At 39.5% G+C, this 144,179-nt stretch overlaps 1 protein-coding gene across 5 annotated transcripts; it reads right to left on the bottom strand.

Moving 5' to 3' along the window:
• Nucleotides 1-63,127: 63,127 nt before the first annotated feature.
• IBTK (inhibitor of Bruton tyrosine kinase) lies at nt 63,128-122,165 on the bottom strand. 5 transcript variants are annotated; one of them, XM_030041989.2, is made up of 29 exons: nt 121,981-122,165; nt 114,456-115,121; nt 110,995-111,091; nt 109,452-109,576; nt 108,286-108,396; nt 106,867-107,037; nt 105,558-105,675; nt 103,525-103,705; nt 102,171-102,294; nt 99,701-99,878; nt 98,162-98,339; nt 96,723-97,319; nt 95,309-95,395; nt 94,269-94,351; nt 94,131-94,168; nt 92,267-92,363; nt 91,775-91,876; nt 90,660-90,777; nt 88,965-89,025; nt 88,147-88,274; nt 86,266-86,378; nt 85,505-85,653; nt 84,593-84,759; nt 82,705-82,797; nt 81,376-81,534; nt 74,632-74,784; nt 67,182-67,250; nt 66,949-67,081; nt 63,128-64,503 (listed from the first exon to the last, which is right to left on the bottom strand). In XM_030041989.2, exons 2-29 carry the CDS (start codon nt 114,777-114,779, stop codon nt 64,378-64,380), a joined length of 4,080 nt encoding a protein of 1,359 aa, XP_029897849.1. In that variant the 5' UTR covers nt 114,780-115,121; nt 121,981-122,165; the 3' UTR covers nt 63,128-64,377. The 5 variants fall into 5 exon arrangements, with proteins under 5 accessions (XP_029897849.1, XP_029897865.1, XP_029897874.1 ...); XM_030042005.2 differs by having other exon boundaries at nt 81,376-81,531; XM_030042014.2 differs by having other exon boundaries at nt 85,505-85,608.
• Between the last annotated feature and the right edge of the window lie 22,014 nt (nt 122,166-144,179).

The following is a 144,179-nucleotide window of genomic DNA, read 5'->3' as shown; positions in this document are numbered from 1 at the left end:
ATTTTATATTGCTGATACCATATTATCTCCAGGCAATTTAAAAAAAAAAAAAAGTCACAACAGCAGAATATCTACAGTAACATGTTATACGTATTATTAATCCATGAAGATATCCTGTAGGATTAAACTACTGTCCAGTATCTTAAACATTAATTTCTTTTAGTAAATCAAACTTTATTTCTAATTCCTTTTCCCAGAGCACCTACACATACCCCCAAAAAAGAGGACTAAGCATAACTGCAAGAAAAAATAAAGATTGACCAACCAAATAGACAGAGACCAGAGATTACTTATGAGCTGTGCACAAGGAAGATTCTTCTTCCTATTTTGGAGGTATACTCCATAACAATGTTGAGTCTCTACCTTGAAGTACTCACATTTATTCAGGCCTCCCTGCCCTGGCAGCACTTTATGTGCCTGCCGTTTGGACGCTACAGCCCTCGCCCTGTAAGCTAACGTGAGATTTGACGCTCATTTAGGAAGAGCTCTCAGAAGGAGCTGTTGAAGAGTCTGGCATGCCAGGGCCTCCCCGCCAAACCCAGCTCTGTGGTAGTACTGGCATCTCTTGACCCCATCAGTTGCAGACTGAGACACCCTTCCTTGCGTTACATCCCTGGACTCTTCCACCGCCGCAGTTTTCTTCTGTTCTGACCTACTTTGCACAAACGTTCATTCATTCATTCATCACTGACAAAACTACAAATCACATTTTCCTTGCTTTCTTGCCCCTCTCTCCTCAGTCCCTTCCTCACTTGCACATCATCCCTTTCTCTTTTTTATTGTTATGCTTTTTCACTTATAAATAGATGTCTTTTTGTATCTGACCTTTGGTTTGCAAAGCCTTCTCCGCCCTATGGCTCAGGAGAGGCCATTTCGGTCTTTCTGGTTTTGCAGTTCTCCCAAGAATGTAATTTCCTTGGGAAAAGGAAAAAGAAAGAGAAAAAAAAAAAGAAAGAAAATCTTCCCCTTCATATCAAAATCTATTCATCCACTTCTAATTTTAGTTTCCCTTAGCGAACTCTACCCTGTAATTAAAACATTGGCAGATGAGAATATTATAGAGCTTTCCAGTTCAAGTGAACATTATTGTTAAACGTGATAATTTTGTGTCTGACAGTCTAGTAAACTGACTGACTGACTGAAAACATGTAGGACCATCCAGATTAAGGCTCACAGGGACCACTTTACACTGCATCGTTCAGGCAGAATCCATTTCCGCAGGTAGTATGTGCAACAGGACCAAAACCAATGAACAGCTGATAGAGGCCAACATACCAGGACCAATGCTGACATCTACCAGCAGATGATTTAATTTCTTTCTCACAGGGACGCTGTACACTTTCTTGGAAACCCTTCATTCACTGCACTGAATGTCAAGTAACAGGACCATTGCAAAATCAAGCCACCAGAATTTTTTCCTTCCCATGACCTAAGTATCCATCTTCCACAGACCTCCCAGTTTCCCTAATCTGGGAACAAGGATTCAAATTAATACGTGCCATGCTCAACAAAACAAATGCCAGTGTCCATGGGCATAGTCATACATGCATTTTTGCTAGTAGCTCCACTTGCATGAGACCTCCTATGAGCACTCATTCCTACCCTCGCCCACCTTCCATTTCACTAGCCATTCCTTCCATCCCCAACCCCATTTCTATCTCAACCCTTAATACAGCTGCACCAGCAAAACTAAGGTAGCGGTGAGCAGCATTATAGAGGTAGGAACAAACGCCTGGGGAAGGGCAGCGCCTCTTAAACGGGGTTTATGCCAGATCAGATAGTTTCAAAAAGGAACTATCCCATGACATAGAAACAATCTGACAGAACTAAAAAGGGATTTTGCCTTTATTACATCAGCAAAATGCAAGGGTGCAAATTCTAGTTAGCTTTCTACCCACCTGTTTTAGAGATTAGCCTGACAAATGAAATCATACAGCAGATATTTCTGTCAAGTAGAATGAAGTGGGCAAGCTCAGGAATAAGAATAAACTTCAAAGAGCAGAGCCCAAGTGGGCATTAATAGTTTTATAAGTCCCTAGAAAATCAGCAAGGATGGGTCAAGGAACACCCACACCATGGCACATGCTAGCTACTTACTTCTTCCTTTCATCTACCTTACAATGCAGAATCTTCTCTAGTTTTAGCTGGGTGCATCATCTTTCATCTTTAAGTTTTCTCTCATAATCAATACAAATCAGAATCTCTCACAAGGCACATCAGGCCTTGGGCAAGGTGGAGGGAGAAATCATTCATGTATCTTCATGCAGCATTGCCTGGAGATAGGAATGTAGGGCTGTGCTATCTTCTAAGAGAAAGAAGGAAATTGTAAGACACGGGCTGCTTTTTGTTTGGATTTGTGCAGATGGGTGATTCTGTGCTTACTTTGTATGCAGGGTAAACATATTTTTAGATAAAGAAGTAAAACAGGCTTATTTAAATAGAAAACAGGGTTGTGTTTTTAAGTTTTTTGCAAACCAGGTATCCTACTTTTCAAAAAACTCTAGCTCTACACTCCTAGACCCCTCGCTTGCATTAACATTTTACTGACGCAACATCCTGGAGTAAAACATGAATAGAAGTATTTAAATTGTGCTGTTTCAGTTTTAATCTGATTTCTCTGTTACCACCTTAATAGCTCTTCCTTGGGGGATTCTGTTGTCACCAGGCTCCTATAGGAGTTTGCTGGTAAATTTGCTTGACTTCCCCATCCCTGTACAGATGGTGTGTTGTCCTGCTCATTTCGGTGTTAGCTATCCAAAGGGGACGGTGGGTTAGTTGATGATGGACGTACCTTTCAACCTTCAAATAATTATTTCACTTAAAAGGTTGCAGGATCAGCCTGCTTAAAGGCTCCTGAGTAATTAAAATAGAAACGTTTTGCCTTTGGTGGGCAAATCAGGGCTATGACTGAGAGACATCCAGTTATTTCGTGTGTCTGTAGTGATCCACAGAGCAGAACCTCAGTAGAAGCACCCAGAAGGAAAACAGGCTCTTTGCCCTAAGAGTGTCTTTCCCCTGCTCTCATCCGCATGCATTGCAGCATGCCAGGAGGAGGCCTGCTCCCTCACTCATTCCTCCTGCCTGCATGACCCGCCTGCCCTGGGAGCCTTCGGTGCCTTTTACAAACTCATTTCTCATGCCTAGGAATAAAGGGTTAGCCTCCCAGATTCCAGCAGTAATAACGCATTGGCCAGGTTTTGAAATCCAGCATCTCTTTTGCATATTCCCTCCTCCTGAGAACTAGTTCACTATCTTAATCCCAAGAGATTTTAATGCGTAAATTGCATGTCAGAGGAGAACATTACGCACCCAGCCAATGTGCACAGAAAGCAGGGTGAATCCACTAACTGATACATTGCTGCTTGACATGAACTCGTTGCTGCTTGCCAGCATAGGAATATTTACAGTGAAGGTATTCAAGGTTATCTTGCACAGCAAAGAGACATTCCACACGTGCATGCATGATTGCTCCTTGAACTACAGCTAACTTTACAGAAAGCTGAGTTAGTATTGGCCAAACTAAAATAAAATATTCCAGAGACTAAAATTACTGTGCAGGAGAGCTACAGAAGCTGTCCAAGTGGTTAATTAACAGTGCAAGCAACGGTGGACAAAATGTTAGCGGTGGAGAACAGCTTAGGCATCCAGTTAGAGACATGCATTTCATCGTTCTCCGTTATTTCAAAAGCAGACATTTATAGCACCAGCCTACTGCACATGGGTCTCCTTTTTTTGCCCTGAAGGATCTTCCCCAGCTCATCTAGATGGTCCTTGCCTTACTTCAAGGTTAAATCTAAATTAAGTTCAGATGTGTGTGTGGATATTCTTGCCAGTCATATTGCTCTAATTGGTTATAGAAAAATAAAAGTGAGGCTGCATAAATAGAAGTGTACAAACCATATTAAACTGAATGGGAGCTTCTGTTCAGGTTGATCTAAACACAGTAGTTACATGGCAATAATGCATATTAAAATAGGTAGGACAGATTGCAAGTAAATCTCAGTTTTCAAGTTATGTACATGAGTTCATATCTCATATCTTACTGCCTAGGATTAACATCATTACAGTTCACAATCCTTTCCTCAAGAGCTGAATTTCCAACTATTAATGTCATTCAGATGTTCTGAATTGCTGCTAGATAGAGGTCCAACAGTATTAATTTTACGTCTTGGCACATAAATGTTTTCAGGCAGTGACAGCTCTTCATGTAAAATGTCATTCATGTTTGACAACTAAGTGGAAGACAACAATCCCTGTGCAGGGGTATCCATCCCATCAGCCAGTCTTGAATCCCATAAATTTTGTGGGCACTAAATTAATTTGCTAGATTAGTAACATGTGAAACCTGTTCAATACTTGCAATATTCTAGCTTTTTTATTTCCTGAGAAATATATTTTTCTTATCGTTCTTATTCTCTACAGCAGTGTCTGGTCAATCTTTTTCAATGTTCAGATCTGTTCAAAGCTATCCAGTGGAGCTACAGATCCCTGTTTAGTAAATTTGAACTTGCACTTCTGTTAGTTATATTTTGGAAATTCCTTAGAAGTAGCCAGCAGACAATGGCTTGAAAAGCATCTATCACTCTTAGCCTGTTTTCAGAACCCTTTTCCCTTTTTCCCTATCCACAACGGGGTTTTAAAGGCAGCCTACTAATGGGCCCACATACAGCATAAAATAACATCCTAACCGTCCTTAACCTAAAATAAACCCCACACTTCAGCCCTCAAATGAAAAGACTGATATTTCCAGTGGTCATTAAAAGGGTCAGTCTATGAGCAGAAGTGAATTCCACCTAATGGACACTCGCTGTTTTCACTCAACTTTTTCATCCCACAAAGTTCTTCCCTTCTCCTTTTCCCTTTCACACAGAATGCTAGTCCTTCCTACTCATCTCTTGGAGAGCCTTGTGCATAAAGCAGAGACCCATGCCATGGGCAAATGAGAGGGAATTTCAGATTAGGGAAACACACATGATTAAGGGGCTAGAGAGACTGCCTTACTGTACAAAGAGAGGTTTTATAAGATAAATACAACGCACTTGTCTGACTAAGCGTGGGTTAAATTACGAAAAAGCAATGATCATCATTTTTCCTGTAAGTGTTTGAAGGGTATAAACATGAAGAAAGGCTATGAACTTTAGTTGTTTACTTTCTTGCATAAGAAATAATATCTTTGGTCATGCGTGATTACAGCCAGTGAGGAAGGACTCCTATTTCTGGCCCAACAAAACTTTTACCAGTTACCCAAGTAGATGTGTGCAAACGATGAATTCATGTCAGCCTATAGCCCAGTCTAGCATGGTAGCAGCTCTTGGGCAGCTGCCTGTGAAGACTAGAGAGGTACCAATTACTTTTCTGGGTATGTGCATGAAATTTCAGGTGGAGCCAACCAGGATAAGAAACACTGCCAGGGAAGGCAGAGTAGTCAGGCTGTATTGTTCTGGGTGCATTCAGTAACTCAAACCATGCATTGAAATGTAGTTTATCTCCAACCAGCCTGACTTTGTCAAAGGAAATAAGCCTGTTTGGCTTTTAATATTAACATAAATTATAATCTATTTCAGCACAGTGGCATCTCAGCACAGGAAGGTATTCAGTGAACACATGGTTATTTGCCTGCAGTCTGTCTTCCCTGTATTTCCTCCACAGTAGTCTCCACTCTCTCCACACAAGCAAGTACTATACAACTACATTACTCACTAAATAACATGACAGCTAGTTTTCCTCACACATGATATAAACAGTGAGTCTTCAGGGGGGCAATATACAAGATGAGGATGCTGACTTTGAGTCAGAAAATTGATTCCACACATGACAGGACAGCATGAGAGAGAAGAGAGATTTTTGTGGAGCGCCTCGGTCTAGCACCTGCTAATTACCTTAGGAAAACTCAGATCAAAGGAAAGCAGCAACATTATTTGTACAGGTGAGTCAGTTCCAGGCATACCTTCTCCCTGCATCTGAAGTGCAGAAAGCAAATGAGAAACGCTATTCAGAAGAGATCAATGCGAGGTGGGATGGTGCTCAAAGACAAAATGTGAACTACTGAGCAAAACTCAATCCATGTGGTCACTTGAACTAGGCAAAATTAACAGATTACTCTTTAACCAGGATTGAAATTACTGACAATTGTTTATGTCTAGCTGCAAAGCATTTCAGAGGTTTCAGCACATTTTGTAATGGTCATTTCTTTAGGCTTCTTAAAGCTAGAACCATCTCCTAGAGAGAAAAGCAGTAGCACCACTGCCCAAAGCAATTAAGACAAGACTGGACAAGATTTGCTGTCAAAGGCAGCACAGCCTTAGCAGTGGGGAGCAGACATAGGAGATCTTTCCATAACTAATTTCTGTGCTTTATCGGAAAGAGATTTCCTTTGGTTTTGCTACATTCTTTTTAAGTTCATGCTCCTTTGTTGCTGTGTCTGATGTAAATTCAGAGATCATTACATGTCTATTTACACACAATTCTGTGCATTACAGTCCTGTCTGTGCTTTATGGTCCTGTTTCACAATACTAGTTTTTAAAGAATTTCAAAGCATTACAGACTCAACTGAATCCACCAGATGACATCTCATAGGCACAGTCATAGAAATAGAAAAAGGAAGAGCAGAACTTCATATCTGAAGTGCAGTTCCACTCCATGCAAACTGCACCATCTTAATTTCAGCAACATTCAGTTTTATTAAAAGAATCTCATTTTAATGCACAATTTACTTATTCTCCTTGCAGCAACAAGTGCAGAAAAGTGTGTTAGTACCTGTTTCATATCCCTTCCTCTCTGACAACAGACCATTAGACAGCTCACTAGACTGGAAGAATACCTTAGCTGTGCTTGACTGAATACCTGTTTTCTTCTCCTTCAGATTCCTCTTTGAAATGTGTTTTTCTCAGTAACAGTTTATTCATAAGTTTTGCACACCCTGTACAGGTCCATTGTCTCCCGGTTTTTTGCTTGTCTGTATTGTACTGCACTTCCTTCATGGCAGTGTTTGGAAAAGAGAAAGAGCGAGCCCAGTCAGCCCTGACCTGAAAAGTTCATGATCTAATTCAGAGCATTACTGGGATGGGAAGTGCTGCATGCTCAGAGCAGAAGAGGCCACACTTCATGTGGAGAGGGAGGCAGGACTACCATTGCTTAGATACAGGGCAAACCTCTGCAACAAGGTGGCCCAGGGACAGACATGAGCAGGACCAAGCAGGGGCCAAAACATCTCACGGGTGGCCACAGGCCTCTCAGAAGAGCAGCTAGAGTCTTTCTGGATGAGTCCCTATCCCAGACAGAGCAGTAGTCACAACATAGTTCATTAAAATGGATCAGCTGGGGACCTAAGGTCTGGATCCAGTTTGCAGGATTGATTCATTTTTGACATCCTTGCCTTTTCTTCAAGGTCTCACCACCTCTTAGCAGCTCTCCTCCTTTAGAGGAGATCAGTCCTTGCCCTCATGGGAGGAAATAGCTCATGGTGTATGTCTCAATGAATTGAAAAAGCACCCCAAACTTCTAGCCCACAGGCTCTTGAACATCTGACCTGAATAGATGGAGAGCTCAGGTTTCACTGAGCAAGCCCCCCAGCTGTGTGATCATCTCCCCTGGGCACAATCCCATTCAACAGAAAAATTAATTCCAAAATGATTCACAACGAAGTGTTTCATTCATTCTGAGCAAAGAGTTTTCACAACTTTTTTTCCCATGGGGAAAGGGAGAAGAGATATTTCATCTTTCCACCCCAGTTCAGGGTGGAAACAAGTACTGAAACATTTCCCCAGAAATTGAAGGTTTGGGTTTTTTGTTTTTCTGGTTTTTCTCAGCTTGATTTCTCTATTTGTAGGTGAGAAAGAAGGTGAGAAGAGGGCAGAAGACAGATATGGTGATGGAAGCTGGAAAAGAACTGCAAAGGATTGTGTTAGCACTGTGCATCCAGTCTGAACTATGGAAACTGCCATAGCTCTTACAGACTGAAACACTGTAGATGTTCACAATGCATGCACTTACACAAGCAGATGAAACCTCTTGCTTGATTTTTCTTTCCTTTTTTTTCCTATCAGCATCAGAAACATGAGTTTTGCCCCTTGCTAGAGGCCTGAACTCCTATTCTGGTGTATGATTCAGAAGAAGTTCTTTTTTGTCGCTGGCCCCATTACCTAATGTTTTGCAGCCCTGCCCAATAAAGATTTATTCATCGCATATGTTCCTGGTTGTGACCTTATGTTCAGCCGCAGTTGGACTGCTTTGCACTCCAAGGCTCTTGCCTCGGCGTTCCAAACCCGGGAACTGCTGCGCCTGGGAAGACCAGCCTGCAGAGCCTCGCTGGACAGTAAATCAGGCCTTGAAGGCCCAACCCTTTAAATCAAGCAGTCAGCCTCATCTGTTTTGTTATTGCACTAATACTGTCCTGAGGAAAATCACAAATAAGAGTCCAATATATTTCAACTATGTTATTTAACTGAATCATGTTTTGCTTAGGTTCGGTTTCAGTATTACATTGCTTAACTTTTCTTTGAATACACTTTCTCTCTCTATGCGATGTTTATGATGAATGTCTCTGAGACAACTTTTGTACTGAAAATAGGAACCCACTGTGAGGGTTTACATGACTGAAGTGGGCACTGTGCTCAGCTCACCAGCCCCGCGGTGCGCACTTGTTTCCCATATAAGTTTTCTGCAGTTAAATCTTATCCTTCCACAAACTATGTGCAGCTGTGCAGTTCAGAAAATGTGACTCAAAAGTTTTCTTTCGGAGTATTACCCTCCTTCCCTTTCCCTTGCTGGCCAGAAGTTCATGGGGATCATCCCCACACTTCTCTTAATCCCTTCAGTATTCAGTCTCTCAGTCCAGCTGAGCCCCACTGCATTTCCCTCCTGGTGAAACCCCACGGCAATTCTTGTGCTGAGAACTGCAGCAGTGCTACTTTCTCTGCTCAGGGAAACCCTCTGAATAACACAGGAGAGGCTCAGTGCATCCCACCACAGAGCTATAAAAATTTACTGGTGGTACATCTTAGAAAAGGTGGTGTTTCGGTATCATGAAAACAGTTCAGAGATATGCACCTTCTAACAGTTATTTGACAATGATCAGAAGATCTTTGAGATTAATTACAGCTAACTTCTCCTACTTACTGTGCTGAAAGTGAAGCTCAAACTATGCCAGATTAATGGCCCTTTGCTACTTATGAGGTTCTTTATGGCTAATTTGTCACCATCCATCAAGCTTTGCTCATGCATTTACTCAACAAAATGAACAGGGCTTTAACCAGGGAAGGTGAGATATTTAGTTAATAAAAAATAATGAAGGATATTTCTGAGACACTCTGATGAACTCAGTACTTGAACCTTTCAGCTTGCATTTACCCAGGGGAACATTTGATGAGATCTTCCAATTTTCTTCAGTCATTTCACTCAGTGTATTGTTTTTTCCATATGTTTCTCTGCCTGCAATAAGAACTAAGACACCAAGCACATAAGGAAAATAAGCTGTCAGTATTACAGCAGTGGTTTTGATGGGGGGTGGGGGGTAATAAAAAAGTTATTTTATCTGTGTTGAATTCACTGTGGACTTTTCAAGGGACCCATCTTTTGCTCTTGGCTTAAGTAGAAGAAAGTTGTGGTTGATGTGCTGCTGGTATCTGAAAAGTACTTTTCATTGATTTGAGAGGGAACACATGTGAAACTGGATTCATGTGTGTTTCTTCAAGAAGCAAAAGTTCACCATAATATCAAGCCTCTCCTTCAGCTCTTCTCTGTGAGAGAGAGATCAGCTGCATTTGACCTAAAAACCTCAGATCTAATTTTGAATAACTACAGAAAAACAGTTTTTAACAGGATTGCATTTCACTGTTTCAGACAAGTGTGAATTCCTTTCCCTTTGCGTGGATTTCTCTAAACAGGGAAATCCAATTCCCTTTGGATTCTTCCCCTCTGAGTGAGGATGAGACTGAGTCATCTTCCATTTTTTTGTCTTTGATGACGAATATTACTCTCAACTTCCAAACAATGTCAGCAATGAAAACAGGGCAACTGGAGCTTGGTTCGGTTATACTTACACCCTTCCAAAATACTACATAGAAAATATGCATATGCTTAATTTTAAACACCTGAATAACTCCACTGACTTTAGCTGGGATGTTTCTAACATTAAAATTTGCTGGATTAAGACCATCATACTTACTAAGCTGTGCCCCATTTGCAATAGTAATTTGTCATTGGTACAGCTGTGGCATTCCTGGCAGTGAAATAGGCTTAACGATCTGTTAGCTTAAACATACTCTTCTGGAAGCACCGTGACATTCATGATTTAACACGACCACTTATGTTGCGGGTGCCACCTACATCCAGGTGTGTAGGTCTTTGGACAGGCCACACTTCGTGGTCCCCCTGCAGAGAGCACTGCTATGTTGTCAGACTTGCCTTTGAAAACTGCTAATTCCATTTGTGCACCTGTGAGCGCAAAATGCAAGGTGTACGATGGAAACCGTTCGCAAGCACAGCCCACTCTGCAGCAAGAAACAGATCTAGTCTGGAATTTTGTCTTCTTTCTTCAGTGATTCAAGTATGGTTTAAGCTGAAGCAGTGACAAAAGCAGAATGTTGGAACTTCAGCTATCCAAATTAAAGAGAAATAATTCTGTAGCAGACTACAAAAAGCCACACACAGAAAATATGAATATTAATGTATTGCAGTTTCAGTTGCCAGAGTCTTTTCTCCTTGCTGTCTTTTGCTCTGCTCACTAATGAAATAGGCATTCTGTTGAGCCAGGCTCTTCTCACAACAGACAGGATGAAATGGTTTCCTTGGTTAGACAGCTCACCCTTGAGGTATGCTCAAAGAATATCCTTTTTTGCACATCTATACTGCAGCTTCCAATTAGGGAGGCAATATAAGCAGCAAGAAGCAGCGGGGGTGAGAACAAGATTTTCTTTCTCTCCAGACAGAAAATTCCAAGCTGAAAAAAAGTTAGGATTCAGCAACTCAAACAGTTTCTTTGCTTTTATTGTGCTTTTATTCATGTGAGAGAATTCACATACATGTGCATGGCTGACTCCTTTCCTGGAGGCTATTGCAACTGCAGCTTTCAGAACCCAAACTGTTCAGAGATCTGGAAATGTTTGTCTGATCCTCTGCAGTAACACTTTTATGGAGAAAAGCTCTTTTCTCCCCAAAATATTCTCATTTGCAAATGCAACACAGCCTTTTCTCCATCAGAGAGTAGTTTTCCACTAAATTCGGTTTGGGCAAAATTACTAAACAAATCCTGCTGTTATTTCTACTTGCTACTGAGTGTTGATCTTTTGTAGTCATTCCTAATGCAATACGAGATGAGAAAAAATAATTTCTTTTTAAAATAGGGGACAACACAAATACACTGCACAAGATTATTTCCAAGTTGCTGCTCATCATCAAAGTCTGAGATGGCCTGACAGTGATGAGACAACACCAAGCAAGGAACAACTTGGGTTAGATATCCAGGAAAGCTCTATCTCAGCTGGGATTCTAAACAATGCCTCTAAGCAAATCTTTGGGAAAATCACCAGTAACACTTCTACACCCCTAGCTCCTGACTTTTTTTTGTGAATATAAAACTGACTTATTTTCAGGCTTGACAGGATACTAGTCTGTGTTCATGCTTGCAATAGATTGCAATACTTTAATAACATGCCTATTGTTTACTTGGAAGCAGAGAAGCTAAGTAGCACCTAGCTCAATCCAGCATGAAAGCTGAAGCACGTTTGTGTTAAGTTTGAGCTCTTCATACCACCTTTGCAGTTTCTAAGTTTTTCTTTAACTTTTGGCTTTGTAGCCTCAAAGTAACTTCAGTCAAAATATCTGAGCATTATCAGGTTTCAGGTCAAAAGTATGTCAAAAGTAGAGTTTTACATGATTTCTACCCAACAGTAAATCCCTCCCTGCATCTGATATTCAGCCTAAGCTCACTTGAAAAGTTTTAGGTTTTGTGGCAAACATTTCTCACAGCTCTAGGTTGAAAAAAGCTGGAATGTCATCATCCTCTCAGCAGGTTTCATCCAAATCCCAGCTAATTTGATAGGCGTCTTCATGACTATGAGGAGAAGTGGATCAAGGCAAAGATTTTGCTGGTGTGCAGGGTCAGATTCTCAAACAGTATGCACAGGACAGTTCGAGACAGAACAATAAAACAAGATAGCAATGGCCTTTTTTTTTTCACTTACTAGTTTGAAGTAGCAAATATTGAGGGCAAAGTTCCTGGGAAACGCCTTATGAAACCATTTCTTCTTTTAGGCTCATTACTACAACAAACACTATTTTAGAGTCACAGCAACAAACATTTTCTGCAGACTGTTTAAAATAGGTAATTTTTCACCCTCAGAGACAGTCAATTCCAAAACAAGGATGACACCCCCAGGTAGACGCTGCTCACCTCTGGGTCTGTATTCTGGTATAATCTGGAAAGACAGCAGCACACAGCTTGCCTCACCAGTGCATCACTACACTTTTCTAACACCCCAAGCACACAAGCTATCTGTTGAGTAGCCAGCTATGAGGGACACAGGCAAGGATATTTCTGGAGTGTCCTGCTTCAAATCACAAGGGTGTAATCCGCAAAGAGATTTAGACACCTGAGTCTCAACACCGCAGTTCAGCTGCTACCTCTCTTCAAGCATGCCCAAAGTCCCTTCTTTCCTCTGTTTATCCCAAGAAAGTCCCCTGGGCAACCACATTTCTGCAGATAGATGCCACAGAGCCTCCTTTTTCCCAGCGACACAGAGCACTGCCGTAGGAGAGTTCTGCACCAGAAGGATCTGAGAGGATAGACGCACTGTCCTCTAGCATCAAACACATAGCCCAGCCAACAAAAGCCCTGTGCTGACAAGAGAAGATTTTTGTCAGAGGTGTGGTACGACCATGCGCAACCTATGTCTGTGCAAGGGGGCTCTGGTGGGTCCATTATATGAATGCAGCTGTAAAGGCAGTAGCTTTGGATGGCAGGTAGGGCCCAAACCTCAGGAATGAGATGTTCCATCCCACTGCCAAACTGCCAAACCGCCAAACCGTTACTCAGAAGGCAGGTTGCCTGCTCCAGGCTCAGGCAGCAGTTTGCAGTGTTGGTGTCAGCCTTGGATGCTTGGAGAGGTCCTTTTAGGATATACTTGTTCCCTGGACATAAACTGCCTCACACATAGGAATGTACCTCTTCAGTTTTGTCTCTCATTGCCATGAACAAGGAGCAAAGAAATTATTTTACACCACCTTTCATGAAAAGGAAATAAGTTAATTTCCTTTCCTTTTCCTTGCCTTTATTTCTTTGCCTTTTCCTTCATAACCACTATCCAAAGACCATGAAAATAAACATAGCTAAATATTAAAAGTTATTTTCCCCCATTTGAAAATTTGAATTACTCTCTGTAGTGAAAAACTTTTTGCAACACTGCTTTTAATTTATCATGCAGAGTAGATTAAAAAATCTGAAGAAATTACATTGAAAACATTGCTAACCAGAAAAAACATCTTTGCAACAGTCATTATTTAAATTATTTCAAACATAACACTTCATACTGCAAGTTCCCTGACATCCTACCTTATGTTTGATCACTGGAGGCAAAGATTCTCCTTCAAGGAAGAGGCCATTGAAGGTTTCCCATCACTCAAAGTGTCTTACAAGAAGAATGATAGACCTGATAGGCAGGCAAGTGGTCTGCAAAGCTGCATTCAGTTGACAATTTCCTGATCCTTATAGGCTTAACAAACAATACAGCCTGTTACACCAGTTGAAAATGAGGCCCTGTGGGTCAGTTCTGCAAAACCACAAACATACATACCATCAAATAGAAAGGATTACTAACCTCTATTCAAACAGGGCTCGCTTGGCAGGTTGTGTTACGCAACTTTTCCAAAAGCATGTTAGATATTGGCAGACACTGAGAAATATCATCCAAGTCCTTTTCTCTCTCTCACACACTTTTTCTTCTTTCTTTAATAGTCAGTCAATTTGGTGTTCTGGAGAGAAAAAAAATGTTCCATGAAGAAATCACTTTGAAGCTTAATTTTTCACTGCCAAAGTACTTGGGACACTCGTTTTTTCCAGTCTTTCGCTAACTCTTGTTATCACTACTGCTGACTCATCTCCTGATGCCGAGGGAAAAACAGTTTTATGGGAACATGAAGAGGTCACAACTGAATTATTTTGGCTGTTATAAATGGCTCTGCAACTCATTCTCTGCACTGCTATGAAACAGATTTTCATAATTTCTGGATCAAAGCTAGTACTCCAGGGCAGAAGGATGCCCAGAGTGGTGGAGAAGCATGTAGCCTTACCTCTCGGGCAGAAGGAGCACTTCTCACCCAGCTATGGTGAACATTGCTCTCCTGCATACTGCCAAAGCAGTACTCCATAGCAATCCCATTCAGCTTTCCCTGGTGGGAAAAAAAATATCTCTAACCTGCCCTGTAAGTGCTTATGACGTGCAGTAAATCAGGACTGTTACCTCAAGACTCTTCTGGAGAACATAAAAGTTCTGCTCTTTTCTTCTCTACATCCAAAACTTGCACAGGGATTTTGTTTGCATAGAAACAAATAAACCATTGAATTATTTCTCCCTCCTTCACAAAATCCCATGTGCTCTCTGCACATATATGCACATAAATATATTTGAAAGCAAGTAATTGCAATAAATCACTATTTCAGTGAATTTCACCTGCAATTGCTGTCTGCAAATCTTTGACAGAGAAGTTATTAAATAAACAGTTTTAGCAAAAGTTACTTGTAAACTCCTTTAACAAAAAATGCTTGGATGTTATGCTGTTTGTGAATAGTTCACTGTACATATTAATAACAGCACTATGTGTAACTGCATGCCATTAATCAATCAGATGGGTTTGTGTCTGTTCCCTTTTCAGAGGCAGAACATTATGTGATGAGAATATAAACAGACTATGTGGCTGAACATAGCATTGACCTGTAGTGAATCTTTAAGCCTTTCTGCTTTTCTCAAGATTTTTCAAGATTATTAATCAAATGAGTGTGTGTGCTCATGTTAAGGTGCCAGAGATGGGTCAGGAAGAGACATAAAACTGAAAAATCACTTCTGACTTTCAAGAACCACTCCTGGATATTTTCCTTACCATGAGCTGCACTGTACAAGCCATGAGGCATGTGTGAGCTAGTAGGCTGTTTAGCCTGGTGAGATCTGGTGAAATTAAATACCTTACAGCCTCCACACTAAAATGAGTCTCAAATTATTTTTAAGCAAAGTGACATAGTCTCAGCAGGAGAGGGTAAGCTTGCTCCCATCCTGAAATAGGTTTGCCTTGCAGTTCTCACCCTCATCAGACAAAATATCCCACAAGCAGACTGAGCAATGCATTCACTGGACTGCAGCATTAATGGGGCGCAGTGCCAGCCTGAGGACAAAGGCCATTGCTGCTGCAAGTTGTGCATGAGACCATCCTGGAGCAGGTGTGCCCTTTTCCCATCACCTACTGCATTAACACCTTCAAGGAAGGCAGACAGAGGAAGGCTGCTCATGTTTGGCATCCTCTTAGGTTTTAGGCATGGGATGGTTGCTACATGATTACCTTTACCACAAAGAAGGTAGTTCTGGACAGAGAAGAAGTCAAACTTTGGTGCTTAGGAAGTAAAAGACTAGGATGCCAACACATTTGAAGCATGTCCAGCACTAGGCTGCAGCTGAGAGAAGGTCTTGAGGATTGTGGTGTCAGAAGTAAGAACCTACATCTCTCCTAAGTCCTATTCCAGGTGCCCTCTTCCTCGAATCAAATTCTTGGTGCCTTTTGTTCCATCTCAGTCAGTTACTTGGAATTGTCACTGAAATTTGGAATATTTTTCATTAAGATCTGCTGTGGGAAGGTTGGAATAAGCATAATGAAAAAAAAGCAAGAATAAATCTTCCCAGGACATGTTCAACTGAGGGCTGATGGCTCAAATTACTGTTGGCATCAGCTGCTTCTGAGCATTTCCAGTCCTGGCATTCATGAGAGTAGTGATAAAATATGGCCAACGTCAGTCAATCCCTATCTCAACAGTGGACTTCCCAGTTGAATAAACATACTTCTAAGCACTGCAGTTTGATTTTCTTTTTAAGCACGTAGCTTCTTTATCCCTTCACATAGAACTGACTTTCATAGGAAATTTAAGATAAATAGAAGAGAAAGTTCAGTATAGACATGTGGTGTTCATCAATGAGAACTTCCAAATCAGCAGGAGTTTTCCGTCACGGAGCTGGAAACCATCACCATACCATCATCATCTGCTCATTTGGATCCCACCAGCTACCATGGCTGAAAGCCATTAGCCCCCTTCTCTGTGAGTTTGACCAATGACACTTTCAGGACTTTAGTCTCCAGAGGGTGATAAAATGGGGAAAAAAAATAACCTATCATGACAGGTACTTGCTTATTTGTATTCTCAGGCATGGGTCTTGAGCCAGTTACTCCTTCAATTGCTATTAAAATGCCAGGTCACCATAGCAATCACAGTAGAAAAGTTTGCTTGCTGTGACACTAAGGATTGCTCTTGGCCATGCATCATACAGAAGCACAGGACACGCTTATCTCCTCTCATCAGATGGGTACACATGTGGCCACTTAAAATTTCCAGTGATGAGCAGTCTCTTCCTTTAAGCTTGGATGGCTTGTTTTGAATCAAGTCAGGATAAGCACTAGGTAGCATCTCCACATGAGATCACTGTGTCTCTTCTGTCTAGTCTGTAGGAAGTATGAAAAAAAAAAAAAAAAAGGGTGCTGCTTCTCACAGGTAACATCACACAGAATTTTCAAATGCCCTAGAAAGAATTAAAAGCATCACTGGCTCATAGCTTTTTCTAACAAAAAGCAGTAAGTGTCCTTCTGATATATTTATCTATTCCTGTAGGTTTCTTCTGAAATATTTTCCTTTTTTGCCCTGATGTTTCCATTTAATTTGCTTGTTCTTTCTTTTTTTCATGACTGTATTAGCTTCTGTCAGTTTTCAATTAGCTGCTTTCAGTGTTCATACTCCTGAAAAGTTGTAACTATTTTGTTTCTCCCATTACATTTCCTTCCTGGTTTGCACATTGCATGTATTTACACTAGTCCAGTTGAGGCTGTTGCAGTCCTCCATGTGATGTAGTCTGAAGCTAGGATATCTCATAGGCTACTACACAAAGGGAAGACATACTATAGAAGGCAATTTCTTTTGTCAGCATGAGAGATGCTTTCCATAGCCCTGTCGGATGAAACAGGTCTGGATGTGACTGGTGAAATCCTGGCTCTGTCAGGAGAACATTTGTCACAGAGCTACAATTTCTCCATTTTTATCTCATCTCACCACAGCTCTGCCTTGAATCTTATAGAATGAACTCATCCATTCTCCAAAACATCACACTTTCTAATGTCATTTCAGGGCATGATGAACCCCTTGTTGTTGGAGGCCATAAAATAACCTCTCTTCCTGCATACACCAAGCCCACCTTCATGCTTTAAACGTGGGACATTTTCCCTTTGTGGACCACAACAGGGAGTCTGCATCCAAAGCTCTTTCCAAGGTGAGTTACTCTATATACACCCTGTGCAGCATCCTGACGACTAATCCAGAGCTCCCAATGGCAGAAACAAGGTGATCTCTAAAGGCCACTCACACAAAAGTTTGCCAAGAGACAGCTCTTTCCAACAATCTACAGATGTAAGGAGATTTTCTCTCCACCTTTGAGTTCTTTTCCCAGGAAACATGTTGAAGTTTGTCCTCAGCACAGCTGACCTCTGACCTAAAGCAGATTCAAGAAGTGCAGGAAAGTGAATTTGTAAGTAATAATGGCTCCATGCCAGTCAGGGGATTTCTCTGGATACCCACACAAGATGCTGTGAAAGTTTTCTAGTCTGATTCCTGCCCAGTTATTTCCCCAGTTTCCATTTCTCTCACTCTGTTATGCTGTTTTTCCAATAGGAATTATCATTGTGATTTTATTCTAAAAGTAATTTTACATGCTAATTTGATCATGTGTGCGTGTAAGGAAAAGATTTGATTCCAAAAATCTGTAAAACTGTTTGCTAATTTGGCAACAATATAATATTCTTCTACTGCTTTTGTAACATACAGACAACTATACCTGATTCTTGTGGAAACTAGGCTTGAAAGAAGCTTTGATATCAATATATTTCCATTACAAATCCTTTGAGTATTTCAAAGCCCATGGACTTTATGGTAATAACTTCCAATATGTCTTCATGAAGATCTTAACCCAGGATGTCAATACCAGAGAAGCTCTCTAGGATAAATAGCACTGCACATAATACTGAACAAAAGCCGTTGTCTCTTTCTCTTTCAAGTTCTGCTAGCTAGAGGATACAAGCAAAGTGACTGTGGCATAGCCCCAGGCATATGGGATTCCCTCGCCTAGCTACCTTGCTAATGAACTGGATCAAAAATGGCAAAAAAAAACATTAGTCTGAACTTAGCTTTTTGTTCAAGCAATGTTCACTCCTGCAGAGGCAGCAGTTATTCCCCATGTCAGTAGTTACTAGCATGATTCTTTGGAACAAAATTCAAAACTTTTGTTCAGCATCTGAAATGAATTAATTCTGTGATTGAACTGTGGCAGGGTGTAATGAATAATCTCTCTGCAGTTGTTCATTTGTACTTGCAATAATCTTACCTACTTGTGTATGCCTTTACTTGTCAGTAGGGCACTGAAACACCGATCACAGAAAAGTAATTGCCATTTATAGTCCAGCAGAGCAACAGATAGACCTACACTGAAATAATTTCTGTTCATATGGATCCCAGTTCATTCTTTCTTCACATTGCAAGGCAGAAGACTCAAACCGGGATGTTTTTGGGATGTGAACTTAGCAACTTGGGGGCACATCTCATTCTGAATATCCAGCAGGTTCACAAAGCTTTTCTACGTCTCCTCTCTAAGAGAGGGTAGTGGGGTCTCAGTGCAGTCAATTAACCCAGATTAGGTCTTGATTTCAGATTTTGCCACAATGATTGTGATTTTGAGGATAACACTTAAGTTTTCAATGTTTTTGCTCTCTTGCTCAAAGGTAAGCATTCAGATTGCCCACTTCACAGAATATTTGTGGAGATTAATTGATTATTATTTCTACCCTGTTCAGCTACTGCAGTGAAAAAAACATCAAAGGGATTTAAAGAAAAGGAATGTTTGTTGTCTTTCAGCTGCAAGTAAGTTAAATAAAATCAAGTCTATTTATGCCCCTTATTAGAGTCGACTACGGCACCCATACTTATGAAGGAGCAGCATCTTCATCAACAAGAAGTTCTGCCAACTGTGTTAGAACTTATTCCATAATCAGTTCATTCACCTACATTAAAGATATTAATGGTCTGCTCCAGAAGGAACAACATCCCACAGTGCAGGTTTTCCGCATACATACCTCTATGAAAACTCCGGATACCGATATGCACAGCATGCCAAGAAAAGTACATGCCAAAAGAGCAAGTACTGGATTATTCCTTTCAGATGACGAATAGTAATGCCACAGTTTATTAAAAAATGTCTGCATTTGGATAGTCTCCTATTTCCCTTTTCAGGGTTAGGCATTTTATTTCTCCAGGTTGTGTGAGGTTTTGTTTCAATTGTGAGGAGAAATATCAAGCCTTTCACTCACTCTCATTTTACTCCATTTATTATTTTTAAAACAATAAATGACTGAACTTGGATTTATCAAAGAGGATAGTTCAGTTTCTCACTATGAGACATCATTTAAAAGTCACTTATGTACTTCGCATTTGCTCATCCACTTGATTTGGCTGATGCAGTGCCAGTTTTTTAAGGACTAGCATATAAATGTCTTCCTTGCATTTTTGCTGGAACTAATACTAGGAAAAAAAAAAGGCAGGGGGGGGATAAAATAAAATTGCTGAAATAAATGACCTGCATTCATCTTTAATGGAAAAGGCTAACTATCAAAGGGAAGGAAGGCTAGATATGTGGCTGATACAACTAGTATTTAAAAGAAGTGAGATGCTGATTCCATCGGATCCTCAGAATCAGATAAACAAATGGTGCAGTTAGGTGTTTCTCTACTGATTTAAACAAACCTTTACCCATTTTCACAAGTGGGAAATTTGACTCTCAGATTGCAGATGCATCTGGCTAGTGAAACCTCAGATGATATGGGCTTTTCAGAAGTTGTAGCACACGTTGGCCTGTTGCACAAGAATAAATAAGGGGAGTGCTCTTTTAGGTGCAGATATATTCATGTGGATGAACACTTTTTCAATTGGCAGCTCTTTTCTATCATAAAGGGTATAAAGCTGATAGGAACAGGCCTGTAGTTTTCAAGGACAGTCATAAAACCTGTGATTATGGTACCAAATGAATTTGGTGACCTTGCTAGACAAACTGCATACAGCTGTGTTCTGAATGACTGAGTTGAGAATCAAGGACACTTGGAGAGTTCATGCGGCTTTGGATAGTTATCTTTTGGTAGGGTAGGTGAAAGAAGAGGGGGATCGTCATTCCAGCCACATTTGCAAAAAAGTCAGGAGCAGTTACACAATTATATTACAGGACAAGCAGAAAAAGAAAAACATGGTTTTTTTCTGAGCCTTCCTAAAATTGTCATGTTCACTGTGGGATATAGGAAGAATGAGCAGTGTTTGGGGTATGGTGATGCTGAGGATTGTTTCTATAGTGTATAGTGCACAGAAAGTTTATAAATAAGATTTATAAGATAAAGTTATACACCTGCTTTTTCAGAAAGGGAACATCAGAAATATCTTTTTTCCCTACTGAGCCATTATCCTAACACATAGAGTTTCCTTCCAAGTAATATATGCTGCATTGAAAGCTCACCTGCCATCCATTACATGACAATGGATAAGCAAAAACATCCCGGTATGCTTCATGCTCAGATGTCAAACTGAAGTCATTAGAAAGCAGTATGCAGAACTTTGGATAAAGAGTATCCACCATTAATGTGCATATATTAGCCTGGATTAAATTCTAATACTGTATCTCCAGAATACCTCCACAAACAGATTACGTTAGTTTACTGAAAAAACAGCTTTTGAAATATTTAGAGCAGAAATCAACCAGGTCACCTGGAAAGCTCAGGTCAGTATGGATGCAATTTCCCAGGGCTCTTCTCTCCACAACAGTTCCATAACAGGAATCAAAGTTGTGCTGGTTTTGGCTGGGATAGAGTTAATTTTCTTCATAGCAGCTAGTATGGGGCTGTGTTTTGGATTTGTGCTGAAAACAGTGTAGATAACGGCGAGATGTTTTGGTCCCTGCTGAGCAGTGCTTACCCAGAGCCCAGGGCTGTTCTGCTCCTCACCCCACCCCACCAGCGAGGAGGCTGGGGGGGCACAAGGAGTTGGAGGGGACACAGCCGGGACAGCTGACCCCGACTGACCCGAGGGGTATTCCAGACCGTAGGACGTCATGCTCGGCACACAAAGCTGGGGAAGAAGAAGGAAGGGGGGACGTTGGGAGTGATGGCGTTTGTCTTCCCAAGTCACCGTTAGGCGTGATGGAGCCCTGCTGTCCTGGAGATGGCTGAACACCTGCCTGCCCGTGGGGAGTGGGGAATGGATGCCTTGGTTTGCTTTGCTTGTGTGCACAGCTTTTTCTTTACCTATAAAACTGTCTTTATCTCAACCCACGAGTTTTCTCACTTTTCAATTCTCTCCCCCGTCCTGCGGGGGGGGGGGGGGGGGGGGGCAGGCAGGGAGCGAGCAACTGTGTGGTGCTTAGTTGCCAGCTGGGGTAAAACCACAACAGAAGTTCAGTTTAAATTCAGGTCCTAATATGCAAAGTACTTCAAGAGATTGGCTTAAGTTACCTGATGAAGAAACTACCTATGTATCCAAAACCAGGAATGCTATTGTCACCTTTGCTGTGGTGTCGCATTTTCAGCTTGGCAGAAAACAGTTGCCAGAGCCAGAGACGTGTCTTCCGTCTTGGACAGGAAACCAGTCCCTTAACTGATGTTTCACATCTAAAAGTAAATCTATTGGACTTACATTTACTGCACACTCACAATAAAATAGAAGGATATAAAAGAAGACATGAAAGCACACAAAAGCATTTGTCTCATAGAATGTGGGGAATTATTTTAAATAAAAAACCACTAGAAGTTCTGTAAGATATTCAGATGCGGCAGATGATGCAAAACCATGCAGATTTTTTGTTAGAATGACCTTCAAATTCCTTGGTTAGAGATCCCTCCACCTGCTCTCTCTTTCCTCATTTCATTAAAAAGTTCAATTACTGTAAAAACAAATCTTCTAAGCAGCTATATTCTAGTGTGCTGATAAACGTTCATATTTACTGTGAACTAAACCAAACTTATCTGGGAAAGGAACTTCCACTGCAGTAACCTGAGCACTAAAGGATGTTTTTGCAAATCTTTTCATTTGACAAGTTAATTTTCTAAAGTAATGTTTACTATTGCATTAAGTTAGTTCGAATTTCAGGTAGTAATAAGATCCTTGAGTTGGCTTTAAATTCTTGTTGTATTCTTAGCACCAGCTTAAGCCTGTCATAGCAATCCTGCAGAAAAGTCTGCAGATCACTTACTCTTTTCCTTCATTTCCCACTTTCATATATGTTCTAGTGACATGTCTTATTATCTTGTGGTTCAGTCCTAGGTAAAACTTGGGTTTGAAAGAATCAAAGGCTATTACAAGTTTTTAGATTTATTGCTGCTACAAATCTGGTAGAAATCTTGATGTCACACTCTGTAGTGTGAAGACCTTTGAATCAAGCAGTCTTGGTTTGGACCCTTCTCTGGCTCTAACCTCTATGTGGGAAAGCCTTACAGAATTACAGAATAGTGCAGATAAACCTATACTCCAGTCTTTACAAATACAGGCACAAAAGCTACACCTTCTGCTACAGAACAAGACTGCTAAAAAGAGTCGTTTCATTTAATAAGCATTGCTCCCTTCGGAGAGCATGAAATGTGGAATACTTCTGAAAATCTGCTGTAAGCACATGGGCATGCAATGGCCACGCTTTAAAATGTTGGTCTTAATTTTTGTTTGCAGCCGTAGCCCTTTCAAATCTATTCTTCCAGCTGCTGAAAACACAGTATATAAACCAAACTCTGGCACTTATTAACTGTGGTGAAGGACAGCAGATCTGCCCTGCCTCAGCCCTGGTCTTTGCTGCCTGTCCCAGAACCGCCTGGCAAATGGTAGAGGAGTCTTACCAGGGGCTTGGAGAAGAGCTGGGGGCAGATGTCCCTCTACTGAGCAAGGCGAAGTGAGCGCTGAACTCCAGCCCTGTTGACCTCCACTTCTTGCCACTTTTGAAGCCATTTATACTCCAGAAGTGTCAGGAAAGATAACAACAGCTTTTGATTTCTCAACAGGTCGTAGGTCTGGGAGTCCTAGACGGAATCTAAATAAACAGGATATGAGTTATGACAAAATTAACATCCCCTGCTGGGGTGAGAAGTTTGTTTAGTACGCCTTCCTGTACAGAAAAATATTTCTGTAAAACAGACCTTGGAAGTCAACAACTGGGATCTGAAAACCAGGCAGGCAGGGAGATGTGCTGGGTATAAACGGCAAGGCGCTGGCAGCAGGGCCTGCGGGGCGGCCTCCGTGAGGAGAGGCCGGGGCTGCCCCGCGCCGGACACAACCGGTTCCAGCCGGCTCCAACCGACCCGCCGCCGGGCACGGCTCAGCCCCGTGGCCACCCGTAATGGTGACGCCTTAGGGAAAGTGTATTTAAGAAAGGGCAGTAAATGCTGAGGGGAAAAAAAAAAAAAAAAAAAAAGGACCTCCAAGACCAGAGCAGTAGGACGTGCCCCACAGAGGAGCAGGGGACTGCAGCCCAGGAACAACCCATGCTGGAGCAAGGGAAACAAGTAAGAAGGAAGGAACAGAGAGAGAAAAGACGAGGGAACAAGGAGTGGCAGAAAGAAACCACTGACCTCAACACCCTGCACCAAGCAACACCCCACCAACAGGACTGAGCGTAACCTGCGGCAACACAAAGGGGATTGAGTGAGCGGCTGCGTGGGTGCTTGGCTGTTGGCTGGGGCCAACCCACCAGAGGAGGTTACTCACTTTAAAATGCATGATCATTTTTGAAAGCAGTAACTTTACGACACATACCCTTCTAAAAGATAAAAGGAAATGTTATGATGCTGCCGAGAGCTCATTAGGTAAAGGAAATAATCTGAAAATCTTCTGGGTTCAAATTTGTACCGGCTGTCTTCATAAGAAAAAAACTGGAACAAACTGGAAAAAGAGATCCTCAGTTCAGGTTTCAGGTAGGAGTACCTGATATGCAGCTGAAGGCTGCAGTTTCATCCTCAGGCTGTAAGATATAAATCTCCAGACCTTAGTGATAATTTGAAAGAAAAATTAAAAGCCAGAAAGACAACAGAAATAAGTGGATCTTTACAAGTCTTCTATTAGAAAGTTTCAAAGTGGCTGAGAAAAATACATCATCCAAAAGGATTTTAATTGTCTCTTTTACTTTAAAAATATCACCTTCAACACACCTTCCACACACAACATACCTGTAGCTGGTACTTTTTCATTTTATCCAGGTTTGCACAGGTATTATTGTTGGAGGCAGAAGAATCCTGGCTCATCACTTCCATTCAGCACCACTTGACACACCCGAGATCCAAGAAGTTGTCAAAACAGGTGAAAGCTGTTCTCAGTAACACTGAGACAAAACCAACATACAATCCTCAGCCTGTTGATGTGGTGTACTTCTGTCTGCTGTGCACCTGATTATCATTGACTGCACACGCTCAGTATCCCACAGGATCAGACCAAACTAACAACAGAAGAAGAAACATTGGTTATGAGTCCAAATGCTGACTATTTTTGTGCACTGTGCAGCCAGTAATTTACTCTACATACTTCAATTAACCAAGCCAAACAGCCCTTGCCAGATAACCATGAATACGATTTCTGTCTAATTGAGCAAGTATCACTTGCAATTCATTCTTGATTATAAACCTGAATTGAGGCTCCCAAACCTGTTTTCATACAAATTCATGTGAAAAGCATAGTCTTCAACGAGCATTAAATTATACAGTCCTGATTTGCACCCGTCAATTTACATTTCTTTTAATTTACGGATAATATTGCCTGGGAGTTTGTTCCCACATCCAAAGTGGAAGAGGGAGATGCATAAGCAATAATTCGTCTTTGGTGCTTGATGCAATTTTTATAAAGGAAACACTGCTTTACTTGCTTTAGCATACAAAAAGCAAGAGAATTCTCTAAAGGAGAAGTAATGTCTTTTATTGGTCTCACTGTGGCAACTGGACTACAGGTTAGTTTTCAAGCAAAAAAAACACTTCTCTGAATGTGCCCTAAAAGTTCATCTGTTTTCCCCAAGTCTATCACTAGTAACGGAGAGAAGTAAGATGATAGCTCTCCCTAAAATCTTGCCCTCACTTTTACTCTGAGATTTTATTGTATGTTCAATATCCTAGTGGACATACAGCAGCAAACTCTCAGCTGCTGCAGAGCAAAGCACCTCTCCCTCCATCTAAGCCTTGCCAGTTTTCACCTGCTGAGAAGGCACCCCAGTGTCTTCTCCCTAAATTTTCCTAGTGTAGCAAACTGCTAACAGAGTGCTAACATTTTTTTATGTCTCATGAGGTTCTCTGTTACACTGAACAAACAAGGCAGTAAAGCCCATGAGCGTACAAAAGTAAGGAACAGGTCCCAGAATGAGAGAACCGCCCCAGACAGTTGCAGGGTGGCCGGTACCCGGGGCTCAGGATGAAGCAGGGCAGACGACGAGATGATCAGAGTTCTTTTTCAGACAGCCCCCACAAACAGTACAATTTCTTCAGACCTCGTAGCCCACAGAGTAGCATCTCAGATGTAACTCTCAGTAGGCCTCTCGAGTAAGGAGGCTGCCCCGCTAAAGCCCATGATTTTTTCCAACCTGTGTTGAAACATAATTTTAAACACACTCTTGCCTCAGCAGTAACCAAGTTGGTTTCTGAAACAATTTGACCTGCTGGTGTTGCAATGGCTCAAAGAGATTGTAGCTGGGCTGCAGGAACCCTGCTGACAGCTCTCATCCACTCATCTAAATGCTGAAAGCCATTTAAATACATTTGTAGGTGTTCTTCAGGGTTTTGTTATTAAAAGGAAAATAGGAAAATTGTTAATAGGATGTTTTATGGAAATCTGCAGTTCAGTTATAAACTACCTCATGCTGAAAAGGCACACACGTATAGGAGTAATTTCTATTCAGGTAAAACGGGAGAGCATTTCTATCCCAATCACACAATATTCATTAACTGCAGTCAAACATAAGCCACAAGCAAGGAAAATATTCAGCCTTGGAAAATTTGCAAAGTATTTCAAAAGAACAAAAATTCAGCATCTAAAAGGAATTTACTTATTTACACCAGATGTTACACATGAAATGCAGCCTTGTAAGAGAAGATGGATGCTTTCCAACTGTTCAAACGTCAATGCTTTTTGAGGTGTGACCAGAGTGTGGGAATCACAAAAAAAAACCCAACCATCTAATGCACATCTTTTCCTGGACTTCTAGATCATGAACTTGAAAAACTTAGCTGAATATTTTACATTTAGGACTGTCTTGTAAGTGAAAACAGGAAGCTGAACTCCAAAACTTAATCAGTGCAACCCATCTTTACCATGCCAAGAAATATTTCTATTAACATTAAATTATATATGTGGGTAGGGTATACGAGACACCTCAGACCCCTGTGGTCTGAGACACCCTGTACTTACTCATCATAGGCAGGATGCTGCAGTTTGCTTTTGTTTGCCATTAGTCCAGAGCATTTTAAAATAGAAGATAAGCCACAGCACAGTAAAAGCTCTGCTCAACATGAACATCTCTCAGCTGATAGCACTGGTGCATAGACCCTTCATCAGGAAGAGCTGTTGTCCTAAAATTTGAGCTACAAAGGGTAAAGGGTAATGGGAAGATAACGAAAAATGTCTCTTTTCCTGATCTTATTTTATCTCCTTTAGCTGTCTGGAGAGGAACTTAGTTGTCTGAAAGGGTAAAATCCTCTCTATCTTGATTATTGCAGACAATGAATAGATCCACATGTAGCCAGTGTGCTGTGCTCTCCCTTGACAGTTCAAACCAGAAACAATTCAGGCATAAACTCCATTTGGTAGCTGCTGCAAGTATGCTTTCCTCCCCCCGCTTTGTAAGCAAATGTAAACTGTAACTTTATTCTCTGTCCTGTAAGCCATATGAGTTTTGTTAAAGGTGTGGTTCCTGATCCAATTCTGCTGGGCCCCATGGAAGTTTTTCAACTAACTTGCTTTGACATGAGTTAGACAGTAGAAAATTCATTGGACCTCAGGCATAACCAGCACTTTTTGAATTGATTAGTTAAGACTATTATACACACACACAGAGCCAAAAAATTACACTGGGTACAAAAGAAAAAAACCTGAAAAGGTATTTATTGTAAAATTTAAATTAGCCACATGTTATGTTCACTAAGCTGTTGCCCTGGAGGAGTCTAAACACAAAAACCTGCAAAGACATTTAAGGGACTTATCTGTATGGAGAGAAGGCAAAAGCACACTAATAAATCAGAAGAAGATAATGAGGTCTTTGTGAAGCCCTCTATCTTTGACTTAAGTTGCAGTCTGGTGAATGCCAGAAAAAGGGAATATGATTCTTCACTGAAAAAAAACCCAACAAACTACCTGAAAAACAGAAGGTCTTTATTTGCCATTAAAACAAGCACAAGATGGTGAAATTCAACCAAGACCTATATTAGGACTGTAATTTGTTATACGGTCACTAGGCTAATATTTGAGCCTCAGCAATCTGCTGACTGCTCATAAAAACATTCTATTTAGCAACAGTTTTGCTGATACTGTATGACAGATTTGCTGTATTTTCTCTTCCTTTAACTTTATTGCAAAGGATATTTATACAGAAATAGAAAGCTTGCTTCTGAGGAGTTCATCTGTGCCTTCTGGCGTTTCTGCCCCTGTTATCACAAACAGATGCTCAAAACCTGACATGGAGTATCAGCTGAGGGAGCTGACAAACCCTGCTGAAGCAAAAGGCTTCTGGACACTGGCCTACAGTTGCCATAGATTTGCTAAGTAATCTGTCACCTCAACCTGTGTATATATGTTTATGTATACACACATATTCCCTAGTGCATATGTGCCCCACATACAATTATTTCTTCTTATTATTACTACTAATAATAAAAAGAACAAGAAACTGTTTGGCTTATTGCCGTTGTCATTAATCCTGCCACAGTGTGGAGGAAAAGGCTACTCAGATCTAGTTCAAATTAGTTGTCGTGGATTTTCCCACATCCATTGCATCAAGCACCCATCCCACCACTCGTCTTCCACTGGGACACCTTCAAATGCCACATCCGTATTCTTTTGATTTTACCAGCTACTGCTAAACATAGGTCTTGCAGCAAAATGGATTCCACCTGAGTACAAATACATACCAGTAACAATCTCCATAGGCTTTCTCACCATGTTCTTCCTATCGGCTACCTGTTGTAGGGGTGGGAGTCGTAGGTTCTTAAATGCTTATTACTTCACCATAAATTGTCATTGTACAGAAAAGTTTATCTAGCTTTAAAAGCTGCTGAAGGTACTATCAAAGCAGCTGGACACTCCCTAAACAAATTCAGACACGTATTTTAAAACAAAGAAACCTGCCTGACTTTGATCGTCACTGGGAAACTGAATTAAGGCAATACAGTGAAGATACCCTCAACCCAATGTAAAAGCATGCTCAGTAGAAATCCTGCTGTTACACTAATTTCAATTGCAATTGCAAAATTGTCTCATGACATAGGCCCTTGGAAGAGTTTTTGCTATAAAAAAACCTCAGTCCAGGTTCTCAGATAGCAGGGACTGCTGCACAGAACATCCCAAAACAGTTAGATTAAGGGTAACAGCTGGATTACTGATGAAAAAAGCACCTCATTTTACAAACTTGCCAAAATCAAAAGCTCCCACTGATGTCTCATTTTCTAAAGCCTGTAGTGATTCATCACGTATATTTGACCCACAGTTTTTGCCCTTTTAAGTTCAAAAACCGCTGCACTTACCGCCTTAGGAGAAGAGTCTGGTTGCTTAAAACTTGAAGGAAAGGATTAAGCCCTCCATAGAGCGCCAGAAAGACAGAATCCCAGCAAGGGGGAAAGCACTATTGAAAACAAGGAAAGCAGACTGGTAAAGGCCAAACTAAATGTAGTTGCTTTATACCTATGCTTGGCAAAGATTGGTGGCTTTTTCTGTTAAAATCAGCTACATTTTACGGATGAGGGAGCTGTGAAGTTAATAGAAATATGAAGACAACCACTGGAAACCCAAACACACCGAATGCCCAAAGGGAGGTGCCAACTTGATCAATGTTGTGAAAAAGAAACTTTCTTGAGCAAAGGAGGTTCCCAAACCTCAGTCTTTTTTTGTGTGTCTTTTTTTTTTTTTTTTTTGCAAAGGGAAGAAAAAAACTATTTAGGAAGCATCCTTTTTGTGACAGACTCTGCAGATCCCTTGTGTTATTCCAATTCATCCAAAGGAGCTGAAACCCACTAAACACCACTGCAAGCTGAGGGCCAGTCGGCACAGCCCAGTAGCAGCCCCAACTAGCTGTAATGGCCAGAAAAGAGCCATGCAGGCAAGAGTATCACTTCCTATTTAACTGCAGTTCAACAATAACTCACAGGGGCGTTTGTGCCCCAGCGGAGAACAATGACTCCTTTTGCCCAGAGGGAGCTGTAGAGCTTCCAGAAAGCCTCGTCTCTTCTTACCTATCAAAATCATCTGAGGTAGTCAACAGACTACAAGTGGGGCTCATTTGGGCAGGAAAAGCAACAGCTGAGCACTCCAGCAGAGCCCCACAGCCCTTAGAGGAGGTCAGCACACTCTAGTTGAGGGGAAAGGGGTAGTGCACAGGTTATTCAGGCTTTCCACATTGCACTGTAGCTTTTCTGTTTTCTTCCTCCTTCAGCGAAAATCTGTTCTGTTATGGTCTTTTATTTAACGCAGTGCTGGCAGAGGGGGAAATGCTGCTCCTGGGAAGCCTAGGCTGTCTGATTTTATAGCAAAGGCTTTAGGGTGAAGAGTGAGCCGTGGTAGTTTATGTTTTTTAATTAAACTGGCTGGAAAAGCAGAGCTCTGCTGCTGACCCTGCTGCTCAGTGCCTGGGAGAGGCTTATGGCTTGCCTTTGTCTTTGCATTTTAACAATTTTCACCAATGGCTTCTGCTATATCTCTCAGTAAAGCTGCTGGAAGTTCACACAACTAAAACAGAAAATAACATTTTGACAACATTGTGCTTAACATCTCATTCCTTCCTCCTGCTATATTTGTGGGAAAATAACGGGAATCTAGCATGAGATCTAAAGTTACAGAAATGTGGTGTGGAGGCCTGACCACTGGGATTCAAATAGGGACGTGACCCTGAAAGAGACCATCAGAAACCTATTCTGAGAAGTGAGGGATATTGTGGTAGAGCTCTGACACATCTGATGACAAATTTCAGAGCCACCAGAGAATCTGACTCAGTTCTCACCACAACTGTCGTGCTTGGATGGGATCCAGCAAAACAGATTAGCACTTGAAAACTAGTTGTTAGAGATGTAGGTGGGCACCAGATTACAGCTGCCATCTCAGTAGAAACTTCATCTTTGGAAAAGAATTTGTAGTTTTATAACTATCCCAAAATTACATCTGCTAGTGCCCCAAGTGTAAACAGTACTGCGTACTGGACCTGTCATATAAAAAATGTGCAATTGCATCACTACACTCTAGAATTGAGCAATGCCAGCAGCAGACGACGGGTACACCAAACAGCCAGTCACTGGGTTACACTGTCTTCTTCCACCGTCTCAAGATGAGATCTGCTCTCAGAAGGTCTGATAGTTCAGATCTCCAAGGAAAACATAAGAAGAGATGTGGGTGACTTAATAAGTGTGACTTTTCCTTCTGAGTAATGGTCCAATTCAGTGGTTCTTTCAAAAAGCAGAATCTTTCCACTGATGTCAACAGAAGTTGACCATCACGCCCTAAGGCAGAGATGGTGAAACTTCTTGGTCTCTGTGGCTGTATTAGTTTTAAGAAACAGTCCAGTTTCCGTGTTCGTAACTCTAGGCCAGTACACTGTCACTGATATTAACAGTTTTTAATGACTGTTGAGAAGGGGACTGGCCCATACTGCAGGTCCAATGTATCTTTGAAGGTCCTTGCAGGTTTCATACACCGGCTTATTGCTGTTTAGTGATGTAGTCACGGTCAAGGACAAGAAGGCAAATGCTGCAAGCAATTCAAGGAAAGGAGGTCATGGAAAGAAACTACAGCTCTAGAAAAGATTAGAAGAAAGTAAAGGGAAGTGGTTGTAAATAATAGAGAGTTGCTTGAGGAAGCCTCTTTGAGCAAAGATGCAACTAAGAGCCTGAGCCTTACTAAAGCCAACAAGATGCTTTCACATAAACCTGGTGATCAAAGGGTACAACTACACAAACAAACAGAGCAGAATTGCATTTTCTGGCTCAGATTTTACACCATGGTTTGCACCCCTCTCCCACACTCCATCTGCCTCTCTTTTCTCCCACAAAAGGGTATCCTTGTCCAAACTGCTTATTAGGAATAATCCTGGGCCATGCTGTGCCTGAACCATGTCAAAGCACTACCTGGACACATGCAAGTTGCCATTGACCAAAACCATGCCTGGGAGCATGCTAGCAATTAAATGATCAAAGGATGGTGCTTTAACCTGTGCCGCAGCCCTCCCCTCACCTGCTCATACAGACATAAACAGAAAAAATGGAACAAAAGCCTCATGAAGACTAGCTATAGTACTCCTCACTTCTCATCATTAGGTGTTCAGTTGTGCTGTTGTCTGCTCTTCAGGAGGCTCCAGGTTTCATCTCAGCTTTGGCTTTAAGCTCCAGTTCATTCATTCAGAAGTTGTGTTAATGCGGAATGAGATTATTAAAACAAAACGGTGTGTTCACACCTTAAACATTTCAATAATAAATAAAATACTACTCAGTTAGCACATACCCTATAAAGAAAAAACCCTGTCAAAAAGGTGCACTTGGCCAAAAGACCCTTTGGGGACATAGATTAAGCTTGGGTTCCTGTTTCTAAGAAACTGTGCAGCCAGGAACAGTGTGGTTACATCCACAAGTCTAAGCTTGCTGTCCAGCATCTTTAACCAGCTGTTTGAGATATTTGAGGAAAAACACAGAAAGCATACTTCTAGAAATTATATACATTATCTTACAACAATAAGTTCTGGTTTGAATTTTTAGCTTTTAGTATTTCTGTGGGAATAAAAAGGACAGACAAGCATTGTGAAGACAAAACAGCACTGGAGTTTCCATTTTGATGGCACTTTATAAATGCTGCCATTCCATATGGTGACTTTTTGCAAACTGCTTTGAAAAGAAAGGAAAGCTTTCAAAGCAAACATAGTCACCATGTTCCAAGCAGAGGAAGCAAGGAGTTTTCAAGGTATATTTGAGGTTTACAGCTCTACACTAAACTTTGGCACAACACACAGCTACTTTTTTAATGGAACAATCAGTTTGGAAGTTCAATGATTGTTGGTTTGATTTTTCCTTCGTGTGATTCTAGAGCTCCCTCCTGACACAGTAATTTTACCTTTCTGTTCCTTTGGAAACAGCTCTGAAAAGCATATGATTGTTACAGAAAATGACAGGCCTTAAACTTGACAATTTTGGAAAAAGAATTAAACACTAGTGTCAACATCAAGTAAAATTTCAGGACAGAAGGAGTCTCTGCTACTGTACAAGATTTGCAGCATTTGTTCAGCTGCATTTGATCTCTTATCACAGCTGGCTATCAGCCTGCCGCACCTGCTCCTTCTTGACCTTTCCGTTGAAGCATATTTTCTTCCCAAAGCCTGCTAGGATGCACAGGGCAAGGCTGCACTTCCTTGGGGATGACAAGTGACATCGGCAAGGCCTTCAATACCTGCAAGGAGGCTCGTTCCTAATGCAATGTACATTAGGAGGAACACAGTTACATACAGCAGAGCAACAGGAGTGCAGAGGAAAAGAGGAAAGATCTACTGTTTCCTGCAGTCTACTGTTTCTTGCAGCAAACTGGTGAAACTGAGTAATTATATTAGACTAAATATGTATATATTAATACCTTAAAATATATGTCTATATTAGAAGTATATTTAAGACTATACTGTGGAAGAAGAGGAGCACAACTATCAGGCCATCTTATAATAAACTTACCTACAGACAGTCAACGGATCTCCAACCCCTGGACATAATAACAAAAGAAAATTTTGGAAGAGGATCCTGTGGTAACACTAGGGGTATGAGGATCAATTTTCACTTTTGCAAATAAATGATGCTTTCCAGTTCCTAGTTTTCTACTGTCTGACTCAGAGATTGCTATGCAACACTCAAAGCAGCAGAAATAAAGCACACCAAATATCCAGTTCTCTGGATTTCATCAACCCAGACTGGTGGGACTGTAAGGGGTCACTTATGACATTGAGGTGTTACCTGTAGAGCAGTAGAGGAAATGACAGAGGTCACCAGGAGCACACAAAGAACTGCACTTCTGACAGAGCTACAACCGTTCTTTTCCTCGGGCTCCTCCTGAGCCACTTCAGGTCCTGCGGGTGGGTGAGAACACATCACCCCTCTCACTGTATCCCTGGTCTCTGCCAGAGGGAGCAGAGATTGAGGAAAGAAGTTGTAGCTCAGCGCTTTATGACTTTTTTTTAATGAGGTCAAATGTACAATTTAGGCTTTTAGTCCCTGCCTATGCAAAGCAACTAATTTGCACATAGCTAGGATGAGGCTAGGCAGTCCCTCTAGCAAAAGGATCTGCAAATCTGAATCTTCCCCGGTAGAGTTGGGTAGGGAATAGGAAAGCCCTGAGCTCAGCATGTTTGCAGCTCTGAACTAACAGGTACAAAACAAGTTCAGTACAACCAACAGAAATGTCATGATTTCTCTCTTGGGGAGGGGGAATAGTAATCTGCTATGAAAACATGGCACAGCCACTCCTTCGAACCTTACCAATAACTAAAACCAAAAATCAAGTCAGTCTGCTGAGGGTGCTGCAATATTTCCCATTTTGTCCTCCGTAGGGGAATTAAAGCAAATCAATATAGGTCTGCCAGTTCCAGAGTTCCTTGGTTTGGAAGGCTCCTAAGGTGACTCAGTGGCCGGTCTAGCCATAAGTCAGTAACTTGTACGCCACACCAAGGATTTTGGCATGAGCCCCGGAGAATACACTTGCATGCACACATCTGTATTTTGTAACAGAGTCCCTGTTAGTCAGTGAACAAATGTTAAATGTTAAACAATCCCACAATTTCAAAAACAGAAATTGTATGACTAGTGGCAACCTTTTCCACCAGAACAACCAAGTGTTGAAGAGCTCCTCTTAACTTATCCAGATGGCACAAGACCACTCACTCAAGGAAGAAGCTGTAGATCCCAGTCACATCCCCATCGGGAAGTCCAAGAGCAGACCCACTACGCACCTGTGGGGCCAGGATGGGGCTGTAATGGGCTCAGCCCAGACCCCGCTGCCACCAGACCAGTCCGTAGCCATGGGGCCATCCGTGGTCAGGCCAGGAAATCCCATCAGTGGGTCAGGGCAGCCAGGGACACGGGGGACATGGACATACCTGGGGGGCAGCTCAGGTGAGGATGAGGCTGATAGTCCCAGCAGAAAGGCAGCTCTCTGAGGAAGAAGGGGGAGGTGCTGAGGCATCCTCAGCTCTCATCAACCCCCAGCTCTTTAATGGTGCCCACACAAGGCCTTCACAGCTTTTGGGGAACAATTCTGAATGTCCTCTGTTTGGCTGCATTTGTCACAGTTTTACATGCTAGATATACTTCATATGTTTTGAAAAAATTAACACACTGTCTAGCCCAGGTCACCAGGCAGCAAGAATAGAGGATGCTTAGCTTTGAACTCACATTAGTGGTATGCCCCTTTGCTTCAGCTCATCGCTGGGGAGACAGACGCTGTCATACACATGTACATGGGATGCTTCTGCAGAAAACTGAAATGCAAACATCACAGTTCATACTTTTTCTTGACTCCACTTTTCCAAGCACAGCCAGCCACACCAGGAAAAGCAAATTACTTAATTTTATAAAAATTGTATGAGTTGCAGGTGAGTAAGTAACCAATGAATCCAGGCAGCAACCTCCATATATTTAATTTCTATTGACCCAATCATCAGTAGCTTGTTCTTGCTGTTTAAGCATTCCTCTAAATAATTAGGTGGCTAATGAAGTTTTGCCTCTTTGGTGACCTCAAAAGATTGAGGACTGGGAGATTGGAGGTCACTGTCATTTTACATTTCTCATATAGTTTCCACAATTTGCTTAAGATTACTCAAAATATACACTGAGAGAAGTGGACTAAGTTTGGGGGGGAGGAGCAGGTGTAGGGGTGGGTTACATATATTCAAGGGTTTATTTCTGAGCATTCTGACTGTAATTCAGCAAGACATTTAAGCATATTGCAACACAGCAATATGAGGCTACATACATGCTCAGAATTAGATGCAGCCATAAAGAGCTTCCAAAACAGGAACACATAGCACTATAACTCCAATAAACAATGAAATGCAGGAAGTGAAAATGCATTTTATAGTTTGTTTTTTTTCCTGTCAGCATCCCAGGAGCAAAAGGAAAGAGTAAAGAGTGTGAGAAAGATGAAGTGCTAAAAACCTCTTCAGAAAGGGTGTTTTGTCCTTAAACATGTACATCTTAAAAAAAAAAAAAAACAAAAAAAAAACCATCACCCCAACATTTCACAGTAGACATTTCTTGAACATTTGTGTTAAATGTAATGTTCTGAAAAGCACAAAGATTCATATGGCTGGGAGACTGGGAGAAAAAGGCATTTATATGGTTATACACAAAATCTGCAGTTTATTGTATATCTTGGGACCACATCCCTGGCAATATCACATTCCAAGCTTTTTAAGTTCTCTTATTGATTTCATGGAAGCACAGTGCATGGAAGAATGACAGACATGGTTTATCAAAATTCGTATATTTTCACAAGCTGGACACTGGCCTTCAAGATGTAGGAGAACCATATTTTGGAGTAAAGAAAACAGCTGGAAAGATGCTGTGCTGAAATTAGTCACTTTTCATAACATTTGTAGTTATACAGGAGCCCTAGTTTAAAAGGAATACTAAAAAAATAACTCCACCTTAGAAACAGCAAAGGCTTTTCTTTAATCACCTATTTGAAGATATCCAACCTGCTACACATAGTTACATTTTCAGACCAGTAAATCATAGGGAGGGTTTTTTTAAAGAATTTCTGCAGGAAATTCAAAGCAAAAACCTTGTGCCTTGAAGAACATTATGAGTTTCCCGGCATTCGTTTGGCTGGTGCCAACAGGCAAGCTTAGGAATGCCACTATTTCAAGAGAATTGGATACAGAACAACTCATTTATTCCAAGGCAATAAATACTTTCCAGCATAACAGATAAGAGCCTGGTCTTTTGCTTGACATGCAGACCTATATGTTCTCATCCAAGTGGTGTGCTGGAAATCTCAAGCCATCAGTTTGCTCCGGACCAAAAGCCCATAAAGTTCCAAGAAATCTCTCTGGAGCTCGCCTCAGAAAGAGAATCCCAAAGCAGAACAAAGAGGATAACTAGGAATTTCCTTTCCCAACACATACAACATCTCCTTATTCTGTAGCTAACATGGCCTCCTTTCCTATTGGCTGTATGTACAGAGTGCGACAATATAAAGGATCACAGATAAACTTGTTTTCCCCCCTTTGATTATACAATGCTTCACATACTTCCTTTCCTGGAGCCAAAAAAATAAAAGCTAGTGACAATGACAATGGTAGAGCTCTGTTGGACTTTTTTTTTTTTTTTTTTTTAAAGGTACTGAATGCACAAGAGAATAACATCACAAAAAATCTGATAAGCAAGCTGGAAACAAATCCAAACCTTCCTCTTATGAAGATGACCAACATCCTGGCTCCTTTAATTTGCCCACACTTAATCATTTCCCCCCTTATTTCTTCTTCAAATTTCCTAGTGTAATTTAGATTTTATGTAGACCATTAGCAATAACAGCCTGGTAGACATTCTGCTCTTTCTTACAGAAAGATGCGTAACAGGTTTACAGACAAAAACTCCCTTGAACTTTGGTCTGAGTCTTGAATTTTCTGTAAGCCCACCATCATGCTCAAGCAATTCATCCATCAATGCTTTACTTGTGCACGGATAGATGATTAGGATTGCCAGAGCTCACGAGAGTAAGCGGTGAAAGACAAAACTGCTGACAGACAAACACCGGGCAGTTTTGCCCCTGAAAGAGATAGCTGGAAAGAAAGAGCAATGCTAAACACGGTCCATCAGGCTTTCTCATTAACTCAGAGCTCTTCTTGTCACGCAGTGGTTTTGTCAATGTGAGCTAAATGCACAAATTTAGCTGTCTTCAAAACTTATATGGTCATTGTTTTAGCAATATCTGGGCTGCTTGCTACTGGTAACGTATATCTCCTTACAAGACCCCTGTGAGCTAGGATGTGCTGTTATCCCCATTCTGTAAATATAGGCATAAGCACCAAAAATGCTGAGAGTAAATGGAGCTTGCTCCTAGTTCCAGAGTATCCACAGCAAATAGTCAGGTTTGAAGCATACCTTACATTCCTATAGGAAGCCAGACAGTAGAGCAGGGAATTAAATTCAATGCTGTCAGGTCTCAGCGTAGTTCCTCAACCATCAGGCCAGCCTGTCTTGTTTCCTTCAGTTTAAAAACTGGTTTGATTACACTACAAAATCTGCCATGAAAGCCCTTCATTTTATTTGCAGTATCCCTACAGAAGGTGGAATACACTTGTCTAAACAAACTTTCTCAACTGATTTTAACTGGGACGACTCTGTCATGAATACTGTCTTCGGAGTCCATCTCAATAGTCAGCCCCAAAGAGTGGATTGTGGGATCGTTCATACTATTGGCAGTAATAGCTCATTTTGGCTGCAGATTAAGTTACTGCATCTGAACAGTCATTTGAACATCTGCACAGAAATTCAGGAGCCCGTGAACAAGAGGAGTCTACGCAGTTTGGTAGGAAACAGTGCTGCACAGTGGGTGCCACAGGAACACTCAGGAGAGGCAGTCCCAGCTCAGCACACACCTCACGGACAGAGCTGTTGAAGTTAGTGGGTGCATTTGAGTGTTTATCTAACTTTCAAGTGGGTGTGGGCCAGAGCAAGAACAAACACTGAAATCTTGATGTGTTGCAATCACCAAAGGTCCCACTGAAGCAAGAGTTATACCTGGCAATTCTGCAGACTTGGGATGCTGTCCTTTGCACTGCTGTCCCAGTCTGTGCCAGTAACACTGAGTACACGCTTTTGTTTCATTACTTACCCCCTTTTTTTCCCCCCAATGAAATGATACAGCCGAGACACATAATTTAGGTTATTGCATGTCCAGGGATTTTCTGTAGTCCTGCAGAAAGTCATGAAAGTTATATTAAAAAACTCTTCCGTTAGGTACACTATATTACCTTATGTTTGCCATGGGCTCATAGTACGCACGTGAATAGTTACAGCAGCTCAGATGCTTGCTGTTAACTTGTTATGCCAGTGCACTGGCAGAGGGTAGATCTCCCAGAATATATATAACGGTGCCATCTGTCTTCCTGCCCATCACCTATCTGCTGATAACTGACAAATACCTCAGGTGCTATGCTCATTTTAACAGGTAGGGAGTGGAGGACTTTTCTAAAAAGTGTCACACAGCATGACAGGAACCACCGGGGAGCACACCAGCTCCATCAAGTCCAGCAGAGACCCTTCAGCATGTGACTTCTTAGTTACCATTTTTGTTGTTCTTTTCTTACTTATTCCTTGTATAGTGATTTGTTCATGTCATAAACCCCCTTTCAGAATTCAGTGATGCTACGCACACTTGCTGGGCAAGGCACTCTTCCATCTTAAGACTCAACAGTCTCAAAACCCAAGTAACGGTGCACTTGCTAATTAACTACAATTCTCCAAGCCAACTAGCCATTATTGCGCGAAAAGCATGCAGCTGGCTAGTCTGCAGCCTTATGAACAGAGACAACAAGGGGCCATATCCTGGTAGGCTGTATTTTGCATTCAGGGACATCTTTACAGATATTTGGCTTAAACTGCATTCCAAAGACTGGATGTGTAGCCAAGGAAAACACAGCTTCAGAGCTGATGTTCCTTGTTCACTTGATTTATTTTAAAACGCATACATGCATACAAAACTCAGCAGATAGTTCCAACCATATACCCGTTCATCTCTGGTCAAGCAAAAAAAGACAAGATCCCTACTGTGCAGAAGACATAGACTTAAGTATCACATCGAATTTGTCCACTGGAGCAACCGTCGTCATCCACCACGAGCAACAAATCCACTCCAAACGATAGTGCCAAAAGCTTAGAATAGATGCAACTTTCCAAACTGCACAGCACTGTGTAAATGATTTCCTAAACTTACACATTTTCTAATAACGAATCAACTATTCTTCCATTGTCAGACTCACTCATTGACTTTAAAAGAAAATAGTTGGAATGCAAATGGTGATCAGCAACTCATGTTTCACAGTAGCTAACCTATCTAAAATCTAAACCCCTGGTTTTGAGTGCTTGTAACTTTCTGCCACTTCCCACTTTTGAATAAAAAAAATATTTTCCATGGTGCGCAGAGTATATACAGTGTCAAGCCCCAGATACATGCATCTCACACTTATTCCTGCCACATGGCTTTGTTAAATATTTCAACAATCATTTTATCTCTAATTTGTTTCCTTCTGTAGAGGAATAGGGATCCTCAGAGCAGCACAAGCAACTTACGCTTACATAGCACTACGAGCTGTGTGCAATAGTAAACGCAGGATGAGCTAGTGCAAACAGTGATACTAGTGCTTGACACATTAAAGCAACCCATCTATAACTCATGTGAAAATGTTATCCCACTATAGGCTGAGTTGTCCTCTCTGCTTCCATTTCTTCCCAGTGGGAGCTGGGGATCTCAGCACACAACACAGCCTTTCGCAGAGTCGAGCGATGACTGCATTGCTCGACCCATTTCTCCTCTCTGGATTTACTCCCTCCTTAATCTACTGATTCGTGTTTTGACAGAGTAGTAGTTCACTTCAAACCATATCTCAGTGCTTCAGTCGCCAAAGCGTGGTGGTATACCAACATAAATCAACAGAGATAAGCCAATAGTTCTTAAGAGCTACAGCCAGCATCTGTACTCACAGTAATTCAACAATCCATACATAAACAACAGCTACATTTCCTAGTTCTATGTTTTCATAAGTTAATGAAGAGAGATAGGTTTCCCCTGAGAGGTGCTGAAGCTCCACAAAGCATTACTTACCCTTCTTTCAAAAGCATAATTTTCGCCAATGGAAATTACTCAGAATGCAATAAAACGTGTTTTTCTAACAACTAAATCTAAGTCCTGCTTTCTGGACCGACATGAACTTTCTAATGGAGGACAATAAAGCTACTTAGACCAGCGAAAACATTATTTGGGCCTTTCTTTGAACCATACAACAGTATTAAATAAATATAGACACACACACATTTCACCTCATTATGCTTTAGTTTATGGGTAACAAAAAGATTCCGTAATGATCTCAGTTTGAACCTGCCTGGTACATGCTGAAAAGCTTTCTCTGGTCCACTAACCCCAATCAAATAATGGCTGTCCCAAATATCTTTCAGCAAAAACACTCACATCTTTGTCAGTACTTTCAAAGAATTGGCTATAGATCAAACTAGTTTATATACAGCTTAAAAAAAAAAATAAAAAGAAAAGGAAAGAAAATTAAGAAGCCTTTTTACTTGTCTGTATGTTTTTAAAGCTGTTTAAAGAGTTTTTTTATGGCTTATACAGGGAAAAGAGTATTTTTATTACTAGTATATCTGCCTCTATACTGCAGAGCTGTTTTCTTTGAACTGTATCATCCCAGATCTGCTCTACAAATTTTTACCAGTTTTGTTCTGCAGGGTGTGGGTGGGATGATCTATTTCTTTTTTAAGTGACAAAACCATAATGGCTTTTCAGTTATACCATGAGGGGGAAAGTACTTCAGTTATGTATTGCTTGGTTTATACTTGCAATGCCATGAAGTTCTGCCAACAAAACTGTTCTTTTGTCATCATAAACTATGTTTACATTAGTTGAGTTCAGGATTCTGGTTAGAGACAAAGCTTTTCTAATGAGACTACGAGGCCATTAAAGCTTTTCTTATGAATGAATGGCTGCACTGTTTTTAAACAGAAATTTTCTTCTGTTCAAATGGGCTCTTCATAGAGCATTTTCCCATATTATACTCTTAGATATTTGATCCCAACAAGCAATAAAATACTATGTATGTTTAGTTCTTCTCATGTATCTTCACAAAGACAGACACACAAAGTTTTATGTTACTCATCTTTAGAAGTTCAAAATCCTAAGAAACAAACAAAATTACAGGCAGTCTTTAGCAGCAGTGAAGACTATTACAGACAACCAGGGATGACTTTTTTTTTTTGTTGCATGAATATTACCTTTCCTGATTAAAAGTCAAAGAATATTAGCCAGATATGGTTGCTGGGTATTTAATAGACGATTATTACAGTTCTTCAGGAAAAAAAAAAAAAACCACACCATAATAAACAAATACATCTTGATAGGAAGTGTGTCATATTAATGTAATTGCCTGATGTCCCAGGCACCAAAGACCACTGCTACCAGTGGAACTGGGTAAGGCAGAACAAACAGATCTTTTTCACCTCAGTAAAAACTGATGATTAAACCAAAATCTTTCATGGGCTGAATGAAGTCTTTTACACAGTTGTCAACTCTGACCTAGATTTCTAGCCTCTGAATTGTTTGACTTGTGTTTTAAAAATACGCACCTAGCTGCAGACGGATGCAACAACAGGGACAGGTGATTCTACCTAAATAAATACCCACAAGCATTTCTGAAATTGTAAACTTTTGAACACTCCAGAGACGATCTGATTCTCCAAAAGTTATGGCCTCTATTAGACTCACAATTTTGCAAAGTCTGTTCAACCAGCAATCATGGTGACAAACCAGGTCTTGCCCTTTGCAGGCACTTGCAGTGAGTCCCCATGGCTCTGTAACATTAAGACGAATTGTTAACTTGGATTCTACCCTTTGGGGCTCATTCAACTCACGTAGGTAAGATTGGGCTGCTTTGGCAATGCCCAAAGGGGTGTCCTGCCCCATACAAATGCCTTATTTACTCCTATTCCTTTAGCATTCAAGGAGCCCAGAAATACAGGGATTTAACACCAGGGAAAAGAGTTACTAATCCATGCAAACAAAGCTTCTCAAAAAGCCTGACTGCTGTAGGCTAAGTAGCCCTTCTGTATTCTTTCAGCAATCACCCACATGGATCCCACCTACCAGTTACTGTAAGGCATAACTCCAAGCACATGAAGGTTTCCTTAAACATGATCTTCTGAAATGGTCATCCAATCTAGAAGACCAGGCCACATGAGGAGCATTCAGAATATGGACCAAGACCCATACAGGTGCTCTGGAACTTTCAGAAATGTAGTTGTTTTTCAAAACAAGCAACAGATATTTTACAAAGGATACATCCATTTTTTAATAGGTTTGTCCTGCCTGACAAGTTTGATTTGCCAAGATATTCTGAAGACCAAGAAAACACCAGTTCCAGAGCCATCCAGCCTCCAAAATGGAGCTCCCCCTCATCTTTGATGTGATGTCTTCTTGTGCCATTACCTCTCAGTGCTGGTGTATCTTCACATAGACAGGGACATTCACCTATTAGGCAGACAGGTTTTAGGTCTCAGATGCCAATAGGGAGACTAGGTGGTTGAAGAAAGCCTGTCCCCTTATTTGAAAAACATTTTAAAGAACTCCCCATTTATTACAGAGACTCTTTAAAAGACAGATGGATCTAGGTAAAAGTTTTAAAAGGTATGATATGTAGAATACTGAAATCATCTTGAAAACATCACGATCAGAAGAAAGCTCACATAAATGAGAAGGAATGTGCTAATTAGCTAACACAACTAAACTGTAAACTCTGAGACCCTGCATACCACAGTTGCATCAAATGGCAGCATGATCTAATTTAAGGATTGAAAACAGGGTCAGTCTTCCAGGTTTGGGGTTCAGGTGAGAGGTGGAATATCTTCTATAACAAATACCTTGTAACATCTCCAGTAATTGTGTTTAAATAATTTTCTAATAATAAGATAGGTTTTTTTAAAATGTACTCTATTTTGCTGCAAAGACTTACCAAACTTGTTAGAAGAATACAGAGGTATTCAGATCAAAATGAGAACAAATTTAAAATAATAAGAATGACTAAATAGGATCTACTTATTTTTTTAAAAAATCCAAATTACAGAGAGTCAAATAAATCAAACTATTTACTTCTTGAAAGAGAATTTTATGGTGTCATTGGCACTAACTCTTTCAATGCCCAGTTAGCCATTACTTCATCAAAATTACAAGTAGAAGAATTACTGGTGTGCTCAGGCTGTCTTCAGATCTCCCAGCATTTTTTCATTATTGTTAATATGCCATTAGAACATTCTACACTTAAGTTAGTGACTCATGATATTAGATATAGCCCTAAAGCAATCAAGAGTCACAAATATCTCATAGCACACTTTAGTAGCAATGCTCTGTAAAATATCCTTTGCATCTGAAATTCATCACTTCCTAAAAATGATAACTTTAGAGATGCCTGCAGCAATGCAGGCTGCAGGCTGTACACAAGCCCCTCTTCCACAAGTCACTTCACAGTGATGTTATTAGCATTCATGAGTGGTAGAGCTGGCTGGTAGGGAGCAAAGCACTGGCTGTCATCTCGTCATGTTGAATCAGTCAACGCTGATATGAGCTAGTGAATAATGTAGTATAAAGTGAGCACTTCTGCAGATAATGGCAAAACATCAAAATGACAGTAAGGTCATTATAGAGTGTAAAGCATGATACTCATTTCACAGTGTGTTTTACTTAATAATACTGTCAGTTAATAGGACCTTTTAAATGCAATGAAAATAACTGTTATTTGGTGGCATCTGAATATGAGGCATTAGAGAAATCCAGCCTTATGAAAAAGGAATCAAACAACCAAGTTTAAGACATCTTGGATGGGGGAAGAAGAACGTAAAGATACCACTGATGGGGAAAGAAGAATGTAAAGATATCTCCAGTTCCACGTGACACCACCAAGTATTTAACACTATAATCGACCTGGAAAGGAGATTAGCAGACATTATCTATACATGTCTGCCAATTGCACACCTTTCCCTAGGCTGTACTAGTTTTTATTTACATGGAAGGGTTATTTTTCCTTCAGTAGTTATGCCACTAGCACTATCAACAGTAGTGTTGATCTGTAATTTATCACTGCATGCTTTCACCCAACTGCAAAGCAGCTGCTCCATGTACACACAGAGACTTCCCCACACAGTACCAAATCTGATAGGGAAATAAAAGAGATTCTTAGATTGTGCGACAGAGACCTAGGAACAAAGTTCAAAGTAACCTAGAAGCTGTGTGTTATACAGGAAAAGTAGAAGAACAGATTAATATCTCTAATTACAAAATGGGGATTATCTTTAAAAGTTTCCATTTGGATGGGTAATTAACTGAGATAATGGTTGCAAATACATGGCCTGAAAAGTTCTTACCTTTTATGTTAAAGTAAGGCTAATATGCATAGGGAAGAAGTGTTCTCAAAGCATGCAAACCACATTAATCAAGTCTTTCCATGTGGGAGGACAAATTCTCTCCCATAAATTGTGAAGCTCTTCTTCCGGCTTTTCTCTTTAAGCAGTAGAAATCCTACAGTGATTTCATGTAGAGAGCTTGATGGCTTGCTACTGCATGAGCTTCAGCAAGATTAATCTGACTCCAAAGCAGGCAAAGCTGTTTCAGTACTCATTTGCATGGCATATTGTAGTGAGCAAATAAAGTTCTGCTGCATAGCTTGGTTGAATATTAGTCTTTCACCAGCCAACTGATAAGGCACTGAAAATAAACTTTGGTTAAGAAATAAAAAAATGCAGTTTATGAACACAACCGCCATAGGTGGGCATGACTCAGTATTTTTATTTTTTCAGAAATGCACATTTTAATAAAAGCCCACACAAGTGACTGACAGGATATTACCTTGTTCATGTAACTAAGACAGCTGGACTGGAAAACAGCTAACATATCCTTACGTGGTAGGGGTAACAGATCAACTCAGAGCTGTACATCTCATCTCGGCAGTGCAGGGAAACCAACCAGAACTTCAGACCTGGCCCTTATCTGTGGAATATTTTCTTATTGTGTACTTCTCTGAATCACAGTTTGGTTTGGTTTGGTTTAAGTCAACAGTTTTCGTTCCAGAAATTTGGCTTTATCTTCAGACCCAAACTTGGCCACTTCTGCCCAGAGCTAGCAACGAGGGCGCTAGGTACATCATGACAGAGACGTACCAAAGAGAAGGTCATCCTTTCCTGGGACCTTCCCTGCCCACTCCGTGCTTCTGAGAAACACAGTCATCAGCAGATGCAGAGAGGCTGCTGCTTACCTTGAGTTCGCAGCTGGGGACAAATTGGCATAAACATAATCAGAAGATGTTGTCGCTCCATTTGGCAATAAAAGCTAAGGAGGAACATTCCTCCCCCAGACATTCAAACTGCTCCATATGCTCTTCGTGGCAAGCTAAGTGGTTGCAAACCCCCACCTATACACCAGTCGGAGAGTAGCTGAGCAGGGAAAGAGTCATAATGTGATATGGCTTCCAGCTGCTACCCTGCGTCCTGACATTTCTGGAGTATGTGTACATTTTGTGAAATAATACCCTTAGGCGCTCTGCGGAGAATAAGGTTGTTTTCCAGAGAAACTACCGTCAGTCTCTGTACACACCACAAAACTGCTGTGTAATCCTCATTGTTCTAAATGACTGCCTCAGACTTAGTAAAAACACTTTGGTTATATCAAATAAACATGAAGATCTTAAACATACCTGCTGAGAGACTGGAGATGCAAGATAGGAGATACAGCAAGCAGAAAAGCAGCAAGGAGGAACCTTTGGAAATTACAGAATATTTTGCCTCTAAAACACATTTCTGAAAACAAAACAAGGGAGAAGCATTTTGTGCAATGATGAGAAGACAAGAAATTGTAAGAGAAAAGGCATCACATAGGAAGGAGACAGGAAAAAATATAGCAGGAAGAAAACGGAGGGAATAGTGCAATAACTCAGATTGCAAGCAACTGTGAAAGGTTTAAATTCCAGAGGTAATGTTCATGGTCACGCTAAAACAGAAATAGATGCAAAATGTATTCAGACCCTGTTCATCCACAACGATCAAAACTATGCTAGCTTTCTTTCCAACAGTTTCTAATACCAGTACACAGAGTCTTAACTCTGTACAAGGCTTGTACAGCTACCCACATCTTAACCACTAGACTGTCTGGGATCTTTCCTTTGCTGATTTAGAGGGTATGGCTCTGAATTAAGCCTGCACCTTTTACCAATGGTCAGGCGTTAACTACAGTGGTGACTTGAGGTGCATGCATGTGTGTGTACGTGGTGAGGAAGAATAATGAGGGAAAGCGCAGCAACAAGCTCGTGTTCTGCGCTGGCTTGTCTGAGACAGTTTCTATTCCAGTTTCCAGACCAAGAACACACTGTTCGTGGTCTGTGGAGACCTGACTTGTTAAAGGCTTTTTGGCTCTCCTCCTCATTTCCACTCGCTAAATTGCCATAAAAAGCAGTTATGTTATGGCAGGGATTTTCACCTTTGGCATTTCTGAAATGTCTAGCCTTAAGCCTTCTTGTTTTCCACATATACTTCCTTGTGTCAGCAAGTGGTGTAGCTTCAAGAAACATGCTGCGTAGTCATGATTAGCAGAGGAAAAGTCCTGTGGCACTGTGAACTGGGGGGCCAAGGAGCAAGTGTGATCCGCTTGCTGGTTTGAAAAAGTCCCTACTTAACCATTATGCTTTCAAGGCAACATTGCTTAAGAGAAAGGGGCCCCTTAAAAGAAAATTCTGATTTCTCAGTCCTAGTGGTGTATGTCAGTGGTGCTGGCACAGAGACACTCAGACCCTTCGCAAGATCCCTGCTCCTGCCCCAGCCCCAGATTCTCTTTACCTCCAAATTCACAGCTAAGACCCCTTGGTAGAGGCTCCTGATTCAGAGGTCAGCTAAATCCCCTCACAAGAACAGGAGACACAGAAGATACAACAGGGCACCATGGGAAACCACATCCTGTAACCGCTCTTTGCAAATATCTTCATCAGATAAATCAGGAAATAAATAAATCTTTCCAGAGTTGGCAATGGGTATAACTCTCACAATAAAGGAAAAAATAAACAACCAGGTCTACAAAGTGCAGACACAGGACATGGTCTCAGGAAGATGCACGTTCAAATGTACTGGAGGTAAATGGGGTGAGAGGGCAAGAGGTCTGAGAGCGCAAAGGGAGTTTTCCTCAAGGTAGAGAGGATGCTTTTACAGTAGCTTTTGCTTTTCATTCAAAACTGTTTTGTTTTGTGCATGTTGTTAACTACTCCTGTTATTCAAAACTTGCCTTGTCCATAGACCATCACAACGTTCCATTGTACTGTAAGAGGTCTAAACGTCCTCTCTGTACCGCAACATGAATATTCCCCTCACCCACTTTGAGATCAAGCACAAGCTGATCCCATAATGCTGGGCTAATACTAATTGTGTATATTGTAAAACTTGAGCTTACAGCACTAAATTCAGGTGCTGCATAGTCTCTCTATTGCACAAGTGTCTAGCCCAAGCAATCTCAAATTGAAACAATGCATTTCAATGTCTACTCGCTTTGCTCTTGCTTTTCTCAAGAAATGTCAATTTATTTCCTTCACTTAGACTTCATTTTTGCACCTCCTTAATGACATCCAGGGCAGCGGGGGATAAAATCAGCCAGGCTACAGTTACTTTGACTGAGCTAATCATCACTACTAACGAGTATAAAAAGCTTTGGGAAACCATCACCACAAGAAATGTAGTTAAACTAAAAATATTGCAATACAGTTCGATTGGGACTCGATCACTGTGTTTTAAATACAGGTTTTTCTTTTATTGTTTGTTTTCATGCAAAGGTCACTAGAAGGTTAACTATTATGTTCTGTAAGTATAAACTCTGAAAGATCTTGCAATTTCTTACCAAAACACTCTCTTGCCCTGTGTTTTACTTGGGGAGATTAATTTAATCTGAAACCCACAGTTACTATGCCTAATTAAGAGGTACAGCACTCCAGAGCACTTTTCATAGAATGGCTTAATTTTTGCTTCTGTAGATGATTTGACACAAAAGAAGGTGCTAAGAAGTTGTCCAATAATTAATGTTCAGCAACTGAGGGGGTTGGGGACACCATATGAAGAAGATCAGGGCTAAAGAGATCATGCAGTTACTGTAAACTACGTAAAATAGAGCAGATGCAATCAGGTATTTGCGTCAACCTGCTTTACTTTTTCATATATACTTGCACATTCATATTGCTATCGTACATCTCCACTAAAAGCCAGGCACTTATGTGCTATACTTATCCTTCTGATTGCCAAGATAAAAGCACCTGGCTCTCTCTTCGGTTACCAGAATTTCCAAATCACAGTCACCTTTTTTAAGAACATAATGGGTTTTAAAAATGGATGTTTTACATAAATTCACACAGGCGTAGTAGTGTTAGTATGTTATTTTCACTGAGACAACACCAAGGTCTAGCTCCTTTGAATGGCACTTCAAGTACATAGATGCATATTAAAAGCCACTTGCTGAAAGAAACTGAAATAACTAAAATAATTTCTGATTATGTTTAAAGAAAAGTCATTTCAGAGCAGTAAAAATTGATAGTCAGTCAAATCTTGTTATTCAGCCATGGCACATGAAATTTATGTTTTCATGTCTATTAGTTCTTTAATTGTTTTGCCTCCAAGCACTGATTTGTTGAGATTTGGTAGCTCTCTGGGGTTGTTATCAATTACTCTAAAATAATTTGTCCTGAAAAAATTGTCAGTGCTCTTAGTAAGTGGCAAGTCTGAGTGCTTAGCTGTATGATTCATGAATATCAACTGTTAATAAGAACTCCTTACTAAAAATACTAAAAGTTCATTGCAGTAATAACAGCCTTTAATGCAGAACCTTTTCTCATAATAACTGTCTTCATACAAAGGTCTCTGTTTCATACAGATGTCAGCAGTGGCAGCAAGCGCTTCCTTTTTAGGAGGATGCTGGTCATGATTTCAGGCGAACTACTAAGCAGGAGGGTATCTGCATGAGAAATGGAAAAAATGGCTTGGATTGGTACCTAGTTCACCTTATCCGGAGTTGGGGTTAGTTACACCTGCCTTCATCCAGCCTATTCTTAAAGACTTCAGTGATTAAGACTGCCTAGGGAAGTCCTATATATATACTTATACTTGCTACTATAAGGATTTTTCAAGTGTTTAAGCTGAGTCCTTCATGGTCCAGCTTATTTCTTCCTTATTCACCGTAGACATCAACAAGCAGTGATACTTTTTCCCTCATGCAGATATTCCTATTGCTTTGGAAGATTCATTACTATTCTTTTCTTGAGGCTAAACAACTTTAATTTTTCCGGTCCTTCCTCAGTGGTGAAATTTTCTACACCTGAAATGATTCTTAGTAGGAAGTGTGTCTATCTCAGCCAGAAACCTGCACAGGAAAGCAAGTCCAGCCAACTTTCATAGGTATCCTTTTACTGCAGAGACATAGCAGGAGGTACTCCAAAAGGCCACTGTGACCTCTGAATGCAATAGGCACCCTGTGCGTAAGCACCTAACACATGACACCACACATTTATGTAAAAATCATACATACAGAGTTAAAAATGAAAGCCACATCTCAGTATGAGAGATTACCCAAGAAAACAGTGACAATGGAAAAAGGAGAGATGACGAGATGAACACAAGCATTCAGTATGCAACTAGGTTGAAGGGTTACTGGGATTTTTGTGCACGTCAACAAGTCAGGTGTGAAAAGCAGGGAAACTTTATGTATCTCAGCATTTGGTTCTACTACGACTTCAGTGGAGTGCTGTATCAGATCATGGCACCCACATATTCACATTTCAAAGAGGACTTTAAGAAGGAAAAAAAAAAGATCCTGAAAGTTTCAAACAAGAGCTGCTAAAACAGCTGAAAGATGAGAAGCATCAAAGGAATCCAGCATATTTAGTTCAGAAAGTTACTCAGTTACATCCTTTGGGATCATAAATACATTGAGGTCCTGCACACAAAGCAGTAGCGAGACAAATGACTGGAAGCTGCAGCTAAGGAATTCAAAGTCAATTCAACCCACTAGTGTAGGAGACAAGACTGCTCACAGTATTCCACTGGACCTATAGATCTGTCAGTTGACTTTTGGATGGTAGACTGTGTGCATTAAATGTCAAGGAGCTGCACTTAATCAAGACTTGATTAGGTTAATGTAGCAATTTCCAAACTTGCTGAGTTTTGAAATCCTTAATCCACTGCCTTGTTGTCAGTCTATATTTTTAATACATGGCATTTTTCTTTGTTCAGAGCAACAAAGGAAAGTAAGAATCTGAAGTTTTATATTGGAAGAGCCCCTGACACTTTCAAGTTGAGAAGCTCAATTCCAGTCTTTTTCATCGCAAGAAAAGTAAGATTTTTTTCATATGCAAAAATACTGAATAGGTAGAGACTAGTTTAAAAAACAGGGATGAGAGGAAACAAAAGCATTATAGGATATAACTCCAGCCTCCATCTATAGCCCAAACAAAACTCAGACGTGAGCCTTGCTGACAACCAATGAAACTTCATTAGTGCTCCTTTCATTCACCTGTTGCAGTCCTCCATGCTTCTCTATTTCTTCTCGGACTGGAACAACGTGCTGCCATGCCACCCACAGCACCATTTCTGACCTCCTCTGAAGCATCACATAGCATGTGAAAAAGCCTTTTCTGGTACCACAGTCTTGTAGTAAGGCCCACAAGAAGAGACAGCTCAGCAGAGACCTTCCCCTGAACTGCCCCTTTCTGCACATGGCATGGCCAGACACCATTCCCAAGAGAGAAATGTGCTGTTGTGCTTCCCACAAGCAGCTCTACACATGCTCCTCCAGCATCCACTCACAAAAACCTGCATCCCTTTTCTCCAAAATTATATCGGTTTGTACAAGTCAGGATGCAGGAACCAGGCTTGGTACTGGCGATTTTCTGCTAGAAGTAGCTGAAAGACTTTTCTTTTCCTGGGCTGGCAGAGTTCCTCTATTGATTTACCTTATATTACTCAACTCTCATTGACTTTTCTTAATCTGATTTCACAGATATTTAATTAAGCTACTTAAAACACTAGCACTAACTGCGGAAAACTTACGTATGAGGTAGTACATTAAAGTGTATCAGATAAGGGGGATTCCAGGTGGGTATAAAATGGCTCTGACTGTCCAATGCGCTGGCTACAGATTAGCAAAATAGCGTGGGAACAGAAAACTGTTCCCAGAGATGTGTCTGATGGCAGTTTTACAGACCCCTGCAGAAGCACAGAAAAGATAGTAAACTTCAATCCAGTTTCTAAATTGTATTAAAAAACACCTTAATATGGGCTAAAAAAGCAAGACAACTGTTTGCATCCAGACCTAATAAAAAGGCTAGGAAAAAAAACCCTGGAGGGTGATTCTGGCTTCATGGTGAAGCAAAGCTAGAAACAGGTCTAGATACAACATTGCGGAAACAGGCATGAAATCAGATATTATGAATATTGCAAAGGAATGTATAAATAAAATATAACCAATGAGAATCTGTTAGTAGATCAGATGCTTGTTTCCAAGCAGATGAACTTTAAAGGGAAGATGTTTCCCTAGATAATGAGAAACACTATGAAATTGCAGTAAGAAGAGAGAAAAAGGGCGGGGGGGGAAGCCAAGTGCAGCAGACCAAGGAGCAGCAATTAAAAAATGCTGCTACACAATGCCAGAGCATTTAAATAAAACAGGAGATTGCAGGGGGTGAGGGAGGGAAGTCTTGAGAATTCTCCAAAGGCAGTTTAAATCCACAAAAAAAAAAAAAAAAAAAGGCGTGTGATGGACGTTTTTTGAACAGTGTTATCAAGAAGTTGAAGGAACCACACAATAATATTTTGCCAAGCTACAAAAAAACAACAGACTCGTGTAATTACTCAGTTTCCAGACATGAACAGATGGCACTAGTAACAGAAATGGAAAAGGCAATAGCTGAAATGAAAGCAGAGGAAGTTGACGCAAACTCTACCAAAGAGCAGAGACTCGCACAAACCTGATGAACAAGCTTGTACGCAAGCACAAGTCACAAATCAATCAGGGGCAGAGACGATACACTGAGGAGAAAGGGGCAAGCAAGCGACATGGAAAATACACCAGCACTCAGTCAATAGCAAACGTACAAAATGCAAAAAGAATACAAGAAGAAAACCAGTGATGTTGTATAGAAAACTTAATGGAAAAACCTTATACATAGAATCATTGTGTCAAGGGTTTCAGAAACAAATTCACCTGTCAGTGACTTTGAGATTTCTCACATAAGACATTAATGAAACACAAAAATAAAAAGCAAAGGTTTGTCAGTCCCAAGTAAAAAATAAGACAGCAGTAAATGAACAGGAAATCAGAAGCCAGAGAGAGAAAAATCAATGCTTTTTTCCATGCTGAAGTCTGTACTAAATAGTGCAAATTAAAACTGTACAATAAGATGAGACTGGGATCTTTATTAGAAACAACAGTTAGACACATGAAAAGATATAAAGATTGAAATTTCACACAGGGAGGAAAAGTCACAGCTTCCAACTAAAAAGAAGAGCATAGATTCACTTGCACTAAACTTAAAAGCATACAACAAGTAAATATAAAATTGAGTAAAAACAGGATGCTTATGAGTCAGTCACAAGTTCCTGAGTGACACATTTGTTTATCACTGACCCTGAAGAAGTAAAAATGATGCTGCAGATATCCATCCTTAGCATTATCAGTGCAATAATCATTAGGATTTTAAACTATCTGATGTTTTCTCAAAGACCTCTAAGTCTGTTCACCACCTTAGACAACAAACAGAATAAGCTTCTACGGGATACTGCCTTAGCATGCTGGAACTAGAACGTTGATAGGAGTTGGAAGCCAGCTACCACATCCTGAAAAATAAAGTGGTGAATGAAAAGCAATCAGCATACAGCATGAGATCAGCCAGGAAGAGCAGAAGTACCACTCCAGCAAAAGGCAGTGAGCTGCGGGATTGCACATCAGCTTCATTATCAACAGATGGTCAAGAAATACCTGGAAAGAACATCTTAAAACAAATGCCTGCTTCACAAAATTCTAGGAAAAAATTTTAAGAGTAGGTAAAAACTAGTAGCAAAGGTTAATAGCCAGTGAGGAGAGGCTTCCCCCCACCCCCCCTTAGTTGATTAGTGGGTTGTAGGAGTTTTGGGGTGTAATTTTTTGGTTTGTTTTGAACAAAAAAATATCACAATCAAAACAGGTACTTCATTAAAGCGACTGAGAGGTAGCTAGCTAACTGCTGAGGCAGAGTGCCCTTGCTATATGTGAAAACCCATCAACTGAACATTGAACTCACAATGACATGGGAAGTGCCAGCCCAACTGAGAGTTTTCAGGCAGGCACTAGAAGGAAACAGGAAAATAAAGCAGAGGTCTCCAAGCGCTCGTATTTGTTATTCTGTCAGGCTGCCCCTGCAGGGGGAAGAATTCTTCTCTGGGCCCATAAAGACAAGAACCACAGAGACAAGCTGAACCAGCTTGAAGGCGTAACTTTACCTTTTAAGTGGATCATCGAGAACAAAAGTGTTGTCAAAACTCAGAGCCACCGTCAGAGAGAAGGCTATTTCTGAAAAGCCAGAATTGCCAAACTCAGCCAAGTATACTGGGGTGAGTGGTCATGATACTTGCAGAGGTCAAGCTAAGTGGCAAAGAGATAATGACAGCTCATAGCACTAGCAGCAGGTCATGGAACAAAGCTGAAATGGGATTTTGCTGCAAAACTACATGGATCTACCTCTCTATAATATGAAACAATATTCAAAATTGAGATTTTGGAGTATTGCTGGTCCCACAGAAATCATTACAGAAAGAAAAAAATAAAGAGAAAAAAAACTAACAGCATTTCAGCAGAACACTATCACAAACTGGCTATTGTCTTGCAGTGAGTTTGTAGAAATATGTGCAGATCGCATTACCACCGTATCACCATCACATAAGGAGGAAAACCAAATCTTCTATTAAAATCCCAAAGAATGCATTTTTAAAATTGAAAGGAAAAAAGTGCACTTTTGGGTTGAGAAACTCTCCCTCAATAACATTAATGTCAAACTATTTCAACACGTGATATCAAGACAAGCATATATTATCTATGGAGCTCACTGGCTCCAGCATGTCTACAGACAGAGACAACAGTAGGATTGATCACTCATTCAGAAGAAAGATGATTGCAAAGTGCCCAAGAAGTCCAGGCCTGCTAGAAATACAAAGACTTTGTCAGCATCAATCTTTCTCGCTGGGAGAAATTGCTACATACGCTGAAGGGAAATTAGAAATAAGCTCTTCTGTGTAGAAGGACTGAGCACATTAGGGCTCAAACCATTAGTTTGGAGAGGGCTGTGTTTCTTTCATAATTTTGTATTGACAAATACATAAAGAAGTCAGCTAATCTACCCTAGCACAATGTTACTTGGTTTTAAATTTAGTCTTACACAAATGTGACAGAGGGACAAGTTATGGAGTCTCCCTGTACAGGGTGCTACGATCTTACATAAAGAAACTGGAAACAACTTTCAGGACTTTTTAGTCGGTGAGGACAGGGCATGTGCAAGAAGAAACAGGACCAGGACACTGCACTCTTGTGTCTCACTCCTGTCTCACACAGAACAAGAGGGAACTGAAAGAGTCTATGGGATAACTTATCTGCTTGAAATGCTTTTAGCCACAAGAGTCCAAGTTGGTTTTCCCTGGAATTTACTCTGCTCATTTGGGAGCATTTTCTGTCATGGACATGAGTGTGTGAAGGTCCATGAGAAGGGCAACCGTTCCTGATTTTGGTCTGCTCTGAATCCTGCTCTTTTATGCAGGATGCTGCCTATACCTCCATACCATTGTCCAGGAGTTATGGTAACCTCCATGTCAAGGGACCAAAGGCATAAAATGGTTTAACGAGAAAATAATTCTAATTTTTTTTCCTTTCTATTCGAGCAAGCTTTCTGGTACTATATAATTTATACTCACTATCAAAATATCATTGGACAACCTTAACCCAGTCCTCGGTAATGTTGTTATTACTGCAAGGCAGTGTTTCAGTCAGTCTTGTATAATGCATTAAAATACATGCAACTTTAATTTTTTTCTCCCTCTCAGCCTGATCCAAAATGCGTTAAACCAATAGAAGAATGCCAGGGATGTTGCAAAGGCTCAATCTCGACATATTGCATGTGCAACCATAGTGCAGCTGAACTGTATCACAGCCGCATCACCACAGGAGAGTACATGAAGAAGCAGCCATACTTTCTGGAGATATTCAAGGCACAGATACTTTTGGGAAAATAGGCCTGGCAAACTGGTATCTGATTGGAATCTGGGAAGCCACAAGAGAAATACTCTATGAGTATAGCTCAACAGGACATAGGACTCTATGGATTCATTTTCCACCTCTGCCTCACCCTTGAACTTCACAAAACTTAAGTTTTAGCTTCTCTCCCCATGAACTGCTCAACAAGGCTAAAAGGAATTTAACAGCCAGCGACTGAAATTAATCATCATTATGCTGTCAGCAATAGAATCCAAAAGAGATGTTATTAAAAATGTTAGAAATATTTAGACAAGAGTCAAAAAGCCAGTTCTTGAGTCTGTTGGATGTCAATATACTGCTTCAGAGTCCAAAGCAGCATTACAAACATCCAACACTGAGCTTAGTGATGCCACTTTTAATAAGTTAATTAAAGAAATATTAAATTCCTATTCATAAAATCTTCCTTCTTCCAGAATGGACATTGATTAATTAACTCTCAATAAATAAAAGATCAACAGCTTTTATTCTGTGATAAATCCTCCAGTTGCAATGTGTTTGCACTCTCCTGTACTATCCACTGCATTTCCTCCAGCTGCTATCAGCTATTAGTAATGTTTCCAGAATGAAAACATGGAACTGTTCCTGTTTCCTCCCAAACACCAGAACTGACAAAAATGAAACAGAGTGACATTGCCAACAATTGCTACCTGATCCCATCATCCTTGCTGATAATGTGTACAAATAATAATGCAAGGCATAACTCAATCCTACTCCTACTTGAGTTAACCTTATTTTTCCTTTGACTGAAGTGGGAGGAGACTCTTTACATGCCAATACACAGTCCCTAAACAGAGCAGATGTCTCTATAATTCTCATTTCTCATCTGTAACTTCACGGGGGGGGGAAACACGGCACGACACAAAACAAAAAAAAAAAAAACAAAGAACAGGTCATGAACCCAGAAAACCAAGTCACGATCCATACATCATAGTTTAGTGAACGTCTGGCCATGATAAGCAGTGCGCAGTTGTTTACAGGACCATGTTAAACAGCAGAGTGTGTAAGTCTGTTATTTCCACATAGCCACATGCCTACCACATAATTTGGGGCTGATCATGATTCTTCCAAGCAAAAAGCTTGTGAAGCAGTAGTCTAAAACAGCTAAGTTTTACAGAGAACTCTTCTGCCAAAACATTTGATTTTTCAAAATATTCCTTGGCTTTGTAGCCAGAGACTACTAAAGCAAACAGCCTTACAGTCCTTCAGGAGAACCCAGTTAGATAAAGCCGGAAAACCTACAAAGCAGCAGTGGTAAGTATAAATGTGATAAAGGAAAACATTGATTTCTAGTCCACTAAATCGCTCCTTTCAAAGGCATCCACCTCCTTACATTAGCTACATGGGGAGATTAAGTTCCTGTGCTTTCCTTACCTAAAAATACGTGATGCAGAAATCCTCTTTTCAGGGCTCCTTATCTGCAGTATACCCATCTTACAATAGTACCGATAAGAAGTCCTACCCAAAGTAGTTTGCCTTCAATAGCTCATAAATTAATTTCCTTTCCTATTTAACATTCAACACATTTTGTGCTAACAAAGCTTTAAGAGCTTGCTGGACTTTCATATTTCTGTCCCTGCAAGTAAGGCTTCTGAGAATCTAGGCAAGACCTCACTGCAAGCACAGAATGACAGTAATTACAATACATATTTTATAAGGTTATACAATTAATGACATGGTAACCTGCTTCAAACTATTGTTTAAGGATAATTCTGACCATGTTGACTTTCTCTATCCACAACTCCTTTAAGAAAAGCTGAGAAGGACACGTAAATGCAGATCTGGGGGGAGGTGCTGAACAGAGAAAGCTCCTTTCCCACTCATGAAACAGCTGAAACAAGCAAGCAAAGTCACCAGCAGTAAGTGAACTCCAACAGTTTTTCCCTAATTAACATCTTACTAACACAGAAACATGGAGGCAAGTAGGTCCTGAGGCCTCAGATGAATACCACCAGTAAAGACCCCTTTGATACATCAGTGGTGTCCCATCCAAACCGTGGGGAAGGAAAAGGCAAGACGGTACATCCTCTAAATGGAGAGAAATGGGAACACTCTCCTGAGGAAATGAAAAGGGAGTCAGACGGACTAAGACTAACAGTATTAGTTATATTCTACTTGTTCTACTGCTGCATTTCCCCAAATTTAGGACCATTCCCCTTCAAAGATCCCACTGTTTGAATGCAGCCTCTGAGCACTCAAACTGGAAAACTTGCCCCTTAAAAGTTCCTAGACAGTCCAAAGGCATGGACATTTAATTTTCCTTTGGTGAGATAACTAGTTTGCCAAGAGGGACCCCTAGACTACAGATGTGGGTGTTGTGAACTGCCAACACCATGTGACAGAAAGGTAGCAGAGGACAGCCCTATGCTGACCACTGGCAAAACAAGGCAAGACAAAGAGGCTAGAGGCCTCAGTTCTTGCTTCGATGCAAGCAATAGCATTTTTATTACCCAGCTTACAATAAAAATAAGAAAAAAAAAATCAAAAATTAATCTCCGCAAAGGTCACAGCAGTGTTCAACACACTTGGAAACAGAAGACAAATGAGAGGTTCACCTTGAGGTTCCCAGATGATGGGGCAGAGCGCACCCTCAGCCAGGCTGCAGATGACACAAAGCCGGGAGGAGCGGCTGATACGCCAGAGGGTTGTGCTTCCATCCAGATGGTCCTCAACAGGCTGGAGAAATGGGCTGAGAGGAACCTCATGAAGGTCAACACAGGGAAGTGCAAAGTCCTGCCCCTGGGAAGGGACAACCCCAGGCACCAGGACAGGCTGGGGGCCGACAGACTGGAAAGCAGCTTGGCACAAAAGGACCTGGGAACGCTGGTGGAGTCCAGGCTGAAGACGAGCCAGCAATGTGCCCTTGTAGGGAAGAAGGCTGATGGGCTCTTGGGCTGCATTAGAAAGTGTTGCCAGGAGGTCGAGGAAGGTGGTTCTTGCCCTTTACTCAGCACTGGTGAGGCCACACCTGGAGTGCTGGGTCCAGTTCTGGGCTCCTCAGTACAAGAGAGACATGGACAGACTGGAGGGTCTCCAGCCAAGGGACTTCCAACCTCAAGCACTCTGCGATTCTGCAGTTTTACTCAATACCACTGCGACAGCAGGATGAGCAGCAGCTATCAGTATATCACAAACAATAGCATTTTGATACTACCTGAGGTGGCTCTAAGGCTGCTCATTACCCTCAAATGGCATTTCTAATTGTGGCTCAGCTTACAGCAGGTGAAGATCTCAGCTAGAAATTTTATGGCAGGTTTCTGTGTCTGCACGTGTGTGTATGCGCATGTGTACACGTGTGCACATGCTTATGCATGAAAATAATGTAACTGAGATACAGCAACAAGTACTACACAAACAAGAACAGAAAAAAATGTTTATTATCAAGCTAATACTGACAAGAGGAAAATCTTTGGTTGTTATATGTTCAAAACCAGAAAAAAAAAGTCCTTGTAACTTGCGCTTCTAACTCCCTTTTGTGCTCGGCCCAAGTTGCCACAGATGCATCTCAGCAAGTTCAGGGGCAGATCATGAAATCTGCACCAAAGGCTACTGCACAGGCACAGAAATACCCAAGCATTCTGCAAGGTGTGAAAGTATTAGTAAAGATGTATCTATAGGAACTGTAACACATTGTAAAAAGTGACTTCATGTTGTAAAAAAGTTTGCACCGGGACAGTAGTTACCTTTATTTTACAATGGACTTAAAACCTTTGTTGCAGTATGCCACCACTACTGCGTATCACTTGAGACAGAAGAAAAACGAGGAAAAAATATTAGGTTTATAAAGCTGTGGTGGGGATGAACTCCATTATACCCAAGGTAGGAACTGCCCCTTGATACAGCAGTATACTTCTTGGTTGATTCCTTTACCTCAGTCCCGTGAGAATCAGTAAGCATCTCCTGTATTTAAGATTGAAAGCATCACAGCTTTCGGAAGAAAACTACTGAAATATTCACAAGTCAACAGAGCCAATTTGAAACATCCAGGACTGCAGCCGCTGTGCCAAGGCTATCAGCACTAGAGTCACAAGGAGAAAGGCGTGTTTGAGAGGGAGTACATAGTTACGATGCCTCGATCTGGCTGGTTTTTTGCTACTGTGTTTTCATAAAGCCTTTTCAGTACTTAGTGTAAATGTTACTCCATATACCTCCTTTTTGGGGGGAATTTTTTAAATCTCACCCCCTTAATAAGCTAAATTTTTATCATCAAAGCAGGAGACTTGCTCATGCTCTAAGTTACATAAGATATAAAAGCACAACCCAGGAGAAATTAAATTCAGCTTCAGAACTACATGAACTTGGACATTACTGAAATTAAGCTGGTGATTTCAGGCTCTGAACAATGTAAAGAAAATGCACAGCTTAATGACTGCTATGCAGGGAGGACTTTTATACGGGAACATCAGGAATCTTTGGGTGCTGTTTATATCAAGTCCACTCTTCAATAAAAAACAAAACATCACACATTTTGTCATTGCCACTTACGGTGAAAGCCTTACAATTTCTACAGTAATTGGTGCATTTCTAACATATCCAATAGCACTTCATAATAAGTTTGCACTGCACAGTATTACATAAATCTTCACATCTCCTTGTCCACCAAAGCTTTACCAATACTACGCCTTCTGTTATTGCTGCTCCTTCTGAAGCTGCAAAGGAGCAGGGAGAAAAGGACTGAGTAAAAACTGGGTTTATTGTTTCTAGGAAAGAAGAGGTTGGAAATTGTAAGATGAGAATGAATATAGGGCAGCATAAACAATTGCAGTAGCAACTCGCAATAAGTTTTCAGAATTCCAGCCAAAACCTCCTTTTTGATGCCATCAGCCAGAAGAGAGAGTGCCCTGGGAGTGCAATTTCCACCTCTGTCTGCTCGTGTCACTGCCCAGCCCTGATGGGATGCTCTGAAAGCTCACACACATCAAATGATATCATGTGCTTTGAAAAGTAACCATATACTTCTTTTTCCCCCCAAGCCATCAAGTTAGGCTCACTGTTTTTTATTTTTATTGTACTGTTTTGCCATTTCCCTGTCTCTCTGTTGCTACCCCGATCCCCCAACCCCCCCAGCTTAACTACTGTGAATCATTTTGATTTTATTGCTTCAAACAACAGGAATTTCAGGTCAGAACTTCCCTGGATTTACTGGAGGACATTTTAGAGATCCAAAAGCTACTTACTCTCTGTTCTTACAGGTTAGCTGAAAAACGTTGCCTGTTAAACACCTGGAAGGAAATACCTGTGTTGAAGTTAATACAACCTCTGATTAAAATCTTCATCTTCTCCTTGTTTTTTTTCCTTGTCTACACAGTACTAGGATAATACAATATATTTAACATAGAGATGGACTGAACTTGTAATGCAAAAAAAAAAATGCATAAAAATATATAAAAGTTTACTAGAAACTACTTCCATGCCATCAACAAGAAACTGCAGAGGATGCAAGCTCAATTTTCTTCTCTTTGCACCTCACCTTTAGACACCTCACAGTCAGCCCATCAATTCTCCAAGCAGGTGGCACATGTTACTTAGTGCAGCTCCTGCCTTACATTAGCGTGCCTTCCACCAAGGAATTCATCACCACCAGTTCAACTAGTTAAGCTTCCCTATTTAGAGTAAAATCACCACACTAAAACTTGTAGGTAACAGTCATCATAGACTTGCCAATAGCAGGTCAAGCGCTTTTTACATGAACATTAGTTTACAAGACTAGCAATTGCTCATGAACACAGAAACAAAACAAAAAGTATGACCCGATCAGCTTGTGAAGGGCTTGTAGCCCTTTCAGAACAGGAAGAAACAGGTATTACCAAACCACTGGCAGCCCAGAGGAGCATGTTCTGGCAGCAGAGGTGCTCGCTTCAGAAAGAGGGTCAGAGAAAGAGGAACAAGTCCTGGTTGAAAGGAATTTCTATATAGCTGATCCCAGAAAAGCTACAGGCTCTACATGGGGCTGGAACAGGCAACTGGAAGAACTTCCAGATTCTCCTTCAGGACATAACGATAAATTTACTGCTTAACCTTGGACTAACCAACTTATTACTTGAGCGTTGATAGTCACCACCTGGAAGTTGGATAACTGTTCACAGTTATTGTACCTCACAAATATAGTGAGGCTTAATTGTTAATATTTGCAAAGCGCAGAACGTTCAGATGAAAAGGTTCAGTACCACTCAGTACGTACAGATGGAGAGAAGAGATAACACGTTAACTCTATTTGCTGAAGTGGTGCAATATAATCCAATTCTACAACTGCAAACAAATCAAATTAAGAGTTACAGCTATGCACACGTGCATGCACACACACTCTCCTTCAGCCCTGACACTATCAGCTATTTGTGCAATACAAAGATGTGATCCTGAAAACCCCGCTGTGTTCATAGCCTTACAACTCAATTCCACCTTCGCAGTATGCACGAACGTGGGCAGTGTGTCTTGTAAACATCTTAAAATACACACAGTGGGAAAAAGACTAAGATTCTGCTTATTTCTCCCTTCTATTGCAATAAAGGCAGCATACAGAAGGCAGGATAAACAAAAGTATCTGTATATGTGCATAGAGAAAACACAAGACAACTTTACACTTAATACATTCTTCATATTTTTTTTCTTTTTGCTATGTATCACCTGTTGTTCCAGGTGGTGTGTCACCAGATGGCACGACCACAGTTCTCGCAATGAAGTGCTGTGCTGCCATCAATGACATTTAGCAGAAGTGCTAAGGTCCCCTTCAGAACAAACCTGTAACATTAGACAAAAAATAGCCCTAGAAGCTCAGTCACACTGCAAGGCAGTCACAGCTGATGAATCACAATGACTGGAGAGTGCTGAGCAGGAGCAGGTAGCTAGTATTCCCCGTGCACCTCTCATGACCTCTTCACCTACCGCACAGGGATTCTAGCCAGGCTCACGTAGCAGATATAGCTGCTGTGCTTAAAGCAAAGGGCACCTGGCATCCTCCCACCTCGAACCGCATAACCTATGAGACAGGCGGCTATTTCCTTGTAGTCAGGATTCACTGGCTGACAAACATACGTGACATATTCCTGCAGAATTACAGGACAGCGAAATGACTAGATGAAGAAGATTCATCTTCTACTTTAATGGCACTTCAATCTGAGGAGACAGAGATCTATAAATGGTTTACCACTGTGGGAAATTAGTTGAGAATCCAGCCTCAGGTGTTGCATTCTCCGTATCTTCCTGGAATAAACTTTTAAGGGATAGGAAGAAAAAAAAAAAAGAAAAAAAAAAAAAGGCAAGAAATATTAGAGTATTGAGAACAATAAAAAAAGCTTTTGGGTCAATTTTCCCTGCTTACTTTCTTATTTGAGAATGTTTCATGAAAATGATGATATTTTTTTATTAGGAGAGGAGAGAGCACTGACTCTTAGGTTTCCCCCAGCTGTTCATTATTACTTGAGAGCAAATGCAGTGGGCCTGTGTAGCTTCAAAATGCCTACAGTTCTTGTTTCATACATAAAAGAAATATTTTGAGATTACTCTATAGTTACCCAAAGCATTGATTATATATAGACAGCACATAAAAGTATACTAACTTTGTGTAAATCAAGATTTTATGGTTTATTGCATTTGTTTACAATTTTTGTGGGGGATTTTTTGGTGTAGCTTGACCTGAAACCATTAGACATATCTACATAGGTTTTTTCAAGATTCTTTTATCACACAGTGATCAATTCTCTACATTCATTTTCTGTACTCTCTCAATTCCAGTTTTCCAGAGTTCATGAGTATTGACACTACTGAAAAAGTACAAGTTCAAACACACCTATACAAACAGACAAACTAGACGGAATATTGCAGATAAGGCTACTTTTTTTTTTTCTTTTTATATATACATAAATTTGTTTAAACCAGGCACAGAGAACTTTGGAACACACAATACTGAAAGCCACCTATGATAATCTTTGAAGGTTAGGTGTTTGCAGATTCCACAGTCAAGCATTCATCCCTATAGCTTTAACAATAAATACACAGATCTTTTATTTCCTCAGCACTTCAAGTGAATTGTACCTTAAACACAGTGGTTCTAAAACTGTACCGTATTTACCAGAATAAGACTATAGATGAGCTAATTAAGTGCCACCACGTTCTATTCAACTGTGTGCTTTACTTCACAACAGAGCTGACTGCTCAAAGGCCGGTCTCACAACAGTGAAAAAACATGCACAACTGAACTGAGAGCAGGCAATGGCAGGGCACTTAGGTACAGCGTAGAGGTTCATCGTGGAACATGACAATAAGAAGTACTGGCCGTAACAATCAGAGAACCAGCACTTGCACACATAACTTAAGGAAAACTGCATTATCAAACTGTACTTTTACATGAAGTTCAAGCACAAACTTTTTCCAATATTCCCAATCTGCCAAAAAGCTCTGAAGAACATACCCCCCCACCAACTTTAAAGATGTATAATTCTGCACATTCAATTCCACATTAAATCACAAAATAAGCACTCGCTTTTCAGCCACCTGTGAATTTAAGGAAAAACCCTCGCAAATTAAGATTAGCAAATGCACTTCCAATCTACAGCTTCATGTAACATTACTAATAATATGTCTTGTTAAAGAAATTCTCTCAAAACATACATACAATATATACTGTGGGTAAATGACACAGTGAACACATTATTTCCATTCTTTCTAACAAATACCTAGTGATTATGTGCAGGCTTTTAATGCTGATGTTAAAAGTTACACGATTCCTGTTCTTCCAGTCCCGTTTTACTTGTATCAAGAATTAGAACTTCTGAAGTGCACATACAACATGGACTGTGAAGAGTACGAATTAGTGCTTGTTCCACATAGGTGCTGCTATAGGTCCCTGTGGAGCCCTTTCAACAGTCACAAATTCATCAGGGTTGTCAAAAGCTTCATAGTGGATTAATAAATCTTGAATAGCACACTCCTCGATCTATAAAGAAAAAAGAACATGTATGTCAGTGTCAGATCTACATTTACACCACTAGCACGGTTAGGAACTGGCATGCATCTTGAATGCATGTCTGCTACAGACCTCCTAATCAGAAAGTACTAGTAGATGGGGACTTCTTCAGACAACTTGAAGAAACGTCATGTTTGCAGGCCTTGCTCCTCGTGGGGACCTTAAGCCACCCTGATATCTGCTCAAAAGGCAACACAGCAGGGCACAAGCACTCCAGGAGGTTTGCATTGGTGAAAACTTCCTAACACAGATGATCAAGTTGCTGATGAAGGGAGACACTCTACTGTATCTCATACTTACAAATAAAGAAGGACTGGTCAGGGATAAGAAGGCTGAGGTCAGCCTTGGCTGCAATGACCACGAGATGGAGCTCGGGATCCCAAGAGATGGGCACAAGACAAATACCAGGATAACAACCTGGGACTTCAGAAGAGAAGACTACAATCTGTTCAGGGATCTGCTTGGAAAAAATTCATGCAATGTGGCCCTGGAAAGAAGAGGGGTCCAGGACAGCTGGTTGATTTTAAGGATCACCTCCTCCAAGCTCAAGAATGATCCATGCCAATGAGCAGAAAGCCAAGCAAGAGTGGCAGGAGGCCTGCATGGACAAAAAAAGAGCTCCTCTGAAAACTCTAACAAAAAGGAAGCATACAAGAGGTGGAAGCAGAGAAAGGTGACCTAGAAGGAAAACACAGACACTGTCTGAGCACACGGGAACAGAATTAGGAAAGTCAAAGCCTGCCTGGAGTTGAATCTGGCAAGGGACATGAAGGCCAAAAAGAAAAGCTTCTACAGCAGGAAAAAAGATGATGTGGGCCCACTACTGAATGACAGAGGACATGGAGAAGGCTGGGGAACTAAGAGACTTCCCTGTCTTGGTCTTTAGTGGTAAGATCAGCCTTCAGCAATCCCAGGCCCCTGAGATCAGAACTAGCCAACATGACTGCAAGCCCACTCTCAAAGAAATCTGAAAGGTTGTGGTGATAAGGGTTGGTTCCCGAGGACTGGAAGGAAGCAAATGTCATTCCTACCTTCAAGAAATGCAAGGAAGATCTGGGTGACTACTTACCAGTCACCCTCATCTTGATCCCTAGGAAAGTGGTAGAGCTTAAGTACAGACTAAGAGCTTAAGCAGACAAGCGTAAGTACTGACAATATAAATGGACAGTGAGACGGACTGAAAACTGAATAAACTAGTGATCTGAAAGGGTTGTGATAAGTGGCACAAAGTACAGCTAGGGGCCAGTCACTAGCACCAATACTGAGATGGAGACTAGGGCCAGTACTGTTTAACATCTTCATCAATTACCCGCATGATGGGACAGAGCGCACCCTCAGCAAGGTTGCAGACAATACAAAATTGGAAGGAGTGGCTGATACGCCAGATGGTGGCGCTGCCACTCAGAGGGACCCAGACACGCTGGAGAAATGGGCTATGAAGAACATCATGAAGTTCAACAAAGGGAAATGCAGCATCCAGCTCCTGGGAAGAATAACCACAAGCACCAGTACATACTGGGGGCCAACAGGCTGGAAAGCAGCTTAGCATAAAAGGTTCTGGGGTCCTGGTGGACAAGTTGACTATTAGCTAGCAAGGTGCTCATGTGGCAAAGAAGGGTGACAGCCTCCTGTGCTCTATGAGGGACAGCATTGCCAGCAGATTGAGACAGGTCATCCTTTTCTTCAGCACTGGTGAGATGCATTCGGAGTGCTGGGTCCACTTCTACACTCCCCAGTGCAAGAGAGACATGGACATATTGGAGACAGTCCAGTGAAGGGACACAAAAACGATTAAGAACTTGGAGCACCTGACACACTAGGAGATGCTGAGCACACTGTAGTTTAGCGTGGAGAAGAGAAGGCTTAGGGAGATCTTATCAAAGTGTATAAATATCTGATGGGAGACCATAAAGATGACTGAGCCATGCTCTTCTCAGTGGTGCCCAGTGACAGGAGAAGAGGCAATGGGCACAGACTGAAGTAACAGAAAACCGCATTTAAATATAAAAATCTTTTTTACTATGAGAGCGGTTAGACACTGGAACAGGTTTCCCAGAGAGGCCATGGAGTGTCCATCCTTGCAGATATTCAAAAGCTGCCTGGACACAGCTTTGACCAACCTGCTCTAACTGACCCTGCTCTGAGCAGGGTTTTGGATTAGATAATTTCCAGAGGTTCCTTCCAACCATTCTCTGATGCTGTGAACGCATTAATCATGGACTCAGTAGTCAGTCTGACTTTAATATAGGCCTACCTTATCAAACAGCAACGTGAAGTTATTATTAAATGATATTTAATATAATTATGTAAATGATACTGTGTACCAATATATAATTAAACCTAAAAACCGATCTCTGAAACAGCCATTAGAAACTCCTTGTGTTACTTCACAGCTACAGTAACTTAGCACTTTACCTGGATCAAAGCCAAAGGTTTTTCTCTGCTCCTAATAAGAGCAGCTTCTTGCTGGAGCTCTTCCTCTACAATAGCTGAAAACATGACAGGTGCTATCACAGGAGAGCTAGTTGGTGATGCTACTAACCAAGGACTGCAAAAAAACCAAATGACATTATGAGGCAACATCAAGAACAAGGTCACCACAACACACAGAAAACAAGCTCCAGAATCTAAGCCACTGTCAAACCTACTTATGACTCTCCAGCTGTGAGGAATCCAGAACATGGTCTTCCAGACCTGGGCTGCTTCTAGTGGTGCACCTGGAAAAGATAGGAAAGGAGAGTGAAAGTCACTGACAGAGCATTCTCCTACATCATGCTGTGAAGTACAAATTTACAGTAGGCAATCACAAATGTGCAGGGTTTTTCCAGACGAAAGGTATTAGGATGTAATGCTGAATTTGTCTTTAAGCATGATACTGTGACTAGAGACACTGATGCTCATTTCTGACTACCAGAAATTAATGGATTTTCAGCTTGGGCATTAATTGTGGCATTTCCTAACATTTGAGCCTTTGAACAAAGGTGCTGTTTTTTAAAAAAAAAACCAAGGGTTTTTTACATGTAAAATAGTCAACTGAGTTATGCACTAACAGCATTGACTATAAATGTTTGCAATTAATATGAAAAGACTATGGGTCCAAGATAAAAAAAACAAACAACTGTCCTGTATTCAAATTAAGCATTTCATGTAAAAGAACCAGTGCTACAATAGCACTAGTAAATTATTTCCTCAAGTGTAAACCCAGAAATTATGGGCTTTCAGTACATATCCCTGCAACCACCTCCCATATTAATAATACCATAAAACTAGAACTAATTGAATTAAAAAAAAAAAAAAAATCCTGAAATATCAATAGACTTCCCAACAGGAAGATATTTTATTCAGTTGCAAAACGTTAACCTCTCAACAAAAAGAAGTCACATTTGGTATATTGTATGCCTTAAGAGACAAGTATATTTGTCAGAAAAATCCTCCATCAGTAGAAAGAGACAGACCTATTGTTGTCATTTAATACCTATCTTTGGCAACTTTTGCAATTTCCAGAACTCTAAAAAAGTGTTACAGCATGCATTGTAAAAAAAACTGTTAAGGGTGTTGGTATTTCAATAAATCAGTCTCAATTTTCCTTAAGGCTTTGGTAATCCTCTGTAAGTGGCCACAAACTCTTGGAAAAGAGGAAAAATCTATAGAAAGCTAAGAGTATTCCAGTAACTGCTAAGTTCTCTGCCTGGAATATTTTCCCCAGAACACAATTCCAAGAACAACAAGAACCATGATTCCTACCACTAAGCAACGAGGGCAAGATCTCAAAAAATCTGAAGTGCGACATCCATCATCAAAAATGGCATTTAAATGAACCATGCCCAGCTTTTTGTCCCAAAACATAATTTTGCCCACCAAACAGCCAACTACTCAAAGAACAGAATGAACACAAATTTAACTGCTCAAGGAAAAATATATACATATCTGCAGCAACAACTGTCAGGGCATAACACTGGACTTCAAAAGAGGCTTTCTACGGTGTCACTCCCTTGAATCAAACCCAGCAGATATGCCTTCTGCCAGGTCATATTGTTTCTGTGTTTCCACTGGGAAAACACAATTCATGTTAGTCAAGACAATCCTTCCCCTCCATTTTCAGTAACGGTAATCGTATCAGTCATTAACAGGACAGCCAGTGGTAGACTGTATGAAGAAGAACCCAAAAAGGTGTGGTACTCTCCAAACTGGACGTTTCTGGATAACCGCTATTCCAGAGCTTTGAAAGAGCTGACACAAGAAACAACAGCTCCATGGCAAGAATGGTCAAATCTGCTGTACCATTCTCCAGATTGAGCATCTATATAGCTGCAGTTCCTTTATTTTGACCTCATCAATATGCAACGCTTTTTCCATAGATGTTGAAGAACAGTTAAAAATGGAACTTTTGCCTTTGGTAAAAGAAAGCCAATGGCAGGTTAGAGAATCCTATTTTATTTAAGAAAGGTATTGGGTCATGCCAGATAAGTGTGATAAATGAATATGGGAATTCTGTAAGACATTGAGTCAAGAGCTACATAACCATTTTTTTTTTTTTAAACAAGTTTCTCATACCTCTCCTTCGTAGCTAATTCCTTACTCACTTTACAGCTGGGTTAATCATTATTTTAGAGAATAAGTTAACTAAAAAACAAATATAACTAAGTTAACATTGGTGGACACAATAAGCAGCAAAGCTCAGGCCAGTACACAATGTTAAGAGATGCTATTAATTTAGCAAAGGATAAAAATGAACAGTATGACTCTCAGCAAGGCCACAGGTGGATGGGGAGAGGGTGGGGAGGGCGTAGCAGTCCACATTCTGGATGCCAGGCTGCCATTCAGAAGGCCCTCAAGAGACTAGAGAAATAGGCAACCAAGAACTCATGAATTTCAAAGGCAAGTGCAAAGTCCTGCATTTGGAAGAGAATAGCCCCATGCAGCAGTACAGGCCAGGGGCTGACCGGCTAGAAAGCAGCTCCGCAGAGAAGGACCTGCGGAATCCTGGCTGGCAGCAAGTCAAAGATGAATCGGCATGTGCCCTTGCAGCAAAGGTGGCCAGCTGCATACTGGGCTGTACTAACAAGAGTGTAGCCAGGCAGTCAAAGGAAGTGGTATTTCCCCTCTATGCTGTATTTGTTAGTCTACGTACAGAGTATCATACCCAGTTTTGGGCTCCTCAATACAAGGAGGATGCTGTCAGGCTGGAACAAGTCCAGTGGAGGGCCACCAATACTAGAGGCTAGAGCACACAACAGGAAGAACTGTGTTTTGTTAATCCTAAAGGAAGGCGGCAAAGGTGAGATCTCATTGCTGTCTTCAACTACCTAACTGGAGGGTAGAGAAAAGATGCAGCAAGGATGTTCTTAGATGTGCACAGTGATAGAATAAGAGGCAACATACACAAGCTGCAAAATAAGAAATCCCAGTTAGATATAAGGAGGAAAAAAAAAAAAAATCCCACTATGGGGATGATCATACACTGGAACACGTTGCCCAGAAAGGTGGGGGTATCTTTATACTTGGAAGCAGTCACAATTAACTGGACCAGGCCCTGAGCCACATAATCTAGTTTGACTTATTTTGACCAGGAGGCTGAAGTGGAGACTCTAAATTATTCTATGATTTCAACAGCAGGGGACTACTTTTTAGCTGAAGTCCAGATAAATCAGTATCGTGGTTTAACCCCAGCTAGCAACTAAGCACCACACAGTCGCTTGCTCACTCCCCAACAGCGGTATGGGAATCAGAAGGGTAAAAGTGAGAAAACTCGTGGACTGAGACAAAGTTTAATAAGTAAGGCAAAACCTGCGCACACAAGCAAAGCAAAACAAGGAATTCATTCACTGCTTCCCACGGGCAGGCAGGTGTTCAGCCATCTCCAGGACAGCAGGGCTCCATCACACCTAACAGTGACTTGGGAAGACAAATGCCATCACTCCCAACGTTCCCCCTTCCTTCTTCTTCCCCAGCTTTGTGTCCTGAGCATGACGTCCTACGGTCTGGAATACCCCTCAGGTCAGTCGGGGTCAGCTGTCCCGGCTGTGTCCCCTCCAACTCCTTGTGCCCCCCCAGCCTCCTCGCTGGTGGGGTGGGGTGAGGAGCAGAACAGCCCTTGGCTCTGGGTAAGCACTGCTCAGCAGGAACCAAAACAGCCCTGGGTTAGCAACACTGTTTCCAGCACAAATCCAAACCACAGCCCCATGCTAGCTACTATGAAGAAAATTAACTCTATCCCAGCCCAAACCAGCACAATCAGCTTCCAGCTTTTACTGTACTTAAGAAAGATAATAACATAATAAAAAGCAAGAAAGAACCAGAGAAAAGGAAGGAAGGAAGAAGAGGAGATGAAGGAATTTTTTTGCTTGCTGGTTTGTTTAATTAAGAGCATGTTTGTACAACTTACTAAATGCCTTTATTCTGGTGTCATCTCTCAACTTTCTCTCTTTTTCCACTTGCTTTAATAATGCTCACCTTCCTGTACATTTGACAGTAACCAACACCTATCCAGCCCATTTGACAGCTACACTCTTCTTGCCACTCACAATCCAAAGAACTCACAGTACTATTATAATGTACTCACAGTACATTATAAATGAATCCAAGTAGACTGTTATACTTAACAAACCTGTTTCAGTACAGATAAAAGTTCTTTCCAGAGTAAGACTTCTAAATAAACAAACCAACCAACCAAAAAAACCAAACAACGAGCAAAAAAAACACAACAGAAACTTCCAAAAACTGGAATTAATAGTTCCAGTGTCACAGCACACTCTAGTGATCAATTAAAAGATAAGTTTAAATACCTGTGGTCACCTCCCGCAATTTAAATGTGGCTTTAAAATGTAGGAAGTAGTTCAGATATTTTGAAGCTGTTTGTACGTATGTACATCTGTGTTTCTCACTAGCAAGACACTCAGTCCAGATATTAAATCAACTGCAGATATTTCAACATGCCAGATTAATTCCTCAGCTGGCATCAAAATAACTAGGAGAAATGAAACAGACGGGAAATGGGAAGCTAGCATATACAGAAAAATGGGAAAAAAGCCTTAAAAATATAGAACTTGGAAACCTGGAAGTCTTGAAAATTAAAGACTGATCCAGAGACATAAGTGGTTCTGTATGGAAACAAACCAGCCAAGTATCACCAGTACTGAACCAACCTGATTAATTCAGTTGGCTGAACTTGCCATGACTCCTGCACAGCCACCAAGATGTCCCAGCACTCAACTCCCCAGTGTTTCTTGAGGATTTTTTCATTTGAAGCCAGTTCAGGTCCGGTGCCTCCCTGATCTAATGATTGCTCTCAGAAAAGGAGCACAAAGCCTGGTCTCCTGCAGAACCTCTTGGGTTTTGCTGTACCATGTGAATCATGTACTACTTATTAGCTCATTATTAGCCATGCCAGAACTAGGCCATTCCCACGCGAACCCACAAAGACTTGTTTCCACTAAGACTCCTCACTGCTCCCTGGAGTAACACAGTGAAGACAACCCAGGCTGCCACAACAAAGTTAAGTCATGTCAGGCCTATGTTTTTAGCTTGGACTATGAGCTACACATGCACAGCTGCACAGCATAACTCCCAAGGCTGAGCTGTCCCTGGAAACAATGCAGCCCCATCCACACAGCCCAGCTTTTGGGCTGATCTGCCTCTGGACTGAATCTAGTTCACATCTCCACATTCATGACGTGGTTCATCTACAGAAAATTTCTGGGTTGCATAAATTAGAAGGTGACAGTATATGGAAGAGTGTTTATGCAACCACCAAAAAAACCTCATCCAGACACTTAAGAAAATTGTCAGTTTAATTACTGCACAGTTTATCCAAAGAAAAAAGACAATGCAGGAACAGTAGCCATGCAAGTATCATCAGTGTCCCATCAGTGAGTCTGACATCAGCTGATGAGGGTTACTTATGTTCTACGCATATGCAATTTCCTTTCCTTAAAAAGGAAGGGGTAAGCGTGTGGATAATTAATCTTCACAGAAATAGCCCTTGAATGCCGCAGGCAAAAATCAGAGCCTACTGTGACAGGAACTGTACAGTCAAAGGATAAAATTACCTCAAACTAGAAACTCAACTCCTAACTTTCAGATGGATGAACTAGTCACCTAGGCTCTTTACACCTAATAGAGAGAAATAAGCATCTTCAGACACAGTTCAAAACAACCCGAAATAGCTCTGGAAGTGCCATCTTTTCCAACTGATTATCGTCAATCTAGTCACCTAGGCTCCCACTAGCTTAATGTATCATTTTTAGACAGCTAACGTATTAGGCCTGGATTCAGCTCAAATAATCCACTTTGAGAGCATGCAGACTGGCCAGACTGCACAGACTAGACAGAGCAATGCAAAAGGAAAAGAAATTACTTTATGAAGATCACAGAGCAGGTGTGACAAAGCTAATAACAGCATCCAGTGCAAATTCCCTTATCACCAGCCCTTGCTATCTCCCATATGATGAAAAGCTTTATTATTTCGCTAGCAACAAAAATTATCAATACCTGTTTTTCTGCAGATTTGTGCTTCATGTCCCTACATCTCCACTCACCACAAAAACTTCAGCTTTATCCCCCTGTTCCTGAAGAACGCCCACCCATCACACACACACTCTCCAAATCCCTCCTACCTCTCTCCTCTAACACCATCCCACACATGATGTTCCTGTATTTCTACCCTCATTTTGCTCTTTATCTACCAATAGGACACGTACTACTTTGGTCCTAGGGAAACACCAGTATCTACACAAGCTGAGCAACTAAAAGGGAGGTGCAGCAGAACTTTCTTTTCCTTATGGAGGGGACAGTTTTTGGAGGGGGATGGAACAGGAGCTTATAAGAAAAACTAGGAGGTAACGGGTGTCAGGGCTCCCTGTGCACCAACAGGCTCTGAAAACTCTTCTCCCTCAGCGCAGCTGTGTAAACTTGAGTCGGGCTACTACGAGCAGAATTGAGTTGTAAGGGAGAGCTGTGTGAAGGCTCATGGGGGCTCCCCCTCTTTACTCAGGAGCTGCATTTAAGCTCAGTCTGTGCTCACTGACTGTGGCTCACCCTGGTTTCCATCACGGAGCCTGCCCTGCTCACCTCACTCCGGCACGGTGGGGCTGTGCCCTTGCCAGGGAGGCCGCTGCCCGGCCGGCCCTGCTGTCACCATCGGCTGCACTGCTTCCAGACGGTGGGTGGGAAAGTCTGTAAGATTTTCAGGCTCTCTGTCTCGTAAACGTATTTGAAACTGATAGCATTCAAAGTTGCTGATGACAGGGGGAAGAGATGCAGGTGGGTGGGCAGCTCAATTATACAGACCTTCAGGAATAAGGCTGAGATTTCTTTCCTCAGCTTAGACAGGTATTTTAACCCAAAACAGAGGTTTTATTGCAGGTAGCAAGAGGATGCGTGGCTAAAACAATGTGACCAAAGAGCAATACTATCTAATAACTAGACATAAAATTCACGTGCACCTCAGAACAAGTTCTTTTTGTCCTTAGAACTGTAGTCCCCCAGTAATTAAAATACACAGACATAACCAATGCATCAATATTTCAGTAAGCCCTCTTAAACCATGAAAAATTGCACCTAAACAATTAAGTCAGCTTATAAGAAAACTCAGATCAGGAAATGCCAGAACTGTGTTTGAATAAACTGATTTTATCCACTCAGTGGCTACACAGAAATACTCCTAAGCAAACTGTTTCAAACATGTCACATCTGAATGCTAAAGAATATCTAATTTCTACAGAAGTTAGAGAATATAGGTTTATCACTTTTATACATACATATACAAATGTACACACACACATATATTTTGTTTGGAGCCTGGAGTGTTTGTGTCTATATATATACACACGTACGCACATGCCCATATATACAGATGCAAACACTCTGAACCTCAAACAAAATATTAGCAGTGGCATTAAATTGCTTTAGTCTTTAAGCTACCTATTCATAAGAGCATTTCATTCATAAAATCCTATTAACAGAATTATTAAAGAATGCTTACAGGATTTATTTTTTTTTTAATGACAATTTTATCCTTTCTTATTTCAGCAGAATTTTAACAGGTTATTGTGGTTCTTGTATAATGGTTGATCAATTAGGAAAAGACTGCTCTCTTACCTTATGGTGTTTTGGACTGATGAATCCTCAGTTCCTTTATATCCAGCTCTTTTGATACCAGTACCAGGTGAATTACTTGCACTCATACATTTTTCTTCTTCCATTACAAGATCACGGAATGACTTTGGCAAAGCAGAATGTAATGAAGATGACCTTTAAAAAAAAAAGGGGGGGGGAAAAATACCCAACTCATTTTATACCTGCACTTTCCAAGACTCCATATTGTTCCATGATTCAGATAGCAAAGAGGGCCTTTTCAGTTATTAAAAATAAAAATACACTATTACATAGTTTTTGCATCTCACCATTACACCTGCTAGACCCCAATCACTAAAATAAGTCAAATAGGTAAAGATCAGAAAATAAATACCTAAATACAAGCCAGTAGTATGGAAATTTTATTAGAAGGAAAAACAAACCCCCCAACCTTATTTTCACAGACACCTTATCTTAGACGAGCTGTACCTTTTCTAACAGTATTATTCCTTGAAAAATATTCTCATAAATCACACAATGCTTTAGTACTTTCATTCTAATACTGTTAGTTTACCACCATGAAAGTCAAGTATAGCTGATCTTCTTTCCCCAAGATATCAAATGAGTTACTCATACCTGCTGGAGGCTCTATAAATCATTTAATCCACAGTAAAACTCATAAAACTGATATGCTTCGTTTTCTTTTAGTTGCCCAAGTATAACGTGCACTGTTACTGAACTAGAGTCTGCATATTATCTTTCAAAAATAAACAAGTATGAAAATCAAAAATAAACAAGTATGAAAATATAGCAATTTAGCATCATAGCTATTCTGAACACTTTCTGATCCAAAAGCCTTTTTATTTAAAGAATTCAAGGCAGTTACATTAGTCTTTCCCTTATCCATCAAGACTTTGGAATTAATTCTTCATACATTCACTTACATTTAACTTTACTAAGCACAGTAGTCCCACTCATCGTCAAATATACAAAATACATATTGGAAGAATAGCTCTGCTCATTATCTACTCAAAGAAATAAGAGAACAATTATAAACACCACTGAAGTAAAACAAGCTTTCTACACAACGCTAATTGTTTGTGCAGCTACCATAAGAGAAGAATCTGAAACCAAAGACTTTCAAACTACATCTATGCTGTATACAACTTAACATAACAAACGTGAGGGACTTAAAGCATTACAACATAGTATCTGAAATCTTACAACAAAAGCATCTGAAAGTTACATATGATGTCTGAACCCCATGCAAGACCACCTGAGCTTAAGTTTGGAAGGTTTTCTGTTGTTTCTTCTTCTTCTTTTTTTTTTATTTATTTTTTTTTTTTTTAATACTGCATGAGCAGCGTAGAAGGCATAGAAAGCAGAATGGGAACCTCCAGATGCAGGGCCTCAGAGTCATTTTGCACATCCTCTGTTTATACTACCAGCTGGCAGACAAGAGTCTGGGCAAGTGTTTGACCAGAACTTCCCCAAACTTACTATACCGAGTAGGCAACTGGTTCCCTTGGGAATCTGCTGTCACAGAAGCTTCTTCTAACAGTTTAAGTAGCCTACCCATTTTCATGAAAATTCTGTACTGCAATCAGATCCACTTGCAATACAGCACCAAAAAAAAAAATCCCCAAAACCCCAAAACAACCTCCCCCCAAAACCCAACCCTGCATCATTCTCAGCTTGTGAACCTATCCAAAACAATTACCGGTATCTTAAAATGGTTTGGCTTAAACTGGTACAAATTTTCCTAACACTAACAACTCTAAATTTCAGCTTGTCCTGCCTGAAACACTGTCATTTCTATCTAATTTGTAGCATTAGAAAAAACTAATTTATACATCTTTTTTAAAAAAAGTGGAATATGACTACGTTCCTCTAAGCTGTAACTGCAAAACATCAAAGCATGAAGTTCCAAAACAGCTGTTAATGTTTCAGTATAAGCTGGAATACTGACAGACTGACAACCTAGACATTAAAATACACAATTGTTAATTTTCAAGAGAGACTTCAAATTCCTTTATGCCTCCACTCTTGAAAAGCCATAGGCTCTCCTGAGCTTAAAAAAAAGCCAAAACAAATAACAAAAAGCATCCCCCTCCCTCGATCAAACTAGGTTTGGATAACTAATAAAATTAACACTTAGCTTCTTGCATGACATACTCTCAAAGTATTACTAGTGTGATTCCCCTCCACCCCCCCTTTTAATTTCCACTTTTCTTCAAAGGAGGAAACAGGTTCATTCTCCCCAAAACTATGAAACTGGGGGTTTCTTTTGGTGGAAAAGGTAGGACGTTGTGTATGATAAGACTCTGTCTTTTAGTCAACCAAAAAAGAGCCAGAAGGTCCCACACCCTTCTGGCAACTGTGCTCACTGCACATCCAAGATGAATATCTTATTTCATTGGAACACACACTCTAAGGCTTTGACTATACTGCATGTGTGGAAAGCTCAATCTATTGCCAAATGCACTCTAACAGTCCATTGTGAATTTACGGAATATAACTTTGCAAATATAGTATTAGAGCAGATGAGTAACACCATTCTACCTTACATACAAAAATACTTTGAACAACTAGCAGGGGCAATCAAATAATTGATGGCTTGCCTAAAGCAGCTTAAAGTTTATTCAACAAATGCTCTCTTCCAACAACTAGGCATACTTTTAAATATTCATATACCCCCACTGGTTCTTTGCTTGAACTCTTGAGCTACCGGCATTTTCCAGATCAGCAGCCAGAGGAACACTGCAGAGGAACGTACAGAATCATGCATGGTGACCGCATGAGCGTTAGATTGGATTCCATCCTCCTGAAGTATATCCTGGCCTTTTCGCTTAAGATGGTTTGTGTAACACAGTAGAACCCAGCTACTTTCAAAAATGTTTAATCAGAACCTTAAGAGCACAATGTATTTTCTGGAGACAGTTAGCTAAGCATATTCAAAAAATCAGTCCATGCTTGCTTTTTAAATGCAAGGAACAGGTCATAGGCAGTTGCTAGTTTAAAATTAAACAGCACCCAATAGGTAAAGAGTTACCTATCAGAGAACAGATGAATAGCATGAATAGTCAAACTATTCAGATGTCAGATCAAGGAAGTTATGCCCCATATTTTTATATGCCTTTTATCAGAGCTTCTCTTAATACCTTACTTCCTGTATTAACAAGTCAGTCATTCAACGAGAGGCATCTAGCTCGTGTGCTTCAGTCAGCCAGTACAAGTACTTCTAAAGAGTCATTTATCTTACAGTAAAAAAATAGGACTTCAGGAACTAACAAAAACCTCTTCTGAAGAAGCCCAGATAACTAGGTAAGCTACGCAATGTCCTCCAAAACCTACTTCAGGCTTTGTTGTATCTAAAAGTTGTGTATGAAGGGGAGAAGGGAAAGCCCAGGCTGGAGAAAGACAGATGCCCTATACAAATATCCTCCTGCAAAGGAGTTCTCATAGCCCCTTCCCTTGATACCCAAAGTCTATCAGAGAAAAATATATAAAACTGCAGCTTGAAAATGGCTAGTAAAACAAAAAAGGAAATTAACTGATGATATTTAAGATGACTGGTTGAAAATACCCATGAAATGCCTACACCAGTAATCATTAGCATTAGCCCAAGCCACAGGATGGCACATATGGGGAAGTTCCTTTGAAGACTCCAGAGAAGGCCTCCTTGTGACCACTGCTCACAGAAAGGGCCCTGACTTTGCTGGGTGCCTGAGAAAAAGGACTGACTCACACAGGCCCTGGTCCACCTCATTAGCAGCACCCCTGGCCAGCTGCTGCTGTTCACCCGCATCAGCACGGACACCCCTCTGAGTCACCCATCGGGTAATGCACAAGAGCATGGCTTCCCTGGTGCTGTCACACCGAGTCAGTGATGGGTAAAAAAGGTGGTGGGTTTGTAATAACGTGTACGTTAGTATGTGAATGAGCTTCTGTGATTTTTTTATGTAAGACTGTGTACATCGTCATTGCAGATGTTAGGTTACATATTGTTTATGCATAATTACAACATTCATAGTAAGATTAAAAACAGTAGATGGATTTTTTTTTTTTTTTTAATGTAATAAAGGATAACATAACTCAGTATTTCCTGTATCGGTCACCATCTAATTTCACCTTCAGTTTGTTCCAGTACATTTTTAGCCTCAGAGCTGTAATTGCCCTGTGACACCTCCATCAGCTAAGCCAAATAACTAACTTGCTGCCTGACCTGCAGTATCAGCTGTATAAAGCAGGTAGCGTGTTCTTTGGAGCATTTGAGAGGATCAGAGGTAAGGATTCTGAAATTCATCCACTCATTAGAATTCAGAAGACAAATCTTGCAAACCTTGTTTCTCCTTTTGTGAAGGTCCCAATTACAGTTCAGAGGTCAGGTAGAGTCTGAATCCTTAGGTGCAAAGCAACTCATTCTATTTCCTCTTTAAGGCAAAATTGTGGGCTTTGCTCAGTATTGTATCAGAATAGCTTTTGAGGGCTAGAGGAGTAAATGAGACCCCCACATTTTGGTATCAGGTGTACATGGTTGAAAACAAATTGAGAAAACAGATATTTAAGTCCTGCTTGTATAAATCAAAACAAAAGAATTCAACCTTTTCTTAGATTCACTTGAAATATTGTGTGCTGGATATTTTTAAAACCAGGTCATCTTAGGCAGTTCACTTTTGTAAATAACTACTGTAGTAACATACCTCTATAGCTTGTAAGCTGGACACTATAAATACATGGCATGTAACTTTTTTTTAATTGTAATCAACCCAATCAGCAGATGCCTACAGAGAAGATTTCTTGTCCCTACTTTCACTAACCCTTGGAGTAATCCCAGCCATCACCGTCAGAATCACTACTTGAAGAACACGTCATGCCACACTACCTTGAATTCACCAGGCAACTGCCCATTTCAGATCAGACTGACATGATCCTTGACAGGCCCTGTAAAATACTAAAGCCCTTTAACCATAAGGCTGAATGTATTGCATAGTGTCCACTAGAGAAGCAAAGCTTGTTCTGGTGTCATGACTGGCAATAGAATACCATTTTAGGATCAATTATTATCTGATTTAAAATAGATGATTTTGGGATGATTACAACGTACTCTCACCGTTTTTCCCATGTTACTGATAAATGTTTTGAACACCAGCTCTATTTTACCATTGTTACATTCTGGGATATTACCGTTATTACTATAAACTAAAATAATAGCATACCAACAGACCTATCTCAAAAAAATCTAAAGGCACTTTAAACTCAAGGTGCTGATCATAATAGCATCCATCCAAAAAAGAAAGATGAAATCACATATACATGAAATGGAGCAGAGAAGCAAGCAGTTCTAGATTATTACCCTAAACCTTTTGACACAGAACACTCAGGAAGCAACTGCTGCCAGGAAGCAGCCCACCTTTTCTTCAGCCAGCTAGTGATGTGATTTTTTTTCCTCTCCATACACTCATTAAATAGCTAACAGGCTACATGTCTTGTTTTGAACTTACAGGAGCATAGCAGAAAGGCAAAGATTCCAGCAGATGCTTACTGCTCTTATTTCTGAAAGGAGCAACCAATTCATATAAAGGATCAAAGGAAAGAGAGCCAAAAGACACAAGAGGGATACACTCTAATTGTGGAAAATCAACCTATCTTTGAAAGACAGACTCCTGTTTTACTTTGAAATCTATCCAACACAAAAGGAAAACTGCTACAATAGCATCTAAACCAGCTAAATTGTCTAAAAAAGACTTCATTTAAAATAGAGTGACTGTGGTGGGTATGCAGCAAGCTTTGCTCCTACTGAAACCCAAACAGGTAAGCTCTAGACAGAGGAGATGGACTCACAGTTCTTCTAGGGTACCCGTACAGAAGCAAGCTGCAATAAAAGGCTAGACTTTCTTGAACAGGGAAAGGGGGAGGACTGCCCAACATTTACCTCAAGTGAAGAGCATGCACATAGGTATCTATTCTGTAGTAAACAAACACATTAAATTTACATAGCTTGCAACTTCTACAGTTATGCCTTTATGCTTTCATCCAATACCAACTGTAAATGTGAAGAACAAAGCATGAATCAGGCTAGCACTATTACATTCATTGTTGTAAACCTAGTTCATTGAACAGATGATAAACCATTTTTCCATTCAATACAGTGATATTAACTTGAACATTTAAATTGCATGTAATCAGCATTAGAAGTCATTTTAAACCCATTATGCATCCTTCCACCATAAGAATTCTTAGCAGCATCCATCACTCCCTCCAGCTCCTAGACATGTAGATAACTTTGTTATCTATAATTTTGGTCAATTGTGCTCTACTCCAAAGTCATTCTAGCCCTTTCCCCTCCCTGTTAGGAAGGGCTAAAATTTTTCTTTATGTTTTTGACAGAGAAAAAACAGCATTAATAATGGTTTTCAATAACCTCTTCCTGACTAAGTTTCAGAGCTAGTGCTCAACCTTCTTTTTCTATGCTTCACTTTGATACCATCTGCAAATACCACATCACACACAGGCAAGAACCAGATGGGATGCAGTCTTCTGACACACTATAGCAAAATTTCAAAGAACTGATAGACTGCAACCACTGCATTTCCCTGCCCCCTTTGAATTTCTAGATTACTATCAAATGTAGATACAAATAGTTCAATGCTAGTCTTTTTAATGAACAGAACCTAGGCCATTTTTATTTAAGAAACTGCTTCTAAGAGACTATCCAATGTAAAAACCCTCCAAAGAAAAAGAAGTGATATTTGATTTGTAACATACCATGCATTCCCTAGTTTTGCAACTTTTGTAGGTGGAGGCGGTGTGGTTATTAGCGTAGCAGGCTCCGTGCTGCTAGCTACTGATCCATTATCTTTTGCTGCCAGGGCAATCATTTTTCTTTGCTTCTGAGAAAGCTTGATTCCATGAGATGCCATTCTGCTGTGAAGTGATATTGCAGAGAGAAGATGCAAAATCAGTGTACTTTGAGATGACTCACCTTTAATCTTGCAAATTAAACTAAGAAATACTTCTTTCCTAGATCAAAATACTTTGTCTAGAGTGCCGAAAGCGGAGTATAGGTGGGGGGGAGTGGTCAGATGGCTAGGGAGCAAAAGGAGGACCAATGAATATCAAGAGTGACAGAAAGAAAAGCATCATAAAACTATTCTTTCCATAGATGTCTACAAACGAAAACATGCAGAGTAGGAATCAAGCCTCTAAAAGAGATGGACTACTACCAGGTGAAGACTATTTTCTAATTTTGTGACTTTTTAGAGACTGTTAGAAGCTTAGCTCCCTTAAATCAAAAATATTGATGCATAAAAAATGTATACAACAGCATATAGCCATTTTTTCTATTTGCAATAACTTGTTTTCTAAGTTATTTGGATTCTTCAGCTTTGGCTGTTTTGTTCACAGCTTCTGAATCTACCTAGCCAGCAACCCTTTACTAGGCTCTGGGACTACTGTCCTAGCTCTCCTTTACAAGAATGCCACACTTCAAAGGTCATGAAAGTCATCTCCAGTTTTCTTCCCATACGTTGCCAGTTAAGAAACACTAGGTTTAATCCACTGCCTCCTGAAAAAGTACATTTATCTCCCTGTGTCTTTGGGATGCTTCTCCAAGCAAGAGCCACCCTTGTTTCTGTCTGAGGAAAAATTGTTAATATCAACACATGGGTGCTGGGGATGTTCAGAGAATGCGAGACAAGAAACAAACTTCAGGATCAATTACAGTACTGGTCCACAAGTAATTTCTGAAGTGCTAGGGACAAGAATTAATTCTTTTTGGTTGTAAATTGGAAAGCTCAGCAGAGCAGGCCACTGATTTAAGATACTCATTTACTAGCTCTTTAGTTCACATTTCAACAGCTAAGACATGCTTTTGCAGTAGTGGACCAAACAAGACTACAGTAAAATGAAGGGATAAATTTTGTATGCTGGCAGAAAAACACCATAATGAACTGAACTAAACAAAGTTGTTCAAAAACAAATAGGACGACTTCTCTCCTGCTTTTTTTAAACTCTGAACTGCCTGAACCACTAAGTAAATTCATAATAGCCTGGTCTCTCACACTTTTCTTTTATAGATTTTGGTTTTTTACCAACCCTGAATTTGCCTTTGGCATGGTTCCACATTTCTGCATACTTTCTTCAATTTCCATGATGGTTCTTAGATCCATAGCAGGAGGGCTGGCAGGGCTAAATGAAAAATAAAAAGTTACCTTACAAGGCACTCATTTTTACTTACATTCCACAGCTCCAGCCTTCACTGAAATCCTCTAAATCATACATAAGGTTGGTAACCGGATGTATAATTTATGTCTGTTTCCTCAATTATGGCAAACCTCAAATAGAATGTTTCTGACAAAAATTTTATAAATATATACATATTTAAGAGCACACTATAAAAATACTTTTCAAGACTCATTATACTATGAAACAAAAAGATGTGAACTATGATTACTTTAAAAAAATTAGATACCTAAATCCAGGATACTTATTTAGTAGTCAACTGCTCATGCTAAGTGTTAGAGAGGCATTGCTCACAGCTCTTTCATGAAGGTTGAATTAGATCTTTCTTTGAAGAACAGGATTAAAATTATTTCACATGGCAAACAGAACACTCTTTGCAAAGTTAGAGCTCTATACAAATACCAGTAACATTCTCAAACTTTAGGAATCAGTTTTGTTTTCATAAATGACCTAATTTTAAACTTCCACAGAAATGAACATGAATTAAATCCAGACATTTCCAAGCTTTACATAAAAACTATAAATTAAAACCTGTGTACTTACAAGGCATTTGCAAACTAAGCTGTGTTACAACTACATTCAAGGACAGGTTTTGAAATAAAATATAAGCAGCACTCCCTCTGTCTCTCCCCACATAAATCCAACTGCCATAGACAAACTAGTGAATTAACCACTGGGAGGTCACATCAAACCCTGTCGTCACTTCTCCTCCACAGTAGTTCAACCAAATACACTACAGTATCAATCCTTTAAACATTCTACATAACAGTGCTGCCTGCTTTTGCTTGACATAGCAGCAATACTGGAAAAAGTAAAGAAAGAATACAAGGAAAACCCATAAAGGCACAGTGACATAATGACAAAGTCCTATGGTTTTATTTGTTCCCCTTCCATGCAATCCTCTAAAAAACATTCAAAAAGAACTCTAAGATAGCACATGAAGGTGGAGCTTCTTCCAACTAGTCTATAGACCAAAGAGTTGGTTGTGGGATGTGTTACCCTCTCTGCATAGACTTGGCTTGCGCAAATACATAGTGAGACAAAACACAGATTCCTAATGGACCTTGGTCACCAAACAATATACTTCAGAGCTGTAACTTTTAATTTCTACAGCTGTATCACCTGTATTAACAAAGCCCATCAGCCACAAACCAATAGAGCCTGGGAAGATTGTGGGAAATTACTGCTATATGATTCCCTAAATCCTTAAACTCTTCTCTATTCAACCTTTATTAACAACTCTCTCAGACAGGACACCAGGCAAGACAGAACTTCAGTCTATCACAGTACTGCTCCTTTTTCACATGCAGATACGGCTACAGATAAAAATTAATAATAATTTTTTTATTACTGTATAAGTTAAACCTGTGGTGTTGATTTGCACAGACCATTTTAAGTCTCCAGGCATGCCTTAAAAATGTCCAAGTACAATGGTGCTTCTAACAGCTTCAAGCATGGTCTGATTCCACTAAAAACTACCACGTATTCTGGTAGCACTTTAAAAAAAAAAACTAAAAAAAAAAAAAAAAAAAAAAAAAAAAAAAATCTATCTAGCAATTGCTTTTCTTAAAGAATAATTAAAAAATGTACCAGTTTTATTAAATAGCAAAATCTTTAATTCACGTGTCAGGTAATGTGTGATCATTTTGAAGAGCAGATAACTTTTAGCCTGAATAGAATATTACTAGCATTCACTACCAAGTGATTGTAAGTTAGGTAGGCACCACAACTATTACTCCACCTGAAACTGGTTGCTACCCAATTAGGAGAGCTTGCAGAGCTGTTTTTGGCACTGGGAATGGACTGTGGAACAGACTGTGTCAATGCTGATGATCCCTTGTATGACTTCATCATCTCCTTGTTAGGTTGAGAGGGCTTCGTACCCTGACTGCATGCTTTGTCCTTCATCTAAAAAAAGACAGAAAAATGTAGAATAAATATTCTCACATTTTTTCACTTAGAAAAAGAAAGAGTGATGCTACAAGCAACTTGAATGGCACATGTAAGTGAAAAGATTTTAAAGGATACCTCAGAATAGCAATAATGTAGTGAATCCCTGATCAGCCTGCTGCTATTTGTACCTTTTTTTTTTTTTCCTCCTCACTTCACCCTGAATCATTTAAGTCCAAATATTCATCTTGATAGTGGAAAATTCACTCCGAGATGTTCACTTCTAAAGCTTTAACACTTAACATAGGCATGATTCTCTCAAATTTATTTCTCTTTGCCAGTTATGGCTCAGTTATCCTGGACCGTACTTCTGCCCAACTACAGTAGTCGAAGAACAGCAGGATTTTCCTGGAGTTTTTTTGGCTTCTGTTTTTGTTTTTTTGGCTCTGAACGTCAGATTTGCTTTGCGTTTTAAATGAAGTAGATGGAGACCTTACACAATTGCTCTTTCAATTTGAAATTTTCTGGACACTACAGCATACAAAAATTTTCATTATGGTACCACGTGAATAAATTACCCTTAGAAGATGTAATAAGCAATATTCATTTTTATTTGCTTTATCAGACAAACCATAGCTACTTAATGTTGTCTACACCATTTTAAGGACAACAGCTTCTCAGAAACACTCCAAAATACAAACTCTGCTTTTGATGGGCTAGATAAACACAAATGAATAAATTGATAGGAACAAAGAAATCCAACCTCAGTCCTCTCTGGATGAAATCCTTTTGTGAAGTCAGGGGACTGCAAGTCTCTGGGGCTACCCACTCCTGCGTAACTACCTTCAGAGTCAGATGTTAAGAGTTCTGGAAGTGATTCTACAGAGTTAGTTTTATGCAGTTTTACTGAGCCTAAGAAATAAGAAAAGAGTAGAACTATTAAATCATGAGAGCCAGACTAAACGATGCTTAAAAAAAGCATCACTCTATATGATGAATACAAAATAACCAGAAGTTTACCTAGTCCAGTATACTAGACTGTAGTAAGTATAAGCAAATTTAAGACTACCTTAAATATTTTTTCAAAACAAGATTACTCCCAGTTTTCTTTCTCTGTCTCACAATATTCAGTTTTAGGAAGTAACACTGAGATTTTTCTATTGAAAATGAAGGCTTCTACCACCTTTTCAGTAAACAGTGACTAATTTATTTTTTCTATTCCAGAAAAAAAACCAAAACCAAAAACACACCTTAGCAGAATGTTTCACTTATTAAAACCACATGGGAAAGTGTCCGTTAATTTTATTTGATAAAATACATGCTTTTACAGAATCTGAACTTTGTGTATAAGCTTAATATGACAAAGGTCCCTTCAAACAAAACTTAATCTTAAGAATCCACTATTCAAATTCAGCTATGGTGTTCACTAGAAAAGAAATAATCTTTGCAAGATATCCTTATTGAAGTATAGACTAAACTTTATGTTCTGTTTTGATACCTGAAAGGAATCTCTTTCCCACTGACCTGTAGAGGCTGGACTCTGAATAATATCTGATAGATTATATCCTCCAGAGCTGTCAGACCGTTTTCGTGGCTTCTTTTTTGCCTTAGTTTTTGCTCTTTTGAAAAGGGCTTCCCTATTAAAAACAAAACAAAAAAAAACCAAACCCCAAGATGGATTAAAGCCAAAGAAATTGAACCTCAGAACTATCAGTGTCAAGTTTTTCAGTCAGCAGCAGCAGCAGTTATACTTCAAGCAGTAATACCTGGTCCCACCAGCTGTCACTAGCTGCTTGTTCCTGCTCTGCTTATGCACTGGCACAACTATTTAGTAAACTATTTGGGGGCGGGGGACGGACACGACAATCTAGGAGGAAGAGAAAAAGTTCTTTCCAATCTAGATCTAGTCTCTGGTCTAGTACACTGCACAAAGGCTTCTGCTGAGACAGTGGAAGATACAGCAGCTGCATAGGCTGGCACTGCCACCTAGGTGAGATTAAACCTGCTACACATCACAGCAACTGACATAAAGCAAACTACACTCAAGTCTCCACACTCTTCTCTCTTGATTTCTCCTAAATTAGTGAAGTTCAATAACGTCTACAGTTGGTCTCACTTTTCCAACACAAATATTGTTACCAAGATAATACCTACTTCTACAATAAAGCAGGTATATGGTCATGTCACCAAAATGTCACATGTTCCTATATATGATATTAGGAAGAGTGGAATCAAATAAAAGGCATCTTTCATTTTAATAAAACTACTAGAAATTCAGAATTATTTCAAAAAGCCTCTCTGAGAAGCTTTTCGTGGAATAACTATATACGTACTTATTCATTCCTGCATCAATACTGTAACCTTACAATGCTTGAGGGTTTTTTTAATCCTTGGACTGCCCTATACCCTAAAGGCTATTGTCTAGCCTTTAAAAACACTGAAAGGCTCAAAGTCTAATACAAAATAGCCTCTCAGTTCCCCTGATCTACATTTACTAGTTCATTTACCACAACTTTTCTTGACACAAGTGGTCAGAACAGTACACAATACCACAGGTGAGGTCTAATCTGCACAGTGACATCTTATTTCACTATTTGGAAGCATGTTAACAAGTCATCCTATCAAATTAGCTTTTTCATAGTTGTGATGTCATAGTCAATTTCTCCAGTTTAAAAACTGTACCAAAAAAAGCAGTTTAATTTTATTATTTGCTCTTCAGAGAGAAGCAGCATAGAAGCTAGTCTGGTAAGACTTTACAGATTCTGTTGCTCTCACCTCTATGTCTTCAGAACAAATGTTCAAAGACAGAATAGCAGAAGTCCACAAAACCACCAAGGCCAAACTACCTGATCTACAGTTGTTTGGATCACATTTTCTAACACCTCTTAAACACAGGTTTTGTTATTCTACAGCCACACAATAGCCACTTTAAACTGACAGATTAAAAACTCATGCTACAAAAAACTTCGTATTTTGCATGACAATTCTGTTAATATTAAGAAATTTAGATTATCACAATTTTTCCAGACAAATCTATAGTACCTTAAAGTCTGTTTTTTAATCTTTTGATTTCTTCTAATTCAGTGAAGTTCAATGAACTCCACAGTTGGTCTCATACATACACAGATACTCTCATCACATGCACAACTGCCAAACATTACCGTGAATGCTTGTTTTGCTATCTTTACTCACATGCTACTTACAAACTGAAAAAAAAAGCTCCACTGCAGTTCTGTAACATTTTAAAATACTTAAGGGAACTGGTAACGGTCTTGAAATCTCCATTTCTCCTATTTCTTAATATTTCCATTCTGCACCCAAAGAGAGTCAGGCACCATCCAAAGGGGGATAAATACCATATACAGCTCACTTAGTAGAAAATGCTGATGAAAAATAGATACTTACTGAGAATTTTGTTCTGTATTCATTTCCTCCCTTAAAAAGACAAAGTTCTCTCCATCTTCAGGCTCAAAAGAACTTATGTCAGGTCCATCTGGATATGGTGTAATTACTCTCCTGACCATGGCTGGAATCTGTAGTTGTAAAAGACGTTACACTAAGTTTCTCTTAAGTTGTATGCTAGCAAATGTATGATCTCTTGTAAAAAGACCAAAACTGACTGTCATTTAAAACACTTTTACAGATCAAGTAATTAACTATTTAACCAACTTAAAAACTTAAGTTACATCTTTAAGCAAAACAGAAGGAGAATTTCAGCTGCCTATAACTCCTGACAAAAAAATGCTTACAGGTTTTGCAAATACTACTGTACAGTTAAAGAATACTGGATTATAATGTGCCTTGGTTTTCCCCTTTCCATTAAAGTTCAACTTTCACATTATTTTTCTTACTGCTTTTAAGATCTATATGATCACCCTGAACTTTACACTGGAGAAACCTAATTTACTTTCTTCCAAGTAACATACACTCTTTTCCATAGGTTTTTCTTATGTTTTTTCATGCAACAATTGTTAATTACAGAACATTAATACGTTTAATATGAATAATTAATTAATTTAAAGGACACAATACTGTTGCAGCAGTGTATAGTGAATAATGAAATATGAGCTCCATGAGATTGGTAATAGCAGCAGCTAACCTTAGCTTTTGAGTCAGATGTTCCACTTTCAGCCTGTCATCTACAGACCCTGCAGGTATGTATTTATTACTCCTCTGTTCTCATTTTAAACCTAATCAGCTTACACTCAAGTTGTACAACTTACCATTTTCCTGTAATAAACAGAAAGATCCTTTACAACTTCATCACTTAAGACATCCAGAGTCCTTAAAAAAAAATAAAAAAATAAAACAAACAAATTTATCTTGCCAGCTTAAAAAAAAACTCAAACAAACCCATCACATTAATGAAAAATTCAAATGAACATTTTAGATGAATCTCACATACAGCGTTATTGCCTATTCACGGTGGTCCCAGCGTCAGAAGGAAGAAAACGAACACAAAATATAAACTAGTCAATGCCCTTGTAAGGCAGGATTAAAGCCACAACCTTTCCAGACAGCCTACCTTTACTTAAGGCCACAGCCAATATAGACATATATAGTTAAGTTACCATGAACTGGTCATTAGTTTATCTATTTCTAAATACTTTCAAGTCTTCCTGACATATATCTAACACTCCAAGTCTATGCAAATTCTTCCATAACACTCAGCCCCAACATTCCTTGACATTGATATTTATGCCAAAAAATAATAGTACAGCAACAAACTATACTCAACAGAACTATGTTGCCCGCGTGAGCAGCTCTCCTTGCACAAAGCTGTCACAGATAAAAGTTCTATCTGTCTCAGGTGTCTCAGATTGAAAGTCTTGCTACCCAGTAATGACATTTTCAGATTTTCACTAAAATGCAGATAGTGTCTTAAGTGTAGTAAGAATGTTTCATGTCCTTTCCAGGCTTAAGATGAAACAAACCTGAATTCAGAATAATACTTAAGACAATGTTAGATTTTTACTCTTCTCTCCAAAGTCAAAGGTTAAAATGTTTATACTTTATAAGGAAAGAGGAAAATTGCTAATATGAATGAATCCCTGTATCTGTGGTACAAGCAGAGCAGTTGTGTGACATAGCAATGATGTTCTCGCATTCTGAACTGGTTCAGACCTCTAAAAACTTCTGTAGGTAAAAGGAAACATGACAAAAAGGCTAGGAGTGGACAGAGTGGACCAATAACAGAGATGCAGGGGGTTTTGGTTGGTTGGGTTTTGGGTGTGGTTTTTTAAAGTCTTTGCTGGAAAAGAAGTTCAATCAGTGCTGATAAGGCTTGCTCTGAGAAGATGACCTGTACTCTGGAAGCAACTTGAAGCCCTGTCCAAACCATCAAGAGAAGAAAGGCCAGAGAACGTCTTCAACTTCTTAGAACCCTAGCTGAATCATTGTGGAAAGCAAGGGTAATTAATTAATTTGTTCAGCCCTCACTGCAGACATGTAAAGCAAACAGACTACCAGAAGGCAGGCCCATCCTCTTTGGAAAATGCACCAGCTATACTAAACCTCCTTAAAATAAATTCAATTTTCATAGTAACTATGATGCTTAAAAAAAAAAAAAAAAAGGAAGAAAAAAAGAAACCAACAAAAAAAAAAAACACAGCTGTTTTATGCATCTTCAAAAACAATTTAAAAAAAAAAAATGAACAAGATTAGGCCTAATGTCAAAGCCCACTGAAGCCAAGAGAGGTTTTTCCCCTTAATTCAGGCTCTTTGCGCCAGATTGTAACACAGAGTTTTGTACTATAGAACTGGTACAGTATGTACAGTTATTTAAGCAGTTTCTCCCTGTTTGTCAAAAACAAGTCTCCCTTTAAACTAGCAGCATTCAGTTGCATTTTAACATTTAACTGCTCATATTAGTTCTTCCAACCCTTCTGCCTTTTTGGGATGTTTGAATTCCTCCTTACCTTGCTTCAAGCAAAGCTGCCATATTGAGTCCTATGAACTGCAAGCAGGACAGTTTTAACTGTTCAGCATTATACATTGCTGAGAACTCCAACAGCTCGGCAGCATTCTTTAAAGTAACTGCAAAGAAGAAACAAAACAAACCAAATTGGACAACTTGCTGCAATATCATGCAGCAGTTTTTAAGACTTATTGCACAGCATGATCTAGTTATTGAAACATACCATATACTTCTCCATTCCTGGAAAAAATGCTAATGCTCAAATGGCCACAAACTACAGCAAGCTCCACATAACTCTGTAGCAGCTTGAATGCAACGGCTGTTTCACAAAAACAGAAAGGCCTTATCTACAAACGTATCAGTTTCAATATATTGAAACTCAGCAGTCCAAATCAAAGGGGAAAAAGAAAAATAGCAAGTTTCATATACAGCAGAAACAGTTCTTAAAGCTCCAAATGTTCCTTTAGCAGGGAGAAAGATAAAAAAAAAAAAGGTGGTGAAGGGGCAGTGGGCAGGAGAGAGAGAGAGAGAAAAATGGAAGTCACTATGAAATGCCAAGGAAAAATTGTATGCTAACTTCTTGTATCAAGCTAAGCAACAATACTTAGTGTTTTCTAGAAGAGGCAGATCTTCATAGCCATATAGAAATAGCACTGTGCCAAACAAACAGCAGAAGAACTAGTAGAACTAAATACAAGGACAGAAATAGAAACACAGAATTCATTTTATCATGTTTTAAACACAAGAAGTTGACATTCCATGAAATAAAGGTTTTATAAAAGTTTGGTTTCTTTGTTGTAGTGGGTTTGAATTTTTTTTTTTTTTTGCTTTTTGCTTTATTTACTTTTTTTTTTTCCTTTTATTAAAGAGCATGAGAGGAAGACAATGATGCATAAGGAATGAAAGATCATGCTAATCTAGAACATCGCCCAGACTAAAGAAGCAACTGTTAACAGCTATGCAATGAACAGCAAAAGGTAATCAGAGCGAAGGAATATAAGCAAATAATTCTGTGCTGAGATAGGCAAGAACGTTAACATCTGAAAAAAGCATTTTTTTTCTCTATATTCTCAATTTTATTCTCTAATGCTTTATAATACAAGCAGAAGAACTCACGTTTTTCTGCAATGGCTACTTCACAGATTTCTTTGAGTCTGGATATAAGAAGTTGGTCTGCTACCACAAGAACATTACATATGAATTCCACATTTTGAGAATCTGGAAAACAAAGCATCATGTAAACACTGTGGGCAAGTCAAAACATATAACACATACAGATTCAATGAAATTTTACCAAAGGACAAATGTAATGTCTTTGCAAATTTTGATAGGATTTTCACAGCACAAGGAATAACTTAGAAGAGCACAAACAGTCATTTTTTTGAAGCAAGAGAAGGAGGGAAAAGGAAAACTGCAGTCTGACAAACTAAAGAAAAGGTACAAAAAGGCCTGGGGTACAGCTATCACCTCAAAATCTAAAGCAAGAGTTACAAATATTTAGATTTTCTACATAGAACTTCAACACAAACATATTAAGTATTGAATTTCTATTTTAAAAATATAAAAATTGCAGGAGCTACAGTTGAGTTGAAAATATATTAATGGCACCTTTTATCGCAAGAGCTTCATCTGTATACAGGTAATCTACAATTATCTGTAGTATGTCAGAATGGATTGGCATTTCCAGAGCTGAACAACAAGAAGCCTAAAAGGCAAAAGGATTAAAAAAAAAAAAAAAAAAAAAAAAAGAGTAAAAGAAGCTGACTACTGGGAATAAAATACAAAATTAAGACAGCAATTATATTTAGCAAATGACTTAGACTGAGGGTCACATTTTCAAAGTTAAACAATTATTTAAGCATTTGCACAAAATCTGATCAAGTTCTTCAATTAAGAATTGATTGTAGCAGAGCAATTAAAATCTGCCCAAACTTCTGAATAGATATCCATGAAACAGTTCAGTGTTTCATTAGTTTGACCATCTTCTCCAACAATCCTCCTTGATTATAATACTTTATCCACAATTGTCTAAAAGTAGAATGACAGGAATCCCCTATGCAAGTACTGAACTGCTTTCCTTTCAAGGTAAAAGATGGAGTGAAGTCACAAGTTCTCATGCAAGAATAAAATGAAAGTAGCCATTACTGTTAATCCCTGAGAAAACAAGGTCCTCAGCAAATCCTCCATTTGAAGAACCATCTTAACCATTAAGGCAAAGCTTTTGTATGAGCAAACATTAGCCATTAAACCATGTAATTGTCACCATTCATGTTCACGCAACATCACTGCTTAACAACTTTGGTTTATTTCAGGTGGTAGTGAAGCAAAGCTTTATACAAAAAGATTTCTTCTGCTTTAGAACATGCTGCTGGTACTAACATATTTCCCGTCTAAAGTTTAATAACCTCTTACAGAGATTAAGACTTTTATACAACATCTAGGGCACTTGATTCACAAATATTTACTTATGAATTTAGGATGGTTTAGATTTACTTAAGAAATAATAGATAACTTTCAAACTACATACAACTGATATAGAAATCAACTACACAAATGGACATTCAACACCAAAAAATAAAAAATAATCACTTGTCTCATAGTGTTTTGGATATGTTTCCTCAGGGATGACTGAGGAAAAGGCAGCACAGTAACTTAGAGGACAGGTGAAGTTCTGTTACGCAGCAGAAGAGAACTGCCAGTACTTTGTCAGGTTCTTAGATTTACATACTGCCAAAAAACTATGAAAGTTGAGTAAACTCTTGCACCCTGCTTCAGCTTTCAATCTCTGAAAAATGCTTCTCCATCTACACCTTTCCTCTCTTTCAACAAGCATTATCAATAGTATTCAGGTACTTAAACAGAGTCATTTTGTGAAATTACTGTGTCCAGGAACAACCAGGGCATTGACATACAGCTAGCAAATAGGAACCAAGACAAATAAAAGATCTACACTTTTTGAAGCAGCAGCTGGTAAGTGGAATAGTCCTTGATATCCTCTATTTCATTAACAGTAAAAGTCAACTAGAGATTCTACACATATACTCTTGATTCTGCTGTATCTTTCACTCAGTACATATGAAAAGCTATTCCATATTGAATACTATTTAAATTGTACGATCTTTTACAGAAAGAAAATGAAAATTCATCCAAAGCAGTATCCCATAAGAACAGTCCAGCAGCTTTTATAAATCCATGAACTAGCTCAAAATAAACCTTTAAAACAAAAGTAATACTTTAATTTCATTTGATATACATTATGACATTTATTACTCATTTAATATACAATCCCAATAGTACAAATATAGAGTAACCAAAATGTGGATTTTTTTTTTTTTCTTGCAAACAGGATCCAAGCATCCAGCCTTTCCTTTTCCCCAGTATTTAGGAAATGTTATTCTAGGAAAAACTGAAAAGCTGTCACTTATTTGATGCAACAAAACATGCCACCACACATGTTTATTGGCAAGCTTACCTCAATCCATGAGCTGCTTAACATGCTGTGAAAATAATCTGTAAAGAAAGGCATTTCAGTTCAAGATGCAAGAAAATTTCAGTTAAAAAAGACAATATGACTTATATTTTATATATATATAAAAATACACACACATACCAAGTCTTGCACAAAGTACACACTTATGACATGGGAATTCCTTTCCATCTAAAGATTTCAGGGTCACATCGCAGAGGTACGAACTAGAAGATATTTAACAGGATCAGAACTGTGACTATTCAGAAGAGCTACAAGTTGTAAACTCTACAAATTACATGCTTACTTTAGCAAGTTAGGATTTATCCTTCAACATAAAACACACCTGAACTTTAATAATATCATATAAAATGAACCTAAAAGTACAGGCACAATAGTTTCAGGAGAGACATTTTTTGCCCAAAGTTGAGTGCTCAAAATTCCATACAAAGTACCTCCTTCAAAACACAGTCAATTACTGTTTCAAAATTGCTATGACCAAATAAATTAATTATGGCTAATTTTAGTCAATCTTAAATGGTCTATGTTAGTTAGTTATTTCTTTTATATTAGTAGCTACTATAAGCTTTGACAACGCATTTTAAGAGTGAAGTAATCCAAATTCTTCGAAAAAGCTACTTTTATGCAATGTAGCTTTTACTACATAAGTAGACTATTCAAGCCTTTGGGTATAAATAACGCAATCACACCAATGGAATTAAAAAACAAACATCACTGATAAAAGCATAAGGAATTTTTCTGTTGAAAGATATTCCAGAGATTTTCTTAATTAGATAAAATATTATACATTTGCTTATTTCCAATCCACATAGTCTTATTGTCACAGAAAGCATATATACAAAAGTCATACTGCTTTTGACTGGATTACCCACAATATTTCTCTTGGCATTAGTATTCTATGACACTGTTAATCCACAGAACATGTTAATGTACAGCAAAAAGAAGCAAAAATATACCATACATAATCTATCCCAGAATACTACTTCATAGATCAGTCTATAAGCATCTACAGAGAACTGCCAAACATGAGTTACTGTGAAAGAGACAAGTGTACCCCAGAAGTTAAAATACAGCTGATCAACCTTAGCCTACACGTAACAGATAAAGAGATGACATAAAAGGAAGATGGTGGGGGTAGAGGAAGCTTGATTTAAAAAGTTTACCATTTCTTCTGATTTAACTTTGGTTTGTTCCCATTCTTCTTGTTGACAACATTAATTTTTCCATTTTCTAACCTGACTCCATCCAACCTGCAAATCATTAACACTAGTAATAAGTAATACCATTCGTATACAGTTCAAACCATTAAGAAGAACAGTTTCACAAAGTAACAGCACTTCAGTGGGCTCGTATTGTGAATATGAAAAAGGATCTAAATCATTCATCACAGAAAACTAGAAAGGGCCAGTTGTTCCTTAAAAGTCTTCACTGCAGATGTAAAATGTAACTGACATTCTTTCCACATCTTAGCTATCTTATTTATTATCTTAGATGAAAGCTATACTGCTATAGTAAAGGCCAAAGTCCAACACCAGAGGGTCAAAAATCTAGGACTTATATATACTGCTACCAGTCAGTATCTGAGCAAAAACAGTGGTTTGGAAGAGATGCATGTTTCAGCACAGGCTTCTTTAGCACCCTAATTCATCAAGGAGGCTTGTGAATGGGATGGTAAAGACACAGGAGTGCTGCTGGTGGATTACAAACCAATATGCTTTCAAAGGGAAAGAGCTTTAACATGGAGATTTTACTTGGGAACTCAATTTTAGCAGCAGTTTCACATCTTTACTGATTAACTTCAGCATTTGCAAAAAACACAGTGAAGAAAACTGCCCTGAAAAAGCTCACTCCCTCCTTTGAAATGAAAAGACAAATGCAGAAAAAAAACCCCACGCAACCCAGTAATACAGTTCTACAGAGACATTTGGTCTCAATTCCATTAGTTTCACCACATAACATTAAAAATGCATCAGTTAAACAAGAATTTAACTTTGCTTTGTTTTACACTACTGTCCACTGTCTATAGAAAAACTGTAGACTATGGACCACAGAGTAGAAATTCACAGGACTAAAACTTAATTAGATCAGCTGTCTCTAACAAAGCAAGTATGATGTTTTATGACAGTCATTCTGGAAAGTCAGATGATTTACATCAGATAAGTCTCAGAGAGCTCATGCCTTAAAAGATACACAGGACAGATGTTTTAAATACAAATGTCCAAGAGGTTCTAGGACACAGTAAGGGCCAACAGCACATTTCCATCATATAGAAGCCTATTGAAAAATGATGCTTTACGTACGTAATCATACTAAGAAAGTCTGCTTCTGACATATTCGAGAAGGTCATACATGCTATCTCTTAGTGAAGAGCATCAGAACAAACTGATGTTGCTTTAAAGAGATGACATGGTGTGTGCTGTAAACTTTCATACTTACAAACAATAAAACAAGAAAAAAAGGCAAACTTATCAACCCCAAATAGCCTTCTACTTTAATATCACCTAAAGTTAAACCACCTTAGATAAAAACACTCCGTGAAAAGCTTGCCAGAATATAAATGCATTTCCTTTCACCTACCTTCCACTTAAATTGCTGAGTCCAAACTTCTTTGCAGCACTCTGCAACATTTTTATGAGGTTAGCTTCTTCACCAGCAACTTTGCCTTTTTTAGATTTGCTCTTCTGTTTTTCATTTATAACTTGCACTTGATTATTTCTATAAATCTCATATGCAGACTTTCCATTAACATTTTCATCAAAACTCATTTTGCTCAGGTTAGAAATTAAAGTATCTTGATATTCTTCTGATTTTCCTTTATGGAGGATTTTTGGTTTATAACCATGAGTCAAAAGATCACAAGTGTCAGTGTATATGAACTGCAGAAGGTATGCGAACAGATCTGGATGAACTTTCTCTATTACATAAAGATCACATCCAACAGCATCTTCGTCTTTACGGTAGATGTCTGGAGTGTCTAGCTGGTTGTCACTGGAAACAAACAGCTTCTTGAAGAAGTCAGAGCGTACAGCCAAGATGTATTTGTGCACGGGGTAAGTTCTTGTGCCAATCTGAAAAGTCACATCATGGATGCTGTCCATTTCATCTGTTTCATCTAACAGTTTGCCAAAATCCTCTCCAAAACTTGATAATGACACACTTGGAATTTCATAGAGACTAGAACAAAATGAAATCCATCAAAAAAACCCACTATTTACAAGCTCCATAAAATTTTACATAGTATGTTTAATGAAGAGGGTGAGGTTGTTTCCATTTGGTTTGTTTGGGTTTTTTCTTACATTGCTGGACTACTCAACATTTCTTGTCCTATTCTTTACAAAAAGAACTAATAATATGGTATTTAGGCAATTAAACCATATATGTAAGACCTGTCTAGCTTCAGAATATAAAATATAGTATTTTGTCTTTATATTGTAGCCAATAAATATGTATCACCAGAACTACCTTATCTTCATCTTATTTTTCCAACAAGAAAACACAGAAATGTTTGCTGTATTTCATATTACAATCCAAAGCAGTAAGGAAAAAAAGCTAATATTTACTTATTATCAGATATATTGGAAACCATTATGAGAGCACAAGGAACATGGTTCAGTGCTCTACTTACTCATTTTACCTGAAACATTTTTTCCAAAGAAAGAAAGATCCAGTTTTCACTTTTATTTGAAAGCTGATTATTGGTGATCACCAAAGGGGTGAATTTCTACAGTATTTAGAGCTCAGAGCGTGTTAAGAAATACAGCGCAAATGCTTGCATTAAACACTTTAGATAAAACATCAACACTATCTATACTAATTATGCAAATATATAAGCTGAGGTCTTTGGGTAACTTCAACACAGTTGTTTACTAACAAGTGCTATTCTCTAGCAGTATGGAAAACCACATTTACTGTGTCTCCTGTATGAGCCAAAAAATGGTTTTGAAAAGCAGAATGATTTAATTGCAATCACACACAAAAAAAGAGAAAAATTACAGTTGTTGGCATTTTAAATATACCTTGTTTTAGGATCTGACTGTAAAACAGCAAAATTGCAACCATTAGGATCAGTGGCAATACTAACAGCTCGGTGGACAAAAGTAAGCTTCTGAAGTCGAATTCTTTCATACACACTGTTTGTATCATGTTCACAAGACACATCACATGAAGAATTCTGAAGGTTTGATACAAGTTCTGCTAAAACAAAAAAAAGATTGGAAAAAAAAAACCACCACAGAAAGGTCCAGCTAATTAAAATGCAACTGATATAACAAAACAGCAAGATTTATGATTTCTGTAAGTCCATTGATGGAGTCACTGAGTCACTGAATAAGGCTAAATTATGCTGAAGATTTCAGCTCACTTAACTGAAATGCAGGATACGTTTTAACAATAAGACTTTACATATAGGAGAGCTTTTATCCAGAACTTCTTGTGGAAGTGTTTTGCCACTTCTTCATGTAAGGGAAAACACTCCAGCTAACATTCAATGCGACCTCTTGTGGAATGAAACAAGCTGTGCATCAGTGTACAGCAGTGCAAGATTGTTTTCTTTTCCTGTCATATCAATTACAGCAGATACAATACAATTGCCTTCAGACTTCATAATATATCAGTTTAAATTATACTCAAACTAATAAAATACTATTGAAAAAATGTGATATTCTCTGAATACTGGATTATTTTTCAAGAACTGGATAATTAAATACATACACACCATTCACCACATTCATTAAAACCTTTCAAAAAAACCAGCTGTCATTCATTACAAATAAGTGATTAACATCAACTAGACAGATGTGTAGAATAAAAGGAAGTAGCAACAGAGTAAAACTAGTATTCAACTCTGGACTGAGCAACAGAGGAAAGATTTTTGCTGTGAAAGAATGCAAAAATGGACTGATAAAACTAAAGATGGAATCTCGGTATCAAAGGAAGTAAAACTGCAATGTAAAGCTATAAAGTTCAAATACATTCCAGGTTGGAAGTAAATCCCTTTCTATCCATAGAGTTTTAAGACCCCTACATTAACAGGGCTGACAGTTTCAATTAAAATCTTGTCCTATAGTAGACAGGTATCTTCCTCGCAGAAAAACAATCAGTGGGGACCTACTCTCAGCAATATGAGCCAAGTTAATAAGGTGGAAATTGCTCTGGACCCTGTATTATGCCCAGATAAGGGTCTGGGAAACATGATAAGGTTTCACAGACTTAGCAGTGCAAGCAAGTACATGCTCATTCTTTTATTCAATGCCAGTCTCTTAGGACTGGTCATCTAATATGTGACAAGATCACTACACAGGACCCTTGTACTACTATTACTCTTCAGAAGTACTTTTCTTCCTGGAAGTCTCCACCTGAAGGATAACTGAAGGCTGCAAACTAAGTAAATCTTAGCATTACTGAGGAAAGAGAACAGTAGTGGTCAATGCTACCAGCCGTCAGCCACAGAGGAAAGAACAAACTCACCACATAATACTGTTAAACACTGTAAAGAGTCGATTAAACTTTTATATTGATTTGAAGTACTTAAGAACCATTAAGAAATCACAGCTAACCTTTCTTCTCTGAGATTTTTTTCCCCTCTTCCAGCCACTTCCCTGTAAAGGCTTCACCATCCTGTGTGACAAACATTATTTCGTTCCCATTTAAAGCAACGTCGGACATGAAGACTTGCCGGCCATACACCCAACGACACTGCTTCATGGAGTTGTTAGATGACTTCCAGCAAAACACCTATAATACATTTTTTCAGAGAAAGGGGAAATCTTTATATCATATAAAAGCAGTTACATAGTACACACTACTTTTTTAAAACACAAGAACATGCCATCTCGAAGTTGCATATAAAAGGAGAAAGATATTCTTCAAAATTATATCCTAAAGTATTACGAGCATCTATTACAAAGAAACCCACAAGTAAAACAGGAAAAATCTATCATGATATCAGGATCCATTTGCCCATGGAGGGCATTTGAAAAGCTTCTCTGAATATTCTAACATCTTCACAGCAGTCATCTATAGGACAGTTTTTACTGACATTTCAATAAGGACAGCAAAAGGTGTCATCAAGGCAAGAAACAAGTTTAATCTAGTTCTTAATTTACAGATATGTCCAGCCAGTTTGCTTATAAATCAGGTATAATTCAAAACTAGCACACCAAAAATTTAAACCATTTTCTGTTAATTGTTTGACAAAAATCTCAAGTTTCTCTGTACCAGCTAAGGCTTTGGAATGGAGATCGTGACCAAACACAAACTTCAAAACATTCAACAGAAACGTGAAGAACTGCAGGCACAGCAGGACCCCAACAAGGTATACTGCACACATCTGAAAAAAGCAAGCACGAAGCAACAACCCCACACAAGGTAAAGCCAAGATGTGGCATTAGTGGTGCTGAAGTCGGGCTTCTGTCTTTTCCCATGGAAGAAACTGCACAGGTCTGTTAACACCTACATAAGGAGGGGACAAAAGAATTCAAGTAGCCTATTTCCTTTCCCCTCTCAGCCCTACAGAATCACAGAATGGTTGAGGTTGGAAGGGACCTCTGGAGGTTATCTAGTCCAACCCCCTGCTCAAGCAGGGCTACCCAGAGACAGTTGCCCAGGACCATGTCCAGAGAGCTTTTGAATATCTCCAAGGATGGAGGCTCCACAACCTCCATAGGCAACCTGTGCCAGTGCTCAGTCACACTCACAGTGAAAAAGTGCTTCCTGATATTCTGACAGAGCCTCCTTTGTTTCCTTTCTGCCCGTTGCCTCTGGTTCTGCTGCCACGGGGCACCACTGAAAAGAGCCTGGCTCCATCTTCTTTACATCTTCCCTTCAAGTATGTACATACATCGATAAGATCCTCCTTGAGCCTTCTCTTTTCTAGGCTAAACAGTACCCACAAAGAAAGTACTATCAAGCCAGACCAGGAAGCGTTGATTCAGGAAACAGAAGTATTAAGATCCCATACCTCTCCTTACTCAATAATTTATAATGCCTAAAAGCACTAAAGAGCCCAGCATTTGCCAGTATTCAGCATGGAAAGATATGAAATGTAGGTTGACACAGTTCCACTGATGCAGGAAGACAAAAGTAGTTTCTTACTGCTAAAGCAGTGTCACAAAGATGTTGAAAGGGCACTATCAATACTACAGATGCTAGAGGCTAAACCCCACATTGAAAAATACTGAACTGGAAGTTTATAATCTCCGAGACAACTAATGACCTAATAAACAGGTAAGATCATCCCGAAACATAATTCAGTTAAATGCAAGGAAAGAAAAGGAAATACCCACACTGCTCCCTATTTTGATATACAAGCTCAGTTTTTAACACTCTTTAAGGCAGCATTTCAGTAACGAAACCTTTTTGTAAACACCACTAGATGGCACTGGAGGTTTAGATTTCCCAGTGAGCAGATCTGGAAAAGGCTGGGGTTTTGACAGGTCCTATAAACTGTTACTCTATGAAAGAATGAGGGAAGAAAACAATAAATCCAGCACACTATTCCAGTTGTAAGAAAACAGAGTGTCTACATTTAACTACAAATACTAAATCATTCACCAGGTTTAGCTGCAACTTTCCAACAATAAAAGGGACATCTTTACAGAACAGCTGCTTTTCACCAAAGGCTCTAAAACTTCAAGTCCAGAGACTACGCCTGAGACTACTTCCGAAGGGTGTAAAGGTGACTGGGTAGGTGGGGTGACAGGAGAGACAGGGGGCAAAAAAAACCCAAACCAAAACACCAGACCATGTACGCTATATAACCACTTATGTATGTGAAAACAAAGTTTACACATTCACTGAAAAGCCATTAGATGTTCACAGATTTAAAAATAAACTACTGTACATTACTTCCATATTCTTCCCATAGCCCTTTAAAAATAATAATAATAATAAAAAAAAATCACTAGCAGCTATATAGAAATGAATTGGGTATTTTCTATGCACGATTTTGTCCTGTCTTATGTTTAAAGTTTGATTAATCAGTATGTAGCTTGCTATATAATTACGATTTCTAGAGACACAACTTACTCTTCCAGCTTCATCCAGCGCTAGAATGCAAATCTTCTGACCACCATTTTCTTTAAGATGCTGGGTATCTACCTTATATTCCAAATATCCCCCATTAACAAGAACTTTTTTAAGGTTCAGCTGTCTGGAAGCACACAAAAGGTTAAATTAGTATTTCTTCATTGTGTACTTATGTTGCTTCTATGACAGAGTTACCTTTTTCATTTAGAGAAGCAGTAAAAAAAAAAATAGTTGAGGTAGTGACACTGAAAAATTACTTAAGTTTAGTTTCTCCTCACTGGTATTATTAACATAACTGCTAATAAAATACTATTAGTAGATTGTAATTTTTGCTTTGCTTTTAAGTCACATCATATCCACAGGTTCTTCATAAAATTCTGTAAGTGAAAACCAGCATATGATTTAGCTTTGATCTTCAGCATTACAAAAATTATAGTTGTATAAATTTCCTTTAGCTGTTTGTATTAGAAGACCTATCCAATCCCAGTAAGCCATTTCTCAGCTTTTTGGCGGGGTTTGTTTTTTACCTGATTAAAACCATGCAAATTATCTCTTTTTAGTTTCTTAGTATAAGAGCGCAGTACATAGTATTAAGTTTCTCCAAGTGCCAGCACCTTCACTTACAACCATGTAGAAGAAGTATAAAATAATCATTAAACTATAACCTGTCAATAAATACTGTTAGAATTTGAAGTGAAGCTGAAAAGCTAACTGGGAGTTAGCTGGGGAAAAATGCTAATTACCTCTTCTAATCTGTTACTGCAAACTAAGAAAGAGAGAATGGGATCAAATAATTTCCTAAATTTACGAGTCACAGGCCCAGTTTCTTCAACAGGTTTTATAACAGGCAGGTTTTAGCATATGGTCCAAACGATGTCACAAGGTCCCCCTTGCAACCTAAATTACCCTCTATAGCATACTAGATCCACACATTAATTATGAAATTCAGACCCCAAATTACTGATTCAAAATCATAAAAACATAACTAAATAGAATAGCAGATCTTTAATAGCTCTACCAAGATACATTTATACAAATTCAGGCTAACAGAGGAACAAAAAATACCAGTTTCAATATTTTTAAACCTATGGCACAAAATATTTCCTCTTAGTATGTTTTTTTTAAATATCTTTGGTAAAGAGCGAGTGGCACCTTAGCCTCATCTAATAACAAAAACAAATAAACAAACAAACAAAAAAGCCACAGTTTATATGAAAAAACTGCAAATGAAGAAAACTCAGGAGCACTCTATTCTCTCTATGCACAAAAATCTTTAAAATAGCTTGCAAGTATAAGTCTACAGTGAAATCTTCACCTATTGTACTTCATGACAAATTAGAAAAGTAACACATACTTGGAAGCCATCTTTTTGCACTGATAGTCTGCAAGTAAATAAATATCTCCTCTTTCAGTAACGCATACTGTAGCGCCATCACTTGCAGAGACCAAGGACACAGAGATATCTTTGTGGTGTAGAGCAGAAACTTGGCGAGGTGCAGTTACGCATTTTTCTCCATTAGGATCCAGCAGATAACCTAGAAAATACAACACACCCCAAAAACATTATTTGTCATTCCACACATTGTACATTTAAAGGACACTTTGCTACACTACTTTGAAGAACCTTTAAATTCTAAAAGATATTTTAGGTAGTTAGATAATACAACTTCAAAATAATTAGACAGATAAGAGACCCACCACACATACTTGTTAGTTCACCACAAACACCAGAAAACATTCAATATTCGATACACAAAATATGACATAAGGCATATTCTACAGGGAAAACTATTTAATGCTGTTAGACTCTGTAGTGGTACTGCTTTTGATTCCAAAGAAAGAACATTTGGTCATAGTACAGTTCAAGACACTAGAAATACTATCACACTGGCATAAATATAGATTATTTCAGCCACTGGAAGATACCAAACAAGCTTGTCATAAAAATTACTCTAAGTGCACGTAAGCATGAAGGCAGGCAGTTATGTGAAACAACAGACAAGGTTGGAGCTGTAATGTAAGGTCTCTGAAAACATACTTAAAAAAAAAAAATAAGTTATGAGGCCATTGCTGCTCTACAGCATCAAGAAACCTAACACGAATAATCTCATACATAACATAACCCTGCTCTGTGTGCACTCATATCTGCATAACAGAGTGGATCAGGGCACAAATATCCAGAACAAGCAGCAGAGCTACCTCTAAAGCTGGAAGCAACTCTGTCATATCACAGTGTAGTGCTATGCCCAAACATCTTAAAGAGGCAAGGTTTATTACCACAGGTCTGTCACAGTACCCAGCTGACACAACTATACCGCTTACCATCCAATTACTGTCTCTGTATGGTAATGCACGGGGCCATGTGCACACCAGAATAATCTCAACACCACAAGCAACCACAAAAACAACTTATATGATGGGTACATATAAAAAAAGACCAAAAACAAACAAAATATTCATTAGTAAGATACTTCTCTGACAAAGACAAGTTTTTTCACATACCTTTGCAATCTTAAATAGGAACACAAAAAAGTGTCTGAACCTGATGCCAGAACTGATGCAGATTAACTGTAAGTACCAGAGCTAGCTAACAGTTTTGTTTGCACACAGATACAGAACTGCAGAAATGCAAATCCAAACCAAAATTGCAATACCTGTTTATCAAAAAAGACAAAAGCAATTAAAATATCCCATTCATACAACAAATCAAGAAGTTCACTAGTTGGCAATACATTTTTATTAGGTTCTTTCTTGACTTCAGAATAATACTGAGTTAAGTGAAGATTCTGGTAATGGCGTTGTTGAAAAAAATTCTAGATGTGGGCAAGCATTTCAGTTTACAAAGTTAGTATGGAAAAAGTTATCAGTAGCATCTTTACAGTGCCTGGTGAAAGGACATAGGCAAGAGACCTGAATGCTAGTTTGTAATTTATTCAGGGCAGTACCAGCCAGACTGCTGGAAGGAGACAAGCATGCCTTGGGGTAATTTGCAACACAAACAGCAACATTCTGTTTCCTGAAAGTCTTCAGTAGCAGGACCACACAAGATACATGGAAGGCAAAAGAATTACAGAGTTCAAATAACAGAGCTAAGTCTGACTAGCTCCCATCATCTCAAAATGTGAAAGTGACTGGCGGTAATGAAAAATATTCTTCAAAAGAAGTGTGAAGGGATAATGTCATCAAACTGGGTTTTTAAAAAAAAAAAAAAAAAAATCAAACCAAAAAAACCCAAACAAACAAACAAAAAAAAAAAACAAAAAAAAAAAACAGAGAGAGAAAAGAGAAAGCTTTAACCAGGCTTCTGTTTTAAGAAGCAGATGACAGCTTTAGTACAAGTAACATCTTTTAATGGCTGGGTTTACTTTCAGAACACTTCTACCTTACCTAGTTGGCCGCCATTCAGCCCCATGGTATACACTGCTTCCTTAGTCCATAGCACTGTATGGAATCTGCCTGCAGCCACTCCAATCACCATTCTACCTTTCAGGTTTTTTGCCTGAACCTAAGCACAAACCCAAAGTACATCTTAATATTAAGCAGCAACAGGTGAATTTCACATGTACAAACTTCTGACAACATTTAACTCCTAAAGTCATTAAGGATGAAGCATTGGTATCAATCCACATACAGTCTATTAAGACAGGATTATTTCAGAAGTTTGTCAAGTGGTGCACTATTGCACTAGTGACAAAAAGAAGTAAAATTTTTTGCATTATCTAATCAGAACTAGAATCAAATCTTCTTAAGCTGTCTTCATAGGTAAGATGTTGAACAAGACTGCACAGGACATGTGTAAGACAGCCAAAGAAGACTCAGGTGCTGCAAAAGTGTCAGCTGAAAAGTTTCAGCTTGTAAGTCCTAATGCCCTAAACACACTGCAGAACACTATACTACTAATTCCACTAAATTTAACTTGATTTTCCAGATCAAGATGATGAAGATCAAAGCAAATACTGTAGATACACAGCTATCATTACACTACTGAAGAGCATCCCATTGTACCCCAAAATGTTATCCTGTTGCACTTTGGCCAATTATTCTTTCCTACTTTTATAACACTGGTAGTACAATGTTGTTCTACTCCACATGAAGCTTCCTTTCAATAAAAGGTAATGTAACTCTTTCTTACTTAAAAAAAAAAAAAAAAAAAAAATTAGAAAAAGTTAGAGATTGAGCACAGAAATATAGTCAAGTTGCTGATGCCCATACCCTCTCTTCCCTGTCGCTATTTTTCCCAAAGCATTATGACTCCAGAATCAACAGTGTTTCCAGCAAAGGACACAACTATCAAACCCTGAGATTCATCATCCAGTGATTCAAAAGGAATAAAGAGCATGAATCTCAAGTAACACATACCTATTACTTTTAAGTAATTTCAGCTACAGCACAATTTGGGGAAGAAAAGGGTTTTGGTAATTGTACCTTGTATCATACCTAGCGCTACAAACTTTGGTATAGTTCAGGTTACAAACTAAGATGTTTATCAGGACACAGTTAAGTATTTAAGATTGAGATGTATGATAACACAGAATCAAGGTTTTATCTGAACTCACATTTGACTTTACTGTCCTGAAAAAGTTTTAAAGTTATTTCCACAATCTTCACATTTTACTTTCTGTTAAAAAAAAAAAAAAAAACAAAAAACAAAAACAAAAAAAACAACCAACGATGCATTGACTGATGTTATTTTTACCTGTCTAGGAACACTGCAGTTAGGAGGAGGAGGAAGAATACCCAATTGATGGAAAGTATTTAAACCAAATGTGTAAACATATCCATCTTCTGTTAGAACAACAGTATGATCCTTAGCTGCAGCTATCTGGGAGCACTGATGGCCAGCTAAGCCTTCCACAAGTCTTGGAACCTGAACAAGAAAAAAAAATATTGATATAAAAATATACTGGTTTGATATTAGCCAGTGACCATCTATGAAACTAAAGTTACACCAACAGAAAGCCATGACCAAATACTGAACTAGAGATGAAAATGCATTTGAACATACAATACACTCATTAACATAATTACCACAACCAATGCAGTAAGACAAACTATGTTCATTTGAAATGCATTCTCTGCTATCAGGGGAGATGATTTTTAAACTACCTGCTCTGAAATTAGGTTGGAAACTATATTTTCAGGACAGCTGGACAAACATTAACTATTACCTCTTTTGTTTTTATTTTTAAATTACCACAAGCAATAAAGATTCCTCCCTCCAAAACCCAGGATAATCCTAAGAAAATTCCACAGAATAAGGAAACAGTTCTGTATCTTTGACTCTTCATGCACTCTAATGTAAGTTCTCCTTTATTTAACTGGATAACATCCCAATTTCAAAACAGCAATTTGCAAAAAAATTCTGATTTCACAGAACCACATTTTTTATAAAAAAGCATTAAGAATTGAGCTCCAGTCTTCACTATAACATCCAGCAACATAATACCAAGTTCTACCAGATACTTGATGTTAGAAATTTTAAAAAATTATTGTGCTGCAACCTAAATGCACACTACCAGGTAGAGTGCACAGGATAAGATACTGAAGTCTAAGAATTGTATTGTCATCATACCTTAGTCTTCCCAAATTTTGTTTCTGCATATTGCAACAATGTACTATTCAAATGAAAATGATAGGCGAGTTTTCACTTAATAGCTGTGCAAGTCTAGTAAGAAGCAACCCTACCATCACTTTTCATGCCACTACAGCTCCACGGTACTGCTGTTTCCTTTGTGCCAGGCTTGACACTCATCAGATGGCATCACAAACCTATTTAAGAAGCCAGCCCAGCCAAAAAACATTTGTTTCCACTTATCTGGCATCAGCTAGCCTTTAAAACAACTCAGCCATAACACAGAAGTTTGACTACAGTATCTAGCTATCTTAGATTAAAATATATTTAAATGTACATTCTTCTGCTCTCTGCCACCTCACTAGTAGTACTGGAGAGGATTTTTTCTGTTATTTGGTGAGGAGCAAGGGGGGTTGTTTGAAATCAACAGCAAATTCATTTTGAAAGTACACTCACAGAAACTCTAATTCACTTTTTAGACTTGCTGTTTGAAATAAAAGAAACATCGTGCTAGACTACATGAGATAGCATAAGACAGCATACCAGGCATGTTTGTTCATCACCATGACCCAAGCGTCCTCCTTGTCCATGTCCACATGTATATACTTGACCTTTGTGGGAAAGGAACACAGAGTGGAATTTGCAGAGTACCACCTGAAAGAAAAAGGGAAAAAAAGGCATAGGGAGGAGGCAGCACAGGACAAATTAATTTTCTTGGATAATCTGAAAACACCTGCCAAACCTACATCGTAAAGAAGTTCAGCTTTAATAAAGATCTGTTTGTAAAAATACGAGTAAGATACTACTATTAAAGCACAGGACTGCCAAATCAAGACACAAGGAACACAAAATATTTGCTTTAAATTTATTATGTACTGCTTTAAACTACTTGAAGAGACCTACAGTTTGTATCTATTAAAATAAGTTCAAGCATGGCCCTACAGCCTAACAGAAGCTCAAAAGATTGAGTTTTAAGGGCAACAACGCTGCCTCAGAAAAGCTGAAGGAAACATGTTAAAAGACTGCAGCACAGATTGTCTGCCCTGAATGCTTGTTCAAGTGGTATTTTAAACTTTCAAACATTCTTAAACTGAAGTCCCAAGAAGTTATCAGGGACAAAACTACTGCTACAGGAAGCATGCTTAACAGCACATGCTGCTTTCAACACAAGAAGAATTTTAATTCAACATGTATCAAGCAGATTCATTGCCCCACTTCCATTCAGTATGGGAGTTGCACAGGAAGTCAGAAACTCAAAACAGTTACAGAAGTATCATGCTTCTGAACTTATTTAATGATATACCAGCCATATATCCAAGGTAAATGATATTTTAAAAAAAAATTAAAAAAATTCTCCCCACCAAAATAGAGAACCACGATTTCATTGAGGGTGATTGGGGCGGGGCGAGAGTAGAAAGCAGCAAAAGTGTAATACAGCAGGCCTACTCTAGTACTCCTTAGCTGCTCTAAGCTGCTTGCCAGATCAATGGAAACTGCTTGCTGAGAAATAACTAGGAAGAAAGAAAAAGAAATGGGGCAGGGAGGAGGGAACAAAACACCAAAACCAAACACAACAAAAAAAACACAGACTCAACTTTTTTCTTCCATGCAAATTTTCAAAACTTGGTAACGTCTTCGATACTTCTTCCTCCTCACACACCCCTCCCAACTTCACCGAGAAAGGGGCCTATGTAATACATTAGGAATACCTGTTTGATATACACGCCATTCCGAGGAAAAAGGTCCACCAATTCAGGATGATGTTTACCCTGTTGACCACCATGACCCAAAGTAAAATTTATATTGTTTCCCCAGGTGTAGACTTCTGTGGGATCTGCAATGAAAAAAATTCCCTCTGCAGCTTGTAAATTTACCAGTCTTGTGCATACTGACTTTGAAAAGCAACTCCTGCTGTTTCTATTTAAAATTTTAAGAGGAAAGATGTTTTTTTACTTAAAACTGAACTTTAAAAATATTAATTCTTATGAGCAGTAAGGTGCTATCACAAAATATTTTAACAATAATGTACAGATGATCAACATTACTTATACATATTTTCCAGTTGCGGAAAATGCAAACATTCCTGAGCAGAAGATTTACTTGTTATGCTTTCAGAAGACAACTACTACTACCACCTTAGGTTATACATGCTTTGCTTCAATTTAGTAGCCTTTCCCAAAAAACGTTATGCTGTCATGTACGAAAACCATAAACACTTTCAAATCAGAGATGTGGCCAAAAACTAACACTTCATACTTTTTAAATAACCTCTCAGTTACAGTGATAATCTGAACACCATTTTCTGATGAGTAAAAAACTGAAATCAATGTATATTTGATCATGTTGCACCGCTATTAAAAAGATTAAAGCATTTTAACATATTTTGCAAGATAAAATTAGAAATAGCCAAAATTCAGGATCTGTGTAACCAAAATTACTTAAACTGACTGGAAATAAGCTGAAAAGAATGTATTTCACTGTACAACAAGACTGAACTCGGGGACATGGAGAAAAGGAGAAAGAAAGGGGGTAAAAAAGTATAAAACAGCATAAAAATAAATAAAAGCTACTAGAAAAACTACTCCCCTGTCAAAGAAAAACCTGTGTGCTGAGAGTTATTCTTACATACTCATTTCCTGTTTGGAGAAATTGTATTTAGAGTGACTGTAACTAGCTTGTATCAAGCTACCTTGTCTAAAAAATATTTTTAAGATTAAGGAACATACTCCCTCTCTTCAAAAAAGACAGAGAAGTGATGTAAACTACTCCATCAAATTCAAAGACATTGAAGTCTCTCTGGCAACTTGAATTGAGATAAAAGAGAAAAATGACAGAGTAATTGAGGTTGAAAGGCACCTCTGGAGATCATCTAGTCCAACACCTCTGCTAAAGCAGGGTCAGCTAGAGCAGGTTGCCCAGGATCATATTCTCTCAGGTTTTGAGTATCTCCAAGGATGGAGTCTCCACAAACTCTTTGGGTTACCTATTATATGACTTGCTTTTTTTTTTTTTTTTTTTAACCTCTAAGTCAGTCATTATTCTTTCATTTTTGCTACACATGCATCCTGTGCCTACTACCAAGATTCTGCACCTGCTGTCTTATGATATTAGTGACCCCCTGTCTTCAGGAATCCCATAACTTACACAGTCCTAATCAGATACAGAAAATATTGTCTGCACTGGTACATATATTAATAGATTGTTGAAACAAATCTCCTTGTAAAATACAATTTAAGCTATTTTATTTCCTACCAGTTTTCTTGAACACCACGTGGATTGGCCTATCTTTCATCACAAGATCCAGGGCTGATAAGCCTTCTTTATCTTGAATGTACAGACTAACACCATGCTGAAAGAGAAGGAGAGGAGGGGAGAAGAAGAACAGAAGTTAATTTTAACTCCTAACAAATCTTTAATTGAAGTTTAATATTGATTAAAGAAAATCTTCAGATTCAAGTAGACTGTAAGCAAATCTCAAAAAAAAAAAGTGCAATTCTGTTCAGCCAGGTATACATCATGTTGATTTATTAACTGGGATTTTATTGTATGAATACTGATTGAGTAATAAGATGTAATCAGTGAAACACAAAGGAAACACACTTGAAGATAAAGCACTGCCATCTAGGAAGTGCAAGTATTTACCAAAAATGCATTTACCAGCTTTAAAGAACACATTTTCTTACACTGGCATATTTACAGAATCAGTTTTGACAAGCTGGAGAAGTGAGAAAAATTTAAAAAAAATCTACTATGGCTTTGAAAACAAACAGGGAACAGTGGTTCACAGTTGCTGAGAAAAGGCAAGAGGACACGAACAGACAGACAAGACAGCAGCAGGGAAGCTTCAGAAACACGGACCATTAACAGGTCATTCCTTTAGAACTCAGAGATGTAGATATTCTCTGTAAATACCGTTTTCTCAATACAAAAAAGTGCTGCTATACCAGCATTGGTTTTAAGGAAGTCACATGTCATCAATCACATCCCTGAAGTGAAGAACTGCAGATGTCCCCAAGCAGAACCTAATGCATAATACAGCGGTACCCATGTATCACAGCTCTTGACTAATATAAAAGAAAACCTTAGAGAATATCACACTTAAGAGGTAAACACATGAAATACAAAAATCGAGAGAGCACAATTCATTCAAGCGTGACAGAAGGACAGCTAGCCACATCTGCAGTAGGGATTTTAACCCGCAACTTCATTTGGAAAAACACTAGCTAGAAGAACAACAACATACATTCTCGAAATTATAAATGCAACCGTACTAGCAACAGTGTTGATATTAATTCACTGTATGACAGAAAGACCGACCTATTTTTATGATTTAACAGGTAGCTGGATATTCTTCTCTTTGACAGTTGTGTAAGTCATTTACAAGCAGAACAGAGGCTGCAGTGATACTCGCATGGTCCGAATTTGTAAAAACAAAACCCAATTGCTGAGTGGCAAAACTTGTAGTTAGGTACAATCTGAGAATAAGTCATAACTGCCTCCAGCCCACAACAGAAGTCTGTCATCCACACTAGCTGAGTACCCCAGAGGTAGATTCTGGGCCCAGTACTGTTTCACATCTTCAGTAACGACCTAGATGACAGGACAGAGTACACCCTCAGCAAGGCTGATAATGATACAACACCAGGAGGAGCAGCTGATAAGCCAGAGGGTTGTGCTGCCATTCAGAGGGACCTTGACAGGCTGGAGCAATGGGCTGAGAGGAACCTCATGAAGTTCAACAAAGGGAAATGCAAATCCTGGCCCTGGAGAGGAATAACCCAGTGTACCAACACAGCTGGAGGCCAGCTGGCTGGAAAGCAGCTTGGCAGAAAAGGACCTGGGGCTCCTGGTGGACAAGCAGTTGACCACAAGCCACTAATGTGTCCTCACAGCTAAGAATGGTGAAAGCATCCAGGGCTGCATGTGGGAGTGTTGCCAGCAGGCATTACTCAGCACTGGCAAGCTACAGCTGGAGTGCTGGGTTCAGGTCTGGACTCCCCAGTACAAGACAGACATGGACATACAGGTGCAAGTCCAGCAAAAGACCATGAAAATAATGACTGAGGCATATGACATATAAGGAGAGGCTGCAAACTGGGATGCTTAGCTTAGAGAAGGTTGAGGGGTGAGGGGGGAGAGTCTTACCAACATGTATAATACATACCTGATTGGAGGTGAGGGGTGGGGATTGCAGTGATATCCAGTGGCAGGACAAGTGGCAATGGACACAAATTGAAATATAAGAAATTCTGTTTAAACCTAAACCCCATTTTTACTGCACTGGTATTAAAACATTGGAACAGAGATGTCTGAGTCTCCGTTCAAAATCCAACTCGACACAGCCCTAGGCAACCTGCTCTAGCTGACCTTGCTCGAGCATGGGGGTTGGACTAGACAACTTTCAGAGATCTCTTTCTAGCTCAGCTATTTCGTAATTCTATTCTATAATCCCTTCCTGTTGTTGCTCTAATACTTTAAGAACATCCCCTTTTTATAAGGCAGTACAGCAGAAAGACTTCAGTTAAGGAACTAGGAGGCAGAGCACTCTCCGTGAGTGGTTTCATTCTGCTTCTTAGAAGAAAATCAGCAGAGCTAGCTATCAGAAAAATCTCACTCATTTATGCAACTGACAGAAAATACGTCTGGGGAAACCTGTACAGGCCTCCTGTAAGCAAATATCGAAGGCACAGATATACACACACACACACTAGAGGACCGATTACTTTTTCATACATCACATACACAGTTTCTACTTTTACAGAGAACAGACTCATGTGCAATTCTCATACAAACACCTACTTTTGTTAAGTTTAACGAAAACCTCCTCACTATGTAAGGGTACAGCACATGAAATATATACTTAACTGTTATCAGACCTTTAAGAATTAAAAAAATACTGGATCCGCAACCATTTTTCTTAAAATCTTGTTGAAAGCAGAGTTTTGTCTTTACAAATGGTTAGTCACTGCCATTTAAAAAGGCTGAACTCAAAATGGAAAATTCTCTGCCTTAAAAGGTTTGCTTTTAAGTAACCCTGAACCACAAACATTTTATTTTCTCATGTGGTTAAAGGGACCCTGAACATCTCAACCATATGTAGCTCTTCCCTTTGCTGTACTTGGGACAGGAGGAACAGAAGGAAGAGCAAACAAAAATATATACAACTTGCTAAGTGGTAGGGAAGAAACAGCAATTGCAAGAAAGGAACAAGGCGAACTGAGCAAAAGCCCTGGTTAAAATATGAATGAAATGGGGATTTGCTTAATAAAATGCTCCATATCTTGAAGTGCTTATCTCTCCAATGTAAGATTCATTTCTAATTATAACTCCATTTAAGCTTTCATTATTTTATGTTCTCTAAAAACACTAATTGGTATAATTACTTAAGAGTCTATTTTTAGAGTATCTTTAGTCTGATCACTCTCCACTTTTAAGATCCTGACCCTGATACCATCCACACAAACCAGTCTTCAAGGAAGTCCACAATTCATCAGAGATCCTTACTCAGTGCTGATTTCTGCATAGGCAAAGGCAGACATCTTTTATGAACACAGAGACAACCTTCAAGTAAATCAATGCACTGTGACCTAAACACAGTATTAAGACAACCCTCAAGAGGCTTTCAGTCAAGTTTAAAAAACCCACTTTTGCATAACCAATACAACTCTAAAAATTGTAGATACTGAAGAAAACTACAGTTGCAAATCACTCACCTTTAGTAATGACAAAACACAATCAATGTATCCATAAAATATACTTCTGTGCAAAGCTGTCCACCCAGATTCTTTGTCTTTTGCCAAGAGATCTACTCCTTTGGTCTCAGCCAACCAGTCTAGCACACCTTTTTTGCCACAAGACGAAGCAAGATGTATAACGTTTCTACCAAAGGCATCCTTTATAGTTGCAGCATTGTAGCAGTAAGAAGAGAGAAAGGCCTTGATCTGGCCTTCACTTCCTCTGGTTACTACAGAAATAACATCCAAAGCATGCTGTAGAGATCGACACTTCGAAGTGCAGTCTGGCATGAGAGAACTCATCTTCACTTCTAAAGCTGCTCCTCTCCTTAAGGGGAACAACCCTTAAGTGTATCAAGGCACTCCAATTCAGTACACACCACAGTGCCTTAAAAAATTTGTAATTCCAAGGATGTAAATCCAGTTTTATTGAGCTGCCATTAGAAATCTTTGTACTGCTGTTTGGCACTTGATCCAAATAAATATTTATAAATATATATTTTTAGAAGTCTTATTTCACCATCTTATATAACAAATATTCTTGTCCATAGAAAATTCCAAAAGTGAACTACCTCAAGTGTGCAGAGGGGGATTCCCCCTCCACACTACCTTATTCTTCTAAAACTCCATAATTGCAAGGGAGACCTGAAAGAGAACAAACCAAAATAGATTAGTAAACAAAAATTCTGTTCCCCAGCAACCGTACCAATTTAAAGGCATATCAAACTAGAGCTTACAAGTACAGGAACAACATAGCAAGGGTTAACTGACCTGCCTCATACCTTCTGAGCTTATACTCAGGCATTGAGTCAGTTTAAAAACCCATGACTCCCTTCCCCGTCCCAGCCTCCAAAGGCAGCTCCTCCCTTTCCTTGACATAAATATTTGAGGCTACGTGGTGAACTGGATCCAAAAAGTCTTCTGAAGAAAAAAAAAGCTTGCTTTCCCAGCCTTAGCATCCTTAGGATGCTGATAGTTTATTGTCTAATTATATCGCTACTTTGTGATCAGAAAGCAAGAACTGAACTAAAAGACTGCTGGGGAAGAAAAACAAAACAAAACAAACACCCAAGCAAACAAACAAACAAAAAAAACCACAAAACCACCCACCAAAAAATCCCCACAGCTGTTGAGTACACCTTGCCTAACTTGGCTAACAGAAGCTTTGTCAGTCACACCTAGGCGGAAGGAGGGGCGGACCACAGTTTCCCTCAGCCACTGCAAAGAAGGATTACATCCCCCATTCTCTTCCCTGGCCTGAATGCCTACCCATCTCCCTACTAAGTCTCTTCTGCAGAATCAGAGCAGAATCCTCTCCACCACTCCTGGAGCTGCTGACAAAGGCGAGAGGAAGGATGGCAACAGAGCAAAGCAAAGCAACTTGTACAAGAAATGTGAATTCAGGATGTTAGCACTCATGCAGGGCTAAGGTGTAAAGCTCCTGAAACAGGCAGGAAGAAGAAAAGGTCTAGGTTGGAAAGGGTAAGGGAGGAAGAAGGGGGAAAAGGAAGCAAAGTTACAATATCTTTTCATGAGAAGATATTCATAGTCTGGGGCATACAGCCTTTCTGCTTATCTGTGCATACTTATCTTCAGCATATCCATCTTTCTCTAGCATCCACTTTCTCAAAGTAGAGAAGGCCTGACAGAAGCACTCATCTAGCCTTTTAGATGTGTGCAGTTATATTTAAAAGGGTTACGGTACACGAAGCGCAGACTGCAGTGTAAAAATCACATATAAACCCATCTAAAACAGAAAAAGGGAACTATATACATCACTGATACACTGCCTAATTTAATGTGAACTACTATTCAGTCCAAAAAAACTTCACACTTCAATCTTTCAAGCATAAGTTGCAAATCGAGTGAAGTAGTAATCAGTCATGTGTTACACTCCTTGATGTTTCTGCTTGCTATGCAAACTGTAGCTTAAAGTTGTTCTACCCAGGAGTAAAATATTCCAAAATAAGCTGGATACTGCCATCACAAAAGCTGAATAAATAAAACTGAAAATGTTAATAAATCCTTGGGGGGGACGGACGGAGGGGACGGTGGGGACAGACACACACAAAACAAACAACAAAGCAAACAAACAAGAAACCCCCACCCTGCTATCTTTCCAGCTCAGCAGTCATTACAAATGTGCACACTCCACTCCTTGACCTCCACCCCCCCCTCAAAAAAGCCTGTTGAGCTTAGCTTCCATTGCTTTTCAGGCACCAAATGTATAACCATATTCTGTTAATGTCTCTATCTGCAAAGACATGTCAGGGAAAGATGATTTTGTTTGGAAAAGAAAACAGAAATCCCCATCCTCCTCCTATTTCAAGAATTATCACCAAGATTGCCACCAAGCTGAAAGCAATCAGTTTAGAGCAAACACTAGTAATGGAATCTAAACTTTCAAGAAAAAAACATTTCTAATTCAAGAGTATTCATTTAAACATCTCACAACAAAGCCTTCAACAATTCCTTTTCCACCTCATTCAGAAAGGATTAAATACTTGGAATGGAAATCTACAGAACAGAAGTTTTTCAGTATGTACCTTCAAAACAATTTCAAACAGCAAGTGAATGAAGAAAATAAAAAAAGTAGTTTTTACTTGCTACAATTTAGTCCTTCATCCCTGACCAGGAGTAACATTCAGAAATATTTCAGAGACCAAAACTGACCACAACTGTTTAGCTTACATTTGTCACAGCAAACTTCAGTTCACTCTACAGGCCATTTTACAACCAACATACAAACTTCTGCAGTAACACAAGAAGTTTAACATATAATTGTGTGGATTCTTCTCCTTTCACCTTCTCTAAAGCCTCAAACTATAAAGAAAAGTGAATCACTGTCACAAGCTTGAAAAAAAGCTCTAGTTTCAAGAACACAGCCTGACTTGCTGCTCCAAGGAATCAAAGTGTGACAGGTCACTGCTATCAGCAGATTCAAGATTGCCAGTGCATCAAACACCCTTCTAAACAGTAATCATTTTTAAAAAAATAGTTGGAGATCTACAGGAAAAACATCAGAAGTGCTATTATCCTCAAACCAATTTGTCACATTTCATCAATATGCCACTAGGCAATAAAATTATGTTGTAGAAGAAGTATGAATTTTACATATGCTTTGTAAAGCACATCTTAGATATAATTCATTGTTAAGACATTGCTGTTAGTGCTACAAAGAAAGAAAAGTAAAAATAAAAAGAACATAAAGAAAAATTACTCAGGGAAGTCATTAAATAAACTAATCTGTTAGGTAAACTGGTATGAAATGGCACCACCACCCAAGGAAGCAGTCCTGCCATGCCCCCATGCCATACCTTCCCTTGTGCAGGTACACACCTATTTAAGACACTGAATTGCATGAGAAAATGAGTCAGAAGAAAGTAAATCCTGGTTCCAAAGAAACTTGTGCCATTACAAGAAAGGAACAGAGAGGCCAGAGAAAAGCTTCTTTATACCACCTGAGCTCTAGCCTCACCAAACACCAAAATACTGTGAAGAACAAACCACACATTAAAAGAATAAAGTCTGCTACTTTATAGAAATACAACCCTGCCTACCCCACACTAACTCCATTATGGTGACATTTACTGCAGCTATGTGAAAACTGACTCTGCCGAATTATTTATTCGTAAGTCATTCTAACCCAACCCTCCTTTACTATAAACATTACAACACTAGATACTATATTAGTACATTGATATATACACCTTGAGTTTCGAGACAGAAGGCTGTAGATCAAGTTTTCACCCCTCCACATTAAAGACTGGCACACCAGTAACACATACTATCACATTGTTACAATATCTGAAAAGGGTTAATAATCAGATCTGACTATTTTTAAATACAAAGGAGGTCCTTAAGTGAAACCTTAAAACTTAAAAATTGTGAATTGACACTCATGTCTGTGTGAAAACCTTTGTGCTTATTTCTAGTATACGGAGTCCCAGCTGAATGATCAGCACCTAAAATAAGCACTAAACAGGAACAGCACCAGAATTTTTTAAACTTTGAATTGAAATGTCTAGAATACAGTGCCCTTCTGATTTTATTTGCAGCTTTTATTTGCAGCTATTTCTGTAGGCTTCTCAGCACTAATGGCATTCATGTTATAATGCCAGTGTCTTCCTAATGCTGTAATTATTAAAAGACATAAAATAGCTAAATAATATTATAATCTCTTAAACATTTTTATGATACAATAGGTATCATTTGGAATTCAAATTCTTTTTAAAATTGATTCCTAATTAACATCTTCATTATAGAAAAAAAGTCACAAAAAATGGAGGAATTGGAGCAGCATTCAGAGTATCCCAAAGATGTTTTATTTCAGCAGCAAGCAGATTTCTAAATGTTCCCTTAGAGACATGAGCTACTTTTTCTTGGGCTGTGAACATGTATAATATTTAAAAGATTACAACCAACTTGGAAGCAATTCCTAAGTAGCAAGACAGGGTTTGTGGCATCTTGCCTCCTGGAAGTGAGTAGGTAGAGCCCTCTCACTCAGGTCTTCCCCTCAGAGTAAAAGGGAACTAAATAATGGTTTCTATTTTCCATATAAAAGAAGCCTAGAGTTTTCCTTGTGAATCCTAATACGCCTCCTTTTAAAAAAAAAAAAAAAAAAAAAAAAAAACACAACAGTGTAAATAGTATGGCTTTTCAGAAGATGCAAAATTCATTTCCTCTTCCTTTTGATAGTAAGTTGCTAAATTAAGAGAGTTATTACTGGCAATACCATACATTTCCGGAAGGCTAAGTCCATCCTTATAAGGGTATTGTGAGTTCTTAAAGATTTCCAGGGTCTAGCGGAAGGGGGCTTGTTTTTTAAACAAGTATGCTGACATTTAATAATATTCTCCAAGTTGATCCATTCACACTTGTTTCATAACATTACAAAAGACCTGTAACCATAACAGCATGGAAATCCTGAAAATATTTGTACCCAAAACAAACTTCACCATGCAGACTACTTGATTAGTAAGCTAATAAAAAATAATAATATAATAAAAAACCCACAAATCTAAAGCTTACAGAATTAAAGCCATGGGAATTTGCTACCACCTTACTGATTTTCCAGGATTTTCTGTTGGCTGTAGTCTTACCTAACGGCAACTTTCACTAATACATATTAAAGTAGTAGTTTAGACTCTGACAAAAGTGACTAGCAAATTGAAGCTGGGTAGTAATATAATAAACGTAGCACTGGCATTAAGCAACATATCCTCAAAGGAAACACAGATGAATTCCCAGATAAATAACAGCAAACACACCCTTCAGCTATAAGCAGCACATTGTCCAAGGCTTTAAAGAACAGCTAGACTACTAATATCTACTCAGAAGACTACATATCTGCAGATAGTTTAACTTGTTCAGAAACTCCCTGCACATTAGTCCAGGCTTTTCAACCCCTTGAACAGTATTATTTGAATACACAATATATTTTAGGGGGGGGGGGGGGCGGGTGATTGAATATACAAGGGGAAAAAAAGGGTAAATCTAAGCTATGCAGCAGCTTAAAGTGGTTTGGCAGTCAGAAATTCCCAGAGCCTTTTAAATAAGTAGTTTCTTCTTGACTATATTACAGGAGCACTGCAATACAAGGAACAGAAAGCAGGGGTTCTGCTCTTCTCAATACACAAAACATCAGGCAGAGGGCTGCCTCTAGTTCAGATATCAAGTTTTAACAGAAGTAGGTAAATAGAAGAAAACTTCGGAAAGAGCAACTAAGATTCAGAAGGTTTACAAAACAACACATGAGTACAGGCTGAGCAAATTGGATCTATTTTCTCCTTCACCTGTAGTTTCTAAAGACCACTGAGAGCCTTTGAATAAGGCAGCTACTACATAAAGAAGAAAAATCAAAACACTAGTCCATTTTACCCCTGACAGTGGGATAAGCAGTCATTTGTTCAAATTTCCTAAAAGATTAAGATTGTATGTCAGGAAGCACCTTCAAATGATAAACTGAATGCTAGACTCTCAAAATGGGCTAGACAAGCAACCCTTTCAAGTTTTAAATAAACGTGACCTGCCTAGAAATAAAGCTATGGAGGAAAACAAACTTGCTTTAAAAAACACCACGTTCCACCATGTCCAATATGTCCCCTGGGCCATGGCAGATCCAAGCTGCTTCATTTACTGGGCGGGGGCCTCTGTGCCACGGCTTGGCACAGGTACGCCCCTGGTGCAGGTGATCTTTAGAGGTCCTCCCCAGACTTTCTACAACTACTGCCTTCACAGCAACAACAGCATAATCCTTATCAGGATGAGACATTCAGTGATCCAGCAACTCTAATCCATTTGCTCCTAACAGTGCTAACAAGCACTACCAATTAAAGGCAGACACGTCTGTCAAAAAAACACCATTGGTAGCTAAATTCAGCTACAATGCGTCAGAGCGGATCTATTAGTCAGGAATCATAGTACATAAACAGTAAACTATGAAATACTGTGCTTGGCTTATCTAGAAATAGTCAAAACTACTTATGTTTAATAACCTAACACTGTCCAAAAAATTAAAACACACAGAAAAGTGGAATAGACAAAAGTACCAGTGAGTGCAGTTACAGGCATTTCCATGATACACTGGGACCTTGCTATAGATTTTTTTATTGAAACACCTAACCCGAAGATAAGTCAAGAGCAATGATCCATGAATGTGTTCTAGAATTTCAGCACACTTAACACTGTACCTGATAAATACATCAGGTCTTAGGAAAAGCTGACTTTTCTGAATGAACTGTGAACTTTCAGTACAGTATTATTAAGAAGTACCCACATCTGATGTTGTTGGGAAACTATTTTTTTTTTGTAAACCGCAAATTGTGGTCAGTTTCCATGAAGACAGACAACTACACTGACCACGTCAGCAAAAAACACGAGAGGCAGATTTCAGAGATCAGGTTGTTGGCCCCTAAGAAGACTGCACAGAAATATCCTTTTAAGCTAACTCCGAGATTTCAGCTTTCTGGTGCTTACGCTGCTGCTCAAAGCCAGCAACGCTGTGAGCTGCTACCAAAAGCCACAGACAAGTATCACCAAGAAGGCCAGAAACACGACAGGCTTCCCGGGAATCTCCAGTTAAGGAAACCTGGCAGAGGCTGTTGCCAGCGTCGAGGGGGAGGGAAGGTCCGAAGCGTTTCAGAGAGCCAGCCACCGGCCAGGGTCACGCAGGGGGGGGGAAGCTGGCCGTCTTGACTCCCTCTACTCACGTCCACGTAGCCGGGAAGCGACGAGCGACAGAAAAGACTTATCAAAAGAGGCGGCCGAGCCACTCTTCTTCCGCCTCGAAGCCGGTCCCCTCCCATCCTACGTGGCCGGCTGCCCTTTACCCTCCCTGGCTCTCCTGCCTGGGGGTCTCCCCATTCCTACAGCCCCCCACCGCTGCCGTCCGGTCCGGTCCGGTCCGGTCCCGTCCCCTCCGCGGGGCCAGCCGTGACACTGCCCTTCCCCCCGGCCCGGCTCCCCCTCCGGACACATCAGCAGGTCGCGGCCCGCCCCTCACCAGTCGCTAGATGAATGGACTCAGGCGGGCAGGGCGGGACGGGCGCTGGGCAGCGCGGGAGCTCATCCTCAGTGACACCGGGGCAGGGGCAGGGCCAGGCCGCTGCGGCTACCGCGACACCTTAAGCGGCGACGGCCGGTGCCAGCGGCTCACGGCGGGGCGCAGGGACAGCAGCCGCCGCACCCCCGAAGAAGCAAGCAACCGATTGGCCGCGGCGCAGCCGCTCCTCGCACGCCGATTGGCTGCCACTGCCGCCTCGGCTCCGCCCCCCCGGCGGAGCCCGGATTGAATGACAGGCTGGGTCAGGTGGCTAAAGGGATGCCAGGGGGCGGGGCGAGCCTGGTGGGCGTGGCCTGGCATGACGGGCTGTCCCGCGGCGTGCAAGGGTTAAATCAAAATGGCCGCCGGAGGTGTGAGGTGGCGGTGATGCACGTCGTGTCGTGGGCGAGGAAAGGGGCTGGAAATAATGGGGAGGGGGCGGGCGAAGGGGAGAAAGCTGAGGTGTTTCAGTGCCTCTTTCTGTCAGTCTTCACGAGGGAAGCAGCGTGGCCAGCGGTGAAGAAGTAGGGTGGGTTTCTGGCAAGGCAACACCTCCGGGGGGACTCGAGAGCAAATAGTTAAAACAACCGGCCTGCCGGTCTCTGGAAAATAACGAAGTGACAGAAAGCATCGAGAAGGCTGTGTCGAGGCAGATTGTCTTAAGCCAATGTAATTGCTCTCTCTGGCAGAGGAAGTGGCCTAATTTATGAGATAACAACTTGATTTTTGTGAGGCTTTTGACACCAGCTCGGGAGGCAGTCTCGTAAGCAAACTTGGTACGTGCACAGGATTTGAACAACTGCCCTTGTAAAATAATTACATAGGGTTCACTTAATGTGTGTTTCAAGTAAACTCCATGAGGGCTCAATTCAATTCTACTTTTTAATTAATGTCTTGGATGATGTAATAGGTGGTACAGATGACAGATTAATCTGGAACAGGATTAGAGTGTAGCATTTTAGGGTGGGAAGCTAGGAGCCAAGACAAGCAGTACCTACCATAAAATACAGAGTAAAAAAATCATACATCACTTTTTCCAAAATACAGAAACACACTAATGATGTGTAAACAGTAATGCCAACGGCCATGGTTTCTACGTGTTTCTTTAAAACCAGTTTTATCCCCTGTGTGGTGCAAGCATTGAAAGACTTCAAAACAACCTGGCTGTTTTTTAAACCACAAAACATTTGAAGTTGAAAAAAGTTATGTGTGTTCTTCAGCAACAGTTCACTCTGGGGAAGACTGAGTAGAAGTTGTATGTAGGTGAATCTCAAGCGTTTTTACCCATGCCATCTGACTGAGTTAATGCAACTTGTGCAATCTGCTTTCTGTATTTTACTGTATAAATGTTTGGTTTGCCAGCAGTCATTCACCATTGTAACTAACCCTGTCTGCTATGTGAAATTTATTTATGCGTTATTTTCCTAGTGATAGCTTCTCTCTGCTTTAGTCATAAGCATACCTCAGAGGTGGCCTTGCTCCAAGTATGCTGCCAGCTGGCCTAAGAACAGTAATGACCATCTGGGGAGATAAGGAGGTCCAAATACAGCTGAAGTCAGTCATAAACAATACTTTGTTTTACAATAGTGAATTCAAGTGAATAGCTGGGACAGGCATCCTTTGGAGGGGTAAAGAGCACAGGGGGAAAATTAAGAGGCTTAAAGTAGAACAAGGCCCAAGACAACATGAACAGATTCTATATGAGCAAAATAATTTCTAAGAAGCTGGACTGCCCCTCAGGTCTCTCACAGAAAAATACTACTGTAAAGAATAGAAAACTACAGCAAGGGACACAGAAAGGTTGGAAAATAATACTGAGTCATGAATAGGACCTGATGGAGCCTGAGTGAGTCAGCCAAAACCTTGACAGAATGACCAAAAGCTTTTAGCAATGGGTTTCTATGCAAGGGTTTGATCTCCTTTGCAGGACTTCTAATATTTTCATGAAAAAAATAAAACATTAACTACTTCACCTATTGCTTATTGTTCAGGCTTTTCTAATTGTTCCCAGCTCTAAGTCAGTAATAGAAATTCCTGCTATCTTGTGCTGCCTCTGCAGAAGCAGCAAACTAATGAATACCATTCACAGAATCAGGATGATACAGTTTGATTTGCAGAGATACGTTGAAGTAATAATGTAACATTATAAAGCCTCTGTTTAAACTACTGGTTTTGGTTTGGTTTGTTGTTTTTTTTACCAGTGGAAAATGACAACATTGATGCAGAGAGATATACTATTTTAAACCTTTCAGAAGAAATTACAGGCAGTGGAGATGAAAAGCCAGTAATAAGTCACTGAAGAGTCTCTTTTAATTGGGTAGTCCAACAGCCAGATTTGTGAGTTCCTGAAGCATGTAGTACACGCCTGACAGTTAGGAGCTGTTCATCGGGGTTTTTTTCAGTCTGTGGTGAAAAGGTCTGAATTATCACAAATAAACATGTAATTATCTTATAGGAAGAAAAATGTGTCTCTGACTGCTGTTGTAGCAGCTGTAGCAGCTCTAGACTTTCAGTCAAAAATCCCTCAAAAAATGCAAAGAGCAGCACTTAAAAAGGAAAACTGGTATACTTAGCCATCTTCAGAATTTGAGGAGGAACATCAATTTTGAGAGGATTAATTAGCCTACAGAGTGTATTTTTTGTCTTAGTATGCATCTCAGTTCATTGACTGTTGGAGGGTTATAGATTGACTGTGCTCCAAATGTTTATACTCATTTAAGGTTAGGGGAGATAAATCTAGGCTGTAGGGATGACATTACCCCATTAGGCAGCTTTCTGGCAACCTATGGATCTTATCCATCCATCCAGAATAGTCTGCAGAGATATTGAGGTAAAGTTCCATGCCTCGTCTGCTGTACCAGACTTAGGCTAATGGAGGAATTAGAGGAGAAGATGTAAGTGACAGTAAGGAAAAAATGTACTCTGCAATTTATGCTATCACTATAACGATCTTGTAACAGATTTCTGAAATTGATTCTGAATGTTGAAAAAAGATGGTAATTACTTTTATCAGCCAGAAATCAAAAAGTTCAGTCCATGTATCAAAAATGCAAATAATTAATTTTTTCCTTTTCAGCTATACTGTGTCGAGTGACAGATTTCCCCCTTCACATTTCTATTTATGTGCCTTAGCTGGCCTAATTATTACCAGTGTCCTCTGGAACCTTGAGTAATAATTCTTATTGGCAGCAGTAATACTCTCTGCTGAAGAAAAAATTAATCAGCTCCAGTCTTACCTTCTGCTGATACTAAATAAGTTCCTCATGATCTTTCTCTTTTATGAACTGGAAAAAAAGATTATAAAATACTGGGAAATTTTTATTACAGAACTAATAGAGGAAGATTCAGTGTAACACCTCTTAGCAGGGAAGTCTTGCAAGAAACCCAGACTACTAGGCTTGCAAGAAACCCAGACTACAGTTTATTTATCAGATAGCCACAAAGAAGCATTTTTATACCAGTAAACTGTCTCCAAATTTATTAAAAATGTGTGCATCTTGCTTTAAGAAAGCCTATCCTTTTACTCAGAGAGACAGGGTTACTAAATTCCATATACAAATACCATTTGAGAAAAGTGTTGAGAAGTCCAAGGATCAAATAGCATGGAAAGGAGGATGGTGAAGTATGGGGACTCCCTGAAGTCTGCTCAATTGACTTGAGAGTTTCCCTGTGAAGGTAAAGGAGGAAATGGAGATGCGGTGGGCACCCAGGAGCTTTCACTCAACAATCCATGGCTTCAGCAAAGCAGGTTCTTCATCTCACAATACTGAGAACACTTCCATGTAGCCATGTCATGTCAGATAGTCTGACATCTCTTCCTTAACTCGTAAGATTTCCAACGTGTCTCATTAGACCTTGGGAGCATTTCTGCCTGAGGTGTATTTTCTGTTACTATAGTAGTCCAGATATCCAAAAAGGATAGTTTGTCAACAGTGATATGAGGTGTATGTGATGAGAACACATTGTCCCACATTTGTACAGAATTGCCATATTAAAAAAAAAAAAAGTTTTGCAAAAACCCGTGGTAAAGGGCACAACGTACATAAGACAAAAATTGTATTTGCATACCTTGGGTAGTAAAAGACAATCTTTTGTGGGAACTCGTAAAGGGACAGTTACTTTTGGGGACTGGAATATAATCTTCAATACAATCGGAAACTGCAGTACATGTGAAGTGGATGTTATCTGCTGTAATGTGAAACAATTTGCAGAAGAGTATGATTTTAAACAAAGCTTTTTCTTATTCTGTGGGAAGTTTATTGTATAAGTGCAGCAAGAAAATTCAATTTTTGGTCTGTCTTTCCTGCACATCCTCCACCCTGGTCTTCCTGAATAGAAGGAACAAGGTTGCAGACTACCTCAGAGCATCAGCATCCTATGGAGGGGAGAGGATGGATGGAAAGACATGAGAATCAAGGACATTTTCTTGGGCTTCGTAAGGACTTTACAGTGCACATCTCAGACTGCATAGCCATTGCAAATAACACTGCTGGTCTTGTGGCAGTCTCACAGACAGGGGAGAGGCAAGATCACGGTGGTTAGGAGGCATGGAGGATCTGTTTATAGCTTCTGAACTTGTGGGAACAGAGAGGAACTGCCTTTCTTGTCTTGTTCTGATGACAGGAGAAAAGAGGTTGTTATTTTTAAAAACTTTTCGTAAAGACTAGGTAAACATCCTGTTTACAGTACAGCTGATTTTTTCTGGCCATTTCATGCCCAGATGCAGCTATTTGGGCTATGTCAGTGCTATCCCTGGACCAGGTATCTGACACCCTCTCTGGCACTGAGCGCCAGATATATATACTGGCTTCAGGGTTGCTGCTGACAGCTCGGTCCTGCTGCGCTCACTCTGGGTGGCAGAGGGTGCCCACATACTGCCACGTGCCATGCAAAGTGCCTTGGGTCAGGATGCACTTCACAGCACTGGGCACAGTGGGATGCAGCCTGTCTCTCCGAGTCTGCTAGTGTGCTCTCTGCAGGAGTTCATGGACCAGCTGAAGTGACGCCTGGGGACCTGGAGTGTCTTGCTCCAGCTGTGTGACCCAGGGATGCCATGAGCAGCTGGAGTCACCACTCCTGTCCATCTCTGCAGTGACCCACCACTGTTGTGGGAGGCGTCAGTTCCCAAAATGGGATAGCCCTGCATTAAATGGTGTGTTGGCAAAGATACCATGGCATTCCCTTTACATCACCTCCAGACAGGTCTCCTCTGGCCTTACCTTACTTCTTTCTGGGTCTTCTCTGGGTCTTAAAAACCTCTCTTGAGGTTTTTTAATCTTCCGAACACTGATTTCAGAGTGTTTGGGAGATAAAAAAAACTCAAGAGAATAAAATCTCCACAGCTACTACACACACCTTTGCACTTACCTTGCAGTGCCATCTACAGTCTAAAAACTCTGCTGACTCTCGGATGACACCACAGTATTGTTTGGTTAACAGCTCACAGGCTTAGCAAAGTAATTCTACAACAAAAACTATAGCACCGCAGCTTTCTTCACATGCGGAGCTTGTCAAGTGCAGGCTCAGGACTCAAGGTAGTTCCCTTGAGCTAGTCTCAGCTGGGCCAGTGTCTCGCTGAATATTGTATCAGGCAGTGGGGAGAATATTCATCCTTCCTCATCCCCAGCATGGTCTGTCTCCATGCAGAATCAGAATAAGCTCTACTAGGACTGCTGAAAACAGGAATTTAGCTTACCTGCTTTAAATTGTCCCTTGTATGAAGCTGTTTCTGATCATTGACTCCCCTGCAAAATAGGGAGGGAATAGGGCTATCTAAAGTGTGTTGAAACCTATGAATGAAAGGCTGTATAAGAAGTGGTAAATATTTCAGTACTTAAAATTTGAGATTCAGTTTATTTTAATGTATGAAATTACAAATGAAGATGCAAGTGAAACTAAAAAAGGTACGAGTCTCTTTTTCTACAATTTTTAAAATAAAGATATGCCAAATTGCAGGGGGAAAAAAAACCTTAAAAACTAAAAAGGTTCTTTTTTTCTCTCAAGTAATTCCAATCTACCCAGCTATTGTTCAGGCCCACTTTAAAAAGATCATGCATATGTATATTGTATTCCAGACAGAATATATCAGGAAATGTATGGAATATTTTTTTAAAAATAAAAGCTTTATGGATTTTCAATTAATAGCTTTCAACATTAATTCTAGCAACTTTAATACATCTGTCTGAGTTTCTGCTAAGGTTTCTAATAGCAAAAGCCAAGCAGCAGCATATCTACGAACTGCCATTCTGATGGGCATAAATACTATTTTTCTATGACCTCTCACCGTAGAACTATGGTCATGGCCTTTAAGGATACTGAAGATTTATGAGCATTTTTCTATTAAAAAAAAATTGCATCTTCATATGTTATTCAAAGTTTATTGAAAATAAAATTAGGTGTAGTGATTAGCAGTTGTGATGGAAATGACCACTTGTATGGCTCGTTCTGGTTTCACAGAGAGGATGCATAATATTTGATGGATTTCATACACTTGCTGATTTGTAACTTTTGATAAAGTAATCCCAAGTTTGATGTAATTGTTTCTGATTAATTATTTAAATTTTTTTACTTCTAGGCATGAAATCTGAAGTGGACTTCTGTCTCCTCTACCAGCATTGGTTGCTGCAGTGTGAACACCCAATATCAGACTGCAGGTACAAAGGAGTGTTTTGATAGAACTGTAGGCCAAAAGATCATAAATGCCTGTGAGACAGCATGGATTGAACAACAGTAGTACAAAAACCACTCAGCTCTCTTCTGCTTTCTTTCCCAAACGGACAGTAAATTCAGTGACCTGGTTCTAGGGCCTGAGACTAAGACCTCCAAAAAAGGGAGCCCAAGGAACACAACTGTAGCGTATCTCACTGCACTCATAGTTGTATCTCCTTTTTGTAAGTTTGCTCTCAAGAATCAAGCCAGCTCCTATACTTATGTTTGTTCTAAACTCTTCAGTGCTGCTGGGCAACCATGTGTGCTGTCTATAGGTATGCTCCTTTCTCCTCTTCTGACTGAGAGGGTACATCTCATGCTGCCAGATGATGAATCAAGATGACGATCCACATCTTCATGACTGGCAGGCTGTATTTTTGCAATGTAGTGAACTCACCAGAGCACAGTAGCACAAACATAAGCAAAGTGAAGCTATTTGGAAAACAGAAAAAGGAAAAAAAAATTGTGATTTTTTTTTTCCTGCCTTTTTTAAAATATGCCAGTGGTCAAATAGTTCCTATTAGCTCTGCTAACTGAGACAACATTCTCTACTCACTATACCAGTTCCCCACAAAGCACAAATTCATAGTCCTTATACTGATGTAGTTTGACTTTCTGTGTCAGACTAGCTTAAAGAACACTTTTTTCTTAGAAGATACCAATGTCCCTTTATGGTTTCACTACACAGGCAATATTTTTAGGTGTGCAAAGGGCAAATCTTTCATAGCAACTGAACTAAAAGCGTAGACCTCTTCCCCCAGAGCAACACGGATGGCCTCATCATCTCCTGTACAAACTGCTAGAAGTACTCTCTCATCTGTTCTGGATGGAAAAAGTCTTCAAGTCGCCTGCAGGGAGGCCTCCCAAAAAAGTACAAATCTGTGGATCAGTCATTAATCAGTGTGTAAAAGAAGGTGCTAGCTAGTTGTCCAGCTCAGCTCAGCTGCTGCTGCTGCTCTCAAGGGCTTCGTACGTATTTTGCCACTAGATGACACTGTCGAGACACATTTGTTCTCCTTTTATCCTGCTTCTTCAAAGGTATTCAAGAAAACGAAATTAAAAACCGGCAAGATATATTTCTTAGTAGCATTTTGGAAAGTCTTATTCTTAAAACATGAGGGGAAAATACAATTGAAGAAGCTAAAATTTCTAGCGAATATGGTATAGTTTACTGAAGTAGAACCACGAAAAAATCTTTTCAGACTATTGCAAGTAAATGAGTTCATTTTGTATTTAGCTGTTTTAAATAGTTATGGTACCATTCAGAGAGAGGGTGAATTTCTTTCACCTAATCACAAGCCTATTCAAATATTATAGAATCAAAATTGGGGAGACAAGGTGGTGTGTGAGATTTCTATTTAATTTGGCCAGGAAAAAATATAGAATATATGCTTTCCTCACTCAGCTGAGAAACCTCTATTCCTTCTCGCATGAAAGACAGCTAGTAACCAACAGCCAGGAGAAAAAGGAACCCATAAGGTGGACCATTCTTCCCCCTTGTTTTCCCAATAAGGAAGAAAATAAGAAGTCTCCCATTACCCTGAAGGTATTGTGTGGAGTAGGAAGACTCCATCCAGCTATTTGGTTGGGACTACAGCAAATTTGCAATCCTATTTCTAGACCTTGAAAGCTGAAATAATCCTTAGTCGTGTGCAGTTCTCCTTCTGATGCAGAATGTGTCCACATGCTCCCACATTTTTTGGTCTGGCGGTTACCTGAACAGCTATCCTTCTGCTAAATATTGCTCAGCTCCTGCCAAGATACCTGCAGGCAGCAGGACCATTTCCAGGCTTGGGCGGGCTAGCAGAACAGGGACACTGACCTGAAGTGCCGACTTAGAAACAGTGACACTGCTGTAATTCCAATGCCATTTTGAGCAAACATGAGACTGCTTTAATTTGGCATAATTTGGAAGGGAAATAAAAGAACTTGTGCTCAGAATCTGTAAGTGGCAATTCAGTGAATGTTCAGTACTTCTAAAAATGAAATAAAACCTGTAGTATTTGAAATGCAAAAAGATGTTAAAAATGCAGAGACGTTCATTCATTCTTCATTTTTAAAAGTCTCTTTTTAACATGCATATACATCTTCCCTAGCTGTTGCTGTTTGGGAGTTTGGTCAGCAGTAAATTGCTTCCAGAAAATGTGGCTCCTACTTCTTGAAAAACAGTCTTATCAGCTTGATGCTTTTTAAAATCTTTTTTAAACAGAATAAACCTGTGAGGGCAGATTACATACAGGATTGGATTAAGTTTTTGATTACCAAGCCAGTAAATATTTGCTCAGGTCAGCGAAGGTATTGTAGACCCACATCACTAGAAGTGATGTGGAGTTCAAACACACTCCTCTTTTTAACCCAAATCAAACCAGATCTTGTTTCCAGCAGAGTGTCACAAACCTGCTTGAGCACAACTGTGCAAACTGCAGCACAGACATGGGAATGAATGTCTAGGGCAGAGGATAGGATGGAGAGGCAGGAATTTTGTGGGCCAGCTCTACCAACAAAGAAAACATTGAGGACTACACCATAGTCTGTTACACAGCTCACAGCACCCTTCCGACACCTTTCTTATCAGCAATAACACTGGAATACCAGCATAATACTGCCCAGACCACAAATGGATGTTTTAGCAGAGGTATGTAACGTTTTCCAGGTAAGTGGTAAAATACTTTAAAATCCCTATGAGAGCCAGGAACCTCCAAGTCGGCTCACCATACTGATTCTATTTCAGCCGCTTCACATAATGACAGTGTAAACGTAATAGGGACCACCAAGAGTACAGACTCCTTGTCCTGCAAAATAGTAGAGAAAAATATTAGGTAAGAAAAAAACCACAGATTAAAATGTTTTTTAAAAAAAAGAAAGACCGGAGGCAACTCACAGCTATAAGTGCTGGGTATCAGTTCACCCACTGATGACATGGTTAAGAAAACCCCAGGGGCCTGCCCTGCTCTATGGCTGGGGCAGTGGGATCCCTGGCTGTGAAGTCCTGCCTGTCCCAGGGGAGCCCCTACCACTCCGCCCCTCAGCCCCACTGTGCCCTGACATTTGCTTTATCTTGAGGAAGGGCTTGGGGAGGGTAGGAAGAGCTATTTTGCCACTTTTTATTCCCCGCTAATGGTCGTTTCTCTCTGAACATACCCATTTGTTTGCCAGGTACTCTTCTTCACTCCCTCAGCTCTATTTTTATAGAAAATAGTAGGAAGAAAGAAATAAAGATCATTTTTCATGCCAAAGCTCATTAAGCAAATTTGGTTCAGCTCCCAAAAAAAGAGAAAAGGAAAGGAAAAAAGTAACTCAGGAGCCTGTTTTTCCCCTTACTTCAGTAGCATCCTTAATGAGCTGACCTGTGAGAAATTATTTTTGTCTACCTTTTAGTTGCCTCAGTAAAGAGTTTGCAGCAATGTCTCACCTCAGCATTGTCTTTATGTCTTGGTTCAGCTATATGGCAGCACAACAAAACCTTTATTATGTTCTTACCAGTGCAGGCACATTTTATACTAAGTGGCATTATGCTATCCTTCCACTAAAGCACATAAAAACAAGGCTGGGGCAAAAGATACTCAGAGGTGGTATTCTGAGATTAGAGACCCATTAAGGAATTTTCAGGTGATTGGTGTTGCACAGCTGTGAAAGGATTGAGACACAACACAAAATTTTTGTAATAAACAGGTCCAAATAGATGGGGTTTAACAATATCATGTAGTCAATGTGATGATTCACTGGTTACTCTGTAGGACATTGCTGTTACAAGCCCTCCTCAGGGTCCTTTTCTTTCTGCAGCCTGCTTTTATATAACTTAAAGCTTTGTGCTCAGCCTTTTTCAGCCTGAGCAAATTACAGCCACCTTTTTCTCAACTCCTTCCAACAAAGAGCTCTGTATTACCAGTACAGGCAGTATCCTTGCACAACCGCATTTTCCCTGTCCTCACATATAGCCTAACACCAAAGCTGGCATAGCTTTATGCAAAGGACAGGCTGGAGGGGAAGAAAATAACAGAAAACTTCTTTTATAAAGGCAGCTTCTGAAAAGTAAGAAGCTTAATCTGTCTGCTCCGGTCTCTTAAGGAGTATCTCCCTTTAACAGCTAGTAAATCTCTGATCTGGGACTCAGCTGCTCCTCACATAAAAATGGCATATGCCGCTGAACCTTCAGATGCCTCAGCACCTACAGATATTTTTAACTCATAAGCACTTACAAAAAGTCATGTCCAGATGGTATAAGATTTAAACATAGTTTCTCTCTCTCCCTGGGGCTTGATTATCTCCTATCTTGCTCTTTACATTGCTTGTACTGCTTGTACCTTCTAATTTATATCTCTGTAAAGCATTGCCATTTTGGTAAGGTGACACTATACACACACCTGTAAGTGGCTGCACAGGATATAAAGCAGGAGACGATTAGCTCTGTGGTTCCAATCTGTCCTGCAGAAGGAAAAAACAATCTAGAGAGAAAAGGAGAATAGGAATTACCAGCTGCCTAGGACAGCAGAAGATAAACAAAACTATTATTCTCCCATCAGTCAAGGAAGCAGAAAAAAAAATTCTGCAGTGAACTCGGACACTTCATCTAGGATTGCTTTTCTTAGATCCCAAAATGTAGGTATGTAATGAAAGAAAGTCCATAAAAATGTTTTCAGGAGTTTTTCCTGAAAGCATATAAACCAGAGTCATCCTGTTACCTTCAACAGTGCTCAGTCACTCTAACAAACAGCAGTGATTCATTCTATAGCATGCTTACATAGCACTTATCGGTATTTACCTATGGACAGCAAGCACAGCTATGCCTATAACAATATAGCTGAAACACTAGGCATCTGCCTCATACACCTGAAAAACTGGTAGGGACATAATTTCTTCTCTCAACGCAAGAGAAAATACTCACAGTGCATCTCTTATGCTGCAAAAGAAGTGCTGAAAAGATTCATGCTTCTGAATAAGGAAGCCAGGCTATCAACAGCTGCCTGTGCCGCTTGTGCGAGGAGAGAGGGGAGCGTTCCTTTGCTGTCCTTTGCCTCCTGGGGGACATGACAACCTCCCCGTAAGACTACAGCTGCTGGAAAAAGTTCAGGTCTGTGACTCTGTAATGTGTTTAATTGGTCTTTTTTACCAATCTGTGTACTAAAATCATGCAGCAGTAGGTATTTACAGTGTTTGTGCATAGTTCAGACATACACATATACAGCTTATAATATAATCGTATACACCAGTGCTAGTCAGACTTTCTACATGCAGCGAAGCAAACAGGGCTGGCTCAAAGTACTACAGCTATGACTCCTCCACAAGCCATTTTACCTTGGAATACTTTTTTGTTTCCCATTAGGTCTATCCCCTATGCCCCATTATATCAACATTTTAATTCTCTAAAGTAAGATAAACACATAAATTCCAATACTCCTTATGAAGGATTTAGATAAAAATGAAAGAAGGAAAAAAAATTGCATAAGGTTATAACTGTCAGCTTGTTCAAAATGTAAGTTTTGAAGCTATCCTGTGAGAAATGCTGATAATAACAAAAACTGATTCAGCTGTGTTCATAAATCTGTTGATTACTGTGAAACACCAATATTTAATGCATCTGTTACGCTGTCTAGAGGTTGCTCTTTAGGGTGAGTTAAAGAAAAGCATTGGACATCTCCAGGATGCTCTATACATCATCACAGAAGCTTTTTAACAGCTGAAGAGCTACTTTGTCCATAAGGGGAGTATCAGAGAGCCATGAAAGTTGCAGACACATTTAGGATACCAAAGTACCAAAAAGGAACACCGTCAGTAATAAAACAGTGTGACTAAGCAATGCAATCTGGTGAATAGCTTTAATCAGGCTCCCAGAAAAGTCCAGAAATGGAAGGGAGAAACTAGCAAGGGACAGGAATGGGTTAAAAGAGCTCAGCACTAACTCTGTTTGAATGGAAATCAGTGCCTTCCAGAGGAATAAAGCAGGATAATTAAAAAAAAAAAAAACCAAAACAAAAAAACCCAAAGAGTACCTGTAGACCTTTCTCATTCGTTACCTGTTTTCCTAAAGTAAAATTTTCTTGTGGGGTGAGAAATAAGCACTGCATTATCCCAAGTATCTAGATTTCTGTTACTCTTACACTGAATAACAGGCAAGTAGAAATATTTTAGTTGATACAAATGCAAGTACAGGGCTGATCTTCCTGTCTCTGTATAGACAGTGCCCAGTTTAGGGTGCAGCTCACTTCATGGTACTCAGCTAGGAACTGAAATGTAACCTGGAGTTGTTTGTAGAATCAGCACTGAAATTTAGTCAAGCAGTTTCTGTAATTCTAAATCCATTCTGACCCAGCAGAGTTATTGCCTTTCTATAATTACGTCTATTGTAACTGTAATAGCAGCCATATCTGAGGTTGGAGAAATGCTACTTTAGCAAAGAAGAACATGATAAAAAATGCCTCACCAAAAGTGGAAAATGTTCAAAGATATTAACTTTTCAAAAAGCAACAGTAAACAAGTCATTTAAGCCATCAAAATAATCCTTTTCCTTATTTTTACATTATTGTGTTTATACAAAGCCCATCTTGTAAGCAAAATAATATATTCCATAATTTGCATTTAACATTGCACCTGAAATAGTTTCCACCCATTGCAACAAAAGCAGGCTTTTTACTTCTGCTCCACACAATGCATCTCTGGGATTCTCAGGCTGCCAGGTATTTTAGATGACACGCTTATACCAAAAAAGAAAAAATTATACTCCATTCCTATAAAAATAGTGGGTCTCAGCATATTAACGCAGTCAAAGCAACCTGGTATGCAAAAGAAATGAAAATGGCTACAGCAGGTCGATATAGAACAAACAGTATAGGAAACAAAAGAAGCCAACATAAGTGATAAATTTTGAATAAAATGAAAAGTTCTGGTTGACTTAAAACTTACAGAGTGTGATCACCTCATTCATTGCCAAAGCTATCTGACAGTGTGTGGAACAGTCCAACGTAACTTACAGATAGGAAAAAACAACATTTCCATGTTACACATCAGGACCAGTTTCAGGTAGGCAGATGTCGCTGGCAGTGAGGAAATGGTTAGTACAAAAAAAGGAACCTGTGTAGCGGCTGAGGTTACAGCCTAAGATATCCACATGCAAAGGCTTTCTGCTATGGTTCTCCTCTCTTCCACATAGGATGGAGGTATATACATGGTCCCATGCTCATTTACACAGAGGTGGCATAGCTTCATGAGTAAGTAGTTTTGTACTAATCCAAAAATATAAACGAGCCTGATTGTATAAATATAAAATAGGTTAGTTCTCCAAAACCAGAAATGTTTTATTACTGCAGGTAAACAAGCCAACCACTGAGATACAGAAAGGCAATTGTAGGCTTAACAAACCAAAAATACTCCTCAAAATTCACTTGACATCTCTGCTTAAAAAAAGTTTCAGCCTTTCGCAAACATAATTTAAACAAAGAAAAGATGATTTGTTCAAATCTACTCCAAGCTTTGAGGTAAGGTTATCTTTTTAATTAATTGAATGAAAAACTAGTTCTCTTCTCCATCAAACTAAAGACCTCTGCTATACACAATTAGCACGTGCCTAGACATATTTAGCAATCTTTTATTCTGAAGCTCAACATTTGACCTTTTCACACACTCAGTATTGCTTTCTACAAATTATCTTTATTTTTAGATTAAATAATTAGAGCACTTCTTTTTTTTTTTTTTTTTCCCTCCAGGATGAAGCTGCCATTAAAAAGTAATTATGGGATACATTCTCCCCATTCATGTTTCACTATTAAAGGCATTGCCTGAACAATGAATAAACCTTCTTTAAGACTACATTTGGCAAGGTAAGACATGAGATTTAATAAGTGTAACCCGATTCACATCTTTTTTTTTTCCTTGTAGACTGAATAGTAAAATTTAGGCAACAACAAGAACTGCTAATTCCATTTTTTCCCCTATTTCCAATATATTGATATTATACATAGAACCTTCATTTTTCAGTAGTGCTATTCGACTCATCAGTAGTCTGCAAACAGTATAAATTTACCTTGTAGAGGCACGAACTGTGAGTATTGGGGACAAGAATATCTCTGTAACAAGAAATAGCTAAAAGTCCTAAAAAGTGCCCTGACTTGAGAATTTAGTTACTTACAATGAATAAACTAAATGCCTGGAACCACAACAAGATTAGCATTTGCTAAAGTGGGGTTTTTTTTCTGAATGAAGGAATTCATCTTCACACTGAATCAGAATCTGAATTCACATGCTGATGGATTATTCATTAGCCTATTATCAATTAACCTGAAGGAAACAAACAAAGGCCTTAACTGAGGAAGAAATAATAAAAAGAGTTAATATGCTTTTGAGAAAGCTGAGAAAGATTTGAGGTAACAAAATGATTGTTCTAGCTTTCGTGTTCCATATTTCTACCAGTGTAAACTCGTAAAACTATAAAACCTCAGAATTACTTCATCCTATCTGAATTGGAAAACTATTTAATTCTGAGCCTGCAACATAAGTGATTGTGTAATCACATGAAAACATTTCTACAGAGCTTCTGCTCCCATTGAAAACATCTGCAGGGTGTCACATTACCTGTGGCTTTCACGACTTTACAGCATTGTCTGTCTCATGCACACCTTGGTTAAAATGCCAGTCCTAGCCTTTCTTGAGAGTTTTTCCACATATCTTTTCCTTCTTTGCTTACACAGGCTCATCTTCTACATTGGTCAACACTTTTCAAAAATAATCACACACCATCCAGGGCAAATATATTAAGTAAGTAATGTTCTGTCAGCAGGCACCATACAGCCGGAGTTTATCTGGGTTTTTCAAAGAGATTTAGGAGACCCCTAATGAAGTGCTAAGAGTTAAGGCAAAGCACAAGCTTCAAGTGATCCATCTGATTTTGGGGAACTGTCACTGCCTACCAAGTCACAAAATCTTTGGCTCATGAAACTGTGGCTAACAGTCCTGGCAGTCATCCTCTGCTCCTGGAAGGTGGTAACATGCTCTCACTGAAAAGGAGTGTGATTTTACGAGCATCCTTGAAAATGACAAACCCTTTGTTCAGCCTGAAAGATAAAAGTAATTAAAGGCACCTCTATGTGGGCATAAAAGACAAGTTAAGCTGTGATCGGAGAAATGTCATGGGACAGACAGCACATACAGAAGCTCAGGAGTCAGTTATGGCCATGCAGGTCTCTGTATGTGAAGAAGCAGAAGAAAGAGTTGAACGTCCTGGTGGGAATCTGAGAGGCACTCAGAGCTTTCAGGGGATGCAAGAGATGGATGCCACATTATGGTTGTCAAATTGCCCAAGGAGCTACGTGCTTCTCAGGCAGTCTGTGAAACCTCAGATTTAGTCAACGGGGCTGACAAAGGGTTGCAAGCTGTATTTGATCACTGTCAAAAATTCACTAAAACAGACAAGACTTGTCCAGAAAGGTCCATGATGACATGGTCAAGATTTTTTCTCCTTGCTGTAATGAAGAAAGATTTTTGGCTCTGTTGATCATGAGTGATGTTAATGACACTTACTGATTCCAGAAGACCCAAGTTTCATTCTCTGTCTGCTTCTGAAGCCTTTTATTAACTTTAGATAGGAGAAAGGAAATTTTTGAATGATGCTAAGTATCTGCAAAATCATAGAGATGTATGCATGAAAAGACATGTCCCATGAAAGTGATGGATATGCTCAGGAAATATCAGTGTACAACTGTATCTTAAGTATTTTCCAAAGCATACATCTGGTATGCATGCCTAAAGATCAGCTGAAAATCAGCTTGTCATTTATTTTCCAAAACCATGTTCTCCATCAACTTTCAATCATGTTTGCCCTCAAAAAGTAAGGGGCAGGGAGAGGGTATCGAGCATCTAAGAATGTCCATTAATGTGTAGATGTGTGCATTATTGTCCCAAGTGCCAATATCCCCTTTACAAATTACATACTAGGCATACTTTTTGGTATGTTTGCTAGAATATGGGTACAATTTTCAAAAACATCAAAAAGACATAGAAACTGGGAAACTTGGACTTCTTCATATCAGTCACTTCTGAAGACAAAACTTCGAAGAGCCTTTATGTTTACTGCAGATTTCACTGTAAGGCTAGAGATACCTGAATTATCTCAGAGCAGGTTAACTGAGATACTTGTAGCTCTAGCCACAGCCACAAAGAACAGCATCTGGCAGTGTATGCGTTGTATAGTTAGTTTTCCATTGGGTGGCTCCACTGGGTTTGAGGTACACTAACATACTATTTCCTGAAGGAAGAGCAGAAGAATACAGGCTTTTGAAACAGTTCTAGCCAGAGCTAGAGCTCCTAGCAGCATTAAATGAAATCTTGTCCAAAGCCAGTCTTTTTTCTCTTGTATTTTTCCAGCTATTGAATTTGCCTTTGTTCTCTTGCGACTCTGAACTGTGACTTGGCAACGTGAGATTGGCAAAGTGAAGGCATTTTTCAAACTGATACTAGATGCTGGACAAAATGCCAGCTGACTGGAGATTCAGCTGTCATGGCATATATAAAAGCTACCTCTACTTTATGTAAAAGCAATAGATGATTATCTTTGAAATACTTCTTGACTTTCAGTTGAAAACACAGTGAAGAACAAATGAATGCATCCTGCCCTTTTTTTTCTATCTCATCTGCTTCTGTTTCCTGGCTTGCAGCAGTTCTGTAAAGGTACATGAGTTTGCAGTTTGTCTAAGTATGCTGGAAAGAACAAGTTGACTATAAGGAATAAATTAAATACTGAAAGTGCAAAAAAGTGAGCAAGCTACTTTTCTGTCACTGTAGAATGGTAAAATTTTAAAAAAAGTTTTACTTGCAGCCTCAAAATTGCCAAGCTATTATGCAGTTCTTATTCACTGGAACAGGAATATATAAATGTAACAAGCCATGCCCCTGTATTTTTGCAAATACTAAAAATTGCCTTTTTCTCATTAAAATTACTACTAAATACCGAAACTGTTTTCTGTTCAAGAAAGCACTCACAGCCTAGTATCATTTAGCCCAGCTTAAATGTACCCAAGACCTCCACACCCAGTGTGATCAGTTCCCAGTTATGGTAATAACTACCATCAGCAAATTTATATTAGAAGCAATAAAACATATCCAGCACTGAAAACTTCAGTGGGATTTTTTTTTCCAGTATGACCTAAAGATGATTAAACCATCTTAACAACTGCTTTCTGGCTGTTTTCCCTGGCACCACATTAATTTTAAAATGTCATGTTTATTTACTTAGTATCAGCATCCTGAACTTCAGAATATTTTAACCTAGTTGTAAAAGAAACAACTTTTGCCAGCCTGGATCTAATTTCATGTCATAAATCTCTTCAAGCAGAAAAGCCTCAGCAAGAACACCTTTATTATGTTGTCTTGCATCACCTCCTTTGGACGCTCGGTCAGGCTGGCAGTTGTGACACTGCCAGCTATCCCCACTCTGCTGTGTTTCAAGTGATGCATCTGTCTGGGGGGGGGGTGTTGTTTCAATATTATATAACAAAAATATTTTAATTCTGCCTTTCAAAAAAGCATGTAACTTGTAGAATCAGATTTCTTCCACTTAGGGGAACCTCTATATTTGTGTGCTCATATTGCCTTGAGGTTATCAGCAACTGGAAGCTGTTTTTTCAGTTATTTTTTCTACCTTGTTTTTCCTTTTACCTTTTTGGGGTATGAATAATAGGGAAAAGGACATGGGGACCAAAAGCCTTAGTCTGTGCTGTAGGCTGTGACTGTTCTGTCCCAAATGCGAGTCAGATAAGTCTCCGTTAGTTTCTGCTCTCCTCAATCCCCATGAAATAAATTGCAGGTATACATGGTTCACCCTGAAACTAGTAGGACCCTTCAATGTGCTCCATGTCCATACCGCATTTCCGTGGAGGTCATCTGCACCTGGAAAAGGGAAAGAGCTTCAGAAAGCCATTTTACCCCCTTCAAGGCATTTTTGCTCTGTGAATAGGGCACAAGGAGGCCTTAATAAAACAAAAAAACAAGCCAACAACTTCATCTGCAAGACTTTGCAGGACTTATACTGTGTAAGTGTGTCTTTAAGAGTATATTCAACAACATCAAGCATACACTGTGGTGCTAAAGTGCATTACAAATATATAAAAATGTAAAATTAATGTGTTTAGCATTAGGGCATCTGTTGAATTTTAAGGTAGGAAGTTTTGAATTCCTTAATAAATATTTTAATAAATATTTGTTAATAAATAAATTCAGATGACCAGAGAATTTCATAACTACAATTGGTCAAAAAAAATTTCTCCCAGAAAAATATTCAAATACTTTTCCTTGCCACCTGTTACTTATATTGTAGGGAAAGATAGATCAAAAATAGATTTTTAAAAAATGTTTTTCGTTTCTCCTTATGTTCAGAAATTACAAATTTAAATATTTAAAATTTTGCCCCCTTCATTCTCATGTCTCTCCCTCTGTTTGGCCACAGAGTGTAAGTGATTTAATTAGGTCTGCTGCTTCATTTCCATCTTTTCCATTCTTTTGGCCTCCTATGACTGAAATCTTTCAGAGCTAGAAAATGAAAAGAGATGCTGTAAACTTTTAACCATTTTACTTTTTTTTAATAAACACACAAAATATTAAGGATGCATAATTTTGTTTTGAAATTTCAGGTTAAAAGAGAATAATATTTCAACAAAGGGAGACTCTTTTGATGGGAAAAATCTTTCAAGAGCTAACAGTGCTCATGTTCATGGTACTGAAGTTTTTCTAGCTCTTGCTTGGGAAGTCCCTCAGCCACAAATCACTGCAGGTTGGGAAAAAATATTGGGGAGTTCATGTTTGTATGGAACTTAATGTCTTTCTTCAGCAACCTGTGCTGGACACCGTAAGAGACAAAATGCTGGACTAGGTGGACTTTTGCTCCAATGCCATAACAAGACTTTAGCTCTTGTTCTGGCACTGAAGTTCTTTCCAGTTTATATTCAGGAATAATAAACATAATGGGGCACACCTCAAAACATTTATGACATCAAACTGATAATTATAACAGACTTTATAAAGTAAAATGCATGTAATACCCATAAAGGATACTAAAATAGTTCGGTAAGCCTAGTAGCATTAACTTTCAATGGCTAGCTGGTGATGACACACATCATGCTCCATTGTTGCATTAAATCCTTAAAACTAGCATATTTTTAAGCATGCAAACTTGGACAGAGAAAACTGAGGTATTTTGATCCTGACATTAATTTTATTAGAAAGAGAGTGCCAGAACAGACTCTTCTTCTACATATAATTGCAGAAGACCTTGTGATTCTTGGTCATGATGTCACAGAAACAGAGAAAGGAAAAAATAAGGACATGCATTCCTTTCAAAACACTGAAGCACACCATTAACTCCCTTTGCTTTTCCATCTCTCACTATAGTGGACTTATAGGTAGATAGTGGACTTCCAAGGGATACAAAGGTTGGACTTGAGTGAGAGGTTCTTGTATTGAAGCAATAGTGAGAAATTGCATTAAACTCCTAAGTATTGACAACCATGAAATAAAAGAAAGCGATTCCCAAAGCTGCAAGAAGTGGTCAGGAAAAGTCAAAGATTTGCCTTTCATACATACTGATAGACATACACCCACCTACCACTGTGGTCTTTAAGACTCTTTTCATGCATGGCAGTAATACAAGTATGTATTAGAGTCATGTCTTCACTAGTTTATTCAACTGATTACAGCACAGGGAACCTAGAAGTACTTTCTTTAACTAGGTATGGTAAACTACCAGTAATACAGTATACTAAGGAGACAATTCTAGTGTAGGCAAGCTTATTTTTTATGTAAAGCATACATTTTTCTTTTCTGCATTTTATCTCATCATCTCTACCCACCTTGAATTACTATAACTAAGTTTCCCTCTTCACTCACTTTTACAGTCTGCTTTGAAACAGAGGTACCTTCTGTACCCTTTTGCTTGGGCAAGGCTTTGCCCAAACTTTTTGAAGTTAATTTAGTCTTTCCGCATAATTCAGTGTACATCTAGCATCCAAATCACTTTTACTGCTCTTTTCTTTCTCTCTTCTTTCTTTTTTGTCATTTTTTTCTAGTCGTAGGATGCCAGAACAGAATGCAGTATTTCAGGTGTAGTCACCGGAGCTATAGAGAGAGGGAAAGTATCATCTTCCTTCTTTGCTGACAGAATGTGCGACCCCCACAAAAAAAATCACTGTCCTCCTTGTTCCTCCCACCCCCTTCCCATTTCTAAATATGCATTCTTTTCAAAACACCTGGGATGTAGTAACCCAGAAAGATGCAAAGACTCAAGATAAAGCAGGAGAAGGCTGGGAAGGCAAAGCAAAAGAGGAAGAGTTCAGTAGAGGAGGACTATATAAACCTACATGTGTCACGGTGGTCAAAAGCAGGTAACAAAGGATCAGTGATTATGGAGGAAAAGAAGCAGGGAACTGATTCACCGGGCTTTTTAATCTTGTGTGTTCAATCATGCTTGTAACTAAGTGGAGGCAAATCCTAACCAGGCAGTGAGGTTGCATTTTACATCTGCTTTGTCAGATCGTAAACAACGGCACAACGTGTAAGACACTGGAGAATCAAATCCCATATGTTCTCAAATCTGCCGAGCCTTTTATAAGCCTTTTTTTTAAAATGGGGAATTCAACAAATTCAACTCTTCCCTACAAAGACTTTCAGTTTCAACAGATGAACATGTTTTCATGAAAAAGGCTTTACGTGGAAATACTCCCAACTTGCAGACCTCTGTGGTTAGAGCTCCAGCAGCCCTGCGTGCCGAAGCCAGCCACTCTAACCCAGCAGGGAAGCAGGGCAAACCGGGAAACACCCTTGGCACCGTGAGCGGCTGCAAAACCTCGGCACAGCACAGCCTGTGGAGTGAGGAACGAGTGGGACTGTCATCTGAAGTGTGAGGAACACATTGGCCCAGATTCCCCGCAGATCTGGGTTTCTGCTTTTCAGAGCCAGGAGGGAAAGCAACGGGTTTCAGTTCTCCCTGCCTTCCCCCACTGCAGCTAGGCGACTGCCCTAACCTATGCCATCTTTTAGAAGTCCCCTACAAACCATGAGCAGATGTGAACTGGAACCCAGCACCTCGATCCAAACAGGTGTCTTCCTCACACACTGTAACCAAGACAAAATTGCAAGTTGGCCCAGTAAACAGGATTTTGGTTTCGCATCCACTGAGAGTGACTGTGTGCAGCAAGGCAGGTCACCATGGCATGGAGCAACCCTAATCCAACAGATAATGCGCTCTGCCGACTTCCCAGCGTTGCCATCAGACTTCGAGATTGCTGCTGCTTGAAAGGACATCCCAAGTGGACACAAACAACATACAAGCTTGCCAGCTGAAGCCTGCTCATATGAACCGCCCTGCGGTGAGAATCAGAGGAATAAGGAGTAATCAGAAGGCAGGTCCTTTTGGTTCTTCAAAAAGGACTAAAATCATAAGGCTTATTTTGCAGAAGGAAGAGTTTTACTGGCTG

The sequence above is a fragment of the Aquila chrysaetos genome, chromosome 2 (genome assembly GCF_900496995.4).
Source record: "Aquila chrysaetos chrysaetos chromosome 2, bAquChr1.4, whole genome shotgun sequence".
Taxonomy (NCBI): domain Eukaryota; kingdom Metazoa; phylum Chordata; class Aves; order Accipitriformes; family Accipitridae; genus Aquila; species Aquila chrysaetos.
Note: the sequence above shows the minus strand (reverse complement) of the source record. Positions and strands in the feature narration are given on the sequence as shown.

Bases quoted from the DNA above. Each gene is read 5' to 3' on its own strand.
- IBTK (XM_030041989.2), bottom strand. From the start codon at position 114,779: ATGAGTTCTCTCATGCCAGACTGCACTTCGAAGTGTCGATCTCTACAG. The intron at 98,340-99,700 runs GTTAGCTGTGAT...TTTTTGTTTTAG, and splicing joins AAAAATCTCAGAGAAGAAAG to CAGAACTTGTATCAAACCTT. The intron at 86,379-88,146 runs GTAAGTATCTAT...TGTTTTTAATAG, and splicing joins AATACAGAACAAAATTCTCA to GGAAGCCCTTTTCAAAAGAG.